At 42.9% G+C, this 122,132-nt stretch overlaps 5 protein-coding genes and 1 long non-coding RNA gene across 6 annotated transcripts; 3 read left to right on the forward strand and 3 right to left on the reverse strand.

The window, feature by feature from the left end:
- Positions 1-63: 63 nt before the first annotated feature.
- LOC147226664 (homeodomain-interacting protein kinase 1-like) lies at positions 64-3,076 on the reverse strand. Its single transcript, XM_086160401.1, has 9 exons — positions 2,882-3,076; positions 2,585-2,776; positions 2,323-2,504; positions 2,036-2,159; positions 1,725-1,844; positions 1,280-1,366; positions 975-1,171; positions 734-801; positions 64-155 (listed from the first exon to the last, which is right to left on the reverse strand). Exons 1-9 carry the CDS (start codon positions 3,074-3,076, stop codon positions 64-66), a joined length of 1,257 nt encoding a protein of 418 aa, XP_086016527.1.
- A 2,955-nt stretch (positions 3,077-6,031) lies between these two features.
- msantd2 (Myb/SANT DNA binding domain containing 2) lies at positions 6,032-13,056 on the forward strand. Its single transcript, XM_086160191.1, has 4 exons — positions 6,032-6,463; positions 7,686-7,941; positions 8,516-8,579; positions 9,692-13,056. Exons 1-4 carry the CDS (start codon positions 6,032-6,034, stop codon positions 10,617-10,619), a joined length of 1,680 nt encoding a protein of 559 aa, XP_086016317.1. The 3' UTR covers positions 10,620-13,056.
- A 6,166-nt stretch (positions 13,057-19,222) lies between these two features.
- esama (endothelial cell adhesion molecule a) lies at positions 19,223-84,145 on the forward strand. Its single transcript, XM_086160192.1, has 7 exons — positions 19,223-19,612; positions 77,999-78,150; positions 78,891-79,092; positions 79,172-79,327; positions 79,887-80,009; positions 80,081-80,213; positions 81,487-84,145. Exons 1-7 carry the CDS (start codon positions 19,540-19,542, stop codon positions 82,025-82,027), a joined length of 1,380 nt encoding a protein of 459 aa, XP_086016318.1. The 5' UTR covers positions 19,223-19,539; the 3' UTR covers positions 82,028-84,145.
- Positions 84,146-85,315: 1,170 nt separating this feature from the next.
- On the reverse strand, positions 85,316-104,468 carry fez1 (fasciculation and elongation protein zeta 1 (zygin I)). The gene is made up of 10 exons (XM_086160276.1): positions 104,220-104,468; positions 101,059-101,434; positions 96,687-96,774; positions 93,913-93,999; positions 92,559-92,724; positions 89,340-89,656; positions 88,100-88,180; positions 86,569-86,644; positions 86,407-86,472; positions 85,316-86,228 (listed from the first exon to the last, which is right to left on the reverse strand). Exons 2-10 carry the CDS (start codon positions 101,400-101,402, stop codon positions 86,212-86,214), a joined length of 1,242 nt encoding a protein of 413 aa, XP_086016402.1. The 5' UTR covers positions 101,403-101,434; positions 104,220-104,468; the 3' UTR covers positions 85,316-86,211.
- A 2,489-nt stretch (positions 104,469-106,957) lies between these two features.
- On the forward strand, positions 106,958-110,928 carry LOC147226668 (uncharacterized). The gene is made up of 3 exons (XR_015107198.1): positions 106,958-106,974; positions 109,119-109,187; positions 110,711-110,928. It is a non-coding gene; the product is annotated as an uncharacterized LOC147226668 (long non-coding RNA).
- cfap58 (cilia and flagella associated protein 58) lies at positions 110,402-120,991 on the reverse strand. The gene is made up of 18 exons (XM_086160517.1): positions 120,922-120,991; positions 120,172-120,441; positions 119,933-120,081; positions 119,706-119,856; positions 118,709-118,903; positions 118,291-118,428; positions 117,531-117,690; positions 116,957-117,039; positions 116,366-116,557; positions 116,088-116,249; positions 115,859-116,005; positions 114,915-115,055; positions 113,680-113,903; positions 113,162-113,270; positions 112,947-113,051; positions 112,301-112,420; positions 111,718-111,842; positions 110,402-110,808 (listed from the first exon to the last, which is right to left on the reverse strand). The coding sequence occupies exons 1-18, from the start codon at positions 120,925-120,927 to the stop codon at positions 110,697-110,699; spliced, it is 2,589 nt and encodes an 862-aa protein (XP_086016643.1). The 5' UTR covers positions 120,928-120,991; the 3' UTR covers positions 110,402-110,696.
- Between the last annotated feature and the right edge of the window lie 1,141 nt (positions 120,992-122,132).

Consider the following 122,132-nt stretch of genomic DNA (forward strand, 5'->3'; position numbering starts at 1 on the left):
GAACTGGTTTTGAGGAATGAGAAACTGTTGCAGGGATGTGTGTGGCTGCTCTTCTTTGCAGGACTAGGTGGAGAAAAGGTCTGGCCTTTTGGCGGGGCCGCCCGGACCCTGCAGGCTCGACCTTGACCGGATTGAGAAGGGGCCGTCAGGATGACCTGGGAGGACATTTTAGCGTCGTGACAAGGATGTTCCTGTACGCTCCTCTCAACATGACTTGGCGGTGAGAAGGTCCGGCTCTCTTGGTGGACAGTTAGGGCACTGGTGCGATGATTCTCCTTGCCGCCCCTCTCAGCGGAACAACGAAAAGGGAGGGTCCGAGGGACGATGCAGACCGACTGGCCGCCTGGAAGCACAAGGCTGCTTCTCCTCGTAGGATGGGATGCAGGATGAACCTGACGGGCCGAGTGAGCAGTCTGGCTACGATTTCTGGGCTGTTTTTTTAGGACCTTCTCAGCAGGATGAGGAGGAAGTGCCTGAAGGGCCGGGTAGGCAGTTTTACCCTTTTTGCAGGGCTGATCTCTGCTGCTCCTCCCAGCAAGATTAGGGGGAGAAAATGTCCGAAATTCTTTGCGAGCAAGCTGGCAACTGTTGGCGGGGTGCTCCTGGCTGCTCCTCTTCGGGTGACGTGGAACAGGCTGTCCACTCCTTACGGGATGGCTTTTCTTTCCCCTCTTTGCCAATTGAGAAAATGGGGGGATCTGAGGAATCGGAGTTGCAGTACTTGAAGGTGTACTTCCAACACCTTCTAGTGGTGGTGTCCTGTTTTCACAGATGGACATCACCTTAAAACAGGACCGGACACTGCAAGACACGAACACTGCCCATCAGTAACTCGCTAGCAGTATTGTCTGTTGCATTCAGATATGTGCGTACTCACATATGGACAAAATAGCACAAATGCAAACACGGAATCAAGCCGCGTAGGAATGGCAACAAGAGAAATGTGAAAAATTAAAAACCGGGTATTGTCTTACTGAGAGCTGTCGAAGTAATATCTGTCCAAGTGGAACATGTTGGTAAAATGATGCTCCATCACCTGATGGGGGGTCATCCTCATGCTAGCGTCAAGCTGAAGCATCCCCTTAACCATGTCTACAAACACGTGCACATCTGTTCTCTCCGCAACTTTATTGGCAGATTTTCTAGCGTTCCTAAAAACTCTCGGAGGAAACTAGGGGCAGGAAAAAAAAAAAGAGATAAATAAATAAAATACACCAAGGTCAAATGTGTCTTCAGTTGGCATCAACAGAAAAATAAGACTCTTTTTCCAGGTACTCACATGGAGGAGACCGTCCAGGGAGCTGAACTTGAAGTTCCTGGTTTCTTTGGGCTCGATCCCAGTCTCTTTTTGGAACTGTTCTGGTGACTGACAATGACAATGTTGTTGTTAGCATTGTTTTCTGTTCACAGAAGCACGGACAAACACTTTCATTCAACAAAGTGTGAGATCTCAATGAAATTATTTTGGACCATGTCGAAATCTTCTCGTCTTGGCAACTGAACTTGAAGCCTCATGGACGAGGGTTGAAACGTCTTCAAGTGAAGAAATTCAAGTCCAGTTGCCACGACAAGAAGATTTCGACAAGAATTCACCATGACCTGGATGACTGAGAACTTCCACAGAGGTATTTTGGGCCTTGAATTATTTTTTTGTCCACATATGCACCCCTGTAATGCACAAAATGAACAAAGGGACAAAAACATTCTGGTAAAAAGGAAAATACTTTGAGCTTCCAGACGCTGGCAGCGGCGTTGTATTGCTTCTGGAAGAAATGCTCTGTCTTCTGTCCAGAACCAAGGAGGTTTTCTGCAGGCTGACCTTGAGTCTCCACTATATATCTCATCTGAAAAAGAAATAGTGGTAGTAGTAACACTTTAAAAGGGTTTATGATTTTTAGAACGGCATATTATACATTAATTGCAAGGGAGAGTCAACTTCAAATATCTCTTACTCTCGCTGACTAACAAATCACCGGTGCAGGTCTGGAAAAGACGGCATATCACTGAAATTACTTCAAATTCAAGCGGTACTGACCATGTCATATTCATTGGTTCCAGGGTAAAGCAGGTCACCCAGGTAGAGACTCGCTGCCATGCACCCCAGAGACCACATGTCAATGGCCTCTGTGAATGGAAGCCACAAAATGATCTCTGGGGCCCTGAGAGAAGATGATATGCCATGATCCTGTCATCCACTTCCGGTATTTGAGTAAAGTAATGTGACAGGTGGAGCAAATGAGGCAGATGCAGCGTTGTTGTTCAATCGAGGAAGGCAAGGTATTTAGCATTTAACATCGTCAATCCATGAGTTCTATGACTCACCGGTAGGAGCGGGTTTGCATGACAGAGCCCACCCTGGTGGCAGAGGCATCGCAGGCCAGGCTGAAATCGATGACCTTGATCCTATATGGTTCTCGTAGGTGATTGATCAGCATCACATTGTCAAGCTTGAGGTCACCATGTATGATGCCAACACCTTTCAGATGGTCAAGTGCATTGGCAACCTTAGAGGTTAAGGATTATACTATAGTTCCTGTGGCCGGCAGTTGTTGAATTATGTAGACAGTGAGACAAGATCACTTACCTGGTAAACAATCGGTCTTATCTCCTTCAATTGGAGAGGTTTGTAGAGTCTCTCCTTCATGAAGTCACAAAGACTTTTGTCCAAATGCTCAAACTCAAGACAAACATGTCCTTGGATATAAAAGGCAGTGGTCCACCGAACAATGTTGCACTGGTCTGAGTCCAGGTTCTTGATTTTCTGCAAGGCTGCAATCTTTAAAAAAAATTCAAAAAAAACAAAATGACTTTTGCAATGTATTACGGGAACCGATATGCAAACGATGATCATGGCTAAGTGGAACGCACATTCGTTTCCTACCTCCAGTTTGGCATTTTCACGGGAGAGGCCTCTGTTCTTTATAATTTTTACAGCAACCGTGAGTTTGTTGTCCATCCTTGTGCATTTTACAACTTCTCCAAAAGAGCCCTTTCCCAAGAGCGATAGCACCCGGTAGCTGGTGGTCGAGGAGTGGAGCCAGCCTCCTCTAAACGACTGCTCCGGAGTTGTACCCATGAGAAGATCCTTGCCGGTGGGAACTTAATAGAAGCATACCAGATGATGCTATTCATGTATGATGACTGCGCTGTATATTTGACTGACATATTTATAACATTTTATGATTGCTGTTTTTTTTTTCCAAATAAATGACTGTACCGTATAATGTATGATGTTACATAAAATAACTGTATTACATCCAGCTTCTTCAAATACATCACAGTTTATCTAAATGTATGCTTTGAAATGACCGATTTTCCGCTGTCATCACCTACCTGTGAATTCTTATACCAAACAGGAATGCAAATTACGCTGTAGTATAATTTTCACTAATAATAAGCTAAAAATGTATTTAATGGTTCATGGTTTCAATCATATTTTCTTAATTTTCATGAAACACTTCACATATTATACAAGCAAGTTGCTACAGGAAACTTAAATTTTAATCACCAGTTTGTCTCTTGCTAAAGTTTGCTGCTTTGTGTTCAGTTGAAAATTCCTCTGTATTTAGGGAGTACAATATTGCGAGTGATAATACTTACAGAGTCTGGCATTTTCTTGTACGTTTCCTCAGAGAAGAAGGTTTGGGATAGCTGTCACGAGGGTTTGGGAGTAATCCAGTTGAAATGCTGTGTATTTCGAGCAAAAAACCGACAGGGGTCTGACAGAGCTGAGCACCCAAACATGGTGATCCCCTGTGTTCTTTGAACTCCATGGCAACGAATTGCAATAGCTTTGTTCTAAAACAACAGTTTTTCGGAAACCCCTACAGCAGCACTAAGATTGGGTCGGTCAGATAGAAATGCAAAACTTACTTCATTCTCACTGTTTGGACAGATAAAACCATGCCTACTTCCACACAATTGTTTTTTTGGAAATATTTTTGATCACTGATGTTCTTTATTTTGTGCTATGAGTGCATGTGTACCTAACACAGGACTGGTTCACTCATTAGTTGAAGTTAATATCAAATGCGTTTACACTGGATTACACTCATCCATTTCCAGCAGAGCTCCCATGCAAGGCAATGCACTTCAGTGTGCAGACAGATGGACTGAACCGTCAAACTTTCGGATCGAAGGGGCGATCAGTCTACTAAATGAGACACAGCCGACCCAGTTCTGAATAAAAGTTAATCATACTCTTGTAAGACAGCCGTATGGAGGAATCCTGTATTTGGAGGATGGAATAGCAGTCCTTTGCGGTGTCCTTTGCTCAAACGGCGAAAGGCGCCGCAAGGCCGCCACGACCCATCGGCCTCGGGCAACATGCGAAGCAGGGAGCCCCGCGGGCTGTTGGACAGCCTCACAATTCCCTGGGACTCCATGGTAGAAATGTCCTCCTTGACTGTGGCCAATTTTTCCAAGTTGTGAAAACTCTACACCAATAATGCTCTACACCATGTTTAGTCGCCGTGGTGGAAAAGGTGTGGTGAGCAAGGGAAAATTTACTAGCAACCGTTGAAAATCATCACCGGATGCGAAAAAGTTTGCGAGTGTTCGCGGTCCAACTCCCCCTGTTTAGTACGGAGAGCATCAAATAAATGGCTGTTGGTACAGAGTGAAGCAGTGCCACGCCTTGTCGACAACACAAAACTATAGACGGCGAACTGTCTGATAGCTTGAGCTTGACCTTAAATTGGTAATTTGTGGAACATTTGTAACAACAAAAGGCTTGTTGCATAATTCGGTCTGGGTTAGCATACTGTTGTTCGCTAAGACACTTGATTTAGTTTACTTATTTAGCAAACTATAGCTGTTCATATTGGCGATAATTTTACATTGATTGAGCGTTGTTTTTTTATCCAATACAAATATTGCCATTTAAAGTGAAACATTAGCAATAGCCGAATGCTTGTTGCACATTTTAGCTTGAGTGTCCCGTTTCCTATTCCAATTTTCCGTCGATAAAGCTTGGTTTTATGGTTCTACAGCTTGTGATAAATCATGTCTTGGGTACTTAAAGCACTTAGTAATGTATTATGGTTTTTATTATGTTTCAGCTAAAATACCAAATTGGAAATAGCAGTCCTTGAGGCTCAATTCAAGGTCTTACTTTTACTGTGTGCTCGCTCGGTAACAAATGAACACAGAATATTGTTAGCTCCAGGTTAGCATACTGCTGTGGATAGTTAAGACACTTGTTTCAGTTTGTTTGTTGAATTAATTACTCCAGTTGGTGTTGGCAGTAATTTTACATTAATTGAGCTATGAAATATGGAGTTATTTCATTCAGTACAAATATTGCCATTTAAAGTGAAACATTTGTAATAACCGAATGCTTGTTGCACATTTTAGCTTGAGTGTCGAATTTCCTATTCCTCTCTTCCCACAATTACGCTTAGCTTTATTGTACAGCTTGTGATAAATCACGTCCTGGGTTCTTAAGGCACTCGGTAATGTAGTATGATTATCATTATTATCGTTTTTATTATGTTTCTTACTTTTACTGTGTGCTAACTTGGTAACAAATGAACTCCGAATACTGTTAGCTCCAGGTTAGCATACTGCTGTGGATAGCTAAGACACTTGTTTCAGTTTGTTTGTTGAATTAATTACTCCAGTTAGTGTTGGCGGTAATTTCACATAAATTGAGCTATGAAATATAGGGGCATTTCATTCTGTACAAATATTGCCATTTAAAGTGAAACATTTGTAATAACCGAATGCTTGTTGCACATTTTAGCTTGAGTGTCGAATTTCCTATTCCTCTCTTCCCTCGATAACGCTTGGCTTTATTGTACAGCTTGTGATAAATCACGTCTTGGGTTCTTAAGGCACTCGATAATGTAGTATGATTATCATTATTATCGTTTTTATTATGTTTCCGCCATGATAAGCATTGTGAATAGCGGTCCTTGAGGCGCAATTCAACGTGAATGGGACCGCTGTGGGCGTAGCTTTAAGGCCCGCTGGCGTAAAGCCTGGACGTCACCTCCCCTCCCCTCCTCCCCTCCTTAGCAACAGAGGCAACATGGCGGCGTCCAGCAACGCTGAGCAATCTCCAGACATATCCACGCCGTTAAAGATCCCGAAAACCGAGGTGCCATCCCCCGAGTCGGAGGATTTGAGCGACGGTAATCAATACCACTCCAACCCCTCCACGCCCAACCGCTTTTCGCCTCTTAACGTGGGCTCAGGGACCGCGGGCAGGACCGCGGCCTCATCCTCGTCCAACAGCTTCACGGCTTGCCGAGGAATGTCGTGGACGCCGTCCGAGACGAACGCCCTCATCGCAGTGTGGGGTAACGAGAGACTGACGGAGGCGAGGATGCAGCAGCTGGAGGTGGCGGGGACCGTGTTCTCCGGTAAGGCCCCCGGACCCGCCATGTACGAACGGGTGTCCAGAGCCCTGTCGGAGCTGGGCTACGAAAGGACGCCGTCCCAGTGCAGGGAGAGGATGAAGGTAAGTAAGGTGGCGAAGATAACGTGTGTGTGTGTGTGTGTATGTGTGTGTGTGTGTGTGTGTGTGTGTTATCTGGAACCTGTAGCTCTTTGTCGTGCAGCTCTTGGGTCTTTCAATATATTGGTATTTTAATACTACAGGGAGTCTCACATGAATAAATCAGCAATTAATCATAATGCTAATGACCTGTCACTGAGTCATGGACGGTGGAAGGTGCATCGGAATACCAAGACCTGCTCCCCGGGTGTGCATCATCTGACTGTATGTCCTGTCCTGAAATTAAGTTTTTCATTTTCTGCAGCAAATGTTACATCAATGTAATGAAAAACAACATGGATCATTTCCCCCTGAACTTTCAGATTTTGGCCAGCGCTGGTGGTTCTTATTTCCCCTGACAATCTCAGATTTGTAGATATTACCTTGCTGACTCTTATGTAATTTGCATTTTTTTTTTTCTCACATGCAAAAAAGGGGATTTTTCACTCTGCGTAATAGTACTTTTGTTCCCGACGTTTTTCGGTGCATCCCAACGGCATTTTGGACCGATTTGATGCGACTTTAAATCGAAGGGTCATTTAATCATCTATGATTTAATTACTGTACATGTGTTAATGCTCTTTGGTCTGAAATGAGTTGGTGCCCTTCGTCACGCCAACTTGAAATAATAGTTGACACACACACTCTTGCCTTCTCGTGCTGAATAACCAGCAGGTGATGGTGATAAACCCTAATTGCTGCCTCCATTCACGCAGCTTGTTGTGAAAAACGTCTCTGCAAATGATTTAAACAAAACATAATATCTGGACCTCTACGAGGTTCTGATAAGACGTAAACTGCTTGATTTGAAGCAAAACCCAGTATCCATAGCGCTGATCCAAGATTCAGCAGATATATTTATCGGCAAGATGAATAGCGTGGTAGATTTAATGGCTACTTCCTTTTTTGTTGAGGATGCAAAGTCCTCGGCCATGTTGTTTCAACATTGCAGAAAGATGAATTCCACAAAGCTTCTCTCTCTCCAAGGTCTCAGTCAGACGGTGCAATATCAGCGAGCCTGTTTCACTGTTCACACGCTGGGCTTAAACCGTCAGTGAAAAATGTAGTGATTCTTCTTCTCTGGTTATCAGTTTACTGTCAAGTTAAATGGCCTTATATGTACCGTATGAATTTACACTCTGGGCCATCGGCATGCGTGAACCATCTGTGCTTCCGTGGCCCGCAGACACTCCGGCGATGCTACAGCCGCGTGAAGGAGCACGGTATCGGCAAAAGGAAGAGCAGCTACACAATCGAGCAGCTGGAGAAGGTTTTTGGACAGGGAGGCTGGGACTCCCAGAGCTGCGCCCCGGTGCTGATAAACAGCAGTGGCCTCTACCAGGAGATGGAGTCCGATGGCAGCACCCTGGAAGACTTTTCCCAGGAGGACTGGTGCAACCAGGTTCTGGACTCTGCTTTCCAGGAGGGAGACATGGAGACCGGTGAGTGCCGAGTCAAAGTCCCTGTCCTGTCACGGATTGATGTTCTCACTTGACTTGTCAGGTCATTTCTTTGAGTTGAGCCACTCAGTCCGTCATTTCTGCATGTGATATTTCTGTCCCGATTTCAGGTAATTAAGTTGAATTAATATGTAAAACAGACAGATGGCCTGGGTGTGTCAGAGAGGGTAAATATTCTTTACTATTCCTGGTGGTTGGACCAGATGGTCAACATGATGGACGGGCGCAGACTTAATTTGCTGCTTAACTGTAGTTTTATTTGGAAAGTGTACTGTAAGTTGCTCAAAGTGTGAATGCGTGCCATTGCGCAGACGTTTTGTTGAGATAACAAATAGACCTGTAATTAAAACGTAAATCCTTTTTACATGAATAGACCCCTGTATAGTGTAATGGTGTACTTTGTTGCTTGTTATTCATCCGATGACACAGAAACTTCAACCTTAATTTCAGCTCGACCGGTCACTCATTTTTCTTTGAGATCGATAACGCATTTAAGTCGGCTGTTGAAGTGAATGTTGTATTGACTTAACCAACATGCCTGTTTTTTTCCTCTTAGAAGAAACCCAGATGCCTAAAAGCAGGGTGCTACAGATTCAAGCGGAGCTGTCAGAACAAACCCAGTAAGTTTGATTAGAAGGAAGAAACAACTGGATTATGATTGAGTTTAATTTGGGTTGATCCATGAAAATATGCCCTGTTGAAATATTACTAAAGGTAACCTACAGTGGGGATGCACAAATTGGTTACTTCTAGATCAGCGGTCGGGAACCTATGGCTCTTCCGGTGACGGCATATGGCACCCAGACAATTTTGAATCGGGAAAAAAAAAATCAGTTTGGAACTGATTTTAAAATATTTGTGACATTTCTTCATAATACTGTGTCATTTTACAGTAAACAGAAATTAGTTTTGAAGATAAATTTCACGGCTCACCCGTCGGTCGGGTTGGGAACCAATGGCTTCCGAGCATGTCCGGGTCATTGCAAAGGGAAAGAAATCAATTTTATCAGATAGACAACTTGTTTATCCGCTTCAAGCCAACTAGTTAATCCGCTTCAACCCTTGTAGCAGAAAATATGTTGAAAATAAAAAAAGACATTTATTACTATGCATTCCAGGCTACGTGGACAGAGGAATTTGCATTTGGATCTGTGGTATGTCTAATATGCAATGATAAAATTGCATGGATGAAACCGTCAAATATAAAGCGGCACTTCGAACAAATCCATGCAGCACCAGAGGTCGCATTAAAAGTAAGACCTATTTAATTTATTAGACGTTAAAAATACTATATGGCTCTCAATGAAATATATTTAGAAATATTATGCTTTTATGGCTCTACCAGTCAAAAAGGTTCCTGACCGTTGTTCTAGAGCAATTGCTTAATTTGGTCATTAGTTGCCGATTTTGCTCTTGGTTTCCTTTTACTTTGTTGTTGTGACACCCCTAAATGTTTTGAACGTTACTGAATTTCAGCTGTTCGTCATCGCGGTTGACAACCTCAGCACAAATTCAAATACATTTATCAATACGTTTGAGCCGTGACTTCAAACTACACAGCATAATAATCGGCCAGTGTCATTTGACTTGCAGACTGACATTCAAGGCGGCAAATATCACGGTTCTGATTTTTTTAAAAAAAAAAGAAGTTTTTTTTAAAGCAGTTTATAGGAAGAGAGAAGTGTCACTCTCGCCACACGCAATCTCTAAAATGAGAAATATGTTTCCGTAGAAAAAGAGAAACCATGCAGACTGTGATGCGTATCCTTGAGTCAGTGCAGCTGAAATGGGAGCACTTCCAGACGTGGACCGAGTTCTCGAGGCTACACCTGTCCAACAAGCTGGCCATCTTTGGCGTGGGTTACAACACGCGCTGGCGCGAAGACGTGCGGTACCACTACGCCGAAATCAGCTCCCAGGTGCCTTTGGGGAAGAGGCTCCGTGAATACTTCAACCCGGAGAAACCGGAGGGCCGCATCATAATGACCAAAGTTCAAAAGATGAACTGGAAGAATGTCTACTACAAGTTCCTCGATATTACCATCAGTGAGGCCCGCTGCTTAGAGCTGCATATGGAGGTGGACTGGATCCCTGTGTCCTTGTCCCGGGCGACAGGCAGTGGCTCTCGCACATCCCACTACCTCCTCCCCGGGGACCTGCCCAAGGCATACGGACTCTACGCCATCGGCTACGAGGTCATTTCGTCGGCCCAGACCTCGCCTCAGAGTGATAATCAAGACCGAAGCTTACCTCAGTGCGAGCCGGAGAACGGGGTTCAAAACCCGGCTGACTGCGAGGGAGCGGGGAAGGGTGACAGGACGGGGGCCAAAGTCACATACTGCTACTTGGGCATCGCTGAGGACAGGACCATACAGCAGTGCCTGTTCCAGCATTTTCAGGGTCCCGGAAAGCACTACGTCCACGGCGAACCCTCGGCCGTGACCCGTTTCCTTCAAGAGAACTGCCGCGCGGAGGAGCGCGACGGAGCGGAGGGCTCGGCTCAGCGTTTGGCCGTTTACATCAAGTTAATCGAGGTGGAGCTTGACTTCCTGTCAGCAGGCTCCTTGGTGGAGTGCCTGGAAACGGCAGTCGGTTATTCTTTGAAATACAACAACAAAGAAACATCACAACAGCCGCTCTGCGTCGGGGACAATTATTGAATAAAGATGTGATCAACAAGTGCTACAGCCAGCGGAGCGAGATGGAGAGCGCCGAGTTTTGTCTGTTACGAAACACTGACGTGTCGAAGGGCCTTTTCAGCCGATCCGCTCTCATCGAGACGAAAGCGTCTCGGTGCAAAATCTGGCCAATGTATTGTGTGTGTAAGTATGGCAAGAGCAGCTTACCGGAGCTGCAACATTCAAGACATACGTACTTATTATTATTTTAGTCAAATGTGCACTACAAAGGTTCTGCTGCTTGTTTCGTGTTGATATATATTTCCTCATCAGGGAGTGCAGGGGTTGGCAAGGTGACTACTGCAGTATGCATCTGTCTACCTCAGTAGGATGTGTAGCAGACAAGGCAGCAAGGGGACCATAGAGTGTATTTATTCTGAAACTGCCTTTATAGCGACTGTTGAATTCTGGACCTGAATTCTAGAGCCTGATGGATACTGATTTTTTTTTTTTTTTTTTTTTTTTTTTTTTTTCTTAATGTATTTTTGCCATTTTTTTATCTATTTTCCAGCAAAAATTATATATTACATATATATACACATGACATATATACACATATACATACATACGTGTGTGCGTGTGTGTATATATATATATATACATATATACATGTGTGTATACATATGTGTATATATTATATGTGTATATATATATGTGTGTGTGTGTGTGTGTGTGTGTGTGTGTGTGTGTGTGTGTGTGTGTGTGTGTGTGTGTATATATATATATATATATATATATATATATATATATATGTACACTGTGTGTGTGTGTGTGTGTGTGTGTGTGTGTGTGAGACTAAGAAATTGCAATAGGAATTGGCCAGTATTCTACAGTTACGTATCTACTCCAGCAAAGTGCACTAAAAGGATCAAAAGTATTCAACTCGTTATATTAATGAGTTACTGATATTCGAGCAGCTGTTTAATTGTCGCGTAGAATTAATCTCACCTGATAATGTTGTTAATTAGTCATGAAGAATGAGTTGCGACAGATGATGAATTCACATCTGAAAGACAGTAACTATTATTAGATACACCAGTCTAATGTTGGATCGTATGTCAGTCCGGTTTGCACATTCACTACGTTTAAATTCCAGCGTAACTTGTTTTGGACAGCTTTTTGTAGAAGTTAGGATATTTTAGCTGTGTTTGAATTTACTTTGTGAAGGCTATTTCTTCATTTTGGCTGTCAAAACATTTAATTTCCCTTAACTTTTTGAGTCAGATCTTTAATACTTGATTGGTTCATTTCAATCTTAACTGCATGCTCGCGACTCCATGATTTTGCACGACGTTGAGTTTTGTTTTCCCTACCTCCTTGTATTAATACGCTCCTGCCATAATGAGCCTCAAAACTGTCTGAAAAATATAAATTACAAGAGAAAAATCAACTAGCTTCGATCTGCCAAGTATCAGTTTGGCGGATCACGTGATCTCACGATCAACACTCTGAAATCGTCCGTGTCGAGTTATGAATCTGCTGGGAAGCGTCACAAAAACCATCATCTATTTAAATTTAAATCACCGGTTGAACAATCTATCGGTCAGGCTCTACTGAATTCACAGAGCGTATGAATGACTTATGATGACTGCCTTGTTTTGAAAGTAACCTGGGCTGCAGCTGGAGGGGCTTCAGTCCCAACAGGGGCCACAAGAAGTTGTTCCCCCGGTGGGCCGAACACCATTTAAGTTGTCTTGCTGATTATTTTGCTGCTGCACAAGTTAACCCCCACACCCCTTTTCCTCTTCTGGATATCAATCTCTGAAGGTATTGTGATTTTGTGCAATTTTTTTTTTTTGTTGTGCCATTAAAAAAAAAAAACAACGCTATTCTATTTTTAATTAATAATTTTACTGATGTTACACTGACGTAAATACGCAGTAGGCCTTTATGTGTTGGGAGCCAGAGGTCTGGAGCATCTCTAGCTGGGGCTTAGGGGTTGTGGGTATCCGAATGCGGACGCCTCAAAAGCCGGTCGCCCAATACCAACCGGTATTTCAGTGAACACACAGGTAAGAGTTCAGATGTTGGGCTTCTCGTCAGGTAACGACTAAAAGCTGCAGACTCGTCCACACCTGATCGATCCTTTGTGATTCCTGAGGTTTAAGTGCAATGTGCCAGGAGAAGACTGTAGAGAAGACTCTTACGATAGAGAAGTCCATATTGACTATATATATAAATATATATATATAAATATATGAAATCTGTATATCTATAATATATATTTAAGAATTTCGATGTTCTTGAGCATTCCGGCTTTTGCAAACTTGCAATGTTGATCTGTTTGGGTAAACAGTATATGATATTTTCTATTCTATTGACGCCATGTCCTGTATGTGATTGTTTTGAAGTCACTGTCTTGTATGTTTACATGTTTGAAAAACAATAAATGGGGCACTCACCGTCATTTGCCACACAGTGGAAATAGCTGATGCTTTTTGTTTGTTTCAGTCGCGTCACTCTGGCACTGAATCTTTCTGTTTTTTAAATGTGCTGTTCTATAAAACCTGAAATGGCCGCAGTGGAATCATGTCCCATCCCCAGTGAGGACGGTGAAGGTTTCCGGAGAGATCGTAGTCTTTCAATACAGGAATGCGTGGATATGATTTCGATATTCTGTCGAGGGTCGAACGAACGATGCTTCTTGGTTGCGCCGCCAGGTTGTAGTGGCAGCAAACTCACTGGGCCCATCTCGACATCCCCGTCCCCAGCAACGCCCTCAGCTCTCACTGGGGAACCCAAAGAGCTAGAAACACTGCTCAAAAAAATAAAAGAAACACTAAAATAACACCTCCTGGATCTGAATGAATGAAATATTCTAATGAAATACTTTGATCTTTACATAGTTGAATGTGCTAACAGCAAAAATGATCAATGGAAATGAAAGGTATGAACCCATGGAGCTCTGGATTTGGAGTCAGACTCCAAATGAAAGTGGAAAAACACACTATGGGCTGATCCAACGTTGATATAATGTCCTTAAAACAAGTCAAGATGAATCCGTGTCAGACATCCTGGAAATCTACTCCAGGATGTCTGGGCTCTTAACTCTCCCAGGCCGTGCCCAGACAAAAATTCATTTTAGCCGCTCGCGTTCGAGACCTTGTACTTTCGGTCGTGACCCAACCTCTCTGAGAAACGGCGCTGCAGCCGTCCGCCTGTCCGTCTTACTCCTTGTCACCCTCGTGACATCAGCGGGCTTCACTCGAGGCAGCAGCTCTATCCGACCCAGGGGGCACAAGCCACAGATTTTCAGCAGATCCCCCCGCCGGCCTCCAACCGGTTAGCTGCTGAGTCTCATTCCCGCCGTTTCGCATCTCGGACGCAAACGGCCCCGAGGCCGACCGCGATGAAGCCGACAGAACCGCCAACCTCTGCACAGAACGAGTCCCGTTCTCAAACAGAAGCGCCGGCAAAGGGCAGCCCTGGTGGACCTGGAACCGTATTGTGGCGAGAATTCGTAGCATTTGCAGGCGTGGAGTTCAAGGACAACAGTTTTTAATGTAACATTTAATTTAAAACACTGAAATACACTTCTCGAAAAAATGAAGGGAACACTAAAATAACACATCCTAGACCTGAATGAATGAAATATTCCATGTTTTTTTACATAGTTGAATGATCTGACAACAAAATCACTCAAAAATTACCAATGAAAATGAAATGTATGATCCATCGTTGATGTAATGTCCTTAAAACAAGTCCAAATGAAGCCGTGTTACTTCCAGACAGTTTGATTTCACAGAAGTTGGAGTTACACTGTTGTTAAAGCTCTTTATTTTTTTGAGCAGGACATGAAATGTTCTTGAATCATAGTTTCACAGTTGATATGAGAAAGCAGGAGAGAAACCATGATCACCCGTCTGTGGAGGTTCTCAATCACAAAATCTTGCGGTGACAACCGGACTCGAATTTCTTCACCCCTCATCCGAGAGGCTTCTTCAGTTCCGGAATTGACTCGGTTATGGCGTCTTACTGCAAACGCACCCTGCATCAGCAAAAAAAGCATTCTCACCGAGAAAATGCATGGAAAGGAACTCCAAAGTTGAGCTATGGATGGTGTGTGTGAGGCTGTCGTTCCCAAATGCTGCCAGAAGATGGCAAAAGACGGCCACTGGTGGAAATGCCTACATGGACGAGCCTGAAATTCAGTGTGACAGACCTGAATTCCACGTCAAAAGGCGTTCACCCCCAAATGAAAACAGGGTCTTCCGAGGAGGACGTTCCTCTGCACTGTTCGTGCAAACAAATAAAAACCCGTTCGGCTATTTCAACTCGAGCAATTAGATTTATTTTTCTAATCGCCGCCCCCACAAACAACTATATGCATGTATGGCATTTTATCCCCTTTGTCGTTTCTTATTTCCATTTCTCGGGTTATGAAAATGTTTCACCCGGTCGGTAAATAATTGATGTTACATTTTGCTATTTGCTGTTTAATTTACATCGTAAGTGCGATATTCAGCCTCGGTGAGAGAAATTACACTCACATCATGTAAATACATTTTTAATGGCACTTGGCTGTTGTATATTTGATAAGCCCGTTAGCTTTTGTTCACAGTAAATGTACAATAGGCTGATAAAGCGGTGTGTTCACACGGTGTGTGTTGGGGGACAGCATTTCCCGCTAAATGAATTTAATCTTCGGGGCGTCACGGTTCAAACTTATTCGCCTCGGTCCGAGCCGCACGGAGCGTTTCATCAAAGAAAATAGCCTATATTTCAAATTGTTTTCCCCCGCCGAGGAAAACATCCAGAAACGGCGGGGTCACGTGTCACACCTCAGCCACTTTCCAAAATGAAACGTAAAAACATGACCCGAGGGCGAGCGAAACCGAACCCGGATTGACCCGGTTGTCCTCCGGGGACCCCGCCGCCGGTTTCACGGACAGATTTTCTGCGTTTCCACCGAGCTAGAAGGCCGTGACCGGCGCTGCCGCAGGGCCGGCGATACCGTCCACTCCTGCAGGCGTCGCCCACACGTCTTCGCTCGATAAGCAGACCCAACTTTATCATCATCGTCCTGTTTTTTGTGTTTTTGTTGTTTTTTTTTTAACAGTCAGATATCGGTGTTAATTAATTATGATGTTTTTGTGTGGAAATTAATGGAGTGGAGGAGGACATGGAACAGCCCAAAGGAACGGAAGATGATTTTAGCGTGTTGGTTCATACGTTCAAATCCGAAAAACCTTTCTTTACGAGTCCAATACGAGTGTTTCTTAGCCACCGCCTGCATTTCCCGAGGGGCTCAGGTTCCCCTGAACTTAACGGGAAATATCCATCAATCACAAACAATGTTTTTTCGGACGAGAATTTTGAATTCGTCTGCAACGTCAATATTTGCTTTATAAATACACAACCTGGAGGAGGACGTGCTCATGCCTGATGTGGGAAACTTCTTGTCGTAGCAACTGGACTTTAATTTCTTCACTTGAAGACGTTTCAGCCCTCATCCAGTTCAATTCTAATGACCTATGGGGAGTTTACAAATATAAGTGCCATATAACAAAGGGGGGTTCTTATGCTAATAACAAATTATCAACAAATTGTTAGCACAACAACCCGCGTTTCTGCAGATCACCTCTCCATTTACACAACAAGCCACCATAACCGAGACTCGCCTAAAAACCCGGCAGTTATATTGGGAAACTCCCCACAGGTGATTAGAACTGAAGAAGCCTCTCGGACGAGGACTGAAACATCTTCAAGTGAAGAAATCCAAGTCCAGTTGCCAAGACAAGAAGATTTCGACAGGAGTTCTCCGTGATGTCCGACAAACACGAGCTGCAGAAATGACACCTGCTGCCGGAGCCTCTGATCATCTGATCGTCTTCGGTAACTCACCCCGTTTCCCGGCTCCTCCACGGGCGTTTGTGCTGAGAAAAAAAGGATTTACCACCTCCACACCACTTGCATCCATGACCTCGTTCTTCTTACGGCGCATTTCCACAGGTGAGGGACCGAGGCATCAGCAATAAGTGGATCTGACGATGTGATACGATCGTACGGCTCGTCCACGGATGATGTTTAAAATAACGAGTTACCTTTTTTAGTGTGCGCACACTTAGAGAAATGAAAAAAAAGTTTGTTTTTTCCAACTCTTTCACCCATAAAATGCATGCATGTTCTCTGTAGGTTGAGCCGTGACGTGCAGTCAGGTGAGGCAGGAAAGGCCGTGCCTCACCTGACTGATCTTGGAAAGCAAAAATTGTAAATGAAAAAAAAAAGAATAAAATGGTTATCAGCGATTTGCACTATAAAGATATTTTTCATTTAATTTCACCAATTTTAGATTGTTTTTTTTCATTCAAAATGGCTGTATTTCTACGGAAAGATACAGGAAATATTTTTTACCTCATACCATTAACTCGACACAGTAACTCACTCAAATCAGTTACTGCGCTATTTCACTTTGCCACTTTGTTCGTTATTTATTCCTGTGTATTGGTAAATATGGAGACATTTAATTAGTTTTTTTTAGATGACACTTTATACTTTTAAACTTCAGAGTTTATTTATTTTACCTAGTTTTTACATGTATTTTTAGCTTGTCTTGTCCTTGTATGTCTTGCTGCTGCCGCTGCAAAACAATTTCCCAAGCGTGGGATCATGAAAGTTCATCTCATTTTCACATTTACTGTTCAAGTAGTGAGAAGAGACTTACGGTGAGGCAGCGGACTGTTGAGCCTCACCGTAGATTGTGCGATGATGACTTACATGCTCTGCCCCAAGACCATATCGCCTTCTCTCTGTATGTTGCTCTTAAACCCTTTTGCTCAATGAACTACATTTCCAATGTTTTTGTGTCAACAACTGTATGTGTGTTACTAGTTTCTTGTGCTGAGCAATTACAAAACGTCTGCTTAGAGCCTCCAAGTGAGGCATGCAGTTCTCCTGCCTCATGGTAGGCGTACCTCGCCGTACCTCAGTCTACTTCAGAGCATTTTTGCATATGTGTGATCGCAATGCATTTTCAGGACTACGATTCGGTCAATCCGCACATGCATGCGTTTATGTCGCACATTTTATGGTGGAGGGGAAAAAAAAGTTCATCATATCTTGACATTTCACCACAGTGGCATAAGACCTAGAATTGCCTTATCTGCCCCGTTCAAATTATTCAGCACTAATATAAATAAAGGCGTTGCAGTTGTTTCTCCAAATGCTCCAGCTGGCGGCCCAGATTCACATTTACAACCCCACAACAAAATAAGGGCCGGGCCCTGCTTCCTCGGATTTAATCACAGGAATAACCCGCGCTCACCTCTCATAATTGAGCAATCCTCCCGCATTAGCCTCACCCTTGTTGCCGGGGCAACTCGGCAACCTTGGACGATGAAATAAAAGCGGTGTGACCACCTCTCGGAGCACAGGTCAGTCCATATTTTTTAACGTCGGGGCCGGCGGGAGGGGAGGCGGGGGAGGCCTCACCGGGGAATTCACGTCAAGCTGAGCCCAGTCTGTTTGTCTGCTTTCAGACCCACACCTCTTCACACATGACGGCACAGGAGCAGAAGATTTTCACAGGGCGACCGGAGGGGCGGAGGGGGGGGGGGGGCTTTGCTTTGCTTGTGTGTGGGTTTGGAAAATCAGCTTATTGTTGCAAACGCTCCAGCTGCGTGTTTAAAACGGCCACGTTTCGCACACGTGGATCGTGCCAGCCTGTAACCGAAGGGGGTCAAAGGGGGGAGGGGGGTGCGTTGAAAGGCAAACTCAAGGCCAGCGAGTTCGCTCACGCCGATATACGGCGGAATTGAAAGGTTTAAGAGGAAACCTGCGATGTTCTGCGTTTAACACGAGCGCCGGTTTGACAGCGGAAGGTCGTTCAACAAGTTAATGTTCTCGCGGTTGAGATTTCTCAACGTTTCCTTGATTTATTGTCAAATTTTGCAGGTGATATTTATCAGCAGATGCTCCGTGGACGTTACATGTTCTACCTTAAGGCCAAATATTTGGCAGCGTCATGTGGAAACCTGGAAGCCTCCCGGTGTAAACCTTTGATATTGGATTTTCTTTTTTCTTTTTCAGAGATATCTTGCGTCCAGCATTGCGATCTTGCCCAGACATCACCAAACTCCCTTTTCTTTCATTCTCTTCTTCACACAACCACTTTATTTCACTGATAAGTGCGTGTTTTATTCAACCCAGTTAATTTCCATGTTTCCATGTACTGTTCGGAGAATATAATTTGATATTGAATACAATTTATTTTGATGTAATGCTTTTCAAACTGACATTTTTTCGGACAATCGCTAAATCATTCTCAAGGAGTATGACTTATAAATATAGATAACGGATTAATTCATAATTATGTCATTTGCATCAAAGTTGTCATGTGTGAATTGTTTCCACACGGAGCGCGTAAAGTAGCGTTTGCACCTGCGCTTAAAGCTGCGATCGTCAAGTTACAAAAATAAACACGGAGAGCGAGCGGATGTTGAGTGATTTATACTTTCAAGATAAAAGCACAGTTGAATCGAAGGCTTGTTTTTGAACGTGTTGTGTTTTATTTTGAAAGTCACAACCGGAACATGTCAATTGCACAAAGATAAATTGACCCTCCTCTCTCTCTCTCTCTCTTTCTCTCTCTCTCTCTCTCTCTCCGTGGAAAGGACGCGGCGTGACAAGTTGCCGAGTTGTGCTCGTCGTGGATTCGACAAGATTCGACTCGCCGATGCCGCGGAGCGAAAACGGCAAAACGCACAAGAGCCTCGGTGGCGCCGGTCCGCTTCCCACCTGCTTACCGCCATCCCGCCGTGAAGTCAGCCGGGGTCCGGGCTGCGGGGTCGGGCGGCTCCTCCTCACCTGAAGCGTCCGTCCCTCCCGGCGAGGAGACCCGGCGACAAGTTCAGAGATCCGGAGAGGTTTTCCTGAAGTCTGCGCGGAGGACATTGAACGCACCATGGATGTTTGCCGGCCCTCTGCTCCCAGGAAACTTCCTCTGCTGTTCCTCACCTTCCTCTGGGGGCTCTCAGGTCAGGCATCCACTCCTGCACACACACACACACACATGCATGCATTTTCCTGCAGAATCCACCTTTTTCTTTATTCTACATTTAAAAAAAAAATCATGCACGTATCTAAAATAACCTCCCCGGTCTGTATTTGCAACCGGGTTTCCACCCTGCAACTCTCAGCATCTCTGAGAAGTCAAAGTTCACGCCTGCATTTTATATCGGCGTAAAAGATGCAAGAAAACGCGTTCATAAGTGTGCGTTGAGGACGAGGGCGCGGATTTAAAGCCGAAACACCTGTTTGTTTCATGCAGGATTGGAAACAAGTGTGTTACACATGATTATGTCTTCCAGGGAAGAATAATCCCTTTACAGCCGCTGCAACATTGGCTCAGACGTCACTCTCTCTAGCAATGTATTAAACTCCTACTTACCCTGATAGATGTTACAGTAGCACCACACACACACACACAACCACACACACAGAGCTGTAGAAATTGGGGCAGCTGTTTTCTTAACACACTTCTCAAGTGTGTTTAGAAATGTGCTCCAGATGATGAACTTTAGGAGGACACGCACTGAAAGGACACTTTCAGTCTCAACGGGGAAAAAAGTTTATGCTTTTTTTTTTTATTTCCGGGTTTCGTTTCTTCTCGTTTTCTCTCCGTTCGAAGACCAGACACATAAAATCGCACGGTCCTTTTAAAAGCCACGCCGCATTTGTGATTCTTGTCCTTTTCATCCCTTTTGCTTTTTAAACTCCCAACATGTAATTTCTTTCCTCACGCTCATTTGAAACCTCTGGGTTGAATATGAGGAGATGTTTAGGTGCTCCAGGTGAGGTATGGAGCTTCTAAATCCCCCCGTCCTCCTCCCCGTGAGAAACAAAGCAAGCAGCAGTTACACTTTTAATCTCTTGAGTTTTCCTACCGAAGCGAGCATGCGTTTCTTTCTCCATTTTTTTTTTTTTTTTCCCTGCGCCGCTGTTGTTGCCAAAACAATCACAGGAGCTGACACAGGCTTTGCTGTGTGGACGGCCCTCACCTGGAGAACGCCGCCGTTTTACCGCCACGGCGCCGACGAGGCACCGCTCCACGCGAGATACTAGCCGACCTTGACCCGCCACGGGTCGTCCCCCCCCCCCCCCCGCGCAGGTGTGTCCAGTTGCCGCGGTCACGGGGCAGGGAGGAAACGCTCATGAATAGCCGCCCGGGGCAACAGGAAGCCTCCCCGAGTCCCAGCGGCGGTGCATTAGAGCAGGAAGTGAGCAGACGTCCTCCGGTAAACAAGATAAGACTTCTGAAGTCGGAGCGACATCTGAGGTCGCGGGGCGGCGAGGAGGTGACGGACGAAGCAGCGGGCGGGTGTTTGAAAGGAGAGCGCGGAGGGAAATTCAATCAGAGGAGTGACTTATAATTATAATTTATCCTTTATTAATCCCTCGTGGGGCAATTCGTTCTCTGCAATTAACCCGTCATGGATGAACCGTGAGCAGTAGACTGCCGTCCATCAGGGCCAGGGGAGCAGTTAGGGGGTTCAGTGTCTTGCTCAACAACACTTTGACCGTTAGGTGATGTATCTTGATGTGCGGTCAGTCGATTGAATATCTTTTGTTTTTCTCCTTTCGAGGAACTCTGGTATTGTATGAGGAAGTTTGGAGTGGCAGAGAAGTATGTTAGACTGGTGCAGGACATGTATGCTCGCTGTGCGACAGTGGTGCAGTGTGCTGTAGGGGTAACAGAGAAGTTCAAGGTGGAGGTGGGACTCCATCAGGGATCAGCTCTGAACCTCTTCTTGTTTGCGGTGGTGATGGACAGGCTGACAGATGAGGTTAGACAGGAATCTCCATGGACCATGATGTTCGCAGATGGCATTGTGATCTGTAGGGAGAGCAGGGAACAGGTTGAGGAAAATCTTGAGAGGTGACGGTATGCGCTGGAAAGGAGGGGAATGAAGGATAGTCGCGGCAAGACAGAGGATTTCTGTGTGAATGAGAGGAACCCGGGTAGAACGGTGAGGCTACAGGGAGCGGAGATCAAGAAGCTGGAGGATTTCAAGTCCTTATATGGTGATGGTGAATATCGGTGATGGTGACAATCGGCTTAAATGACTGTTATTTGGCAGCGAGAAGGTCCTCGGTTGGATTCCCGCAGGAGGGCTTCTCTGTGGGGAGTCTCCATGTTCTCCCCATGTCTGAGCAGGGGTTCCTCAGGGTTCTCCGGGTTCCTCCCATGCAGGAGGTTCATTGGAGACCCTGAGCTTACCTGACCTGTGAACGTCAGGGTGAATGGTTGGCTTCCTCCACATGATGAGATGAGATGTATCTTAACGATCACATGCTCGGGAAATTGTTTTGCAGCAGTAGCAAAACAGACAAGGACAAGCTAAACATACACGTTTTATAAAAAAAAAAAAAAAAAAAAACTCTAAAGTGTAAAAATACAAAGTATAATCCAAAAAAAAATCTGGAAAAAAAGTAAAAATCATCATATATTTTTGCCATCTTAAAATAATCACCCATGTCATTTTTTCAAGTTTTTCAGGAATCACAAAAAACTGAGCCATAAGGAGTTTATTTAGGAAAAAAAAAAAAAAAAAACAATTTTGTCAAAAAACCTTAAGAAAGTGATGATGTGTCACTTGCGACTCCAGTGACGGCAGGGACGAGTGCAGGATAAGCACAGCTGATACAGAATAAATCCTTCTTATCTGTGCGGGTGTGTTATATTCCCGCTCTCTGTCTCCATTTTTTTTGCTAAATGTTTATTTAATTGGTTAATGCAACATGTTTGGCCCTCTAATGCGGGCAGGTGGAAAATGTCGACCGGTTAAACGTTTTAAACGCCGAGCCGAACAAATTGTCCAGACCCCGATCCGGAGGACTTTTCCTCCTTCCAAGATGTATCGGATCGGTTTTATTTTGACGAGCTGTCATCGTACGAGCGAACGCTTCTTCTCGGGATGAGAAACACCCGCGGTACCTCGCCGTATCACCCGGCTCGATTCGACGGCACCGCCAGCGCCGTAAATCAAACACCTCCCTCTTAACAGATGCCATAAAAAGCAAACATTATAATCCTCATGAAGGGAGAATTTATCGCCGGACGGTTGACTTGATCTAAGTGCCCCTAATAAATTCCCCACCCAGTGTATTGATCACCATTATTCAAACGTTACTTGTCGCCTTCATGGTATTGCATATGTCGGAAAAAATGGCGGAAAGACGAGGCACGTCGGACAACGCCCGCGCGAACGCGCACGTCGGCCCGAACGTCCCGCGACGGCCGCTGTAAACACTGCAAACGGAGGATTTACGGCGAGGCCTATCAGGAGCTAATAACGAAGTCAGATGATCCGACGGTCTCAGGAACGGCCTTTGCTGGATTTGTTCTGGAGACGCGTCCACCAGAATAGCACATCTCTGCGCACGAGCAGGAGTTCACGCCAGGAACCGGCTGATAGGTTTACGTCGCCGCCTGAGACGCAGATAATTGGCTTCGGCTCACGTCGACTCGATATATCCACCCGAAATGGGGACCGTCTTCGTGGGTGACGAGCCAGACTCGATATCGATTTAGCAACTGGGTCGATTTTCATCCGTCGTCCAATCGGATCGCAGCAAACGCATCCTGGAGGTGAATTGACTTGACGCCTGAATGAAGAGAGCTGCGTTTAAGCCCACCCGACATCAGAATACTCACTCCTGCTGCATCTAAAGACAAGTTTTTCGAGATTTTAGATTAAATAATATAAACTTTATTGATTCCCACAGGGGAAATTCTCTTGTCTCAGCGTTGTAGTGTCAATAAATATGAATAGAAATACAAATAGAAGATAGCAAAAGACATCCACGAATAAATATATTTTATTTATGTATAATAAATAAAATATATTTATTTTATTTATTTTATATATATTTTAAATCTATTTTATTATTTTATCATAATATATAATAAAGACAATTTATATGTTTTTACTTGAAACTCTGGCACAACATTTTATTTATTTTATATGTATTTTAAATATATTTTAAATATACTTTATTTTATTATTTTATCATAATATATAATAAAGACAATTTATATGTTTTTACTTGAAACTCTGGCACAACAATTTCCTTCGGGATAAATAAAGTTGTTCTCATCTCATCTCATCTCAAATAGACAACAGAGAGAACAACAACATCAATGGGGGGAAAAAAACATGAACAACCAAACAGGGATAGGAACATAAACAGAGTGGCAATAGAAATTATAAAAACGAAAAGAAATAAGCAAGATACAAATGGGCAACGTGTGAATGGGGGATGAAGTGCGGTTGTGGGAGCTCAGATTCACCTCCTGTTGTGCCGTCCAGACTGCTGTTATACAAAAAGACTGCGAGTCTCTCACAGGGTCACTATTTACAAAACAAAACTAGATTCTTTGCTATTTTTTCCCCACCATGTCATGTTTTCAGCGGGTATTTGCAGAGGCTCTGCTATTTCAGTCCATTGTTTTTCTTTCCCCGCTCGGTCGTGATACGTCGGAAAGTTGACGTGGTCCAAGCGGAGCTGTTCCGCCCACGGCTCCACCATTTGCTCCTCTTTCTGGACGCTCCACGCCGATTCGGGACGTCCTTCGCCGTTCACGTTCAATCCGCAACCCAAAGAAACACCGTCTCAGCAGCCAACACCGAAAGACTCTCGATAATATCAAACGTTTGTTATTGTCGCAAGTCCGAGACTGGGAAAAGACTGAAAACATCTCATATAACCGTTGGATACTCAACCATCAAGATGATGGAGCGTGCTGCGACTTTCAGTTTTACGTCTTTTGTCGTAAACCCAGCGTAAATCGGTCAAACGTACCTTCTCCAGCGTCTTCCATCGTGACGCGGCTTGTTCGGGTTTTGTCGGAGCTCATCTATTGGTTGTTGATCGTGTTATATCACCGTAAAAGCTGAAAGATTCGCGATAATATCGTATCTAGTTGCTTTAAGCCAGTGCTTTTCTTACATATTAGAAGAAACCATAGTATAATTTGTCTCTAAAATTGATCTATATGCACCTCTATACATCATTGTATCCTCATTAACATTGAAAAAAAGAAATCAACTTGCAAACAGAATAACTTTATTAACATCTATGAATATTACAGTGCTCGCTGGTTTACTGCAGTCGCTTTCACAAAGCGGGACGTTTGTTGCCAATATTCGTCACGTTTTCGCTGAAAAAGCTCAAGCGGCTTATCAGCGTCACAGGGGTGAAATGTCTTTAAGCGGGGCCTTCATTTATTTGGCTTCATGCCGTCCGCCACAAACATTTTTAGACCCGGTAAACACAGTCTTCCCTCGTCTCCCGCCGTAGCCTCAGTGAAGCCAAGCGCTACGTACGCGTCGTCGTATTTCCTCGTCTTAGCTTTCGGGTGACTTTCTCTCACCCCCTTTCTTATCGTCCCAGTTCAATATTTTTCCATGGTGTCTCTTGAGGGTTTGTTGACTGCACTTCATATTTCCTGCGTGTTCAGAGCAAAAAAAAAAAAAAAAGCCCTACACCTACATAGAGCTAATGCTACAGGTTCCCCGTGGTAAACCCAAGACGCGGAAAAGACTGATATGAAACCGCTTCATACTGAATGATCGAGATGGTCGGCGAGTCCAGTAAGACTCCGAAAACCTCCTTCCGACTTTGAGTGTTCAAACCGTGAAAGTCCTCGGGTGTAAGCTCGGCGCTAAACGTAGCGTGGGGAGCACATTCTGCGTCCCATCACCTAGAAACCCCAGTTTCTTCATTCTGCATGCCGAAATATCCACAGGCTAGCCCCTTCAGTGCGTGGACGTCGGGCGAATCGGTGAATACGATTCACCGCAAAGCGCGATGTAAGCGGAGGACGTTTATTTCCTTTTTCAAAGCGCCGACGGCATCAGTTTTTACGATTCCGTGTCCCTGTGTTTGAATGTTGGGTGCTCCGACGTCGTGTTCTCGGGACGGAAAAAGTGCGAAAACACTGACTGACCGACTGAGAGTTCCAGTCCAAATAGATCAAGAAAGTTGTTTCTAAAAAAATTGTGATTTTTCAGTTCCGTCTGCAGCAAAACTGCCCGTTTTCTCATTTCCGGCTCAGATAACGCGGCCGCGGGTTTTCCCGGCCACGCCCGTGCTCATCAGATCCAGTCTAAAAGCAAATCGGACAAAATTGCAACCATTACGTGCGCATCGTGCAGCCATTATACACCCCTGCACGACCACCCCTGTTCGGAGATGTGTAAAAAGGGAAGGTGTGTAATGGAAAAGGTTGCTTTCTACCGTTGGCATGAGCCATTTGTCGTCGTGCGTGCGCGTCGAGACAGAATGCATTTACATGAACACCGGCGGTAATCTTGGGAGCTAGACATCCCCGTCCGCGGGACACCGACGTGTAATCCACGCCTTATCTCCCGAGCGAGCGCTGTACCATTCCGGACACGCCATCTGGCAAAAGAACATCTTCATTTGTTTTCCAGGTGGGTCCCGCCACGGACTTCACTTATTTAACAAGGTCAATCCTCAGCAGCTTCAAAGGCTCCGCCGGGAGAGGAGGGGGGGGGGGGAAAGCGGCTGATTTTTCGCCGGCGAGTGATTTAGTGGACCGAAGGAGTGGGTTGTGAAGTTATTTATAGGTATTATTTTAACACAATCGCAGGGCGCCGATTCCCACCCCCATTGTAATGTGCCTCGGCTGCTTGGCATACTTTTGTATTCTATATATGACAACGAGACAAGGGTTGTTTCCTGTACCACTCCCAATTGTTGCCGTGGCGACACTTAGCCCAAAATATATCGGGCGGCCGCGACGGGGAGGGTCGCGGAATGCAGTTCGCCCGACGTGCGACCGCGGCCTTATCTCTAATTGCCTATTTCTTAGAATAATACCAAATGGATGTGCGGCAAAGCCCCTTTCCTCTTTGAGCCGGGATTAAGGCGGTTCGAAGCCGCCAGTCTTCGTGCGTGTGTTGTCCCCGGCAACCGGTGCAATTTTGATTTGAAGGAGGAGATTGAGGGGATTTATGGTTACATACGTAATGACACAGTAATACAACAGCACCCTTTTTTTTTTTTTTTTTCCCTCCTCCCCCATCGGGGGGTAATCCTACGTGTTTGCTATCGGAACGTCATGTTAGCGCTTCTGTACTTCACACTTGCTTTTCCTCCCTTGTAATTTTAAAACCAGTCATTGCCTTCTCATGTGCACGCAGGCAGATCGGTAATTTATTCTAAAAATATTGTAATTAAGCCCGGGGGGGGTCATGTAAACACCTTAATCTAATTATATTACCTTAATTAAAGTCACATTCGCGGGATTAATGTCACGATTAAAGAATGTGGAGCACGGCGGTATTAGCTGACTTCTTTTTTAACACGGCTCTGACCTGAAAAAGCCGCGACGAGACCAGTCGCGAGAGGCCGCGCAGGTCGCCCCATATTCGGAGCAGCCGTCGTTTTATTTTCGTTTTTTTTTTTTTTTTTTAAATACCTCAAATCGCACGCTTTTAGGCGCCGGCGTGGGACGAACGTGGGAAAAGGCTGGTTCCGCGCGTGACGTGTGACACATCGCTTGGACGCGTTTGAATGCAGCGCGCGTTCGCGCAGAACATCGGGTCTTATTCCGAGAAGCACGGATCAAGAACGCGCTCGGCTCCCGTGCACAAAGGCATTCCCCCGGAAAACTGTCAGGGGTGCCGCTCAGCCGGGAATTAACTTCCTCGACTCAACACGAGCGAGGAATTACCTGGAAATGATCAATACTAAGTATGCGGTTGCTAAATAGGACGAGAACCCCCTTAAAAAAAAAAAAAAAAAAAAAAAAAAATTCTTCAAATCACGAGGGATTTATGATGATATACATATCAACTCTGCCAGATTTATTTTTCCCCGTTTATTTATTTATTTCACTTGAAATCAGGCTGTTCCTGAAAGGCTGGGTTCGTTTATTTTTGCAAGATAAAATGTAAAAATAATAATTAGGCCATAGGTTGAGCGGCTCCGGAGGCCCCCCTCGCCGCCGCCGCCGGCGGGGTTCCTCGGCCGATACCCGCGCGGGGGGGACGCGGGTGAAACGTGCGAGCCGACGTGTCGGTTGTCGCTCCCCGGTCTTTTCCGTGACATCCCCTCGCCATCCACGGGCCCGGGAGGAAGACGGCCTCCTCTTAGGGGTCATGAGAAAACCACTGGGTGACTTTCCCAACGTCGGGCCCGGGGACTCTCTTAAAGGCACACACACTTCCTCGTTGCATCTTCCTCTTCCTTTTTGTCTCTCCACGTCTTCCTTTTAAAGGCAGCATCGCACGCTGCCAGGCTGATGTGTTTTTTTTTTTGTTTTTTGTTTTTTTGTTTGTTCTCCCCATCTCTGGCGCTTTTTATACCCGCTAATTCAGAGGGGGAATCTCTGGCGGACGGTCCGTCGTGTTTGCCTGCATTGTTTTGCTTCTGGGCTGATGTTTTTCCTCCCTTATCTTACAGAGGGGGTTGTTTCTTCCGAGAACTTCAAATAAATACATGTCATGGTCTTTTTTTTTTTTTTTTTTTTTAATATTTTCGTCATTTCTCCAGGGTTTACCCCGCGTCATAGCGGCGGCGCCGCTCACACAACACGAGAGCGCAGCGTCAGCCCCGCACCCGTGTCCTAATTTAAGGTTGCTCGTAGCCAGGCTTTGACAGTTCACTGCTTAATGACTGTTTACGTCCACGGGAGGTTTATCAGGGGGCCGTCTGGCTGCTTCGCCGGCGACTCTTCCTCTTCACACGTCAGATGACAGACCCCCCCCCCCCCCCCCTTTCCCTCCCTCTGGATTCTCTGAATGTGACTCCGGGTCGAAAAACGGCCGATGACTTTTCCCGTCGCAGGAGCTACGTGGAAAATCGGTGAAAAAAAGCCCGGAAATTTTTCATTTCAAGGGCGGTTTGCGCGTTCGCCTCATAGCGAGAAGGTCCCGGGATGGATTCCCACAAAGGGGGGGGGGGGCTTTCTCTGTGGAGCCTCCTTGTTGGCTTCGTCCTACGGCCCAAAAATGAGTTGCATGGTTGCATCAGTTTGCAACTACAAGGCATTTGCTTTGGTTGAGGGTGCTAAACAGAAAAGTAACAGGCATTGAATAAGTGAAAAAAAATGAGATTATATAGAGATGTATCTATACGTGGACCTGCGATGGACCCGGGGTGAAGGCCGACTCTCAATAAACACTTTGAATCTTGAATGTCAGGGTCGCCCAATCCCACCTGTCATTGGGCGACCCTGAAATTGTAGATTCAAAGTGTTCACTGTCGTGTGTGCACTTCGGAAACGTATTTCCCCGTACAGTGAATTTCTCACTTTGCTGTCCACGGTGCATTTGGATTTGTATTGACGATAAATCATTATTGTAAACATTATTGTAAATATAAACAGGGTTGGCAGTGCACGTTAAACATTGAGTGCAACTCACAACGTGCAGGTGAGAACAGTTGCAATGGGAGTAGTTCCATGTGCAGCGCTGCACTTAAAGTAGCAGTGGACAACTTTCGTTTTTCAGTATTTAACCTGAATACACTTTATATTGGACAATTACAATGCTGTTGAACAATAATATCAATTCCCCATAATGTAGCATCAGTGGGAGCCCTGGGCTTGTTTCCCCGCTGCCAGATGCTCCCATGTGAGGGTTACGGGAGACAGTGGCGCTCGAATCGTGTGAGGTATATCACGTCTACTCTGTACTCTTGTTTTGATGGTTGTCACCGCAGAAATCCCCGCCTCACAAAGACGCGGTTCAAAAAGGAAGAAGGGCTTTCAGTGCTTCTGTGACAATATCAGGATATTCTGCTTTGAGTTTAACACCCAGGAGGGAAAGAGATTTAGAGTGATTTCCTGACTATTGAGCGCGCCTGAATATAAGCCGCACCGGCTAGATGATCGCTATCTTGGTCTTCCTCCTGCGCATTAAAACAGTTAAAGTTGTCTTCTTCTGTGTCAGAATGGAACGGGCTCAGAATTTCACGGTCACCTCATTGGTCCGATGTGACGAGGCTAAATGTTTTGGCGGCTTGTTAGCCGGATTGCTGTTTAAACTGCAGTGTTCAAATCGTGGGGAAAAAAAGTAGCCGCTTCTTTTGCGGAAAGAAATGAAGCATAGCGGATGCGGAGCTTGTGCGTCACCTGTTGCGATGAATCTATAACTTTGTCGGAATCTTGATGTTTTCTTTTAAATCCAGGTTTCCTTTTGCAGACCTTTTTCTTGTTTCCTCTCGAAAATCTCTCCGGCGATTTTTGTTTTTGGCTCGTTTTCTTTAAGGGCGAGCTGATTTGTGAAACGGCGCGACGGAGTTGAGTGCGGCAGTTAGGCGAAGACGGATACAGTCGTTTTTCATGAAAAAGACTATCATTTGTGCTGGATTGTCTACGTTTGTGTGAAACCGGTATTTGAAGCCGGTGGCCCGTGCACTGCAGCCTCCGCCATCGAGCTCGCTGTGCTAAAGTGCTATGAGTGGCAGTAAGGCACTCAGGTGCGACATAAATTACATTCACCGGCATCATTTTCTGCCGCTCCTCTGTTCGGGGAATAACGATGCCTTTCCAGTTTTTCCTCAAATCTCCATTTGATTCCCTTGAGTTTTTGCACTGAATGTGGTTAATTTCATGATCTTCATCACATAGCGACTTCTAAATAACACAAATAAATAGACAAAACATCCTTGCGTTCATACCAGGCGCAGATTGTACCGCAGTTGATGTCATCATGTGCTGAATTTTGGATTTATTTCCTTCCTGGGCATTATTTGTGCCGTACGACGCACCAGTTAAGCGGCGGTTATGCGAGCCGTGATATTGCTAAACGCTACGAGGCACTTTCTGCCCTTCACCTCGTCCGGACGGCGCCTCCGCTGTGAGTAACCGCGGCTCAAGCGTCCAGCGACAGATGTTGCGACCGGCAGTCAACAACAACCACAGCCCCGTATCCTTTTGACCTGTCGATCAAAAAAAAAAAAAAAAAAAGTTAATAAAGCTGTGGACAGACGGGAATTGAGGGCACGGGCTTAGACAAGATAGGCTTTGTTCAATTTTCTTACTTGAGGTATTTAGGTGGGGGGTGGGAGTCAGAGACCGATGCACTTGTGACTTCAGGCACATTGACATAATCCCACTTCCCCTCCTGAAGTGTCCCTGCATTTGGACCGTTTTATTTTATTATTGTCTTTCGTGGCCAACCGGTTGTTGATTTATACCCCCCGATGTATGAATAGCAACATGCTCAAACCTTTTGTGTATCAACGAAACAACGCTGTCATTGTATTTGCTTCCTGCTCTTAAGCCCGAACGTGTTTTTCCTTGACAAAGTGTCGTGCATTTATAGCGTCTGATGTCAGCAGGCGTAACAGAATGTCAGGACACGTGGAAACAAAAGAGCTGCCCTGCACAGAAATGTTTCCACGCGTCAGTTTTAATTCGGCTCCTCGGTTAAATGCTAGCCGAGACGCAAAAAAGATCTGGGGGCCTCCCGAAATGAGCCGTCCGTCTCGACCGGTCACACGGATTCTTGTGCCGTTACTTTGGCGACGCGGTCGCAGGTAAATCGAACAATGCGATCGATCACACCATTTCTAGCCCCGTCTGACAAAACTGATTCGAGTTGCTTTTAATTAAGGAAACCCCCAAAAGCCTGACGATATCATCCGCAGAGAAGTTACGTTCATATTAGGAAATTAGCTTCCCCGGTTGCCCTTTCTGGCAGCGCGCAGTTTTGGACACGCAGATACGAACCCGCCTTTTTAATTCACAGCCGCCGCCGATACCCCTGCACACACCGGGAAAAAAAACAAGCTGACATTAGTAAATGTACAATTACACCGGCCCGGCGGAATACACAGCGATTAATTGAGAATAAGGTGACACCGGCAGGCAGTAATGTGGAAGAAGTCATTATAGTCACGCTATTAAGCAAAGCCCCTCGAGGTATCGCGGCTGTATTGGTGTTTTCACCGAGGCAGAACAAGCCAAGAGGCGCTTTTAGATGGACCCTCAGAGGCGCAGTTGGTTTTCTTTTCAACCTCGTCTCCTCGTCTCGGGGAAAAAATGGATATAATGCCACTGCTAAATATTGATAACCTGTGGGATGTTTAATAAATGTTGGGTTTGACGTCTTTCCTCGGCTCCTCACGCCCTCCGGTTTTCCACGCGCTGCCTCGATGAGGCGAGACGTGAGGCATCGAGACCTTCGTGAGAAGTTTCTCAAACAACCGCGGGGACAATTCGCGTCTCTACGTTCCACTTTCTGTCTGCAAAATGCGACGCGCGGTGGAAACTCAGCCACAAGCGGCATTTTCCTTGGGTTTGACTGCCGCGAAAGAGCGGGAACCGGCGTCGGTAAAGACCGAGCAGAACAATGAACGCTCTTATCAAAGATTATTTAAAAGGTCAGATTAATGTCTCATCTGGAGCTCCTGGCGTGGGCCTCAAAGGAAAAGATTACAAAAACAGCTTCTTTCGCTAAGTTGTTTGAGAATTTTATTTTGATATCGCCCGACTCGCGATAAAGGGCTTCACAGGTTGAAGGACGTATTATTTGGATCAACATTAGCCTTTCTTTCAGACACCATGAATGGATGCAAGGCCAAACGGGCATCTGATCTCATTCAAAATACCAAACATGTTTTCAAAGAATACAATGTTTCTTTATCCCGGTGGGGAAATTTCAACCACACACAGCAGGAGCTTCTACTCAAAAAATAGAAGAACTAAGAATAAGCAATAAACAGCGCTAAAAATATATACTGCTCAAAAAAACTAAAGGGAACCCTTAAGCAACACAATGTAAATCCATTGTAAATCAAAGTGTCCACTTAGGAAGCAACACTGATTCCTTTTTGACTTGTTTTAAGGACATGACATCAACATTGGTGTGTTTTTCCACTTTCATTTGGAGTGTGACTCCAAATCAAGATCTTCATCGTTTCACGATTTTTATCGATAATTATTGTGTGATTTTGTCATCAGCACGTTCAACATGTAAAGAAAGTGTTGTAGAAGAATATGTCATTCATTCATATCTAGGATGTTTTCTTTTAATATTCCCTTTCTTGAGCAGTTTATATACATATATAGGTAGGTAAACCATGTGACAATACATAAACAGAATAAACATGTGCAAAATTTGCAACTAGCTGCAAACAACAGTCACACTTGGGATCAATAGCGAGACGGATTTGAGTGGATGCACGCTCCAAACAACCAGGAAAGACCCGCCGCCAGAACCAGCCCTCGGTAACGTCCACATGAGCCTCAGGTCATGTGATCCAACAAGGTCATTTGTTTACCTTTTCACCTTCCGATCCCACAAAGTTGCTATTTTGTACCATGGAAACTCCCCATTAGAGTCGATGAATGAATGAGTGGATGAGAGTCTATTGAAGGCAGAGCTGGGCGTTAAATAGCCGTTGTTCAACATCGACCTCCTGCACTGAGTCCACGTGACCCCCGAAAACAGAGCGAGCCTCCTTCTGCAGTTTGTGGATCCTATTCCTGTCCTGACTGACAGGAAAACTTTATTTGTCCCTGAAGGGCAGTTGTAAGTATAGTTTAAAGAAAAAAAGAGAGGAAAAAAAGATAATTTTATATTTAATAATTTCAGAAATAATAATAATAATTTTAAAAATAAAATATAATTTCGTTTCGTAATGTAATTAATTTGCACACACGCACACAAAATAAATGAAATAAGAAAGATTAAAATATATTTTTATATAAATGTTTTTCATGTAAAAAAATTAACAATTAATAAAATAAATTAAGAAAAAAAAAAAAATTAATAAAAGTATACATATATATTAATTTAATATTATTATTATTATTTTATTTATTTTGTGTGTGTGTGTATCAATGAATTACAAAATTGTGCAATATTGTGCTGCTGCTCCAAAGAAAACGGCTTATGCCACGACAGTATCGAATGAGTGAGTCAAAATAATGCTTTGGCGAAGTCAGATAAATCCAAGATGATCACCACTCTGTAGAAACCTAGCTTTTAATAAAAATCCAAACTATAAAATCCTCAAATGTTGAGCCAATTTTGAGAGGTATTCCATAACTTTATGCGTCATAACATGTTCATGTGCAGCAAAACAAAATACAGTTCTGCACTTTTGCAGAAGTGCAAAAAAGTATCGGGTGCAGAGACGATATCATGTCAAGAAATAATGTCAAACATTAAAATTAAGTATTTATAAGGCATTATTTTTATTTCAATATGTACATTATATCTATAGGAAAGGAAAAACACAGCAGTTGTGCAGCAAACAAATCCAGATGTATATCTACACATCCATAGGAAGAAAATCATCTGGCACCCCTCCTGCACAAGGACATCCCATCGCCAGCGGGAAACATGTTTTATCATGAGGTCAGAGGACTTAACTGCGGCATCCTTCACGCTCCCGGTTCATCTTATTACTGTAACCATCGACCTGCCGGTGATGACTTACTCAGTCCCGCAAACGCCGTTTTTCACGTCGGACGCAGCCACTCGGCTTCCCTCGACTCCGGCGCCTCATCTCCGCCCCGCGTGTTCCTCAGCCGTCTCCTTTGTCGTTTTCATTTTTGGCTCCGGCGGAGGGCGGTGATGGAGCCGGAGCATCTTCGTCGAAGCGGCTCCATCCGGTATGGCGCCCACCGGGTGTCTGGATGGTTGTCGGACTCGCGTTCGGACCCGTTCGGGGGTCGTGACGACATTGAGACTCGTTGTTTTTAGCCCGTCAAGGTCAGCGGCTTTGCGAGGCCTCGTTCCCTGTCAGACAACGGAAAGACGCAGATACAAGAACATCGACTTATAGATTTGTACGTCAATGAAGTAACAATTTCATAGTGAGGACGGATGATAGGCAGACGTCTATTTTTTTAATAGCACACGAACAACCAACACTACCTCTGGGTATCGACATATCATGCGCCCCTGCTTTACAACATTATTTTTCACACTTTAAGGCGCACATAAAATTCTTATGCCTTATGAATGAACGATTATTGTGCTTTCTGACCTCCAGTTTTATGTGGCACACTGCGCTCAAACATCAGTCAGAATGTTTCAGTGCAAAGCTGAATTAAAGTTAGTTGAATATGGGTTGCAATGTCAGACAACGTTACTTACCTAATTAAATAGTGCTGGAATACAACATTGTTCCAACCTCACGCTTAACTTCAGGTGTCGCTGGCAATGATAAACCAATCAGAGAACAGTACATAGGACGCTTATCTACGCCGCTTTTTGTGATCGCGGTACATACTGTGCTTTAACATCGTATTACTGGACATTTTTGTGTATGAGGTCGCCCAAAAATGGCATCTGTTAAGAGACACGCTTACAAAGCAGAATTCAAATTCAAGGCTAGCGGTCACGCAGTAGATGATGGGAACAGAGAAGCCGCCAAAGAATTCAACATGAATGAATCAATGGGACGGAAGTGCAGGAAGCAGGAAGATGAACTGCACCACGCAAAGACCAAACCGTTTCCCAGGGAACAAAGATGAAGGAGATGAATAAAGTTCGACTGAACTTGCTGTTTTTTGTTTTTTTTTAGCTTTATATGTCGTATGTTTTATCATGCGTCTTATAACACTGTGCGCCTTACGGTCCGCAAAATACAATAAATGAAACCCGTGATGACTGTATCATTTCAAATGCATTTTTAATGATTTTTATTTCATTTTTTCGAGAATTAATGCAATTTAATAAGCGTTTCTTTCATTTTTACAACACAAACCGGGAGTAAGCCCTATTACTTCATAAGTTTTACTTTTCACTGTCCTTCTGTGGCATTTAAAGACAACATTCAGTTTTACTTTGACTGAAAAATACACCCTCTCAAATATTTTCATATCAGAATTCATGTCAGATTAAGTCGATTAAGTAAACAAATTTCATAGTGAGGACGGATGATGGGCTATTTTTTTAGTACCATGCGATCTACTCACAGTATTGACGCGACCGATGTAACGGTCACCCCTGGTTTAGATATTTAAGCAGGAAATGAAGGCTGGGTTTCCACCGAAGACCCTGAAGGTCATCACGTGTCGTGGAAGCTGTCCGCCCCTCGCAGGCCGAGCCGCTAGCGACCGACGAGTAGCCCATTTTCTGTCTTCCTTTCTCTGGACGTCCTCCGTGGACGCCCTCCTCCTCCTCCTCTTTGTTATTCCTCCGAGGCGATTATTTCCATCACGTAACTCGCCCGAACCCAAACCGCCCAAATAATGCAGAAACAAGACGCTGGGAGTTGGAAGGAACCGGGTTCGACATTCGTATCATTTCAAACTTGTTTTATCTAAACGGCATGATTTTGTGTATTTTTCATCTGCAAACATCTGCCTTTTATCACCTCATCACATACCTCCCTGGTTTCTTCCTCCTCAAGCACTCGTTTTTTTATCTTATGCGTCTCTCCTCCTCCTCCTCCTCCTCCTCTTCCTCCTCCTCCCCGCCGCCGTCATTCCATCTCTCCCGCGGGCTGCAGCTCTGGCTTTTCATCAGCATCAGTGTCTTAGGTCAGCCGTGAGGGTTAGAGCGGCTGGCACGCCGGCAAGTGTGTGTGATTTATTTTTTAAACGCATTTCATATGTGCATACCGCGTCTCATCTGTCCCTTCCCTTTTTCGAATTTCATATATAGCACACACACACACACACACACACAGGCGGGTGGCTTTTTTTCTTTTTTTTTTTTTTTGCTGCACAAATGTGTGTGCGCATGCATTCAGTCCTTCATCTTAACTTCTCCCTCCACCACATTCTTTTTGAGCCCTCCTCCCTCCGTCCCTCTGCGCTGGCCTTGCCTTCACCGGTGTGGTGTATATAATTATAAGCTCTTATCTATTTTTCTGTCACACACAACTACACCCTGGAGAGAGCCTGGTTGATGTCATTATCTCCAATAATGGCCCAGAGGTGCAGACCCCCCGGCCTCGCGGCTCTCCGTCATACACACTATAATTGCTGTTTATTGAAAATATCCCCCACATCACGGCCTCCCCTTGTCCTGTCTTTTGGCTAATGCACTATTTCACACGGACTGACAGATGAGAGGGGACGTGTCGTAATATGCTTTTTTTTTTTTTGTCATAATTGGATTTCTCTTTCTTCATTTTCAAGCCAAGTAACACAGACCCTTTGAGAAAACATGCTTTCCCTCATTAGATGAAGCGTAAAAGTGCCTTCTGACAGGCGTCGCGTACAAACGTTCATATTTCTGTCGCCGTCATTTGCAGGAAATACGTTATATTTTGCGTCCGGCACACGTGCGGTCACGAAATCGGAGGGTGTTGGAGGGGGAGGTCGTGACCCCCTGGCGTTCATGCCGCAGATGTCTGCCACTATTTACCAAAACAATGCAATCCGTGACGACAAGACAGGAATTCTCGCGCCGCAGAGAAAATGCTAAACTGTAAGTGATGTCATCATCAAGTACGCTACTAAAATGAAAATAAAAAAATAAAAAAACGCTGTTTTGACTCATCGCTATTCTCATAAGTTTGAGTGCAGCGCCTTTGCACAAGCACTGCAAAGTACAGCACAGAGACGCCCAAAGCCCCCGTAATCTCCTCTCGCCCATGTGTTTGAGGAGATGGAAGTCTCTCAACTCGCCGCTAAACTGGATCCGTCAGGATTATGTCCAGGTTGGAGGCAGTTTAGCTGATTGCTGACTGTTTCACAACTGGGGAATTTGGCGTAATGCTCGCCGCTCGAGCCGCAAAGATCCCCCACTCGAGTCGCGGCCAGCGGCGCGTCTTGAGCCGCGGCGACGCAGCCGGAAAGCGTTGTCATTCTCTGCCTCCTGAGCGCAAATGAATAATACATCGAGACGTTTCTGAGCCGAAATGAAATGTGTATATCATTTGCCCGGTGATGTCGAGGGACGCGAGGGCAGATTTTCATGATACCGTATGAAAGTATTTGAAAGGGAGTATTTTTCAGTAAAAGTAAAACTGGATGGAACAGTAAAACTTATGAGGTAATAAGGCTTCCACCTGATTTGTGTGGTAAAATTGAAAGAAAAGCTGATCGAATTGCATTTGTTCTCGACAAAAAAAATCATTAAAAATGCATTTGAAATGATAAAGGATTCATTTACATTGTTTTGCAGACCATAAGGACCGCTTTATAAGATGCAATATCAATGAACAGGTCTATTTTCATAGATAAGACCCACCGCGGTATAGGCTGATGATAATTATATGACACATAGAGCCAAACAAAACAGCCAGTTTAGTCAAACTTTATTCATCTCTCTTTTTTACTACGTCATTTTCAAAGTGCGTTTGCCTCATCTGCCAGTCTACCATCGCTATATCGGACTGTTCGTAAAAACTAGGATGATCGTGTGGAAGTGTGCCTGAGCCTGGATATCAGTAGCTACTTTACATCCCTGCTGATTCCATTCGGTACAAGTCATCAAAATAAGAACATGACAAAAAAATGAGTTATATTGTGTAAAATGGGTTCATGCCGTTTTGCAAGGTAAACCTACATATATTGTATACATAAAGAACTCTCAATATATTGATAAATAAATATATGTTTTGCATTTTTATAGTAGGTAGATCATTTTGACTTGAACATTTTATAAGAAAAACAGAAAAAGTGTTTGCACCTCTATTGTAAAGTATTCAGCTCAGCATGACCTTTGGGACACGCAGCTATAAAAAAAAGTATGAATTGAAATTGCATTTAATTAAAGAAGGGTGACAAAGGATTTGTCGATTTATTAAATTTTTTTATTTTTTTTATAACGTATTATTTTTTTAAAATATTTTATATTTTAAAATGATATTTTATATTTAATGTTACATTAAAAATAAATCCCATTATTAAAATAAATCCCTCTAAATATCAACCTCTGAGCAAGGCAGCGTTGGGGAGTGTCATCGCCCAAGCATGCACTTTCACTATCCCAGACGTTCATAAAGCATGCAAGGATACAGAAACTACAGATGGTACAATGAGAAAAATGCAAAAATCAGCAAAGTGTTGCAATCAGCATGCAAGCGGAGAGCGTTTACCGCCGTCCGATTCTGGCGCGTATTTTCCCAGATAGCGCCAAAAACAAGAACTTCTCAGTTGAGGGCCGTCATTGACGCTTTGAGAGGTCATTAGTGACCGTCCATTACGTCCACTGATTTCCCCGCGCTGGCCTTCCATGAGAGCCCATTAACCTCCCACATTCGGACTAATTAGGCAAAGTGCTCAGTTTTTGTGCAGTTATTTTCTCTCCGTTTCGGTGTTCCTGTGGTCGTGCGCGTGACGCCCGGGAGGCAACTCACCGTCTACATTAGGCAGGCGATTGACTGTTTGCTCCGAGACCATTTATAAAGAGTTAACCCCCCCCCTCCATCCGATTCCGAATGGAGAATTAAGTTTTACGACACACTCGCCCCCCCCACCCTGGAAAAGAGCCCGGCCTCGTCCGACCGAGAGAATTCATATCTTCCGTATTGCACTGACACCGGGGACCAGAATAATTTTGTTTCCGTACCCTTTAATTCATTTCAGCCGAAAAACGAATTTTCCATTTCTGAAACGACACGCACAGAATCGATTCCAAACCGAGGTCGACTTTTTTTTTTTTTTTTTTTTTTTTCCCACCAGTTGACTGAGAGGTTAAAACATCCCATCTCTGCCTTCGAGCAACAAAGCACTCCAGTCTGTAGGGGGACCTTAAATGACACCAATATTTGCGATGAATTTTGATATGTGATGAACGAACGGGATGAAACAGTGAGTCTGAGTCTGGGAGATGAAGGAGCAGCTGAAACGAAGCGCTCGTCCCGGCAGGCCGAGTATTTGCATAACACCGCTGGGCGGAAACGGGCGTTATTTTGCATTGAATATTTTTGTAAACTCGGGGCGCCTTTTGGCGGAAACCTTTCAAAGCGCTGACAGGAATTAGCCGACTTCGCGCGAACTCAAAGCCGTTTTGGCTCGATATGGGTTTTGTATGCATGGCGGGGAGGAGGAGGTCTCGTTCGTTCGCCGTTTTCTTTAACATTTGACTCCATACGCGCGCTCTGGAGGACGCGTCGGTGCCGTCGAGCCGACGCGGCGCCGAAAAACCAAAGAGGCGCCGCTTTCGGAGGCAACTTTTCATTCTGGCGTGCTGTGATGAAGACACGAATCCTCATATCTAAACATAAAAGAATCCGCGTTTGTGTTTAGGGCCGGCGGGCGAGGAGACTTATGTATATCCACTTAGCTACACATGCACACAAAGGGCCCATTAGATGTCTTCATCACACTGTCATGTGAAATAAAAATCCTCATTTAGATGCAACATGTTTTGGGTCCCTGCGCTACAGTCGCTTCCTTCCCTCTTAGCGCGCTCGGCGTGCACCCCCATACGGTTTCCATGACACTCCCACCAATTCCCCTGATGGGAACACTTTAATCACGATGGCAGAATCATATACCCTCCCCTTAGCGCTTCCATTTTCGTGCGCGCGCGCAAACACACACTCTTAATTCGCCCGCTCCCTTTAACACACATCCTCTCTGAGTCTGATCTGGAATCGCTCCTCGGCCGCGATCACCCAAATCAGGAATTTACGGATTGGGTTTAATAAGAACGGCGGCACGCAAGCTGGAATCACCGAGGAATTGGAGTTTCAGTCTCCAAACCCCCTCTTGATACTACCTGTCACTGAGCAAGACATCACACACCCAGGCACCGCAGAAGCGATCAGAACTCCCCTTAACCGCCAACTTGTCGCTCATGTGTCTCTTACCTCCTCCCCGTTTTAAAAATAGACCCAAGCTGTCAAGCGGCAACCGCTTCGCTCGCTCCCTCCTTTACTCACTTTCCTAAGCGAGACGCAATTTGCTGGCCGCAGCAGTTTTCCTGGTCGCCGTGTGACGGACGTGCGCGCGCCGCTCATCGCCTTAAACTGCTTCGCGTCGTCACTTCTGTGTCAATTCTGGGCGGTATCGCTTCTTGTCTGCATATTGATAGAAAAAAAATTTTAAAAAAAATTTAAAAATTGAAGGCGAAGTAACTCTTTATCCCCGGCCTTGAATGTCAGTTCAGTGTCAGCTTTAAAAGCGCTCTCTTAAATGAGGCGCCATGTGGAGACGGGGAGGGTTTGAAGCCAGTCGGTGCAGGAAAACATTCAGTTTATTAAAACTGATAATAATGATGCGAATTTGCAAAACACGCAGAGACATTCATCCAATCATTCATCCTCTCGTTCACACGTCAAAGCCCCCTGAATGGTCGGGCGGAAGGGCGAACCACTTTTGCGCCACCTTGTATTACCGTCATTTCTGGACTATAGGGCGCGCCTGAATATAAGCCACACCGACTAAAAATAACTGAATAAATACATGTGTACATATAAAGGCCACACTTGTCTACGAGCCGCAGGCATCCATGTTGTAATGAGATATTTACACCCCCAAATTTTTTTTTCCTGTTACTTTTTTTCCTTTTTTTTTTTTACTTACATACTGGTAACATCCGCAACATCCGTACTAGGAATGCTATTTTCCGAACAGTGCCTGTAACACGGCTGATGAAAAGATTAATAATAAATAACACAAGGAAAAGTCCATCCATCCATCCATCCATCCATTTTCTCCCCGGTTTGTCCTCCTCCAGCTGATCGCCATCTTGGTTTTCCTCCTGCGCACTAACACCATTGAAGTCGTCGTCTTCAATGTCGAAATTGAACGGTCATTTCATCAGTCCAATGTGACGGAACTAAATGTTTTGGCGGCATGATGCTTGTTAGCCCCAAAAAATCCATAAATTCACTGCATTGTTGTTTAAATTGCAGTGTTCAAAGAGTGTGAAAATGTAGCGGCCTATCATCTGGAAGTAACAGTACTATTTTCTCATCACCTTGCGGTTTCAAGGCGCTTCACACTGGATTCCATTCACCCATTCACACACACCGATGGCAGAGCTGCCATGCTAGGTAAGCTAAGCAGACCCTGGGGAGCAGCTGGGGGGGGGGGTTTGTGCGGACGGGAGGAGCCGGAAATCGAACCTTCAAACCTCAACTGAGCCACAACCACCATTGGATTTGTTCCAGTGCTTTTCCAAAAAGATGGGCTGAGTTTGTGATGGAAACCCATGTTTAGGTCCATGTATGATTGGAGGTTTGGCAGTTGTTAGACCAAAACCAGCCATGAGGAGGGCTGAGCCCCATCTCATTGTCTCCATTGTCATACGAACCTTCTGAAAAACAGCCGGCTTTTCAGGGCACCTGTAGAGTCATGAAGCCGTTTGGCCAGTTGGCATCCAGACACTGTTGGCTTTCAACGTCGGTCCTTCTTGGTTCTTGACCTACAAAATTTTTGCGACCTTTCCGGTGCCCGGAGCTGGAGTCTCCCCGCTGAGCGTTGATGCCCGACCAAAGTGCACATTCAGCTTCTCGCAAACAAAGCTGGAAATCAAAGCACGAAAGGCGTGTCTGCTTGGGATTAGAACGCCGGCCCTTCAGCATTGTTTATGTTTCCACATCAAAGTTCCGAACAGGAGTTACGAAAAGCGTGCAGCCTTACATGTCAGGAGCCTGATGACGCTTCCACGCCGGTGTGATGGACAGGACTGAACCATCAGAATACAAATATAGACTTGCATAGTAATATGAATAAATACTGTGAGCATCTGATAAATTAAGTTACAAGTATGCAGTCAGTGTGTGCGTATACATGTGTATATATACACTATACTTCTCTGTTGGCCTAAAAAATATCTGAATAAGACTAATTTTAATTTATAATTAAATGTATTATATAATTTCTTTGAATAATTCCAAATGGTCTGTTTGCTCCCTTTCATAGCTGTCTCCCTGGCTGTGCTGCTTCCAGACTTGTGTTTTCATTTTTAAGCATTACATTTCAGCCATTATTTGTCGCCAGGAAGGGTCAAAGTCAAAGAAATCTGCCTGTAGGCCTGCAGGATCAGATTCACAGGCGCTCTCGCGAAAAAAATAAGTGTTGATGAAACTGTTGCTTCAACCAATCAGATTTTGAGTTGTGACACCAAGGCCTTCTAGAAGGGCAGAACATCAGCGTGTCTCACGCCCTTTGATTGGATAGTCGGAGAGTGTGGTAGCCAGAGCTAGCAGTTGCACGGACACAAATATAGTTGTTGATATAAAATCTAATTTGTTATCCCGTGGCGCCTGAAGGAAGAGAAGAAATGGATTTGGTTGCAGATTTATTGTCAAAGCCATTTTCAAGACGGACTTTTCAAGAAAAGCTGGACATTTGGAAAAAAGGTCGTGCAATTCTCAGCAATCTAATGGCTCTTTATACTGCATTTCTGCATAATGAGGTGGTTTTTATGGGGGTTCATGACTTGTTACTTAGACACTAGACACTTTATACTTTTATTTGTATTTCTTATTCTCCCCCTTTTTTTATACTGTTTATACAATTTCCCACTATTATTTATAATTGTTATGTTTTACTTGAAACTCTGGCACAACAATTTCCCTCAGGATAAATAAAGTTGTTCTTATTCTTCTTATTTTTATAGCCATAAAACAGTGATTGAGGGGTGGATTGACAAATGGAGCACGACTGAAGGCCCAGGTGTGAAATGCAGGGCCTGCCACTGAAATTTATATATATATATATATATATATATATATATATATATATATATATATACACATATATAGTTGAATCAATCAAATAACAAGAATTTCCCTTTTCCATCTGACACAGATTCTTCCATTCTTGTTTTAAGCTCCTGAGCATTGGTGGCATTCATGAAGGATATCAAGTAAAAAGAGCCAAAAAAGGCTTATGATGAAGCATTTTTGTCAGGTCGAGAAGAGTCAGGGGCTTAATCAGGCTGAACACCATCTCATATGATCTAAATGTTAATGGCGGTAGAGAATCCATGCACTTAGTCCTTAAGATCATCTATTCCTTCCAAATCCGTCTTCTCTCAAGTTGGAGTTCGGCTTCCGATAGAAAAGTAGAAAAGACGGATCGAGTTCAGACCTAAACTGCAGGATTCGGAGGAGGGTCCCGCCAGGGTTGGAGCACCCAAAGGGAAACAATCGCTGTTGGTGTCGTACATCATACATGCCGCTGCTCTCAGCAAATCCCCGCTCCCTCCCAAACACCGGCGGGGTATCACTCCGCAGTGTTCGCTTTAAGACGTGACTCACTAAACTCCCTGGAAGCGTAAGCTCCGAAACGCCAGGCAGCAGGATTTCTCTTGAAGGATTTGAAAATCCTGTTTTTCCACGATTTTTCCAACGAAGGAGGAAGAAGACGAGCGGGTCTGGACCGACTTAAAGCCCGGCGTCTGGAGCGGGTTCGTTCAGAGGCGGGTTCGGAACGGAGATTAATCTGAGAACGGCTCCGCCGATCGGTCGATTCCAATTCCGAAAACCTCGCGAAGACGACGGAGACGACAGAAATGCCGGAGCGGGGAAGCGGGGAGGGAACGAGGACGGATGAAGACCAAAGATAGAGCCAGATACCGAGCTGGAGATTTGGCTGTTTAATCGAGTCGGTGAGGATTAGAGCGGGATTATGCGGGAATTGTGACATAGCAGCAAATTAGCCCGGTAACTTTAATCTGCGAGGCGGACAAAGCGAAAGCACTTGACCAGACAGAGCAGTGTGTGTGTGTGTGTGTGTGTGTGTGTCGTACGGATGTAATGAGGAGACATACAACCAGTTGTAATACGATCTGTATCAGAGGCCACGCCCTGGGAGACCCAGCCTCTTCCCACCGTAATATAACATCTCTATTTATAGCCGCTGTCGGTTCTTTTCCCGGCGGAACACGAGCGTTTGGCTCCAGAACAGGATGGGATTTTAATTGAAATTAAGATTAAAATACATTCGGCGACGTGACAATGGATAGGCGCGACGCAGAGGTTGTTACTTTTCCGTTGTGTTCGAGCCAAACGTCAAGAGCTTCCAGGCATCCGGCCCTCTGCTGGAACCCTTTCATCAATAAATTATATTTTGGGAATTACATGATATTTAACAGCAACGCAAATTGGTGTTTGTTTGTAGAAGCCTTTGTTTACCCGGCCGAGCGTCAGGCCGCCGCCGCGTGACCGCTCTCCTTTGAAAGCGCGACGGTTCGCCGTGCGTTTCGTCGACGTCGCCGTCTCTGACACACTTTACGGCTTTGAAAATCGGATCTTTGCTCTCAGTTACAGAACTATTATTTACTGAATAAGTAAAGCCTTTTATTCATATTTGTGATCTTGTCTTAAATGGGTCAGGCCAGACGCGACATGTTTACACCTTTTCCAATAAATACGATCTGAATCAAACCAAACTCGATTCCGTCAAGGGGACCTTTTTGTTTGCATGTTCTCGCCGTGTCTGCTGGGTTTCCAGGTTCTCCGGTTTCCTCCCACAGTCAAAAAACATGCAGGTTAATTGGAAAAAATTGGGAAAATTGCCCAGAATGAATGAATGAATGGATGGATGGATGGATGGATGGATGGATGGATCCAACAAAACGTCACATTGCCTGCAAATGCTGACAAGAAGTTGCCGTGCTGTATTTCAATCACTTTCAAAGGGGTCTTTAAAAGACTAAGTTGCAGTCAATATTCTAAATCATAACGTGAACTTTTTAAACAGGCTTATGTTTATGATATCCTTTCTGGACGTCCTTGCTTGAGATCCTGGCCATGCATCTCTCACATCATTTAATTACGCTTAAAACACACTCATTATGTCAACAGATTAAATCCTGCTGATCACATCAGATCATGGTTGGGCAATTATTTTGCCTGGAAGGCCATGTTTATTTAATTTTAATGCACGGCCCAACTAAATATCATATACATTGAACAAAATGAAAATTGCAATTTAAATATTTACATTTTTTGGCGTTTGATTGCAACTTTAAAATCATTCATGATCATAAAAATGTACCAACATCATTTTGTATGTAATCATCCATACAAAATTAAACAAAAGGAGGAAAAAAAGAGTTTGTAAATTTGATATTGATTGAAAATTATTATAACGGCGGGCCGTAAAATGCCCCGGTCCGCATTATTCGATCCAGGTTGCAGAGATTCCCAAAGTCTGGTTTGGTTCACTTGCAAAACCAGTTGTTTGGTTTTTTTTTTGTTTGTTTGTTTGTTCTTTATTTTGGATTGTCCGCAAACCAAATGCAGATGTGGAAAAGTGCTAAAATGCTAAAATGCCCATTTTAAAGCGAGTCCTCGCCTGCCCGGCTTCAGAAGGAGCCACCGCGGCTTCGGGTGAAACCTGATCTGAGCGAGTCGGTCAGGCGGGCACCAAGGCAGAAACAGTCCAGTGAGCCGTCCACACACTGTGACCAGCGCTGACATGACACACACACACACACACATGCGGAGTCACACCTGAGTGAGTCACACACTAACACTGTAAACCGCAGCAGGTTTATCATCTGCCGGCGCCCCCGGCCCGGCTCGGCGTGCAACCCCGCGAGTGAGGATTGATGAGGTCCAGGGGCGCGAGAAGTCACACTTATGATTTATTAAAGCCTTAAAGACGTGCCGCAATTTGTGCGCGCTCGGCATGGATTATGGAGTCAAGGTTGCTTACGTAAGGCTTCATTCCTCGCCTGCTGGAGCACCTCGGACTTGTATCTCCTCTTGCCCCCCCCCCCACACCTTCAGTCGTGTCCATTTGAATCACGGTCCATTCACAAGGAACCTTGCTTCCCGCCTCGGCGCTCGGCAGGACTCGCTAACAGGCTGCAGACTTCGTCTCGTATTTGCACACGCCACGCCACACTCGCTTCACCACGGGGGACCGTGGGCTGTGTTTTCTGAAGGCCGTGCCAGCACAACTTATTCACCGCGAGACAAATCTTTGTGTTTGCTCGCTGCTCTTCTAACCCATTTTTCATCTGCCGCGTCGGGCGCCGAAGTGACAGAGAAAAATCGGGAAAGATGCGACAACAAAGAGCGGTTCTTTCCCCGGGTTTCCTCCGGGCTGTGAATGCTCGCAGTGTATCAGGGAGAAACTAAACGTACAGTAAAGTCTATTAAATGACGACCCGGCGGAGCCTCCCGACCCCAGAGGCCGCTCGCTATGCAATTGTTTTTCCTTTCGCCCAACAAGAGAGGTTATTGTCTGCGCGCTGACAAAGATAAGCATTCTTCAGTGGCTCTTTTCTTATCGAAATATACATTACATTCTTTCTAATCTAATCTATCTATCAATCTATCGATCCATCCTACTCAATATGTACAGGACTGTTTCAGAAAATTTGAATATTGTGATAAAGTTCTTTATCTTCTGTAACGCAATTAAAATAACAAAAATTACTTTTTTCATGATACTCTAAAATTTTGAGATAGGATTTTGGACTTTTCTTAAGATGTAAGCCATAATCATCAATATTAGAATAATAAAAGGCTTGCAATATTTCAGTTGATTTGTAATGAATCCAGAATATATGACATTTTTGTTTTTGTAATTGCATTACAGAAGATAAAAATATTCTAATTTTCTGAGACAGTCCTGTATCTATTTTTTGTATTATATTCATGATATCATTGCATTTTCTCTTTTTGCATATATAGATATCTATATTATCTGTATACGCATATACATGTACATGTGTGTATATATATATGTGTGTCTGTATGTGTGTATATATATATATATATATATTAGTGTTTATTCTTTACAAAGATGGCTGTTTGTGGCCCTGGAACTCCACAAAAATGATGCCCCATGTCCTGGACTGATGTCATACGGACGATAATATCAATATTTTAATAATATTTCTGAAGATAATATTAATTTGTTACATATCAATCCACTTTTTCAATCCTTTTTCTTTTTTTTTTTTTTTTTCAGCATTTAATGGGAACCCGTGAAAATAAAGAAAATCTTTCAGAAATAGGTTTGGCTGTGTGTGTAAAATTGAATTGTGTGCATCACAATGCATTGTTGATATTAATCGACGGCCAGTTTGCTTACTGCTGCTCTGACCGCCACCACGGCTTGAATAGAAAAAGAAAAATGTGTTCTTTACTGCATTCAAAGGTGTGCTCGGATGGCAGAGATTATATTGTGTCTGTTTGTGCCCCCTCGAAATAAGATTTATGCTATGGACTTGGTAGGTTCTTGGTAGGTGCACAAGATAGCCTTTTGACACATCAAACCTGTTTAATTTGCACTCTTATCATTATTTTGTCTTCTCCATTCCTCTGTGCGTCCAGTACATGCAGAGAAATTGACAATCAAGCCGACTTGGACTTTGATTTCAAGAAAAACACATCCATAAATCGGCACTTCTGCAAAAAAATGCAATGGAAACTAGCAATGACGCTCGCGTTCCCGGTCTGGCTTCTTCCGACGGGCAGAAAAAAGACTTTAGATCTCGTTTTCCATCACAGTTGTTTGTTTTACGGTCAAACAACATGACAGAGTCCCTTCATCCACTCTTGGGAGCGAAAGGGCAGATCAAGTAAGTTGCCCGGGAGGTCAAAAAAGCCAGATATCTGTATCATTATTTGATGCAGATATGTCGCATATTTACGGATTCCCACACTGATTTCTATCTAGAGGACAAACCGTCAGCCATCCCCTCCCCCCCCCGGGGGGCGGACATGTTTTTTTAGGAGGGGCCGGGATGCCGTGGAGAGACCGGGACACCGGTGGCTTCGGTGGAAGGAGAGTGCGTTGCATTATGTATGGCGGTTGTTATTTTCATCACATGCCGCTGTCAGGCATCATTGTCGTTCCTGCCCCGTCAGCACAAATTGCAGTATGTTCACAGATTGCTGTTTTGGTGTCTGCCGCAACCCCCTCCTCCTCTTATTCTATTTTTTTCGGCCCTCCTTGACTTGGAAATGCAGTCGGTGGATTCCATTAACCTGTCCTGTGTCCAAAGTGGTGCGGATCCAAGTCTGATGGCGATGGCGGCGGCGGCGGCGGGGGCTTTAAGTCGAGCCGGTTGTTGTGACAAAGTGGGCCCCTCGCCATCAGGCCACTCAGGAGAATGAGCGGGAGAAAGTGGCCCTGCTCTGGAGGCCATGCATTATTTCACACGGCAAGTGACAGCCCGGCGCACGGACACAAATGCCAACAGACGCTGGGGTGTCACTGAGAGGCGCCTGTGTGCGTGTTTTCCAGCTTTAGATTATACATTGCCTTTTCTCTCCGAGCGCAGACAAGCAGGATTTGTGTGTCACCAACTGGAGGTTCACCTCGGGATTTTCCGAGGATGCTGGATTACCCGCCGATTGCTTCAGGTGCAACACGTAGTGACGATCTAAGAAACAATATAATGAATTATTAATAAGATATAATTAATTATTATTATTAAAAACAATATTTGTCCTCCTAGCCCCCATCCATAACTCTTTTGGTCTTCCTCTAGACCATTGATAACAATTTTTTTTATTGCCGCGGACTGGGGGGTTGCGGTACCCGTAGGTTGTTTATATTATTATACTATAATAATAAATGTGAATCCACTGTTTGGATCCACTTTTACCCCTTCGAAAAGAAACTTTCCGTCTGACGTCGGTTTTTTACTCATTTCGCTAGCTTGTGGGCTACATTTTTGCCGCTCAAATGACCGGCCATTTTTCAAAATAAAGATTGTTCAGACTCAGATGATAAATCCAAGGGAAATAATTGACTATTTCTTGTGCGGCCCGGTACCAATTGATCCACGGACTGGTAACCGGTCCGCGGGATGGGGACGGACCACTGGTCCAGACCACATGTGTCAAACTCACAACCTGCGGGCCAAATGTGGCCCGCCACGTCATTTCTCCTGGCCCGCATAACATCTTAAAGTCTGATTGTCTTAAATAAATCAAACGTGTGCATTGACCATAAACTGCATTTCCCACAATTCATGGCGCTCCTCTTACCCGCAAAGTGACGGCATCCCGCCATTAGATTGCAGTGAATCCATATCAATGCTATTTTCAACATCTGGAATTGAGAATTACAAATGATCCCTAAATGTTCAGGGAGAGAAAAGTTGATGCAGATGGAAGGGTTTTTCAAGAAAGATGGGAAGGCGGATACATGTTTGAGCTTCAAGGTGAAAAAGCGGTATGTCTTTTGTGTTTTGAGGCGGCGTCTGCGGCGATAAAAAAAATCTACTACGGCATTTTGACACCAAACACAGAGCTATGTATGCTAAAGTTATCCTTCCAGAAAAACAACAAATTGTCGCCTCCAAAAACAACAGCTTGCTGTTAGCTTAGCTAGCTTTGCTCGGCTAGCTAGCTTTGGAACAGAGCAACTGGTAAACATATTTTTTTAAATGCATATGTAGCATTTTGGATTTGAATGAGTTATACATTCAGAGTCATTTAACATTAAGGAGTAGTTGCATTTATTTTAAATGACATATAGATACATTTATACTGTTACTGTCATGCGGCCCTTGAAGCGCAACCGTTACACTGATGTGGCCCTCGGTGAAATGAGTTTGACACCCCTGCTCGAGACCTCCAACCTCCGCTAAATGCTAACACAATCGAGCTAATTGTGTTGGCGTGTTCAGCAGCTCGTAGCATCCAGCTGCAAAGACCACAAGCTCAGAATTTGTCAGCCATTAAAATTAAAATGTATTCATCCTCGGACAAGATCTCCGTTAGACAACAGCGCAATCTGAACATCGGTCCAAAGACGACGTCTTCTGCGTCGGACTTGGAATACGATTTATCAAAAAACGACCAAAAGAAGGCATCGATGCCATTCAGTCTGCAAAAAGCCGCTATTTGCAGCTGATCCAGATAACTTTTTAACTTCTTGTTTCTGTGCTTGAACACGGACAGAATAATTCTACTGGGTTTGTCAACGGATTCAACTGAAGAACGCTGCATTTTCATCTTGTGACGACCTTTCGCTCGTTCGTCTAAAACCAACCAATGAGGAGACGAGCGAATAAAAAGAGAGGTAGATTAAAAAAAAAAAGAGGGAATTGTGAGATAGAGGAACCAAAATCACACTGGCAGCAGAAAGATGGGCGTTGTCTGTCTTTGCCGCACTGTCGATTACCCAAAGCGGGTGATGTGATTGCACACGCGCGAGCTCAGATGTGTGTGTTTGCGCGTAACATCCTATCCCACTTCCTCTTTCCCCTCCTGACATTCCACTTCCCGTCAGAGCAGCCTGGCGCGCCCAGATAAGGCCTTCCAGTACATTCCTCCTTCCTGTCGTCTCTCTCGCCTGCAACCAGCCTCCGGGCAATCAACCCCATAACTGTTTGGCCGACAGAATACACACACATTACACGTTCTCTGCATCTCCGTAAGACTTTTCATGAACCGGTAACAGCAGGGTACCGAGCCCGGGCGTGCGGAAAAGGGATCGCGGCTGCGTCGGGCGGTCGATACCCGGCGACCTTTTGTGCGTGACGGAAACATCACGCCAAAGGCCTCCGGCTAAGAGCGAGCCGGACTCCCGATCGAGTCAGAGACACCGTCATTGTTGCCGGTGTTCGGCAGAAACGTCCCCCGCCTCCCTTTCCTGCAACAGAATCCCTTGTGTGATCAGCGACGGGGGGGTCTGCGTGCGACGTTGTCTCGTGTTTCTCTTTATGTGCAGGAACGTCTCACTTGGTAACAGGAGTCGGAGACTATTGTTCATTGTCCCGTCCAGTTGTGACTCGCACAGCCGGACCTGACGCCGAACAATGGCTCGATTTAAGCGCGTACCTGGAAAAAGGAAAGTAGTCCCGACGTCACTGCCGCTCCGGAGTCGGTCAATGCCGGCAGCTACAGTTCGACTTCTGCTTACGAATGAAATTCCTCCTCTGGCTTCGTTTGCAAACCGAAATGTTTGCCAACCGAATCGGCGTTTCCAGCCCCCTACCCCAAAAACATACCGCACTCTTTTGAAAAACTTCAGTTTGCAAACTTTTTTATGGATTTATATGTGCCGTAAACACAGAAATTAAAGATAGCCGTAATTATTGTCGTTTATCTGCTGTTCAATCTTTTCTTGCCAGCACTTGTCCTCTGTTTCTTTCACTCACGCTAACGCTAGCGCTAACTGCAGAAAGCCGTCTTTCATTCTTCCAGGAGAACAATAACTTTCCTTCGTTAACATGGTCCCCCATTTAGCCACATTTGCCGTCTTAAGCTCATTTTTGTTCTTCAGGATCTTACAGATGGTTGACTCAGCCGTGTCGCAGTGATTGGCGAGATCTGTAACCTTTAGCTATTTCTTTCTTCAGATGGACTTTATCGGTTAATTCTTTTATTTCCTTCTTTAGATTGACAACCGTAATTTCCAGATTATTGAACGCACCTGAATAGAAGCCGCACCGGCTAAAAAATAACAAAATAAATATGTGGACATATTTAGGCCGCACTTGTCTATCAGCCGCTGGGTCCATGTTGTGACATGAGATATTTACACTGAATTTTTTTTTTTTACTTTTAAATAAATACATACCAGTTACATCCACAAATACATACTGGGAATCCAGTGATTTGTCGTATTGTTGTTTAAGCCGCAGTGTTCAAAGCATGTGGAAAAAGTAGCAGCTTACAGTCCATTAAATAGTGTCTGAGCTTCTACTTAATACAGTTATCCGCATTTTTAAACTCTTTTGGAGCCATAAAGAGGGCTAATGTAGTAAAAACAATGAACGATGAAAACAACGCAAAGTACAACTCGGGACTGGCGCTACGCCACAGCGCAGAAAGCCAGTGAGTTTGTTGTTTGTTTGTTTGTTTGTTTGTTTGTTTGTTTGTTTGTACACTTTCTTTGCTGAAGTGAATATCAGAAAAAGTAAAGGAAATATATGGTGTAAATCAGAACAATATTTTGTGGCCCCCTGCATGAAATCAAATTTTGCTCCCGCGTTTTTTTCTCACATAAATCTGAGGGTTTTATACAGTGTATTTAAAAAAAAAAAAAAAAAAAAAAAACAGGCAAGGAAAAATTGAAAAAGTAACTTCGCAATGTATTTTTTGCTTCAAAATTTGAAAACATTTTTTTTTTTCAAACAATTTTTTTGACAGAAAAAAAAAACATCTAGTGACATTCCTAAAACGATCTTTTCATTTCTTAGTTCTAAAAGAAACACAAAAATGATAGCCAAAAAAAAACAAAAAACGGCAAAATTAAAGTTGATTTAATAACCAGAATAGCCTCAATTAGCGAGATTGTAAAGGATGCCGGGAAGGACATTACTATTTATTTGAAGAGAGTGAGAAACGCAAAAAATGAACCACCCAACATAACTGTGTTGATCCACTGCTACTTTTTTTTCGCACGAGCAAAACAGGCAAAAGTTTGTAGTGACGTGTTGATATAATTACATATCAACACCTCACAAACACTCATCTTACGATCATTGCTGAAGTCGGGCCTCTTTCCAAAGACAAAGCGGACTGAGTCATTGTTACTCAGCGGCTGCAGGAAACAAAAACATCAAAACTCCGTGCAACCGTGATTTAGTTTTTCCTTACATGTTGTGACAAAACGTCACACAATCTCCGTTTGAAAGCCCCCGGTGCGCACCTGCAGGTTGTTTTTTTTTTTTTCCACAAACATTCATCTGATCCCTAAATCATTTAATACAGAGCAACAAACATGTGATAATAATAACAATAATAATATTAATAGTAATTGTATTCATAATAATAATGTTTATTATAATTGATGACAATAATAACGACAATAATATTCATAATTATTGTATTCATCAAAATTTTTTATAATAATTGATAATAATAATAATAATGAATAATAATGGTTATTAAAACTAGTAATGATAATAACAATGAATACTTAAAACAAATAATAATGATTATTATTATGACTATTATTGATAATCATAATAATAATAATAATGAAGTACAATGAATATTAAAACAGTTAATAATAATAATTGTTATTCTTATGAGAGAATGAGAACAACTTTATTTATCCCGAAGGAAATTGTTGTGCCAGAGTTTCAAGCAAAAACATAACAGTAATAGATAATAGTAGGAAGGAGGAAGAATAAGAAATACAATGAAATATAAATTGTCTTAACTGTTTTAAGGTTTAAACTACAAAGATTTAAAGATTCCCTGCGGCTGAGGGAAGAGGAATTAAAAAGTCTGATAGCCATATTGATAATGATGATGATAATTATGAATACTAAACACAGTTGATATGCTACTACTAATAATAATACTATTTTACATTTTATTAATCCCTGATGGGTGGGGAAATTCATTCCCTGCATTGAACGCATCATGGATGGATCACTTTGAGCTGTCGTTTTTTCGGCATTCATATTTACAGTTATGTTACGGCAGAACCTTAACATCCCCTGGAAATGGAAATAACAATAATAATAATGTATCCTTTATTAATCCTTCGTGGGGAAATTCGAGGAACCTATCATGGATGAACCGTGAGCCGTTCGGGGTTCAGTGTCTTACTCAAAAACACCTCACGCACTCAGAAAAGCCAGGAATCGAAGCGATAACGTTCGGTCCCGAAGACGATCCCTCGACTTCCGGCGCCTCCCCAAAACGCGTTCTTCCTTTTTTTTTTTTTTTTTTTTCCTCATTAACTTCCCACCGTAGTAGCTTTTAACCCAGACATGGGCATTTTACGGCCCGCGGGCCACATCCGGCCCGTTTTGCTTTTTTATCCGGCCCGCCAAACAATTTTCTTTGAATATTTTAGCAAGTATTTTCAATCAATTATGAATTTAGAAACTCCATATTTTTTCCTTTTTTTTTTTTTTTTTAAATTTCGTATGGATGATCACATTCAAAATGATGTCAGTACATTTATATGATCATTAATGATTTTTAAAGTTGAAATAAAATGCCAAAAAATTCAAATTTTGAAATTCCAATTTCCACATTTTTCAATTTACATGATACCTGGTAAGCTCGTGCATTAAAATTCAATATGAAATGTGGCCCGCCGGCCAAAATAATCGCCCACCCCTGTTTTAACCCGACTTCCATCAGCCACACGTGGAACCAGGAAGGACGTCTTGATTCCCGGCCCATCTGCCGCCGCTCCGTCCCTCCACCCCGACTCCAGATGTGCTCGTCTCTTCGGGGAGCCTTACCTTTAGCGCTGCCTTTGAACACTGATAGGATTAGGAGTGTCGGGGCTTAGCGCCGAGTCCTCGCCGCTTCGCCATCTAACCCAATCAAGTGTGAGTGCAGCCGAGATGAGAGCTAAAGCTTCCACGCCAACACCTCTGTCCACATGCTTTCATGTTTCATCCGGAGCGCTCGCACAAACTCTGTTAACACTCGGGCTACATATAACTTCAAATGACAGCTTACACCGGAAGATAGAGCACGTGAACGAGCGACAAGGCAAATGCAGTGTGTGTGTGTATGTGTGTGTGTGTGTGAGCTTCGTACGGATCGGATTTTTTGAGGAAGTGATCGCGGTTAAAGTGGTCGAAAGAATGCGGTATTTGATGTTTTGGACCAGAATATTGTAATTGGATATGAAATGAAAAGGGCTCTAACTATTCCGAGCCTTGAAAATTCACCCGCCTCGCCCGAGGCTTTTTAAATGTTCTCTCAGCAGTACCCGAACTTTTTAGGTCACACACCCACTTCCACATCCTGAGAAAGTTTCCACGCCCCGTCGCAATCTCCCTCAAAGAAGAGCCATCATGGCGAAATTTTCCGCCCCGAGGAGCCCGGGTCTAGTTCATTCGATTCCGATTCGGGTTGTTTTGACATTTTGGAGTTTCGTTTTTTTAGCCGTATCGGAAATGTTTTGGAATCTAGAACAAGGTGGACCCCATCTGGTTTAACACAGGTCTGTTTTCTCTCCAAGGAAAGCCTTTGGAAGTCCACAATATTTACGTTGTTAAAGGCTGACTCCAACTTCAGTGACGACCGGAGTGGGTTTTTGATATCTGGCGTTGACAGCAGAGAGCCGTATCAGATAGCGGGCCACAGGTTAGCAAACACAGCAAAGTCAATTTCATGCGAGTGATATAGATAACAGGTTTCCTCCTGGCTTTTGTGCAGCAGCTGTGTGTGCAAACTCCAGAGGAACCCCCGATCTGCTCAACATCTTGAAGAGAAATGCTTTATTTATTTATTTATTTATTTATTTATTCATTCATTCATTTATTTATTCATTTATTTGATGGTTTCATCATTTATCTATTATTTATTTATTTTTATTTTTATTTTATTTATTTTTTTATTTATTATCTTATGAATTCAGTTTGAATCTTTAATATCAAAAAGAAGGAATAAAAAAATAAACAAATTAAAAAAAAACAAAAAAAAACACTGCGCCTACATGTAGTTCAACTAGGTATTAATTCTGGAGAGTCTTAAAATGTAACAGGAGTTGGCATGTGTACATATTATATATAATAATCCGTGTCATTATATCCTGACCAGTTTGGTCACGTCTGGCCTTTTACGGGTGATAAGAGTTGCAGTCTCTCTTAATTACAGTCTTTTCACAGCATCCATCTGTAATTGCTGCAAAAAAAAAATATATATACATATATAGACACACAAATATATATATTTATATAGGTTTCCCTCCCAGGAGGCTTCATTCTACGCGTCGCAAACACTTGTTCCAGCCGGAGTGACCCTCAGCTCCCCCCTGCAGGCCCCTCATAATGACGTACTTCCATATAATTATAATTATTATAATTGTTTCCATATATTACACCGGGCATTCTGACATGTGAGCAGCAACTATTCTCCTCCATCACGGAGGCCGGCCGGCGATATCGTCACACACTGTGCTTTTTATGTTTCGGTATTAAAATTATTTGTGACAACCCGCAAAATCCTGTTGGTTCAGTAATGATGTCAGACATGCACAGATTTTTTTTTTTTGTTTGTTTTAGATGTGATAGTGTCACACACATGGTACCGTGGCCAACATAGTGATCCATCACCTCTGTTAACAGCGGCTTTTTAATTTAATTTGATTTTAAGCAATGGCTTCTACCTGGGCTCTTTTTCTGAAAATTGTTGGAGGTACTGAATTTTTTTTTTTTTTTTAATTCAAGACATAGGTATATATTTTACTTTAAATGACCTGTGCATCAACATCACTGTGTTCAAAGAACAAAACATGATTTTCACACAAAAACAAAAACATGATAACGAATTGTTACTGCAAATCAGTGGGACTTCTGTTTTCGCCTTTAAGAGACCGGTTCAGAAATGCACGGTCTCACCTCGATAAGTACCACTCTTTTGTTATTTTTGCAACAAAATCTTTTCCTTTTCTTCGCTTTTATGTCCAGCATCCTCAAAAAAGGTTGGCTCGCAAAGATATAGCTCCGCGGGTGTCGGACTACGCATCGCAAACCATGCAGTTCGGACGCTGACTCCCATCACGTTCGACCGCTTTCTTTTTTCGCTCGACATAATTAGTATGAAGGCATTAAAATATTACGAAGGAAATCGCACAACGCGCCATCACGACAGTCACCAGTTGACGACTAAGCGTACCAAAATCCCTGCAGCACAAATCGGCCAAGCTATGCCGCTTCATCACCAATTGGCATCATCACCAATTATATTACGTCTGATCAAATCCGGGTTAAGAACCACTGATTTAAGGATTCCATCCACGGAGGTTTCAAAGAAGTGGAGATGATTTTACAAAGCGAGAAACCCCACACCAGGAATCCTCACACCGGCTTGTTTACACAGGACTGTCTCAGAAAATAAGAATATTGTGATAAAGTTCTTTATCTCCTGTAATGCCATTAAAAACTTTTTCATGATATTCTAATATTTTGAGATAGGATTTTTGAGTTTTCTTAAGATGTAAACCATAATCAGCAGTATTAAACTAATAAAAGGTTTGCAATATTTCAGTTGATTTGTAATGAATCTTGAATGTATGACATTTTTGTTTTTGTAATTGCATTACAGAAGATAAAGAGCTTTATCACAATATTCTAATTTTCGGAGACAGTCCTGTATATCCCCTTAAAGACGGCATCCTTGTTTTAATGAACAGCCACGTATCAGCACCTTCCAGCCGCCGCGAGCACACAAATCTGGCACCGGTAATGCTTTCGAATGTCGTTCGGCTGCCAGAGCCGGCAATTCGTCCTCCGGCCGGGAAGGGAGCCGCAGCCGGTCCCTGCAAAACACGACTCTCCCGGCTGGCAGATGGAAGGAATCGGCAGCGACGGCTGCGGCCGTCTCGGTCTGGATGGGCACCGTTGCCTGCTCCGCGCCCTCGGCTGCAACATGATACATGACAGAAGATCTGGGGTTCGCGGTTGAGAAACTCAAACTCTCTTTTTTTTTTTTTTTTTTTTTGCTCTTCCTTCAACTGCATAGAGCCGGACAAAAAGCGTTTTAAAATAAGATAAAATAAATTTCATTGCATCCCATTGGGGAAGTATTTTTTGTCACAGCAGTGTAACAGTTACAATGTCAGAAAAAAAAAATGGAAAATAAATATGAATATAAATATAAATAGAGAGATAGAAGATGGCAAGACATCCACGAATAAATCGACAGCTGGGAGAAAAACAACAACATCAGGGATAATAATGGACAACATAAAGGAACAGTAAGGGTGATAAACACAACCAGAATTAAACGTCAACATAAACAGTGACAATAACAACAATAATCATCATAATAATGAGATGAGATGAGAACAACTTTATTAATCCCGAAGGAAATTGTTGTGCCAGAGTTTCAAGTAAAAAAAAAAAGTAACAGTAATAGATAATAGTAGAAAGGAGGAAGAATAAGAAATATAATGAAATATGAATTGTCTTAACTGTTAGCAGTAACTATTTATAATAATTAATATATATATATATATATTATAATATATTATATTATAATATATATTAAGATATTAAATAATATAATAATCATAACTAATAATTAATTGTTATAGATGGTTCTTTAAATGTATTTAAATAATTCTTTACTTATGTAATAATTTATTAATTATAATAAATTTAATAATTTATTTTTGGGGGAGGTTTTCTTTCAATAATTATGAATAATTATTGAAAGAAAACCTCCAAAAAAATATCCGCCGCATTCTGACCCTGGATCGACTCTACAAACAGCCCGAGGAGCAACTCCAGCGCTTTCAACCGGCGCCAGGGTCAGAGGCTCTGAGAAGCATTAATTCCCAACACACACATCATTGGATGCGGGGAGGAAACCGGGGCACCCGTTCCTCCCAAATCCACCGATATATGAGGAACGTGTCAAGTCGGGTTTTCCTTTTTGGTACTTGATGCATCAGCTCATAGATTAAAGACTTATTCTTTAGCTCTTAACTGTCACTTCTCAGGCTACAGTCGGAGCAACATGCAAATAGCACGTTTATCCCTGTTTTGAGGCTTTTATAAAATGCGGCAAGCAAGTTGGCAATGCAGAAAAACACTTACATCCGCCAGCTGGAAGCGACTGTCTGAACAATTTAGCTTTAATGAAGCGACACCGTCCTAAACTTCCATCTAAGATGCACCGCGGGCTTCGGAGTCCATTGTTTGTTTCCTAAAAAGAGAGCGACTGACATTTCTATTGATGGTCTCATTGATGGCCTTCTGAGAAAAGAAACAAACTGAATAATCCATCCACAATCGGATAGCTTTTTCTTTGATAGCTCGTCATGAATACACAAGAGGACTAGAGGTCTCTTGAAGCCTCAGAAATATCCCCGGCACGTGAATTTAACGGCTTAATCTTCAGGTGTGTGTTTTTCTCATTTCTTTTCCCTTTGGATCCACCGTGGGAAGGAAAGAGGCACTTTTTCCAGCGCGCTCAAGCGGGAGGGGATATCGGACAAAAAAGAAAAAAAAAAGCCAAAATAGACATTTCCTCTTGTGACAGTGAACTTTGCCCGTCATTTCCCTCCTCTTGGAGAACTTTTGTTTGTTGTCGACGAGCCCACGCCCGCAAATTCTTGTTCTCGCGAGCTTGGTTGAAGAGCAGGATGGAAACGCAGAACGGGGAGAGCAGCCGTTTGTGACGTGATGAAGTGTGTGTGTGCCCTGTTTTCATGAGCCGTTTTCGGAGCCAAACAGCCGCTCCGGGCGAGTTCATCTTTTCTTTTTTGGTACTGTATTTTTTCGGACTATAAGTCGCAGTTTTTTTCATAGTTTGGCTGGGGGTGCGACTTATACTCTGGAGCAACTTATGTGTGAAATTATTGATGTGTGTGTATCTTTAATATATCTTCGATCATCACACACACACGCCAACCAATCAAAATTCAGCGGTGGCGGGTCATGGCGGAAGTGCGTTGTGAAAAAAGAAGCTACCAGTGACTTCTGTGCCTATGAAAATTGATCATTTCAACATTTGCGCTAACTTATAAAAACATCTGAGAAGAGCTGAACAAAAATGGCACCGAAAAGAAAATCATATTCTGCAGGTTACAAGCCGGAAGTAGTGAAATATGCAGCCGAAAATGGCAATCGAGCAGCAGAAAGAAAGGTTGTAGTTAGTAAGAAACTTGTAAAGGACTGGCGAAAAGCGGAGGTTACTCTTACTGAAATGAAGAAAAACTACAAAAGCTAATGGCGGGCTAAAAGCTAGCTGGCCGCGGCTAGAGGAACGAGTTCACACACGGGTGCTTGAACCAAGGAGATACCAAGGAGATGAATAGAAATGAGTTTGCGGGAGGACCTTCCTGGTGTTACCGCTTCCTGCAACGCCATCGCCTCTCTATCAGAGCAAGGACGCCGTCCTGTCGGGATCCGGAAAGGCTGGAATAATTGGAACTGCAAGTGACGATGACTCTGACGTAAGCGACGTACCGGTAGATGAGGAAACGGCGCGTTGTCTACCTTCGGAGTTGGCAGAGTTATTCAGAAGTGACACAGAAGAAGAAGATTTCGTTGGATTTAGCGATCAAGAGTGACGCAGATTGTTTGGTTGTAGCATGTGCTATATGCTATAGTTATTTGAATGACTCTTACCGTAATATGTTACGTTAGCCTAGCCTAGCAGGCACGTTCTCAGTTCGTTGTTTCTGCGTCATATAGGCTTTACCTGTTGTTCTCTATTCTATTTTCATTTTAAATTGCCTTTCAAGATGAAAATGCGAAGAAAATGCGACCTATACTCCAGTGCGACTTCTATATGTTTTTTCCGTTCTTTATTTTGCATTTTTGGCTGGTGCGACTTATAATCCAGAGCGACGTATAGTCTGAAAAATATGGTACTTTGTTGACGGAAGGGCTGGAGGGCCACGGCCTCCTTCCCTGCAAGAGGCTGAATGGACACTTTTGCACAAACAGGAAGTCGTTTTCTTGTCCAAATCTTCTCGTCTTGGCAACGGACTCCAATTTCTTCCCTCGATCCGAGAGGCTTCTTGATTTCTAACGGAGAAAGAATTGAAGAAGCCTCTCGGATGAGCGAAGAAATTCAAGTCCAGTCGCCGCGCTAAGAAGATCTCGACGAGAAGCCGTTTTGCAGATTTGAAAGCGTTTTCACGATTTCAACATGTACGTGCAAGCTTGTGGAAACAGAGAGACGGCTCCACGAACGTTCGCACAACGCTCGGATAATTTAATAACGATTTTAGCTGAATCGGAGCTGGAGGAATTAGGGAGAGTGCGAAAAAGTGTGCCAAGAATTAGAGCCTTTTGAGTCACTTAGCTGTGTTTTGTTTGTCCTGGCGTTAGATTGATTGCTTTCACCGCCCCTCGGGTGAAATGTCTCACGTCCCGGCTATTCCGATGGTTCCACTGAGACGGTTTGTTTTGGAAAGCGTTATCACGGTGTGAAATATGAGTTCTGTCACCGTAGCTGTGCTGCGGTTCAGCACATTGGAAGCGCAGCACAATGTAAGTACACTTGTTTTCCGGCCGATTTCTCATTTACGGCAACCGGTCCCGACTTATTCAGCGCTTCCACGCCTCGCCGTTTTCAAAGCGCCTCGCCGGCGCTAACCAGGCCCTCGGGACCGACATGGTGTCTGCAGATATACAGTGTGTGTGCGTAGTGATTTAAAGAAATGATGTTTAGTCACTTTTCACCGAAGCCGTCATTCGGATAAATCTCGGGTAAACAACTCGTCATTTTTCTTGTTTGAGGAATTTTGAGCTCCACCCGACAACATGAGATGTAATGAGAGTTTCCTTTGTTTTGGAAAGAAGGCAGGCGTTTCTAGGATATTTGCAAAATCTGTCCCTCACGCCAAAGTCGCCTCGACGGAGAAAGAGCTGCACGAGCGAATCTAATTGCCGGACAAAAGTGACCGTCTCCAGCCTCGCCAGCTCCGAGGGGACAAGAATTCCTCAACGCTGCACATCAGCAGCCGTTCCGTAATTGGGATGACCTGTTTTTGTCAGATGAGCCACAACAACCCCCACCTCTTATATTGACAACAACAAAAAAGTCTGTCAGCACTTGGGGAAGTGTTTTGAGATAAATTATGGAAAATCTTGACTCTGGAGGAGAAAGAGGTCTGATCTAAGGAGAAAACAATACGATGTGGCGTTGTGATGTTTCTCTCATTAGAGTTCATCTCTGCTTCAGGAGAGTCACCGCTCATCATCGTGTCCATGCCTTGTTTTCTCCTTTCGAACAATTCTTTTTAAAGCGTGAAATCAAAGTTGGGAACCCCGCTGTTGCACGGCTTCGTTATTTTCAGGGAAAACCAAACTGTGAGGATGTCGCGCCCGAACGGCGGACGTCTTTTCTCGGCGCCGTCCGACACCCGGTTGTTTTCGCCGATCTTATAATCGGCTCGCCACTCGAAGTTGTCGGACAGCCGACGCGCTGCCCCGCACCCTCGACCCGGCGCCGTATCGGCCTTTCCGTCAAAACAAGATGAATGCCTTTGCTTCGCGGCGCCGCGGAGCCCTTATCTTCGATTCCAAGCATCTACGCTCCTCTCTCCTTCCTCGTCTTGTTCAAGGGTGCGCAAGACCGGGGTCTTAATCGTGGGGGTGGGGGTGGGGGGGAACCCACCGGATGAAACAGAGTCACATCTTAAAAGATGTGAACAACTTAATAGAAGCGCTTGGTGTGAGACATAAATCCTAATAGGAGGAAACTGTCAGAATCTGAAGCTCCTTTGGGAAATTAAGTGGAAAAAAAAAGCCCATCAAGGTGGTTAGAGGCTCTTTATGGAGGAGAACATGTGTCTTAACAGTATGCTCACCCAAGAACAAGACAGGTGTGTTTGTCTCACACACACACACACACACTCACGTGCACTGAGCTAACAACCCAAACATCAACATCTGCCAGTTCTGAGAGAGGGGAGGAGGCCCGTGCACAGGCTGTGCACTGCAGCATGGGAACACCAAATGGCGTCATTACAGACTTTGTCCCCTTTCTCCCTCGAAAATCCAGGCCATCGGTGTTCCGGCAAAGGTTTACGTCGGCGATTCGCCGTTTCTCGCCGTGAACTCGCCTTCGTGGAAGAAACGCCACACCGGTAGATGATTATAAGAGCTCTCGGTTCACGAGCTGCAGCCGCACGGCTGCTCTTACACTCCGCACAATCCCATTTACACCAGTTACACTTAACCGCACGTCGACTTCCACCGTGACACCACATCTCTTTAATGGGATCCGTCCCTCTCACACACACACACACACACTTTCTTTATCCGCCTTGACACGACAGAGGCACAACACACCTTAATGCTGCCCATCTTTTGATTAAACAAACACACACTTATCTTGTCATAGGGGAATCAGGGGGATGAAGGAATATAAAATTTCCCTGATTCACAAGGTTGTCATGAGCAGGATGTGTCACCTGTCATGTCGCACAAGACAAATAGATACCGGTCTATGTATGTTTATGTGTGTGTTTGTGTGTTTCAGGGTGTTAGAGTAAGTGGCATCTATTATGAGAATGCATCGTATCGACGACAGCTCCCTGTCAGGGTTCAACAAGAGTGTGTGTGTGTGTGTGTTGTGTGCTTTCAGTTGGTTTTAAGGTGAACGCTGTCAAAGAATACCGTGATACAAAAATAGGTGAAAATGCTTTTTGGAATCGCTGATTTTAAACTAAAACCCCCCTGGATGTCGCTGAGATGAAATCGTCTGCTTGTCAACCCCCAAAAGCTTTCACTCACAACCTTCAGCTCTCGATTTGCAAGTCGACAAAAAGGCGTGCAAGTCTGCAGGACGTCCAGGTTTACTAGTTTTGTCTTACAAGAACCCGCACTAGTTTGCCGTAGGACATCCTCTGCCTGGCCGGGCCTTAATGTGGTTTTCGATCAATCGATAAAAGCGAAAAATAAACCAAAAAAATGAAGAAATAAACAATAAAATAAATAAAATAAAATAGAAATAAATAAACCAAAATTCCAGAAAACACAGTCTGTTTTTTTTTGTTTTTTTTCCCTTTTGAATATTCTTCTTTTTTTTTTTTTTTTTTTTTACCTCTGTGTCATGTTTCACCCTTATTTTCGCTCCCTATTTTCTCCATGGCGCTGTTGTGCATTTGTTCTCCGTGTTGTTTTTGCCAAAACTGGTTGATCGGACGCCTGTGACTGCATTCCTTCACCATCTAAGAGAGAGAGCTACATTTTTATAGTTTTTTTTTGTTTTGTTTTGTTTTTTTACAGCTCATTTGTCACAATAATAGGAAATTGGTTTGTTTGAGTTTCTGCAGGATGTCCAGATTTACAAATTTTGCCTCACAATGACCCACACTTGTAAGCCCCTTGCACCAGGCAGTTGCTGCAAAACGTGCATTTCTTGTTTTTTGTTTTCCTGATTTTTTTCCTTTTTATTTGACAGCGAGACACCTGCAGCACAGAAAACACACAGGAGCGCGTCTCGTCATGTGTCGCGATGGAATGCGAGGGAGTCCCCCGTTCTGCTCCCGCCGCTGCGATTCCTTGAGGTTTTTCTGCCCCTGAATTCCTCGTATCTTACAAATCGCAAGGGCGCACTCTGAGAGGGATCTCTTGGAGGATTTGCGCGGGCCGAGATTAATGAGTGTGCCAAACGCAGCTTGAGAGGAAACCTGCAGGAGGGTCGTCCGTAACAATAACGGCTATTGTTTGGTTCATTTGTAACCCTAATGTTGTCGTTGCACCGCGAGGACCTATATTGTGAACAAATTCGGAAACAAACGTCACCATCCATTCTTTTACCCTCACAGTTTATTGCCTCGCGCAAACAGTTCGTGCGTATTGTTTCTCGGGGAGTTGCGTTTTTGAAAAGGAAAGGATAAAAAAAAAACGTATGACTTTATTTCCCGCGGCAGTCGCCGTGATGTGTTTTCTTGACAAAACGCATTTTGAGCGGCCGCGCTGGCGTGGCACTCCTGGGAAATGATGCCGTAATGTTTGACCCCTGTTGCTCCTCACTTTGGCGGCGTGTAAACAATGACTTAAAGAATACTCGACAGCGAGTCGTGCGTTGAAAGTCCCGCGGTGCGAACATGCGCATCCCGCCGCCTCCTCTTTTGAATAAACGCCGGAAACGTCGCTTATGCATGTGTTCGTCCCCGATCGGTCCAGATGTCGGGTATAAACGCCGGGCTTGAGCGTGACTCCAGAATGGATTTGTGTTTAACCCCGGCAACCAAGACAAACAGGCTAAATCAGGAACGGAGCTCCATCGCGGCTCTATCAGGAGGCCCAGCTTTTTCCTCCCTGCCGTCATGCACACAATGAAGAGGAAGCGTGCATGTTTGTGTGCACAAGCGTGTGCGCCTGCATTTGATTTTTCGCTTTCGGCGACACGGCGGACTTTTTTGCCTCTTAGCTTTTCAAAAGACTCACCGGGCGTCTTTTTGCAAAAACCAGACGCTTCCTGTTCAGCCTGCGCTGAGGATCTTTTTGTAGTTTTAACACCAGATTGAATCGGAGCCGCCATTGTTTCTGTCACCGGATGAGACGGATCGCGTCGAACGGAGCGGGACGGCGTCGCTATCTTCGCTACGTGTTTAATTAGAGGCGGTGAATTCTCCTCTCCGGCAGTTCCCATGATGTCTCGATCAGATGGAAACTCGCTCAGATTAACCAAAGCTGCGTCTCTGCCCGGTCCGGAGCCTCAGCTGCTATCGGAAAAACCTGCGCCGGCCGTCGCATCGGCACATGAGCACCGCGGCAGAAGCATATGAGAGCAGAGATATGAAAGCAGGAATCCTTTTATCCTCGCAGTGATGATGATGGCAGGAGCTGCAAAGAGCACGTTTCCCTGGAATAATGAGCATGTTTGTCGCCGAAAACGTGATTTATGACGACACGGCCGGTGCAAGGGCACGCGTGTAAACATCGTAGCTTTTTATATTTTAAGACCATCACGCTCCCGTGTCAATCCGCCCGATAAAACGACAAACCCCTCGGTCCAAAATGCCGGGGAAGCCTCCCCCCTTTTTTATTCAGCTCTAAATGTGCTCGAGAAGATAATGCGTACGTGATAATGAGGGGAAAAAATTTGATAATTAGCTGTGTATTGTGCATGTAAAGCAGTGCCCATTCACTGCGACCCCATGTTGTTGTTGTGTGTCGGTGAATGCGCTTCTAAAAGCCAAGTAGACGGCGCACAATGAGCGAGGACAGAGGGACGTGGACGGCGTGTTATTTTGCACCCCGCGTCCGAAGAGACGGCGAAGAAGTCGGCGTGCGTTCGCATCGCATCTGGAGAGGGAGATACCGAAAAGCCCATCGGCGGAGACCCGAAGTAGCCGAAAAAAGGTCTATAAATACGCACGCGCAGATCCGCACAGCTACAAACGCACAACAATGACCCCGACCGCCTCACGCTATCGCTGTGCTGCCAATTAAGCAGACGCTTCCCTCTCCTTCCCCCCCCCGACGAGTGGCCGGTGCTCTCACATCTCGAAAACAGAGACGACACATTCCTCTGTCTAGGACTCCCACTTTAATTATACTGGAAGGAAGGGCAATCACACAGTTATCAGATGATGAGCTCTGCCTCGCGCTTTCACCCTCTGTTGTCAGCTAGAGCGGCGTGTCTGTGTGTGTGTGTGTGTGTGTGTGTGTGTGTGTCGTCTTGTACATTTTTCTTCGTGCAATACTAACATTTGAAAGAAAGGTCTAAAGTCAGCACGCCTTGTCAATCGATTTAGACGAGCGCCGACCGGTCGCCAGGCCCTCCAAATGATTACGCATTTTCCCTTTTCGGCTTTATGCAAAAAAAAACCTTGATGGGGGAAAAAAAAAACAATGTTGTTTCATTCCCGTAACATTTTTTTTTTTTCAATCATTTTTTGCAGGTCTGTCCGACATCAAACTGCAGTTTAAAACAACCCCTCCTCCCCGGGCTTTATGATCGCATCTAAATTTAGTCGGTAAAAATCCGAATATTTTTATCGTGTAATCCGCCGACATTTAATCAATGAAAGTCTGCATTGATGCTTTTTGGTGAATGTCGTGTTTTGCCACACGATGAGCTGGACAGCTGGCTTTTTTGGACGTGAAACCTTTCTGCGGTTTCAATTCAATTGATTAAAAATGACCCAAAAAATTAAAACTAAATAATAAAATTAATAAAATAAAATAAAATACATATAAATAAACCAAAATTCCAGAGGAAAACGAAAAGTCTGTCCTTTCTTGTTCCTTATAAATCTTCCTCCTCTTTTTTTTTTTTTTTTATCACACCATACTGTTCCTCCGTGTCATGTTTCACCTCTATCGCCCCTATTTTCTCGTGTTGTTTATGCCGAAACTGGTTCGCGTTCAGACGCCCATTTCTTCGCCATTTAAAACCGAGAGCGGCATTTATAAAGCAGAAGTTTCCTTTTTATTTTTTTTATTTTTTTTACAGCCTACTTGTCACCACAAAATTAGGAAATGTGTTCGTCATGTTGAAACTGCTGGATGAAAATGGTTGAGATTCAGAGGCGCGTCCGCTCTTTTCCTATCGCGTGAACAAACTTTCCATCAATCCAAATATCTCAGAATGCTTCCTAAACACTTTTTTTTCTTTTTCTCATTTCATCCAACCCCTGATTTTTTAATTTTTTATTAATGCCACTTCTTTGATGACCCGGAATGGAGAGTCAAATCTGGTGAAACTGGGATAAGCCGTCCCGCGAGACGGTTCGGTACGTTCGGGACGTCTCGCGAACGCTGAACTACTTCTCCGAAGAGCTCGTCCGGATCCTATCACACCCTCCATCCTCATCATCACTTGTTTTTCATGTCAGGCTTTAGAAAGAGATATGCATCAATGTTGCACTAATATTTATTTCCACCTTAAATAGTTTAGTAATCGAGTCACGGTAGCAGATAACGGTAGCAGAGAGAGGAAGTGACCAACCCACTCCACCCATCTTTGTAGCTTGAAAGACGCTAGTCGCGTTCGATGCTTGATCTACAGAGGGGCCTCTTGAAGTAATCTGGTCCTGATCTGGAATGTTTCCTGCAATTACTGCATTTGCACATCGAGAAAAACACAAACACACACACACGCACGCCGAATATTCCGACCAGAAGAAGCTGTGTTGCGCCTCCACGGTGCCGGTTAATCTGTGTGTACATGATACACTCCACACCGAGGTTCACGCACTCACAGAGGAATTACCGGTCGCGTTCGTCTCTGCTTTCTCGTATCCACGTGCGCAGAACGGCTCGGGTTCCGCACCCTTCTCAGCGCCGAATCGCCAGAGGTGTCCGAATGCGCACAAAGGTTATGTAAACACGGGAGCGCGGCCGGTTTGACGATGCACCTGAGGTCCTTCAAGAGCGGTGTTTACACTCTATGCGCTCATACATAATGTAGGCTGACGCAAGTTTGACAGCAACAAAACAGTCGGTGATGACCCGTGACGTGCCCGCGCACAAACGCAGCCACTTCCTCCGATTCTGCAGCGTCACCGGTTTGCATGCAGAGTATTTAAATTTAAATGTAACGCATTTGTATGAGTGGCTAAGGCTCAGCTCCACGGTGTCGGTCACCGCGTCGGCATTTCCGGTGGATCCGCGGGTCGACCGTGGGGTCGGAGCGCGGCGTACGGTGAAATCATGTGATCTCCCGGCCGTGCACGTGGCGCTACAGAGGGGTGGGATCGTCCGCAGCGCCGAAAATGAAATTTAAATTAATGTGCGTCTGTGCTCTTTTAAACCCGTAGTTTTAGTTTAAGGGGAAACACCATACCTGTGTAAACGGGTAAAATTGAGATTAACAGCCGCCCTCTGTGTGGAATTCTGCTCAAGTATCATGTTTGTTTGTTTTGTTTTAAATTCTTAAGGGTCAATTAAACCTCCTTGCTCCTTAAGTGTGTCTCCCAAGGTTTTTTCCAATGCCAATCAGCTCGGAGGGGATTTATTATTTAGATCAGGGATCGACAGCCTGCGGCTCTTTCATTAATAATAAAAAATTTTAAAAAAAGCAGCTCTTTGAAAGTAATTAACGCTTATTTCATTAAAATGTATTTTTATTTTAGTTTGGTCATCTTTAAATGTAATTTTTAAATTGAAAGATTATGGCGATCTTGTAACATCTGGTTAAAACGTTTTCAAATATTTTTCTCGCTCTTTAAAAAACGGTAAAAGGATGACAGCACAAAGAGCCGGTGGATAATTTAAGTTGGTCTTTTTTTTTTCCATAAATACAAGAAGGACTCAACTAGACATTTAGTATTTTGCTTAAAAGTAGCCTTCAACTCAAACTTCAGAGTTCAAATGTTTTGTTGCTTGCAGAAATGTCATTTCGTTTTCTCGGCAGTTGACTGATTTAAAAAAAATTGCAACACGTTTCGTTTATGCAAAGCATAAAGACAAAAAAAATTATCTTAAATTTCAGAACGATTGTGTGGCTCCCGGTGTTTTCTTTACTTTGGGGAAACGGCTCCAAATGGCTCTTTGAGTGGTAAAGATTGCCAACCCCTGGTTTAGATAAGTGTGTTTCCTGCAGGGAGGCAGCTCTTAGAATAAATACAAGAGGAGTTTTCCTCAACTGACTGCGAGGCTGCAGGTTCTCTGATTTGGATCCATCCGCTCTGTGACTGGAATATCATCTCTGATATTTGCTCATGCAGACAGCTAATATGAATGAAGGCCAATAATGTGCAGTGAGTGCATGGTTGCATGTCTCCATATGTGACCCTGCGTCCATAAGGCGGCTGGGATAGGTTCCAGCAACCTGGGCCACGGCTGGAGAGGTGTAGATAATAAATGGAGGTGTCATGATTTTCTGAAAGTACCTGACCCAAATGCAAGAACACGATGAGGAGGCCAGGCATTTTAAGGGGTTTATTTGTAAAGGAAGTAAACGGATGACTGTGCTTGATCTAGGTTGCCTCTGAGAGTCTCAGGAACTTGCGAGGAAAGGTGAGTTGTAGACTCTGGAACTAGAGTCTCTGGAACTAACAAGGAAAAGCGATCTGCGTTGCGGGAGTCTCAGAAACCAGGAAGAGAAAGGCAATCAGAGTTTTAGGAGTCTCAGGAACTAGGAACTTGCGAGGAAAAGCCATCGGTGGCTCTGAAGTCCCAGGAACTAGGAACTTGCGAGGAAAGGCGATCGCAGTCATGGGAGTCTCAGAAACTAGGAAGAGGAAGGCAATCTGAGTCGTAGGAGTCTCAGGAACTAGGAACTCGCGAGGAAAGGCAATCAGAGTTGCGGGAGTATCAGGAACCAGGAAAAGGAAAGGGGATTCGAGTCGTAGGAGTCTCAGGAACCAGGAAGAGAAATGGCGATTGGAGTCATGGGAGTCTCAGAAACCAGGAAGAGAAAAGACGATCTGAGTTGTAGGAGCCTCAGGAACTAGGAACGTGCGAGGAAAAGCCATCGGCGACAAGGAAGTCTCAGGAACTAGGAACTTGCGCAGAAAGGCGATCAGAGTGGCGGGAGTCTCAGGAACTAGGAAGAAGAAACGCGATAACAGTCACGGGAGTCTCAGGAACTAGAAACTTGCGAGGGAAGGCGATTGCAGTCATGGGAGTCTCAGAAACTAGGAAGAGGAAAGGGGATCGGAGTCGTAGGAGTCTCAGGAAATAGGAACTTGCAAGGAAAAGCCATTGGCGGCGCTGAAGTCCCAGGAACTAGGAAATTGCGAGGAAAGGCGATCACAGTCATGGGAGTCTCAGAAACTAGGAAAAGGAAAGGCAATCTGAGTCGTAGGAGTCTCAGGAACTAGGAACTCGCCAGGAAAGGCAATCAGAGTTGCGGGAGTATCAGGAACCAGGAAGAGGAAAGGGGATTCGAGTCGTAGGAGTCTCAGGAACCAGGAAGAGAAATGGCGATTGGAGTCATGGGAGTCTCAGAAACCAGGAAGAGAAAAGGCGATCTGAGTTGTAGGAGCCTCAGGAACTAGGAACGTGCGAGGAAAAGCCATCGGCGGCAAGGAAGTCTCAGGAACTAGGAACTTGCGCAGAAAGGCGATCAGAGTGGCGGGAGTCTCAGGAACTAGGAAGAAGAAACGCAATAACAGTCACGGGAGTCTCAGGAACTAGAAACTTGCGAGGGAAGGCGATTGCAGTCATGGGAGTCTCAGAAACTAGGAAGAGGAAAGGGGATCGGAGTCGTAGGAGTCTCAGGAACTAGGAACTTGCAAGGAAAAGCCATTGGCGGCGCTGAAGTCCCAGGAACTAGGAAATTGCGAGGAAAGGCGATCGCAGTCATGGGAGTCTTAGAAACTAGGAAGAGGAAAGGCGATCGGAGTCGTAGGAGTCTCAGGAACTAGGAACTTGCGAGGAAAGGTGAGATGTACAATACGGTAACAAAGAACCTGCAAGGAAAGGTGAGACTTAGAATTTCAAGACAACAATCTGGCACCGAAGGCCTGCCAACAGGCTCTTCTCAAGGACGGTGCACTGCACACCTGCGGCAGTCTACCCTCCTGCACGAGGCTCTGGTGAAGAACTGCAAAGACTTATGAGACAAATAATAGAAGGTGCTTAAAATGACTTCTACTATCTATTATTAGCACTAAAACCAGCTCAGCCTCATTTTGATACCTGTTTCGCCCCAGCTGTCTCCTCCTTGGCCCTTCTGCTCACGTCCCAAGTTGGACGGACTCGGACCAGCGACAACCAGCTCCCAAAGTCCAACCGTTTTTCCCCAGAACTTCACCACCACGTTTCCAAATGCCGGTCGCACCCAGAACCACGGGACATTTTATTAAACCAGATTTAGTCAAATTCGCCCCGTTACCTCCAGTGAAGCCCGTCCAGATCTCATTACTCCCTCCGTTCTCTCCACCCTGATCCACCTCATTCCCATCTGCCCCGCCATCAGTCACCATGGAATATTTAAAGCCAATCACCGTGGAGCCTGCAGAGTGGATTTCAGACCTGCCACAGTCAGAGAGATTAACCCTCACTGACCAAATTTAGAGGCAAGACTTGAATATTATGAACGTGATCCCCGTGCCCCCAGTTCATCCCGGCATGCTCTCCGTGCACGCTGATAAACAATGACATTCCCCGTTAGGTGCGCCTCTTGTTGGCATCCGGGGGGTGGAGGGGGGTTTCTGTCGGCAAATCGTCTTACAGCAGCAAAACAAGATTTTCATCGGGCCGGGACGGGCGATCGGGATAAATCACCAAGAGCACGACGATGACGGGATCAACGTTTAGACCAGGGGTCGGCAACCGGTAACACCCAAAGAGCCATTTGGACCCGGTTTCCTCGGAAAAGAAAACACTGGGAGCCGCAACTACTTTTTGACGTCTAAAATAAAGGTACCGCTGTATAAATTGCTTTTTATTACCTTTACACTTTGTATAAATAAGTGTGTAGTGTGTTGCTTCTGGAATTCACAAAGTTTTTTTTTTTTTTTGAACATTTATTAGAACAGGTTCCTTAACAGAGTCATACACATTCTTACAAAACCTCAGAACAAGATATACATTACACAATATTCTTATAGGTCACTTATTTCCTCAATAGCAAGCGGAAAGTAAAATAAAACTAAAAAAAAAAAAAAAGACAAACACAAAAAAACATCTAACTCAGTCAAATAGAGATAATATCTTCAACTCTCCAAATATTTTTTAATGGGTGCCCATTTGTCAAGATATAGGTCTGTCTGAAATCGTAAGTTTGCTGTTATGCGTTCCATGCAGTTTACATCCTTAAGTCTCTGACGCCACTGGTCCAGGGTAGGTGGGTGGGGTTTGAGCCAGTTCACTGTGATCATTTTATGTGCAATTAATAGAAGAACTCTAAGCGTAAGCACCTGGTGAAATTCACAAAGTATTACGGAGAAAATTAAATTTTATTTATGTAATGAACTCATTTTGAGCTTTGGGCTCAAAATTAGTTCAAAATGAGCGTGTAGCGGAGCCTTGACCTGAATTTTAGAAATAAATCGGGAAAAAATCACTGTCAGTAAACAATAAAAAATAAGTATTTGCAAAATATCTTCATAAATATTTATTTTACCTGGTCTATGGGACTTCTGCTCCTGAACTTCTGCGCACAGCATCTGTAAACCGGGACTTTACCGGCTTCCGCGAGTGTGACATTATTTTAAGCGGCGAACAATAATAAATATCATTTTATTTAATATTTCAAGATCACAATAATCTTCCAACTTAAAAAGTTAAAAAAAGAAATTGAACACAAATGAAATACACTTCAATTAAATATTTGAAATTTATTTTCCCAAGCCACTCAGAGCCGCAGTGTAAAGATAGAAGAGCCGCATGCGGGTTGCCGACCCCTGGTTTAGACGGTTCTCCGGAGATGCTGTCCTCTCCGAGCAACACTAATGATCCACCGAGGAGGAATTGAAAACTAATTCCAGAAGTATCTCTATTAGAGTTTCCGTCGGTTTCTCCGCCGCCACTCCGGATTGATTCACTGCGTTTATTCCGTCATCTTTCCACGTCCGCCGGTCGGACGCCGCCATCCATCAGTTCGCCCCTCAGCTGGCCGCCGCCGCAAATCTCCTTTGAGCCTAAAGAGCAAGTGACACCATCAAGCTCCTCTTTATCTTCTCCCGTCCTTCCTTTCACCTCATCTTTTCCATCGCCTCTTTCCCCCCGACACGGCTTATCTGCCCTGCAAATAAAAACCCCATCTCTTTCCTCTGCTCTCTGTATTAGCATGGTGCTTAATTAGAAAGAGTTGTGCCAGAGGAGCATGGTGTATGTGTGTGTGTGTGTGTGTGTGAGTGTAAAAAGTACCGTAATTTTCAAACTATTGAACGCACCTGAATATAAGCTGCACCGTCGGTGTCAAACACTCATCCCTCTTGCTCTTGACTCAGATCTGAGCTCGGATCCCAAAGCAAAAAATGCACTTAGCGGCGGCTCGTATCTTGAAAAACGCTCGTAAGTCAAGGTTGCACTGAATACCATAACGTGCATGTCGTGTAATAGCTGCATACTGAGGGATATTACGGATCTTGTTGATAAAGTCAGAATTTCACAGTCATTTCATTGGTCTGATGTGTTGAGATCCCCCCCCCAAAAACAAAATCCCCAAAAAAACATATGTTAGCCGCATCGTTTAAGCCGCAGTTTTCAAAACGTGTGAAAAAAGTAGCGGCTTATAGTCCGGAAATGACAGTATGTAGCACGCGGTAGTTGTATGTGCTCCAGGTACAAACTGTGTTTTCGCTGTCGGGTTTCCACGGCGACGGGGGGGGGAAACTGATTCCGGCACCGTCTGACCCCGCAGATCATTTTACACGCCGCTTTTGTTGCGCTTCTATTTCACCTGTGCCGAGAGCTACCGGTGGGTCATTGGCAACTGGATTTATCCGGAAAAACCAGAGGAAAACCTGCGCTGTTCAGAGACATTTTGCTGAATGTGGGGAAAATTACAAGTCTAAGATGTATAGGAGCTGACGGAGAGTCGGTGCGTAGAGGGACTCAGATGGACGGTTAGCTTTTTAATCAATTCCATTAAATATGAAGGTGTTTGCAGAAGAGTCCGAGCTTTTAATCCACGTGTCAAACTCACGGCCCGCGGGCCAAATGTGGCCCTCCAGGTCACTTCCTGTGGCCCGCAAAAACGTCTTAAAAGGTCTGATTGTCTTAAAATAAATAATTCAAACGCGTGCATTGACCTTAAACTGCATTTCTCACAATTCAAGCCGATCATGTTACCCGCTATTAGATCGCAGTGTATCCACATCAATGCCATTTTCAACAATTTGAATAGAGAAGTACAAATAATCCCTGTCAGGAATGTCAAGGAAGAGAAAAGTTGATGCAGATGGAAGGCTGTTTTTAAGAAAAATGGGAAGGTGAATAAATGTTTGTGCTTCAAGAAGAAAAAGCGATATGTCTTTTGTTTTATGACAAATGTTGGTTGTCAAAGAGTACAATCTATGTTTGCATTTTGACACCAAACACGGAGCTAAGTATGCTAAAGTTAGCCTTCCAGGAAAACAACAAATTGTTCAAGAATTAAAAGCCAAAGTATATTTTGGATTTGAATAATTATAGTTATTTCACACTTAGTTACGTTTATTTTCCCTTACGTTTGGTTGCATTTATACTTTTACAGTTACATGTGAGGGCAACCATTATGCTTATTGTCAGCTTATTGTTAATTTCTCCGCATCTGCTGGATGGACATACAGAGGAATCGAGAAAACATTTCTCACAATCGCAATTTCAGCGTTCGACGTGAAGAGAGACTCCGATCAGGTGGAAGGTCAGGCAGAGGACACGTCAATCAATTATAACTCTAATAATAAAGCAAAGCGCTCAGTTGGGAAAGAAATATCGAAATCGGCGCGTAGAGAAATGCAGTCCCTCTAGCAGTCCTGCTGATAAACCTTTTTCCATTATCGCCCCCGAAATTCTTTTTCTCTTCACAACACAGGTGAAAAGAACAGGACTCCTCTAAAAAAAAAAAAAAAAAAACACTTTCCCGGTGACCTTAATGCAGCGCTTGGCATCTTCGCTGGTCGGTGGCCGGAGTCGAAAGGCTGCAAGCCTGAGGCAACCATTTGAAAAAGGGGGGACTTCAGAAACCACAAGTCATGTACCATGACATTGGCAGAGCAGGTTGCTTCTTTGTAGTGTCTAGCAGGTGCAGGGGGGGGGGGGGGGGGGAGTTGAAGTCCATCATTTTTTTCGGGACTCTTCCTGCGCTTGCATCACTTCCTGTGCACCTGAACAACAGTTCATTTAAAAACACTATTTTTTCGTCCCGGGGATGAGTGTTAATACGGTATGCGCGGCGCGCCGGTTTGCAGAAATCTTTAAAAAAATCCCTATTTTGGAGCGCTGCGGTGCATGAAGTGTGCGAGTGGATGTCATTAGCAAGATTTCCATCTTTCAGTCCTCACATGAAGGTTTCCTGTCAATCACAGCGGCGAGCACGGGAAAACTCACAGAACCTCCCATAAATGTTTTAAAGACGTGCACACACCTGCCACACCGCTACATCGCACATTGTCTTTAAGGACACACACACACAGGCATGCGTGCACGGCAGCGATGACCATGTGAGCCTGATGAGAAAGGACTTCTTCACACATCTGTGCAACGCAGGACTCCTTCTAAAAGGCCTGTTTTTCGATGGGGGGGGGGTGGAGGACTGAGACAAAGAGAAATCCTGTCTGGAAGAGAGGTGGAAAGGTTAAGAGATGAGAGGAAGAAAGACCACGTGTGTGTGTGTGTGTGTGTGTGTGTTGCCTTCCTGCTATATTCCACTTCCTGTTTAAAATCCGGTTCATTCCTCTTCATCATGACCGTAAGGATGGATGATGAAGTGAAGAGAAATGTACATTTTCTATCGATTAACCATCTTCAGCTCTCTGCCGAAAGGGTTTCCGTGACCCGGATTTGAATTTGCAGCACAGAAAACTCTGTGTGATTTCCTTGACATCTGACACATGAATAATTTTGAGGTGAAAGTAATGCATGAGCTGATTTATGAGATGTAAACAAGCATTTGAGAGGTACCTTTGTGGACGGGGGCTCAGTGCTCGCTCTCTGCTGCCCCCCTCTGGCCACACCTGCACATTACACCTTACTCAGGAGTCTGGCATTTAAGATAAGATAAGATAATACTTTATTGATCCCCATAGGGGGAATTCGTTTGTCAGAGCAGTGCAACAATTAACAATATCAATAAATATGAATTGAAGAGACAGGTGATAACAATAACAGCAAGGATAAAAACAGATAACAAAATGACAACAACAATAAAGATAAATATAGATCACCAAAATGACAACAGCAAGGTTAAAAATAGATAAGAGAATGACAACAACAATAAGGATAAAAATAGATTACCAAAATGACAACAACAAGGTTAAAAATAGACAACAGAATGACAACAACAACAATAAGGACAATAATAAATAGCCCAAGATTACAATGAGGATTATAATAAATAACCAAAATGACAACAAGAAGGATAAAATATAGATGACGGAATGACAACAACAACAATAAGGATAAAAACAGATAACCAAAATGACAACAGGGATAAAAATAGATAACGGAATGACAACAACTACAATTGGGATAATAATAAATAACCACAATGACAACAACAAGAAAATAACAACAAGGATAAAAATAGATAACAGAATGACGACAATAAGGATAAAAATAGATCACCAAAACGACAACAACAAGGTTAAAAATAGATATCAGAATGACAACAACAACAATAAGGATAAAAATTAAAAAAAAATACCAACAACAAGATTATTAATAGATAACAGAATGACATCAACAACAATAAGGACAATAGTAAATAACCAAAACACATATCTCTGGTAAGCATCTGAAGAAGAGCCGATGTTTGCTCGTCATGCGAGAATAAGGTTTTTTGTAAAATAAATTACCTTTCCCTTTTTCTTTTTGGGCCACTTTTGGTGTGCATTTTTTTTTTCACCCGCCCCAAACAGCACATTGTCATTTCATTTTCCTTGCAATACTGTTTGTGCATTTATACAGCAGGAATGTCAAACTCATTTTGGTGCAGGGGCCACATTTGGCCTTATTTGATGTCAAGGGGGTCGGACCAGTAAAATCATTAACCTAGAAGTAACACTAAGTCCAAATTTTTCCTTTTTTTTAGTGTAAAGGAGGTAAATTATAAGAATCTTAGTATGGAATGAAGTGTTCCTCTAAAAAATACATAATGAATTGATATTAAAAATGAATATTAAAAAAGAATTGATGAAATTATAAAAATATTGTTAATATGAGTTCGAGAAAAGAAAATCTTGTCACTGTGGGAAAATTTGCCTCTAGAATTTATCAGAAAGTTGATTGGTAACATGTATAATTTACAAGGTTATTCTGGTTATCAAAGCAATCTTTTTAATTTTGCCCGTGTTTTTAAAAATATAATTTTTGTGAAATAATAAAAGAAAAGATCGTGATAACAATGTCACTCGATGTTTTTTCATCAAAAAACTTTTTTTTTTTTTTTTTTCAAATTTCAAATTTGCCTGTTATTTTTTTTAAACCCACTGTATAAAACCTCCAGATGCATGTGAGAAAAAAAAAAAACACGCGTGCCGCCCTGCAACACGTCATATGAATATACTTGAAATTGTGATTATCCATAGTTTTCAAACCATAACTTAATACGAGGACGTACGATGAACACTATCCTTTCTCCTCTACCAGGGGTTTTGGCGCAGCTGCAGATGCCTCAGACCAGCATCGACGTGATCAAGGGTCAGATGGTGATTCTGAGGGCCTTTTACAGCTGGGACACCAGCGCCGATCTGAACACCCACACCATCATATGGAACTTTTTCTCCAACAAAAGCCAACTGGTGAGTGAGACATTTTGTCACGGCGTCCGTTTCCCAGCAGTCGATGATTTCACATGGCCATCTGCGACTGTAAAATACTGGATTACATTTATGAAGGATGTCTGCATGTTCTTATACAGTTAATCTGATTCCTTTGTGAGATTAGAAATAATCCAAGAAAAAAAGGGCTTAAAGCTTGTACCTATGTAGTTCGTACGAGGTAAATCCTTTTTTTTTTTTTTTTTTTTTTTTTTTTTTAAATGTCAGATTACTGAAATCACAGCAGCGGGAAAAAAAAACACATTAAATGAAGACGAGGATGCTTCTCGCACCGCAGCGTAGAGATCTAGAGTTCTGCCGTCGTGTCCCTTTATCACGGGAAAACCTCCGAAAAGAACAAAAGAAATGTTCAGTCGGTGTCCAGGAAATTACCGGATAAATCCGGAGAAACGTTCGAACGTTTTCACGGTCCGAACCATCTCTGAGGAAGACGTGGCGGCGTTCTTATCGGCCCTCTGAACTCCGCCGTAATAATCCAGAAGACAAATTACTCTCTTAAATGATTCATTTCACCACGGCTCTTCTCTTTTCAGTCATTTGGTGGACTATTTTTCCAATCTGCTCTCAATGCTTAATGCTCTGATTATTTCATGAACGTATTAAACATTCAGAACTTGACCCGCTTCGGCAACCGAACCTTTTGTCGGGGAGGAAAAAAAAAAAAGGCTCATTAAAAGTGCGTCGGTTGCTCTCCTGCTCAGATAATCTCCTACACCAAGGGCTCCATCGGCGTCGGCAGCTCTCAGTTTCAAGGCCGCACCGGCTTCCTCAGCAACATGCCGTCGCGCGACGTGACGCTGTACGTCAACAACACCCAGGAGTCCGACTCGGGACGCTACCTCTGTCAGGTCATCATCCCGGGAGACTCCGGCTTCACGGCCGAGCTCAGCCTGGATGTGAAGGGTAGGGAGAAAACCTCGGTCGCTACGAAAACGACGAATTCCATCTTGGCCGGTGTCTAATTCTGCGACTCCCCTCTCAGTCCCGCCCTCCGCCCCCAAGTGCTCTCTGTCGGGGAAGCCGGTGCTGAAAGGAAACGTGACCCTGACCTGCAAGTCCAGCAGCGGGAAGCCCGTTCCTCTGTACAAGTGGAACAAGACCAGCCCCACGTCCATGGTCTTCTTCTCCCCCATGCTCAGTGAGTAGAAAAACTTCCAGGCGTTTTTCTTATTCGAGACCCCCGGAGGTTTTGCATCCGCCTGGATGCCGGTACATGGCATGTGTGGAGAATCGCTTTTGAAACACCGAAAAAGCTTAGGTTAGAAGCGAGTCAGTCTTTCTTTTCTGCTTCACGCGCCGGCCTGCGCTTTGCAGACGCTTCATGTAAACAATGAAGGGATAGAACGTGCACCAAAAGACGCGGGAGGCCCAAAAAGAACTGCATAGAAATTCACACTGCTTGTGAATTTAAGCTGAAATTGGAAACAAAAACCTACAGAATAACAACGCTGTCATGCAACTCTAGCATTTTAATTCAAAACTATTCTCAATTTTGCTTGTTTCTTTAGCCATCTCTCCTTTTGCTCATCAGTTGTTTTTAGCCTACCTTAGCCTGTTAGCTTAGGTTAGCATAAAGAAGTGAGCGTTTTCTCATCCACCTCTTCCGCGTCAGGACGCATTTTTTGCATAACATAGCCACGAATGTTTTAGAGAAATCGATGCATCTGCGCGTGTTTTCATCTTCGCTGCTTTTCTAGATGAGAAAACCGGCGATCTGAGGCTGACAAACCTGACCAGCGGCATGTCGGGGAAGTACGTGTGCACAGCCAGCAACGCCGCCGGCTCAAATAGCTGCTTCATCAACCTAGAGGTCGTGACCTGTAAGTGCGACCGCGCCGCGTCGTCCCCTCGGGATTTGTGCGAGTCGCTCACACTGTGATTCCCTCGTCAGCCACAAACGCCGGGATGATAGCCGGCGCCACCATCGGCACGTTGGTGGGCTGCGCCTTGATCCTGCTCATCTGCGGCTTCTTCGTGATGAAGCGACAGCGAGACAACGAGGACGACATGGCCAACGAAATCAAGTGCGTATCCGAATTTGGAATTTGCAGCGACAGACGACGATGCGGCGGGTTCAAAAACAAAAAAAAGCTGAATACTCAGGCGAAGCAGACTTTAGTTTTGAGTTTAGTCGCCAAATACTCACCAGTTTGAACCGCGGCTTCTTTTAATCTCATCATCTGATTTAAACAACGCAAACATTTGCGGCGCCTTACAGGCTTTCATTTACGACATACTGATATTTAACGTGAAAAATACTTAAACTTATACAAATGAATAATAAAATGAATAATAATTTTTTTGTACTTTTGCAACGTGGGTCTTAGATTAACGCTATTTCAATGCTCTGTATATGTGAACGTATACAATATAGTTGACTTTGACTTATTTAAGGTTAGCCTTCTTATCTTTAAAAAGTAGAAATTACAATCCTCTCAAATTAACATTCACATCTCGGCCTGAGTTTTGACCTTATTTTTTTGGTTTGCTTTTAAGTCCAACTTTGGAGTCTGACGTCTTAAATATGGACTGTGAAGAACAATAATTCATTCAAAAAGTGTTTTTTTGTGTGTCGCACTGAAAGTGGAACTGACTCGAGAATCGAAAATCATGCTGTACTTTAAAATATATGTTATTTCATATAGGGATTTTTTTTTTTATTATTTTTTTTTGCTGCTATCATCCACAGTAATTTCTGGACTATAGAGCGCACCTGACTGTAAGCAGCATTCGGCGAAAAAATAACTAAATAAATATGTGTTCTTATATAAGCTGCAGGTGTCCAAGTTGTAAAAGGATATTGATACAGAAGCATGTTTTTTTAACTTTTAATCAAATACACATTGGTAACATCCACAAATATGTACTGGAAATGCTTTTTTTCTGAGCAGTGCCTGTATCACGGCTGATGAAAAAAATGAATGAAAAAATAACACAAGTCCATCCATTTTCTCTCCCTGCTTTGTCTTCACTGTCTGAATTGGACGGCCTCAGAATTTCGCGGTCATTCCATCGGTCCGACGTGACCAGGCTGGATGTTTTGGTGGCATGAAGCTCGTCGGCCCCCTAAAAATCCATAAATTATCTGCATCATTGTTTAATCCGCGGTGAGCTTATAGTCCGGAAATGACGGTATTTTTTTACTCTACTGTGTACAAACGTTGTCCATTTAAAATCTTTGCACTTCTTTTTCATCTCAAAATGTCGCACTTGCACGATGACAATAAGACTGTTGAGTCTAGATCATGTTTTGCATATTTAATTTCCCGCGAATGCTGATGTTGCCTCCGCCTGCAGGGAGGACGCCCAGGCTCCCAAGCGCGTGTCGTGGGCAAAGAGCGGCATGGGGTCGGACATCATCTCCAAGAACGGCACCCTGTCCTCCATCGCCTCCAGCCCGCAGCACCGAGAGCCGTCCCTGCACCAAAACAACCACCACCACCACCACCTGCAGCACTACCCCCAGCGCCCGCCCTCGGACACGACCTCCATCGTCACCGCCACGGGCAGCACGGCCGGCTACCGTCCTTCTCGCCATCACGGCGCCTCCACCCCGACCCACTACGGCTACAACAACAACAGCACCTTGCCCCACGGGCAGCCCGTCCCCTCCGAGGCCAGCGCCAACGGGGGTTCCGTCCCCAGACCGGAGCGCCACACCCCGTTACCCCAGGCCCAGGCCGTCCCTCAGACCTACAGCCAGCCCCAGCGGCCGGTGCAGGCCGCGCCGACGCCTCCGCCGCTGCCCTCGTCCGCCATCACCAGCTCCAACATCGTCCGTATGGGAGGGGTGCCCATCATGGTGCCGGCCCAGAACCAGGCCGGCTCTCTAGTCTAGCCTCGGGCCGCTCCGCCCGACAGAACTGTGGATGTCCATCCCTTTGATTTCTTCAAAAAAACAAATTTGATTTCTAAAAAGAACGCTTTAAATACTATGTAGCCAACACTTACATTAACGTCACACAAGACTGAGACTCTTTGCTTTCTACATGTTTTTGTATCCTCTATGAACCGTGCGTCGCATACAGTGGATAGATATCATTTTCGCACGTTTGTCCATTATTATCTTTAATACTTTATCAATGCATTTCCTATTTTTTTTTAATATATTTTAACTCATTTCGTCCAAAGTTTCTCTCCCCTCGACCGAAACGGAGATCCGACATCGTATCGGCTCTATCCGCAGATCACCTGTAAGATTTGAAGAGTAACCATCTGCAGCAGGCATATAGAAAGAGAGATAAGATCATTTTTATGTATAATCCTGTTTTTGGCTTGACGGGTGATTCAATTGAAAAATGCTCTTAGACTCCTTAAACACAGATTAGCTAAAGCTTCTTAGAAATCGAGCACTGTTCAGAATCGCAGTAATTGTGACTTCGCTAATGTGAGTCCAACCTTGAGTTGCAACTATTTCAAGCCGCCTGCATCGTCAAAAATGTAAATATGCTATTTATTTTCGGTAAAATGACAGGCATGGCAGACGATTGTGCCGCGATGAAGGTCAGTTGATGCGTTAGCCTGCAACACTGGATCCCAAACCAAAGACACGGCGGATGTACCGCTTTGCAACGTCTGCATCTCCTCGTTTTTTTTTTTTTTTTTCTTGTATTTTTCCTCCAGTTGAGGGACATATTCGATTCCCAGCTGTGGTTTTTCGGACTCCTCTGACGCAGGCTTGAGACTTTCTGCCAAAAGGAAATTCTGGACGAGGTTTAAGGTGCCTGATCAGTGATGATCCATCTCCTGGGGTGAGACACTGCTGATCCTCAAAGAATTAAGGTCAGCATAATCCCATATATATATATATATATATATATATATATATACATATAGATAGATAGCTATTTATGCAGGAAATAAATGGGAATTTTTATTTGCTTGTTCCCCGAAAGCTCAAGGTCTTATACCGATATCCTCGCTACGCTGGGGTTCTGTTGTTCCACAGAACGTGCACACTCCATCTGAGATCGGTGACGTAATTTGAAAATGAAAGCTTGCCACACTGCCAATCTTGATAGTGATGGAAACCGTCACAGCGCGTCCGTCATTTCAAGTTCATAATTCAGAGCTGGTGATATTCAGATTCCAACTTGCACATTAAAAAAAAAAAAAAAAAAAAAAAAGGGGGGGACAACAGTGAAATATTAATGTGGAAGTGACATATCCTGCATTTTATTACATTTCCAGTACTGGAAAATTATATTTAAGACTTTTGAGTTCCCTGTTAAAAGTGGGAACCCCATGAGATTATTATTATCCACAGAAAATATATAACTTATTATTTTAAGAATAAAAATTGTAAACGGCGTTTTGACTTTAACAACAATTCTAAAGCGTCACCGCCGTTTCACCCGTGAAATGTCTTTTCAGTCAGAATGTATTTAAACTGCTGAAGGCTTTATCGTATTCGTCAAAGGCCTTGTCTGGTCTCGTTCGTTCAAGTCACGTCAAGGGTGAATTTAAAAATATAAATATATGTAATTTGGATAGCGTTTTTTTTTTTTTTTTTTTTTTTTTTTTTAAGCGATGCGTCGAATGAGCATTTTCTGCTGTTTTGTCACCACACTAACTGGATGTTTGTTTTTCTTTATGAAACCGGATTTTCTAGCGACGGCCTCGTGTCAATTTTTATTTACATTCGAGAAACATGGAAAATGTGACTACAAATCATTATATTCAAAACAGCTGAAGTTGATTAACGCAGTGTTTGAGTTATAAGATGTTTAATGTATTCAAAACAGGTCTTTATTTTTATAAAGTCACGCAGAAGAGCACGGGTTCAACGTGTTTGCCGTCGTCCGTCACGCCGGCTGAACTAGATCAAACTGGCTGCTGAACCTGTTGATTTCTGCAGGGCCGCGGACATCGGCGTGCAGCGAGCACTTGTATCCTCCATATTTACGTTCATGGAAAATGCTTTGTATGATATTTTCAATTAAATGACAAACCAGGAGCAGCTTGTACCTGAGTGTGTGTTTCCACAGAGGGATCGAGTTTTAATGTGAAGAATCGTGTTTGTCCAGAGTTTGAATCCCTGCTCGAATCTCAGCCACTAGAGAGCAGCAAAGTGTCTCCATTAAGGAAATCCGCGGCTTCGTTTTATCCAAATGGGAACATCTATGGCTTCAGAAGCCTATTCTGAGAATCGAAAGGGTCGAGAAAAGTGTCGTAAAAGATAATCATCCAGAAAGAAAGGAAAGGTTTATGGATGGAGGAAAGGAAGACGGGATGTTGGATGGTGTGAGGGCTGGATGGAGGCAGCCGATAGGCTGTGGCAATTCGAGATTCCTCAAAATGTTTTTGCATCACGGATCAAATCTTCCAGATGTACGATAATACATTTGTTTCAAATTTTTGATTTCTAGCAATTTTTTTTCCAAATTTATGCAAAGCTTCTCACTGTTTTTAAGTCATTCATCACCAAGATATTCCACTAATTTGCAAATATATTGCAAATAAATTTAATGTATTAAATTAATATATTATTTAATATATTAATATATATTAAATATGTTGCAAATATATATATATATATGTATATATACATATATATACTGCTCAAAAAATAAAGGGAACACTTGAACAACACAATGTAACTCCAAGTCAATCACACTTGTGTGAAATCATAGTGTCCACTCAGGAAGCAACACAGATTCATTTTGACTTGTTTTAAGGACATTACATCAAAGTTGGATCAGCCTGGAGTTTGTTTTTACACTTTAATTTTGAGTGTGATTCCTAATCCAGACCTCCATGGGTTGATACAATTGATTTCCATCGATAATTTTTGTGTGATTTTGTTGTCAGCACATTCAACTGTGTAAAGAGCAAAGTATTTCATAAGAATATTTCATTCATTTAGATCTAGGATGTGTTTTTTTAAGTGTTCCCTTTATTTTTTTGAGCAGTGTATATATTTCTTATATATATAATATATAAGGAAGGGCAGAGGTTTTCTTTTTTTATTTTGTTTGTTTTTGGTCAAAGCTTTGCGACGACCCCGTGAAACCTATGCAAGAATACATTTCAAGCTGTTTCACACATTTCCAGAACATTAACCCCGACGACTCTTTTTTTGCTCCCGTCGCCTGCTGGACTCGTGCACATTGAGAGTCAAACACCGTGAGGGTAGCACGTTTATTAGAATTTGCGATTAGCGATGTAACATTCATCTACATGTCTCAAAGGAAGTCATAAATATGTTAAGAGGAAAATATGCACAGAATGAGCTCATCTTGTCAGGAGGGGGGGTGGAGGGACGGGGGGGGGGGGGGAGCCTGTCACTCTGATGACACACGACAAACCAAAGTAGAAAAATCTGCAACAGAGTTCATATCAAATATTTAGAAATGCAACAAAAAAAAAAAAAAAAAAGTCAGGAGAGCACGGGACATTCGTCCAGTGACCGTAAAGAAGGAAAGGAAACCGATGCGCTGCACCCGTAATCGCTGTGCGTTTCTTCTCGTTCAAATGGAGCTACAGTACTGAGTTGGCAGAAAAAGGTGCATGGCTTTTTATTCGAATGAATCTCCTTTTTTTTTCCCGTCACCTGACACAGAGCAAGGATCACTTGAGGATGTAGTCCTTATGAAGCAACGCGCGCTAAAAGAACCCGGTGGTTTTGCGGATCAGTTTATGAGTTAACATTATTTTACAAGTGGGGACAAATGCTGTGGGAACGTTTTTGTCCCCCGCACCAAAGTGGTGTTGTGATGGTTTATAGCATGTCATGCTCCGTCAGTGAAGTCCTTTAAATGGGGGATTTTTCATCCCGGTAACTCGGACGGGGGAAGCGGGCGGGTTCTGGCCTGAGCATGATGTGCAAGAAGGGGAGAAGGTGAGCTCAGCAAAAGGCAGTAGTCATAGTTGAAGTGATTGCGATGATGAAGATGGTGAGGATCCCTGTTGATAAAGAGGGGCGGCGAAGGGGGCGGGGGAGGAGGTCATGCAGCTCGAGGGCCGGGAGGGCCGGGAGGGGACGATTCTCCGTCACGACGACGCCCCCGGCCTGGCGGTGCTTTAGGTGGGACACAAGACTGGAGGGGGAAGACATTCACAGCACGTTAGGATATTGTTTTTTTCCCCCTTGAACCATCAATGAATTTGCAAAGCACTGTTTCAGTTCTTTTGTCATCCATTCTGCTACGTTTCAATACGTTTCGACCTGATTCTAATAAAGGATTTTATCACTCGCTGTGGTTTTAAACCGCTTACCTTTCAATATGTAGTCAGTTAGCAGTGTAGGCACCTTCTCACTGTCCTCCTTTATGGCATAAAGAACTGAGGGAAAGAAAAACGTGTCAGATCTGAAGGCTTTCCTTGCCAGTTGTTGTAATTGGCCTTGAAAAAAAAAAAAAAAACTTTCTTTACACTCACTTTTTGTGAGCATCTGCAGGTCATCGACGGACGGAGGGCTGCCTTTCTTCTCGTAGGGAATGACTGTGTTTATATACTGGAAACAGAGACGAAATTCAGACGCAGACTTCCTATTCGCTCTCTTTTATGATGAAGAACTTCACGCGGTTCTGCTCTGACCTCCAGGAATCATCCAACATGTGGGCGAATCCCTCCGTGCACCTGCAGTGCTTTAAACATTTCCTTTAACTCGGCTTATAAAAATGTTGATGTCACCCGTAAATCATTTATTTACATCCGTTCGTCAGCCTTTCATACAATCGAGGGCGGGTCAGAGCTTGTTTACTCTCTCAGTGATGGGATTACGCACAGAGACGCCTGAGTTAGACCTTGACTCGTGACAGTAAAGAGATTTTTCTTCTCGGACCACATTTAAAATCGAAAACACCTTCTGACCCGGCGTATTCCACAGCTTCAAGTCTGAGATAATCCGCCAGAGAGAATTTACTGAAACGGCACTGAAGGGAAAAGGGAAGGAGATTTATTCATTTATTATCCGCGCCTCTCATCCTGCAGTGAAGGTCACGCGTGGGTCGATCACCGGGCCACATATTTCACCCTCTCATTCATGCATTCATTCATAAATCCACTCATCCATACATAGCAGCTTTCTGCTGCTCGTTTCTATTTTTTGCACAAGTGTTTACCGTAATTTCCGGACTATAAGCTGCTACTTTTTTAACACGCTTTGAGAATTACGGCTTAAACAAAGATGCACCAACGAACTTCGTGACGCCAAAACATTTAGCCTCGTCACATCGATGAAACAACCGACAGCGAAAACAAAGCGAGGATAGAAAACGGACGGACTTTTCCTTGTGTTATTTATTATTCATCTTTTTCCCCAGCCGTGTTACGGGCACATTTAAAAAAAAAAAAAAAAAAAAGCATCTCCGCTACATATCTGTAGATGTTGCCTGTATGTATTGAATTAAACGTAAAACAAAAATGTGTTTTTGTGTAAATATCTCATGTTACAACAACGACACCTGCAGCTTATAGACAAGTGCAGCCTGTATATGTACACATAACATATATTTATTTTGTTATTTTTAGCGGGTGCGGCTTATATTCAGGTGCGCTCTATAGCCTGGAAATTACGGTATATTTTTATTCCAAACTGATACTTCTACGTGCTACTGTTCCACCTTGCAATATTTATAACTTAACTACCTCTAGTGCGCCGAAACGTCCTCCATCGTGAGACGATGAAAAGAACATTCTATTCTTTTCTTTTCACAAGTCACAATGAGACAGTTTGTGTATTTGGATAAATCGGGGTCTCAGGTGAAGCTCCTGTGTGTTATTGGACTGTGAGAAGAACCTGGAGAACCCGGAGGAGACCATAGAAGCTCCACGCGGAATATCAGAATCTAACTAAGGGCCTTCCAAAGGCCGATATCGTACCTTAATTAATGATTGACGTGAGAAAAATGAAATGTGAGAAGGTGTATTACGGACAAATGAGCTGTCAGTGAACTCTGTGCTTCACCTGTTTGTCGTTCCCTGTGCCCCCGAACGTCTGCCTGATGCCGCTCTGGAGGATGTTGGACAGCCCCTCCATGCTGAAGCGCTGCAGGGCACAGAAAAAATCGATGATTTCGCCATCTACGTTTTCATTTCATGTGTGCTTTGCAGGGGTGGATGTGTCTACTCATGGAAAAAGGATTGGATCATCTGCTGCTCCTCGGAAGGAAAAGCCATTAGCTTTTCTCAGTTCCTGGACATGGACCGGACACGGCTGTTACCGAGGGGAGACGGGGACGCTTTCCTGGAAGATGCTTCGGGAGAATAATGGACCTGAGATCCATTATGCTGGCCATCGAGGCCGTGGGCTCCACCGAACTGGCGGGTTGCCATTGTTTCCCAGAGCCTTTATCGACACACGCCGGCTTTCCCGGGGTTTCTTCAGGATGAGCTTTTTTGGGAACACCAGTGTGTGAATCTGAAATGTTTTTATCGAGAGGCTAAATCAAGTCCTCGCTGGCCTTCAAAACCACCTTGTCGTCTAATCGGGACACGACGGCTTCCTCTGAAAGCCGCCGACGGCCAGGCTCGTGGTTTTATTCGCGATCCGCCGTCTCTCCTGCTGCCTGAGACGCTCCGGCGAGGATCATCCAAAACACTGAGTCATCTCTGAAGGTGACTTTGCTCCCCCTGGGAGATCCTCCAATGCCATCTCAGTATTTCTCTAACTGCCTTTCTCTTTCTTATTCAATGGTATTTGTCACTCTTCCAAATTCTAAGCTATTATTAAGTGAGTTAAGATAAGATAATTTATGTTGATTCCCATAGGGGAATCACAGCAGTGTAATATAATGTCAAAAAAAGGAAATAAATTTGAATATGAATATGAGTATAAATATCAATAGAAAGGCAGAAGACAGGAGATAGCGAGACAAAAAAAAACCAAACAGGAAAAAATTCACAACAGACAACAACAGGGATGACAATGAGCTACATCAAGGAACAGTGAGGTTGGAAAAACACACAACAACTAGAACTAAACAACAATATAAATAGAGTGACAAAAATAAATAGCAATGAATAAAATAAATAAACAAAAAAGGGCAGGATGTGGACCAACAAGGAGAGACGGCAGAGTTAGAACATGACGTGGGTGGGCGAGGTAGTGAACGGGGAAGGGTCGTGAGATTGGTGCACTCGGGCCGGTCAGAGTTTGATGGCACAAATGAGCGTCTCGGCGTTTTATTTGTCGTCATAGTGGATACCTTAACGGGCATTCCCGCTGTCTTCTCCACCACGCGGCCTGTGGTGCCCATATTCCCGACGTTCACAGGCAGAGTGCCTCCCCCCTGCAGGCTCAGGGCTTTGTCCCGGCGCCGGCGTTTGTTGCTCTCTCGCTGTTCCTTCTGCCTGTTCTGCACCTCCATCAGGACCGTGATGAACGTGTTCTTCACCTCCTTCTCGAACTCCAGCTCATCACGCCGGGCCAGCTGGCTAACCAGCTCCTCGGAGTACTCGCGGATGGCGGCCTCAACCCGGTGCAGCAGCTCCACCAGTGCAGAGCTGGGCATCAGACTCAGGCCTGCAGGATGGAGGAAAAGAGACAAAATATTCACAGGGAAAATCTTCATATTCACCAAGGTAGCAATAATGTGCAAACGAAGCATCATAATGTACTAATACCCTATAACATATATCTATATATATAGAGATATATGTAAAAATTAGGGGTTTGTTTTTGCAAATTATGCATTTCGGCTTCTCTTTAGTCATTCATTCTTTTTTTTTTTTTTTTGTAGTTTGGTAACATTTAAAAAGGATTTAATTATTATCTAAAAACGTATCAGGGCGTATCAGAAATTTTCCCTAATGATGGTATTTTGTGATTCACGCATTTTTATACACAGCAGAACTTCGTCAAGCTTCTATCCAGAGGAAGAAATTACATTTCTTATCTTTGCAAACTCATTTATCCAGAATTTTATTTTCATTTGTCTCCTATCACTGAGCGGATTGAAAGGAAGAAAAAAAAAGTAATTCCTCTGTTGATCAAAAGTGAGTTACGAGACATGACAGACTCAGCGGTCGGTATTCTGATGCGGAGGCTGCGGGCCTCCCTTGCAGGAAAGAATGTGACTGGAAAACCATTGTGGCTTTGCTGCCTGGCAAATCGACCCATTTCGTTGTCGTTTTTTCGTGCAAGAGTGAAACAGAAGAAAATCGATAGAATAGACTCAGCTAAAATTAAAATCTGAAATGACAAAGGTAAGATCAGGAATGGAACAACACTCTTTCTTCATTTGAAAGCAGGGCTTGCAATATCACTTTCTACCGCTAGGTGTCGCTAATGTGCGAGTCTAGCAGGAAACGCGGGGTTCAAGCACGCGTTGTTTGAGTTACCTTACAGTAAATATGGCGCCGGAGCTAGCTGCTCACGAGCATGAGGTGTTCTTCTCTTCTGCTTCACAGGTACTTCAAAATCAGGGTGAAAAAGTGCTTTTGATCCGTGTGAACTGCTTGAATTTTAAATAATCGCTTGTTTGATTTGCGTTTGACAGACGCGGTTAAAATCGAGTGTTTCGGAGCGGTGTCGAGTTTGTGCATTTAGCTAGCAAGCGGTGGCTAGTATGCTAACTCCAATGTTTGTTTTTTTTTTAAGCTTTATCGAACTTATAAAGTATAAACAAACAAAACATATAAACAAATAAACAGGGGATAAATTCAATCGTACATCAATGATATTAAATATTCAGGAGGAAACATTTCTTACACTTATTTTGTGTACTATCAATTTACTATAAAGATAAACAAGAGTTTTAGAAATCAAATAAAGTGGCTAGGGGAATACAATCTGTATTTAGCTCAATGGATGTAAGGGAATATCATTCATACAACGGTATATTTTTTGGGTTTTGGATTTTTCCATAGGTTTTAGAGATTTTTTATATAATTTAATATTATTTTTAAAGAAGGTAAAAGTGGGGGGGGGGGGGGGGGGGGCATATTTGCATTCTGTTTTGTGTATGAAGAACTTAGCCAAACCTGAAATAATATTGACAAAGAGTTTCCCAAAGGCAAATCAAATGTCATGCAATCTCTTGCGAAAGAAATTGGTGATTATAGAAATTTTGCTTAAATCCATTTTTGAGCTTTTGCCCAAATACTGTGTACTTTTTCGCATGAGAAAAATACATGGTCTGTGGTTTCAATATTGTCTTCAAAACATGTATAAATTTTATCTTCGATATTTAAGTGTAACCTCAATAATTCTTTAGATGGGTAGATATTATTCATAATTTTAAAGTGTCTGTTCTGCCTTAGAGTGAAATACATAATTCTCAGTTTAGCAATCAATTCCTAACCAAATTTATTTAAGATATAATTTTTGTATTGACTAACTCCAGCTGCATAATGGTGGCCGCCAAGAAATATTTTTGCGTGTTAACAGGTTTAAATCTTTGGAGAGAACAAACATACATTTTTTTTAATTTTTTTTTGACAACTGGTTGTTATATAATACAATTATATATCAGGGGTTGACTAGAGGCTGGAAGGTGAAACAGCTTTTGTTTACTTGCAAAATTGTAATTGTCCATATTTTTGTGGCTAAAATTTTTACGACAAGTCATAACTTGAGATGCAAAATGTAACAGCTCTTTAGTATAAGATGAGTTTTGATGGAAGCTTAAATATGCTTAAAAATGGCACCTGCTCCTTACTGCTCCACAGCTATTCAAGACTGCAGCAAGAGTTGCTGCACCGGTACCCCAAGGCCCTTTGACCTTTACTGGTTAGAGGCTCACAAAAAATACAAACTTTGGGTTCAAATGTAATGAATAATACATTACATAAACATTGTATTTCATTTAGAGATATACACCTTTAATTTAGAAATTCAGCATTTTCTGGTCAATTTCAATGTCATTAATGTGTCAGACTATTACCCAAAGATGTTACAAAGAATCACTTTGTCTATAAATTGTCATTTGTTATCATTTCTAATAGTACAAGGGGATGCAGAGTGGCCTCGTGAAGCTTTGCAAACTACATCACTGATTGACGTCAATGTATTTTGATTGTTATGACACTGAGGGTCTGCTGTGACTCTTAATGCAGCTTAGCAGCTAATTCAGTATTGCGAAATTTTAAAGCTAACCCCAGAGCTAATTTGCAGCCGTGCTGTTGACAGGCAGGAAACTCACAGCTCTTTATTTTTAGCACGATTTTATTCTTCATCAAAGATCCCCTCCAACTCTTGTCAAGATCTGTGGAGCGTAAGGGGTCTCACCTTTGATATTTTATTGTTTAATAATCTGCCTCAAGCAGAAACATGAACCGTTACCTAAAGGTTACTGCCATCATGAAGAAAAATCTCCTAACCTGTTTCCCCATGAGGTATGGAAAAACATGTTCGTTTCATGCTATTAAATTCAAAATTGAAATAAGAACAATAATGTGTTAAGTTAAATTATGTGCAGTTTCACCTTCATAGGAGCAGTTGTTGTTTGAGGCCTGGGACAGCTGCCTGATCTCTTCCAGCAAGGATGGGCTGGTCTTGGAGGAGCAGTGGCTGTTCTCTTCCTCATCCTCCTCCTCAGTTTCACCGGGGTCCGGAGAGTTCTCCATCATTTCGACTATCTCCTCAATGACCTTGTGTAAAGGTGACGTGAAACGTGGAGGAATAGAAGGAGACGATTGGAAAAGCAGGAAAAGGGTGAGGAGGCACAAACCTATAACTCTCAATTTATGGGGGGACTGTGACTGGTGGAAAGATTGTCCATTTTGTGGCTGTCCATTAGAACATCAATGACACTTCTCTGGTTACATGAACCAATTACATTACACATTTGTGTGTTCAGTCAGTCATAATATCCATTCACTAGGTCAGTGTCATACTACAAGTATCAAATAAAAATACAATTTAGTCATATGACCCATAGTCACTGTCAGTCAGTTCTGTTCAATGTAAAATTGTTTTTTAATACATTTTTGCCTGTTGTGTTAACAATTGCGAAACATAGCAATTTGGAAAACTAAACACGATTGTGAAAAAGTAAAGGGTCGATGGACTGAAAGACAATAAAACACAATCCATAAAAAACAGTTTTAAGAAGTATCATTATTATGGTGAATTTTTAGGCCAAATTGAGGCCCATAAATGCCAAACAGCATTTTTCTGTAACTGACCACAAGTAACTTGAGCCTTAGAGAATGATTAGTGACTGAGAGAGATTGCAAAGATTTTTTTCCTCTAAAAACTGAGAATTAAACCAACTGAGAGCAGGTTCTTCAATACCAAGTAATGAGTTCTGATGGTCAATTAATGTCAATTATCATCACGTGCAGTATAAAAGGCTTTACTGCACTCATGTCTAAATTAATTAAAACTGCAGCCTTTTCTCCACCAGCTGCTACAAAGAGGATGTTATTAACAATAGTTGGGGCACTGTGGGTGCTTAAAAATTAGATTTAAAACGTCAGAGATTTGACTTCTTCTTCTTCTTCTTCTTCTTTCGGCTTTTCCCGTCGGGTCACCACAGGGAGTCAACTTTCTCCATCTAACCCTATTCTCTGTATCTTCCTCTCTCACTCCAACTACCTTCATATCCTCTCTCACTACGTCCATAAATCTTCTCTTTGGTCTTCCTCAAGACCTCCTGCCTGGCAGCGTCAGAGATTTGACATTGTTGCCAAATCTGTAGCATTACAATTATTCAATAAAGCTTAACGAAAATGAAAGTAGGGAATGGATAAACACAAAAAATAATAGTCAGTAAAGTGAAGAATACTCAAAAACCACTCTTTTAAAATAAGTGAGTTTGCAATTAATTCACACACCTGATCAGCTGTGATGAGGGGTTCGTCGGTCAGGCAGTTGGCGTTGTCATTCTTTTCATTCATTTCGTCCTCCTCTTTTTCGTGGATCTAGAGAATGTAAAATTAAAAAAAAAAAAAAAAAGTAGACTTCAAACAGCTGCTGGTGAGCTTTATTCAACATTCCCAACCTCTTGGAGATGCAGCAGTATCTCATGTCTTGAGGAATGTGTTTGTGACAAATTGACATGGAACCTCAGTCTCATTTCCAACTATCAGTACTTTTTATTGTTTTTTTTTCTAGCTTTTCAAAAGCCAGTCTAATATTGTTAAGTGTTATCGACCTTTTTGGACTTTCATAACAATCTGATCATGACGTGTTTGGGAAAGTAAAGTGTGACGGACATCTCAATGCCCCTTCAAGTACTTAAAGGGCATTGTGATGCTATAGTCCCGTCAGTAGACGTTGTAATCCAGATTTGATACTCATAAGGTTTTTATCTCGATCAGCCAGCCTATACACTGCTGCTTTGAAAAAGCAGCATTAAAGTACAATGGATTGCCTAATCTGATGACACTCGCATGTTTCAGGAGCTCCAAAATGATAATAAACTCCTCAATTAGTCAAAGGTTTATAAATAGTGCACATGATATTGCTGAACAAAAGCGTTCAATTATCTTTTTGCATTTTCTTAATTGCATTTCTCTGTGAGTCAGCTCAGTTGCGTCACAATCATTATCAAGAATACGCTTAAACTAATGACCACTGATAACGCCCACTCTCTGAGACCAAAAACAAGCGTTGCAAGATTTTTCTGCAATTTCCAATCCATCGTAGGGTCTTTAAAGTAATCCCACCCACGAGGAATTATTCACTGTCATCGATTTTGCAATGTTGATACCAATGCAGTGGATTTCACGATTATTCTGACTTCTTGAGTATTCCTCCCTCAGTCCAAAATTATGTTGTGGATTTATTGAAGTTTATAGAAGGACTGAATGGTTTTTTTGTCTCTGTATGGGGCACAAGATTGACAGTTGGCTGGTTCAGAGTTTACCCCGCCCCTCACCCATGACAACGGGACAAATGTTAAACGGTGTAGACAGTGAATGAATTAAGATATTTGTCCTTTCTGTCTTTCTTTGTTGAAGATACTTTGAGGTTATCTTAAGTCATCTACTGTATATTGTTACGATCCATTTCTGAATGAAGTGATTGTCTCCTCCTCTCTGCTGTCGCTTTGCTTTTTTGTTGTACGGATAAAAGGAGCCGATAAGCTCGGAGGCATGACATTCTGAAAGACTGAACAGTGCCAAGGTGATTCTTTATCCCCATCTGTATAGTTCACTATTTATCTATATTTTTCAAAGAAACCTTTTTGTAGTTTATCCAGCTGAAAGGTGAAGATGTCTGAGTGATCCCGGTGTGCTTGGAATGAATACTAGCCGAGACGGTTTGAAAATTTTGCTCAGGATTTCCAGAGGAGACAGGAAAGATGCCTCGAGGAGAGGCGTTCTCGGAGAAACGTTTGCCGTCGGTCTGGCAGAGGGTGTTGTGGCAACTGGATTTGAAAACAGTATCTACCTCCAAACTAGGATGCACATCCTCATCAACCCTCTCCCTCCGTAAGAAACAGCTGCTCGAGCTTTGACCAGGCCAAATATGGCCGAGGCAGCTCTTGCTCGGCGCCCTCAGTCCAGTTGAATGTGACAAGCAATTTAGAGAGGAGATGGAGAGGAGACCTCCGCTGAATGGCAGAGCGGTGAAGGCTGGCGAAGCATGCCTGCAAGTGTCAGCAGGGGTTCAAGCCTCAGAGAGAATGGACCGCTTAGCTAGTCACATTGCATTTGACTAAATCCATAAAAGGAGGGGAAAAAATCATCTCAAACAACTGAAATAAAGATAAAAAAATGGAAGAAGTAACTGTGAAAGTAATTTTCCGGGGTTGTGAGCATGTCTTCAGGGTCAGACCTCGTTTCAAATTGTTAATACTGTGCTTATTTGAGCATAAACGGACAGGAATAAACAACAGTAGATCACAGAGTTAGTCATGGATTCACAATAACATTTTTTCCATGGTTTGGATGCAAATTAATTGCAAATCGGAAAAAAAGGGCAATTTGGATAGAGTACCAAAAGCACCATTCTTAACCGCAGGGTAAAGATTCCCTTTACAGTCTGGAAAGCAACTGAAATGGAGCCACAGATGTAACATAATCCTCACTGTCATTAAGCATAGACCAAAAGATAAAAATGTCTTCAAAGATTAGTTGAGCCTAAGTAAAAACAAATAACGACAATTACATTTTAGAGACTGTATGTATGAAAAATATATAATCAAGCAAAGATTGGGTTTTGTAGGATGAAGAATGGCTGTGAATCGTTGTGGTCATATCCATGCCGATTAGTTGACGATAAAGAGAGAAGCCAGGAATTCCTCACATCTGACCTCCTCCAAACCTACTAATCCTAATTCCAGTGAAAGTGGAAACACTGATAAACACCGGGCTTACTGTATGAGCTATAAACAGAAATGTTGAAAACACGTCTAAAATGAAAAAGTGATGATAAATCTACTGTGGTGTTCTCAGAAGAAATATTGTCATGATATATGAACCAGCTTTGTGTATACAAGACCACAGGATCCAAACTGATTTAAATTCCAGTGAAACTAGTTTTACATTTTAGTAGCACTAAGAAGTACATGGAGAAAATTTAAAACAAAAAAAGAAACAATATTTATATTGTCCCGATCAGTTCTATGGCTGGATGTGGAGTCCAAGTGTTGTCTCATTACCTCCTGGTCTGACAGATTGCCGTTGAGTCCCTCTGAATCGTTTCCGTCCCAGGTGGAGATGTAGTTGTCGGTCAGAGCGTCCCACACACTGCAAAAACAAAACACACGCATGTAAGGCAAGCAAACACAAAAGTATCCACAAGATCGGCATCAATTTGCTATTTTTGGGTCCACAGCTTTGGTATTTTAAGCTTGTATCCACTCATGATTTCACCAGACGGTTATGTAACAGCATTAGAGTACTATTTGATCTCCACTGGGTTACTGCTCAGTTATTTCTTTAGAAGCCTATGTCAAGTCTTTTACTATTACCAGTCAATACAGATGAAGCTGGGGGCTGCAGGAAGAACAGTGCACAGAAGAAATAGCTTACTGCTTGTTAAAAAGGTATCCTGAGCAGAGTTTTAGATAAAGTGTCTCACATCATCGTGGCGGTGGTCTCCGCTGCCTGTTTGGGACGGAGTGACATGAACCCAGGGGAGCAAGTCTCCTTTGTTCTGCAGCCTCTCTTGGCTCGGGACTCCCATCCTGCTCTCGGTGGTGCGCCCCCCCCCCCCTCACCCCCCCCCCCACGCTCGGTCACACAGTGGACACCATTCAGCCCACGGCTTACCTCATTCACGGAGCGGGAGAAGCGCACGCACACATTGGCTTAAGTGCAACAATCATGAACAGAATAAAATATCCAGTGCTCCTTTTATTAAAACCCCAAATAATGAGATTTGTGTTTTCCTGAGCCCAACTAGATTAACTGGTGCCATCATGTAAACCGACTGTCTGACTGTCTGTGGTCTAATCTATTCAAAGGAAACTCCTCATTTGCACATTGTGGTTATATAACGCCCTGATTGTTCAGGGGCAGCTGGTTGAAATTGCTGTTTTGTTTTTGTGTGTTTTTTCCTGTTTGGCGCTTTTGTTGTGAAATTACTTGAGCAGTTTGTACCGTTTGAATCGCATTTTACATACGTTTTTAGCGTGAATCCAAGTACAGGTAAATCCAAGTAAATTTCTTTTGGGACGAAAAAACAATGTCCACTTCTTGTAAGTTTGTTACTTTCATAGTGTTTGCACTGTTGTGCTCTTAAAGTAAATCAATGAATATGCAGATGAAAATGTTGTCTCAAAATTGTCTTATACACTTTTTTTTGTGAATTTAACTTTTTTTTTTTCCATGCAATTCCTTTCAAGCACGTATGATATAGATGATATGATGATGTATTTACACAATCACAAGTAATTTTTCTTCATCTTGAAAGGAATACTGTCTTTCTAGTGTTAACAGATATGAAGTTGCAATTTTCCAAGTAACTTGTGGTACTATCTTGCTAACGAGCATATTTTCTGTATTAATTTAGAATAAGCAGCCACTTTCAAGGGAAGAAAAAAAACATAAACATTTGAGGGGGAAGTCTCAACACCAGGTCAGATTTCTTGTGTTTTAATGAATGATACACAGCCACCAACCAAAATATGGTAATATAAGATACAAAAATTAATTGAGGCTTCACAGCATATTGAGTTAATAATCCCTGACTTGATTTACATAAGTTCCAAAGGTTATTATTGTTATTACAGAGAATTAAATGACTGTCAGTCCTACCGTAGAGGAATTATCACTGGGTCTTGGAGGTGATACAAGGACGATTTTTATCTTTGAATAAACTCAACTCTCTTCTGATCTGCTGCAAGGAAGATCAGCCGCATCATTAACAACTGAGCGACATGGGAGTGATATCAATATCCTAATTTACATCTCAGTACTTTCCTAAAACTGAAAGCTGTGGCACAAGAAATCAAAATGAAATATTTATTTGAATAGTTGTACAAACCCTTGAGCAGGAATAGGGTTTGGTCATCTGGGCCTGAGAAATAGGAACTCTATGTTACAAAACTGTCCTGCTGTGTTCACTGGCCCGCGGCCACCGAGGAGAAATCATTCTGTTTAATATTCTAGCTTGTCCGACTCTCATGCCTATGTTTCTAATCAGACATCTGTCGGGATTAAGCGGAGTTGTGCCACAGAGTTTTCTACCAAACCACAGATTCATAGTGTTGATTGTTTTTGCTGTTTGTGTGTGTGTGTTTAACTTCTATTCAAACTCACTGTACCTTAAGTCGCACTGTCTTTCTTTCCAAATTGCTTGAATGAATGCACCATTTAACATAACGCAATGATGCATTAATATTGAAATGAAAGTACAGAGTCATTTCAGTAACTGGTGCGTAATGTCTCATTCTTAACCTTTGGTGTTCATGTATGCAGTCTTATTCTTCACAGTTTTTTTTTTTTCTTTTTATAGTTTGCATCTAATTTGGACACATTTCCTTCCCTAAAATATTGTGTTATACCTATGTCCAGGCTATTTTTAATCAGAATCATGCACATAGTGTGAGGACGTCTGTTCTCTGAGGGGGAAGGATCTGGCAGTCAGCTGGTCGGGCGGTGAAGATGGACATAAACACACAAGCGAAGCCAACTGAAGCGCACTGCGCGGTACATTGAATAATTCAGCATGGAGCCTCACTGGGCAGCATGGAGGGTGGGGTCGTGCTGCTGAATGACTGCGCGATGTTGTGGTCTGTGTGAAAATGTTTCGGCTTCCATCATGTGTAACACGCTGGGCCTTGTGTGTATGTGTTGTGAATAGCAATGACGCCTGCATAGTGAGTGTGCCAGTGCTTGATTTTTCTTTTTTTTTTTTTCATTTATTTATTTTTCCACGCAGGCTGGGAATTTGTGTTGCACTTTTGTTGTTATCATCGCATTATTTATAGAGCACTTAGAGCTTCAGGGTACTCAAAGTCACAATACAAGAGTTAAAAAGGCCTGCGGGGTGTACACGTCCTCTTTCAACCTAAAATCTTGCAGATAATGGATTAGTCTTACACCACATGAGATTAGACAGATTTTAGTTTGTGTACAAGCTCTGCGGCACATTGAACCCAAACTTTAATGCAAATTTCCATTACGGGGAAAACAAAAAGGCAGCTGGGACACACAGGCTCGGTTCGAGGTGGCTCTTACCACCGCTCTTTGTCAAGGACATTGTTTTAGAGGGTACTGTTAGAACTACTCTACATATTTCAAAATGTGATAGTGTTTCTGAGATTAGGAAGTAGAGTTGAAGAAAAAATTAAGGTGATGGTAATACCCAAAGGATTAAATCTTCACATGAAGTTCTGAAGCACAAACATGCTACGTTTTAACTTTATACAGTATTTTGGAGAGTTCTGTCGCAAGCGGAAGCACAGAGGGTGGATAAAATATTTTGGGTAATGCCGGAAAACAAAAAAATCGCTGGCCTTGATGTGTAGCAGTACCAAGTCCGTCATGGCAAATTGCAGCTAATGTCTTTTCTTCCTTTTGTAAACGCTATGCCCTGATTTCTGTGTGGTAGCTCCGTCCTCCACGCTTCATCAGACATCTCTGTGAATCTCACTCGCATTTTTGTCTTTCTGAAATTCTGACCTTCAGTTGAACAACACCCTAGAGTAAAAGAGAGACTTTAGGTTTGAGGTCAAATGGAAAAATCTGCTTGAGATTCAAATTTCACGACAGTTAAATCCTTAAACTAGATCTTTTTATTTTTTTATGTTTTTTTTTTTTTTTTTTTAAAGAAACCCTTATCATTTTGTACTTAGTATAGTCATCAGCTTCTGACCTTACATACAATTCTTGGCATTTACCATTGGCCTGGCATTTAAGTTGAGTTCATCCTTCATCATTACCCAAATTAAATCTGTTATTAATGCCAAATGATGTTGGTGGCCAACCTGAATATTATATATACAGAACAGGTCTGTTTTCTTTCAGATACTGAGATACAAATACAATCACTTTCAGGTATGACCGCGCTGCTGTCTCATCGGGTTTGTTTGGATACATTTTAGATCAGTTTTGTTTTGAAGAAGAGAAAAGAAAAAATTCTGGAACGATACTTTAAACCACTTCTTATGGCTGTAATCAGCAGCCATCTGTGCTTGTGCATTTTCAAACCTTTTTACCGGATTCTGCAAATCCTACTTGCTGATACATAAACCACAGAGCATCGTGTTACATTTTCGATGTACAGAGTAAATCTGAAATTTGTCCAGACACCATAATCAACTCAGCTGTTATGAACAGTGAAGTGGTACATATGGATAAACTTGCACTAATGCATGTATTTAAGTGTAACCAGATGAAAATTTTCTGCGTCCTGCCCAAATTTGATTGCAGTTTTGTGACTAGAATTCAAATTATATAATTTAGTCACTTCTTATGCACCGACTAATTGATTCAATTAAGCAGACAAACTATCATCCAGAATATTTGTTGCTTGAACTTTAAATATTGAGGAGAAAACAAGCAATGAACAGGCTGGACACTTACTCTTCGTCCTGCAGCCGCTCCTCATCCTCCTGGTTGTGCGTCTGGCTGCGTATGGGCGCCAAGCCCTCCGTCTTGGTGTTGTAATTGTGGAAACAGACGTTGAGTTTCTCGTCGAACTCGTTCACCAGGTCCTCCATCGACTTGAAGCTCATCATCTCTGAGAAGTTCTCCAGCTCAGAGAAGTCCTCACGGGTGATGGAAGCTAGCGGGACAGTGGAGGTGGTGGTGGTGGTGTTGGTGGTGGAGTAAGAGGGGCGGTTTAGAGCTGGATGGTCCAGCTCCTCCATCCGGCATGGACGTAGGTCCTCAAACTCCTCATCCAAGCACACAAGAGGGGCTTCCATGTTGTCCCCGGTCAGGTGAATCTCACTCAGCCCTGCAAAGGGAGCGGAGGTGGCGATTGAGTGTTCAATATATGGATCTAATTTCAGCCAGGTATAAATGGATGTATTTCATCAGAGCCGTCCCCGCAGGAACATGTCTTCAAAGAAAGGCCTGGTCCGTGGAAGCCAAAAAACCTGTCATTATTTTCTTTGTTCCCATCTGCTAGATTTACCGGCATCCCCGAAGGATTTATCTGGCGACTCCTGAATTGGGCCCGCTCACCTCATGTGGAATGGCCCCATGTTGTCTAGACAAAGAGGAGATGGAGGTAAATGTGCCAGAAGGGGACCAGGTCCCAGTGGGAACCCGACCAGTTGGCTTGACTGGTAAATCAAAGTTAATTAAGAAACTCTACCGGGATTTAGCTGGTTTTGGTCTCGGGAACATTGAAAATATAGTTAGTTTTCGAAAATAATCTCTCGCTTGGAGGCTAGCTTAATGAAAATGGGAAACAGCAACGAACTAGTTTGAATTGCTCTGGGTTGGGAATGTTTGCAGAAAACCAAAATAAGCCCCTCTATTGTCATTATTCATTTTGGTAAATTGATGCTCTCTCAGGTCTACCGTTGGCACTTCCACTTCCCTCCAGAATAGTTATAAGTGTAAATAAACAATCCACTCAGACAGAGCAGCCGATACTCATGCTGTTGTGATAATGTACATTAAGACTATTCACCCTTTCCTCTTCATGGAAATTTCACAGCTTGAAACTTCAAGCTCCCAAGGATCAGTCTGTAAGTACAGTTGGTGTCATTTCTCAATACATTCCAGTTGGTTCTGTTGCTGCTTTGTGTTTTTACTCCACTAATGCAGCAAATGTTTTAATCTTAAGCGTTATATCTTATGTTTGTTTCTGACCCTGGCCACTAAGGGTAGTTTTATTTGTTTTTTTTCCAATGCTGTCTTTTATTAGTCATCATTTACATTTCAGGGAGCTAATTTAATTCACTTTGAAATCATTATCTAAATAATAATGTTCTACCGAAAACAATTGTACATATGTATTTTATATTTGCATATGACTACACAGGGTATCATTGCCCCTTGTCAATACAAAATAAATTGGCTCTTGATTTTACAAGGCATGAAGTGTATTCTTTTGTTTTCTTGTATTCTTAAATGTGTGGAAGTTGTTTTAATTTTAAATCTGCAAGCCGAAACCCCACTTAGTGCCTGCCTGAGAAAGTCAAAATGAAATTATGGCAATGATCACGATTGTTAGAAAAAAGAAAAAGGGTCACAGCAATAAAGTTGACTTATATTTGAATTGATTTCCCAGTTTTCAATTAAATTCTAGCCCATCCCCTTATTTGGCTGACTGAAAACGAAGGGGAAATTGATAGGTGTTGGAACCGCAAGAAAAGTCTTCTTGCACATTCTTCTTGCTGCAGTGAGACTTTCAGGACTGGGAAGTTGTGCCTGGTCAGGCTGTCTGACGCAGTGTAATTACAGGAGAGAGGCCCAAATTTTGTCCTTTGTGCTTTGCTGGACTGTGGTCTGGCGAGTGGGTGAGCACAGAGAAGTCCATTTAAAACAAGCTTGTGCAAGCCTCTTCCTTCTTGTCACAACACTCAGCAAAGTGCAGCTCTGCCAGCCGGATATTGGTTTTCTGGCTCTCCAGAACTGATGCGCCGATGCATTCTGGTGTTATTTTCATCACATGTTCAATTCTTAATTCTCATCTCTCTATTGTCCATTGTTTAGGAAACTATTGAATAAACCATGGAAGTCAACCAACCCACTCCTCCTTTTATGTGACAGTGACTGACATCTTGCACCGTGCAACAGACCCAATTAAGGTAATTTAATTGGTCCAAATAGGAGACGTGGACTGGGAGCTCACACTAACTCCACCACAGGGACTCTTTGATGCAGACACTGATGCATTGCTCCTCTGGAAGTTTTTAGGATTCCTGACCAGAATGTGCCTGTCATTTCTTTGAATGGTGAATTATGTCTGTCTCACAAAACATGAAGCGTAAATGCAATCACACACGGTAGAACTGACAGCAGCAAATATGGCGCAGGGGTGTATTCAATGTGCAGGTGTACATATTGAATATTGCACACTGCCAGGGTGTGTGTGTGTGTGTGTGTGTAGAGAGCATGCTGGTCGGTTTGTGTTTGACCTTCAGAGAACGGTGGTGGTTTCAGGTGTGTTTCCAAGCAGATGCAGGTGCTCAGAGAGCTAATTACAAGAGCTCATCAGAGGTCATTAAATGCAATAGAGCACACCTCAGTACTTTGCCAAGGGAGGGTGACTGAACAAAAATCCAAGACCAGCCAGAATATTAAACTGATTGCTATATTAGATTGTCTAATTTGCATCTAGTTTCATGTCCTGCATTACTTTCAAACATGCAAGATAGCACTTAAAAATTCACAACTCTTTTTTTTTTTTAAAGCAGGAATTTAATTGAACTTATTGGACTAATAGATATGACTATTAACCAGAAATTTAATGTGTGATGAATTATCAGTCAAACCATCCATGTTGCACACTTATACAAGTGAAATTAGATCCCATTTCAATCAGCATTCAGGCAGACATGGCAGAAATGGAAATCAAGCATGTCATCAGCTCATCAGACAGAGAAAAAGGAGAGTGGGGGAGGGAACGGAAAAGCGTGAGGATGGAGAAAGGAGAGACGGACGGGGAGCCATGGTTACAAGGCGAGGATAGGAGGAAGATGATGCAGAGCAACGACCACAGAGGGGTCGGGGGCTGAGGGGGGGGGAGGATAAGCGGGGAGATGCGGAGAGGTACGGGAGGTTACCTGCAGCGGATGAGCCACTGATGTCACGGCCGGGCTTGTAGGCAGGACCCTCTTGGACAAGAAGAAGTCTCAGCCTCCCTCGCAATGAAGCCCGAGATGAGCACCAGCTACATTCAGGCCAGGATGACGGGAGGGGGAAAAAAAAGAATCGTGGGGGAAAGATGGCAACGTGGTCTAAGCTTTGGTCTGTATCCCTTCCCTCACCCGTTAGCCCACAGCCTCCCCTATCTGTCCTCCCACAGCCCCTTGTTTTCCAATCAATAGGCAGCCAGCCGAGCTCGCAGGGAGCATGCGCGCTGCCGGGCCTCTGACGATATCAGCTCACCCCCTTCCTCCACGCTTTCCTCACCACCCTCCTTCTCCCTTTGTCCCTGCTCCCTCTCTCTCTTCTCTCTCTCTCTCTCTCTCTCTCTCTCTCTCTCTCTCTCTCTCTCTTGCTCTCTCTACCGGCATAAATTCCCAAATATTCATGAGTGGAGAGAAAACAGGGGGAGGAGCAGGAGGTCTGGGAAGGAGATGTTTGCCGAGGTAACACTTTTATCCGTCCAACAAAACTGAATTACACGGATTCGCTGTTTGGTCCATTTTTCGTTCAGATATCAATCTGATCGAGCGGCACCCAGAAAGAAATTATTTAACACCTATAGATCAAGAGGAAGGAAATTCTGGAAATGATCTCTTTGTCCAGCCTGTTTCTGATAAACATAACAGCAAAGCACAATTACACACATAACAGCAAAATCCTTGAAAATAAAAAAAAGCTTCAACTCAGCACAAATGTTTAATGCCAATTTGCCAATATAACCAGCTGTTTAGATAGGCTAATGGCAAAAAAAAGCTTGATGGACGTATAAATGGGCAGAAACAGTCAGAATTAGTCCCATAGGTGAGATTCAGTCATGTTAGCAGAGATACAAGCCCCTCCCCCCCTTTCTGTTTTCATTTCATGACCAAAATAACAAAAATAGTCTTCCATTAAGTGCCTATTCAATTTAAGACGTTGCCTTTTTTCTGTTTTCTCTATTGTTAACACATTTTTTTTAACATCTGTAATTCGGTAATGATAAACATATTCAGTAGTGAACATCTTAATTTGGATATAGTCCTATGCAATAGTTGTTGTGCCCTGATGAAGACAGTTGGATGTGACCATAAACCATAACTGACTATTAGTATTAATTTACATTAAGTTGCCAAGTTAACCATTGACAGAGTTAATGGTGTTGGTTGTGATGAAAGTTGCCAGGCGTGAATGAGATGAGCTTTTGACTCGCTAAGATCCATACCATTGGAGAAAAACAGCATAATGTGGCTTGCACCTGACGCGCTGTTTGGCACCGTGGACTGCAGCCTCAGCCATCAGTATGTGAATGGATGTTCAGGGCTTTTTGCACGCCATTAAGGCTGCATTATATAAATGCAGTCCATTTACGAAGAGCTGGGCGTGTAATAAACCAAGGGGTCACAGGGGACCAGGGGTAAAGTCGAGGAAACTACAGGGCTGGCTTTCAGAGCTAATGTCAGTGTTTAGAAGCCCTTGTTCATGCATGTATGTGTCAGGGATACACCGGAGAAACAACTGCGGCACAGGGAGAACATTGCAGCCCACGTGGAGGGTTATAAAAATAGCCTCCACTAAGACAAACAAAACCTGACAGCCATCCCCACCTTTTATTTTTCCCTTACTATTACACACTGTTAGAATTTAAGGAAATGACCCCCCTTTGCTCTAACATTGGTTCGGCAGAGACCGCAGAGGTCACTAGGCGCTTGGGGTTCAAACATGGCACCTTAGCTGGGGTCACTCCGGAGAGCTGTCTATGCAACACTGCTCTGCTTCTAAACCGAATATTAAATATGGAGTCCGCAAACCACTTAGATGTTAAATGGAGATGGACTTGAATCGTGTACGACGTTAGCGGCAGAGAACAAGACGTTTGGTAGTTAGCTAGCAGCGCAGTGGTTAGCAAGCATCGTCGCCAACGCTGACCCCAAAGTTATCAAGTATTAAAGAATTTTATTTGAATCCTGCCGTAGTCTTTGTAATGGCAACCACCCGCTGCTATTTCTTCACATTAAGAGTCTTTATTCTTCATGAAGAAAAGAGGGAAACAAATATTTTATCTATTTGTTTTGTCTGTTTTGTTGTTCGCTAGCAGTGTAGTAACTAGCAAGCGTCACCATCAACAATGAGCCCAAAGTTAACAAATTAGTTTTATTGTAGTCCTGCCATCGTCTTTGTAATGGCAACCGCTCAGTGCTTTTTGCCCACATAAAGAGTTTCTATACTTCATAAAGAAAAGAGGGAAAACTCTTTTTAGTATTTATCTTGTTTGTTTGATAAGCTTAATGTTTTAATTGTTTATTTGAACAAGTTCCACAAAGAAATCAGTGCCCAGAAGCTGGAAGCCAAAGTAGGTTTTATTCACTTCCAAAGTCTTCATTGTATACATTTCAGAATATAAGACCTCATTAAACATGTATTTGTGTTTATTGTGAAACACTTTGTTGGGAATGTTGTATTCAGAAACGTCCTGACTTTCATGGGAAAGTTGTATGGAAAGTAAAGAATACTTGGTGTGAGGAATGTGAAAAGTGTGAGGATTTGTCAAACGGTTTGAATTACTCTTGTCAAATAAATGTTGCTTAATCTCATCTGCAGAATTTAAAACTATCCCTGCACGTTCCTTTTTTGCTCCTCAGCCACGGAAGGTTCCAGCAAACGCTGCCTCCGGTCCGGTTCCTCAAGGCTCAGGTTGGTAACACACACATTGTTCACCTGCCCTCGAGGTCACGCGGAATAATAGAACAAAGATGAGGCTTTTCATCTTAAATGAGAGATTCATTTTTAGCAATCAGGAAATGATGCAACTAAATCACAAGTGTTTTGTAGCCTCTGGACCAGAGGATTCAGATTTTTACCACCCGTTCCTTAAAGGTTCTCAACAGAGAGAGGTTCAAGTGGCAGCACCACAGCAAACCAAGCCATCTTTCTATAGTCACACATTTTGTCCTAATCTGGAACATTCTTGGCTCTGTTTTGGCACCGGCAACTGTGACGGGTTTTGTTGGGGGCCAACACACGGCCCTGCCAGGCTCGATTCTTTCTAAAGAGTGGTCATATGTCTGTGCTGGTGAGAGTTTGCCACCTCTCTCACAAGTGAACTGAACTGATAACAAATGCGGGCAACGTTTAAGTAAATCTCCATCACTTTTTAGGACAAGGTTTGTTCTGCCAGAAAGCTGTAAAAGCAAAGAAATGGCCAAGTAAATACCCTGATCTTTATTCTCCAGAAACATTGGAAAAAGTAGATGATTTGGAAATTGTAAAAGTGTTTCCAAATTTGAATTTATTCAAATTTTAATGTTGTCACTTGATTCAGAGTAGTATAATGTGAGTCCAAGTGTATAATGTTTATTATGCTCTCCCAAAATATCTTCAAACCATTTGAGTTAAACCCCTGCTGGCAAGGGGAAAAAATAATATATAAAGCATTTTTAATTCCCAGCAGAGGATAAAAACATAACAAACACTCACATCTCACAACTTTTTTAATCAGTCAGCAAAATTGATCACATTTTGTTTGTTACGTGATTATGCATTATTCTATGACTGTCCACATTATTTTGTACAAGGGCAATTTATGTTTTGTCTTCTGAGCGTGAATATTTTTCTATTCAATGCAAAGTTAATGGTTTTAACTAAATGTGATCTGTGCTAACCCGAAGTGATAGACGACATACGCATACTAAAGAAACCCCAACTGGCTGGATACTGCACAAAGAAAGCATGGAACCTCCCCTGGATCAAGTCAAAAGTCGATATAGGGCATGGTAAAAGATAAATTCTAATGAAAAATTATGTTGACCCCTGCCTCCATCACAGCCTGGGCTTTAAAATCTGTATAATCCCTGGTTCCAATCTGTGGCTGGGGTTAAATCTTCTGTCTAAAAGCTTCAGCTGCAAGAGTATCAACACACACACACTTACATCACCGTTCACATTTTAGTGTTACGCCGGGAACTGGGAAATACTAAAATATGGAAAATCTATTTTGATGTCAAAACACTCTCCTCTCAGATATGAGCAGATTTGAGCGATTAAGCTTTTTACAGCTTGATGTAATGTGTTTCAGGAAGGACTTAATTTTAAATGAGGTACTTTGGATTTTTCTGCTGCCCATCAACTGGGAGTCCACAGGTATTGGTGGTATATCTTGCCTCCTGGTAACAAGGCTGTTAGCAGATAATTTAGTGATTAAAACATACCCAACCCCAAAACAAGCAATAAAAAACTGCAAAAGGCAGACAGAGGCTACCGACTGAATCAGTGAATACATGACGTCAGTGCACAGGAGGTGCTGCACCCATCTGATTGGATAGCAATGTTGCAGTTTATAAAAAAAAATGCTTGCCAAACAACAATGAGATAGTGCGTAACGTATTTCACATCCACACAGTATGCAATCCTGAGCAGTAGACGTAAATAAACACATGCAATAGCATGAAACACACATAAGAAGTGTGACGGAAATCCAACAAACAGACCACACTGGCTTCATTAGCAACTGAGTGAGGTGGGGGTTTGTCTGTCAGAGGCCTCCTGTTACTAGCTCAGCATACATCACACAGCCCAGCATAGCAAAGAGGACCGTTGCCATGGTTATACCACAATTGCTCTGGCAAAAGACAAGCTACACAGTGGAAGAAAAGAAAACTCAGCCTCTCGCTGACTTAAAATACTGTTAACAGCGTCGCCTTTTGGGTTCCAACCATGTAATAGTTCACCTGAGGATGTTCAAAATGAGCAACTTGATGCTGATTAAGTGTAGAGGATACAAAGGTTTATTTCTTAAATGTTCAGAATGCTACTCTGACACTCAGATCTTGTTTTTACAGTGTTTGAATGCATCAGGCTGTTTGGAAGACAGTATTTGATTCCACAAAGATTCAACAAAATATCATCAGGTTGGTCCCAGAAACACTGAGCTTGTGATTCATTTCATGTTATTTGAAAAATATTATACTCACTAGTAGAAAATGGATGCATTATTAATGTATATTATTTCATCTTGGTTCAGACATTGACCAAATTAAATGCGTTATACTTGAGGTTATAGCGGGTGTGTTATTCATGTCTTAATTCTATACATCCCTATGTTGGAAGGACTTTGAATGAGTAACATTTTTGGTAAGTAAACTAATGGCAGTTGATCACTGACTAGCGCACATTTAGTCTGCTAACCTGCTTTAATGAAATGCTGCTGTGTGGGGACAATGAATCAATACTGTTCTCCTTGAAGTTCGATTTCAAGCTTCTCCTCATGCATATAAATCACTTACCTACTGGGATTAGAGGGCTTACAACAAAACTAGGCTGGCCCAGTTCAAATTCAAATAAGTAAAACGTGTGTCAGGTAAACTTTGGAGTATTGTATGTGTGCTTGGTTTGGTCTTAACAGAGGCAAGACTTGTCTGCTCCCTCATAAAATGTTATAAAATAAAAAATACACATATACAATACAAGAATCTTAATATTTTTTCAACAAAACTAATAAACTGCAGTTTTGTCTCAAACCTGAACATGCGTCAATGCATGATCACCACCGGAGGTCGCCAGGGGTGACATACGTTATTGCTTCAGAACCAGAACAGTCCTTAAAATCTGTCCTTAAAATGATCTATTTCAGTCGTTGCATCAGTCGGTGCCCGAGAAGTGACCGGTGGTCTTTCTTGGATTATACAACACTGGTAAGATGGGCTTTGAGCCAGACATCAGCCGCACTGCCAAACTGCAATACAATGCCTTATCTTTCCAATTGCTAATCATTTAAAGTGTTTCTTCAGAGAGAGAGTGAGAGAGAAATATACTAATTCCCTTACTAGGTTTTTTCAAAGTGAAAAACTAAAATGTTAACGGAAACAAATCATCTGCCTTTTTGCACGGACTCTCCAACCCAAATGTCTGCTGTCAGGTTTCCGTTTTTCCATCGTTCCATCATTCAGTATTACCTGCATCTCTTGAGGCTATCTACAACAATCTTAAGACATGTAATTTCCTTCCTGCTGGAAATTGTTTGAGGGAAGTTATTTGAATTATAAATACTAAAATCACATTAAAAATATACACAGGATGGAGCGTGTCTTCTTCCAGGGCAATAATACAATCATGCAATGTGTTGGTGTCTTGTAGTTTATTTTATTTTTTTATGATGCTGTGTAGAATTAGAGCATTGTTTGGGTTTTTACAAATATGAAAAATTAAAATAATCACAGCTTTTTAATATACATTTTGAAAACAGATTTCAGCTCATACAGACTAGTTTTGTCTTTCACTGGAAAACAACGGAAAAAGGGAAGAGATAGGTGTTTGATAAATAGCCCTATGCCCGCTTCAATATTTACTTGTAGGATTATATTGAGTAATTACTATAAATAAAACCTACTCGACTAGAATATTGTGTTAAAATGTAGACATTATCTTTTGACAGAGCTGTCAATCCTGAAGCCTCCTCCGGTGAAGTGTGCCTTGCTGCTGAGCTGCGGCAGCAGTTCCAGCTGCTCCACCTTGGTCTTGCTCCTCTGCTCGCTGAAGAAATATCAATGAAAGAAAATGTCAGAGGACTGGTATCCAGGCAGGGTGCGGACAAACCTCTCTTCATGCTTTCCAGCTGGTTGGATTAAGCAGGGAGTGTCAGGTCATTGGGCATACTGCTGCTCGGGTCTGAGGGGACTCCTATCACCTCAGTTCTCCAGGCTCTGCATTGGCTTCCAGGGTGTATTTAAAGAAGTGCTGCTTGTCTATAAATCTGTTGAATGTGTCTATCACATGACCCATCCTGACCCCTTGAATCACGACGACAGCTAACTGCTCCCAGAGTGCTAACTTATCCACAGAATGGCATCATTATTATTGCGGAGTTGCAGCAAACCAGTAGGTCCGATTCACTCAAACTAACGTATGTTGTATTGATTTTGACTGATTCTTCATATATTTTCTTGTACATATTGTCAAGTGTAGAATATGGTTGCTAAGTCCTTTAGGCTTAGCGAGGTCCTTAATGTCATTCAGTATTCAGGGCAACATTAATAAACAAGTTGAAAGTGGTGGGAAGAAAAAGCGTAAAAAATGTATGAATATAAGAAAAAAGGTCATGACAGGTTTGTCATTTAGATTGTTTAGTGGTCAGATGTTTTTGTAACTGTCCCATTCATACTTCTTTACCACCTATCAATATTCATTTGTGTAAAAGGCAACATTTTGTTTTTTGGCAACACATTTGACTTTACCGACATTCGCATCAGCCAAACATCACACACAAGTAATGGAAGCTTCAGGATGATGCAACTTTCAACGATAACTAAAAAATTCCTCTTTTATTTTGCCACAACTCAAGGCTCTTTGACATCAGCAGAAACTAATGAGTATCTCTTGGCTCTAATCGCTTGTGTAATTGCATGAGATGAAACACAAACTGATCGTATTCATAGATTTCACCTGTGAAGCTTCCTCTGACTGAGGTACTTCTTCTTTGTGTTGGCCAGTTCATCTGCTAACCTTTGGTTGTCACATTTATACTCATTCATCTTGGAATCTACCATTTTCAGCTCTGCCATCAGCGCCTGCGGAGACAAAACACTGGCTGAAACCAGACAGTGGGGAAGCAAACAGGCGGCGGGAAATCATTTGTAAGTTAAATGAACCTTAGCTGTAGTTTTTATATCCATCTGCACCGATATTTGTTGAAAACATCAAAGTTTGACAAAAATGTGTAAACTAAAGGATGAATGATTGTGTGATATAATAATGTATGTGTGTCCAAAATAAGGAGTCACAGACCTGATGATGTTTGGCATTTGAACTTGACATGCAGGGAGGCTATATATTTCTTTTGGTTTTAATAGCTGGGGAGAATTTAAAGGAGTAACCGGAGAAAATCACTTTGTAATGGCCGCGCAGCTTTTAAAGGCAGTCACAGCTAAGTGTGATCACAGGGGTGACGTAGTTAAGACGGTATAATGGTAATAAAACATCGAGAACATTCAGCCGGAAAACAAAAGGATGGCTGATCACTGGGAACCTTCAGCCTTTTGGTCCTGTCTCTTAACGTCCACTGGCACTGCTGGAGCTGCTCGGCTGCCTCCAGACCCGGCTGCCTGGCCAGAATCTGCTTCAGCTCCACATACAGCTTCTCCTTTTCCTTGATTGGGAAACAGTAAGACGGTGGACAGAGAAAGATCTATTGGCATATAAATCTTCCCAGCTGGTACATAGAAAAACACTTGTAACTAAGAGTCGGATTACAGCTTAACATCTTACCAAGTTTGTGTAGTTTTGTATCCCAAGTGACTCCTTAAGAGTTAATCTGAGACGAAATCACCTAACAACCAGTGTGTTGGTGAAAAAGGAGGCTGTCTTACATGGCTTTTAAAACCACTTCAGACCTGTGAACCCCTAAATTCAATCAATGAGCCACTGAAACCCATTTGAAATGAGTTTGTTTACTTGAAACTCTGATGCTTTTGGCTAATTCTTTTCCCTTTTCTTGTCTTAAACAACTGCGACCTGCAAAATAACTGCATCTTCAAACAAAATGAAGACTTTATGCTGTTGTGACATTGTGTTAACAGACAGTAGTGCACCAAGTAATCCTCATTCACTGAAATTAAATCCATCATTATTGTATGTGTTTCTGTGTGTTTAGGCTGAGGAATGAAGATTGTCACCTGTAACAAGAGTTCCTGTTCCTGAACCTCTTGAGTTTTGGTGATCAGTCGCTTCTGTAGGGACTGAATCTTCTGGATCAGGTCGTACTTGTCAGGGTCAGTGCCCTGCCAAGACAGAAATTCAACAAAATGTGGAGAATGAGATGAATTCTGCTAAAACCGGAGGTAAAATTTTCGATACTGCAGACATAAAATGTGGCAGAGAAGTAGTTTACCTCCAGCCGCCTCCATCTGTGAATATTCATTGGCTTCAGCTGATCCTCCAGGACACTGTTCCTCATCCTTTCCCTGGCTAGCTCCCTCTGTAGATGGAACAGCTCTTGCCTGCAAAGTGCCAACTTTTTATTTCACACAAACAACCGCGTCTGATCTTTTGTAGCACAATGTTGCAGATTGTGATTTATGTAAAATTTGCTCAAGGGGGGCCACTTTTTTGAAACCAAAAACATAAGAGACTCCAGGTAAATATTATGTCCTTTTTCTGGTTCCCTAACAATGCAAAGCACTTTAATGAAGGTAATGCATCATTTCCGTGACATAGTTTGAAAGGTTATCCAAGCGAGCTTTAAAACTTGATGAAAGAGTTTCAAATGGAAACATGAAGTTAAAAGGTTATGTCGTCTGCTTCCTCGCTCCGTTGCACATGCAATAATAAATGTCTGACGAGGTTTTCTCCTCCCTGCCCCCGTTCTTCTCCGCTGTTTGTCCTTCGCTCGGCCCCGTCTCTTATTACCTCATTTCCTCAATGCCGGGGACGCTCTGGTCCAGGACGTTCTTTCTGCACCGGAGCCTCCTGATCTCCACCTTGAGGAGGCGGATGTCTTCCATGCGCTGGTTATAGTGGAAGTCACCCTTCGTCAAGATGGATTGCTGGATCTTGATCTTCTCATAGAGCAGGGCGCGCTCGTCGTTGCGGCGGAGCAGCTGCATACCCAGGTTGTCCCGCTCCCGGATCACCTTGACACAGGTTTCAGAAACAGGACAGAGTGAGAAATGTGTCACATGTGCTTTGCATGAACACAAGAAAAACACTGGTGTTTTTATGGAGATAACTGCTTCCATATCTTGACAGTCCATTACATTTTCATGATGAAATTGTTCAGAGGAAAATCCAATTTGTGCTTTAAGAAAATTTAGTGAAAGGAAATGGTTGGTCAGTATAGATTTCAGAAGGAAAAGGAGGAAAGTGACAATGATGTTCTTTTGTAATTAGAAAAATGTCCAAGCACTTCAACACACGAGAAACAAAAGTGCAAAACTTAAAATGGTGTTTATTCGTATCTTAATCATTTACTCGTACTCAGTTCAGGAAAAAAAATCTACATCAATGTCAAGTTTTTGTGCCATGGGTATTTATTGGCAAACAGATGTATATCCTTGTTTCTGCCAAAAAAAAAGCTTAACTATCTCTCTAGCTTAGAATTGCAAGTTAATTAAAGCAACATCAGTGCACAGAGAAGCGCAGCGACTGACACTTATTTGAAATTTTAAATCGTCATTTAGTCTAACCCCAAAATCTAATAATCAAAATGTTAAATAAGAAATTGCAAACAAATAACCATTGTATTCCTTAATATAAACAAGAGACTCAGAGTCCCTTACACTATCAATAAAATGTGGGAAAAGGATGAAAATGGCTATAATATTTTCCCTCATCCTGGGGATATATCTTCAACTGTCTCCACACAAATGGAGTCAGAGCAACAAATAAAAAAGTTACTTCAGTAAAAGAAAAAAGCAAATGGTTTGAAGAAATTGCTTTGTTACGATTATGGATTATCTTAATTTATTGTTGATCTGGTATAACACCAAAGCAAACACAAACAGATTTCCTATCAGGCGGATGGACCTTTGATAAATTGACATCAACAAAGGCTCCGAGAGAAAATGAGCACATTGAGACATCTGTCACGGCGACAATTTAGATCAATTCCCGTCTTGTGATTCCCCTCATCCTCTCTTATTTACCTGCTCCAGCTGTTTTTTCAGTCTGCTTTGCTCAGAGTCGCCATCGGCGACAATCTTCTGAAGCTGCTGCTGTTCTGCTTTCTGACTCTCCACAAGCTGTTTGGTGTCGTCCAGCTCCTGCTTCGCTGTCTGCAGCTCTACCTGTACAGGGCAAAGGTCAGGTAAACAAATAAAAAAACACGCACACAAGCATGAATCAGGCAAATAATCACAGCTCCGGGCTATTCGTCTTGTAGACAGCGTTTTTGAAGCTTGTCTTTCATTAAGGCCCTGTGCTGCATGCAAGAGGGTTGTTACAATCTCAGGAAAACACAAACAATGTAGAAATGTCACACCGCAACAAGGTATTTGTTTTGTATCTCAGAGGTATGGGTCATCCTTTATTTATTGCACTGTATTGTTGCAATTACAAAGCTGTCCTACAACAGCAGCAGGAAGCTCATCTGAAAGCAAATACAGTGAAAGTGCCCTGTTAGTGTGTGATGCAGAATGCTGTGCATATCAGTTGGGTAACAGCGCCATCCTGTGCTCAAATCTCATAGTTGGTGTCCGGGCTGTGACAGATTATCTGTCCTATTCTTATTTAAAACAGATTATTTAACAGATTTTCTGCCCTGCTCCATAAGATGGGGGCACTGATTGGTTGATAAAGTCAAAGTCAGCGCTATCGTCAATTTCTCCGCATGTACTGGACACACAGATGCTTCTCACAATCCCAAAGCAATTAAGTTAACTGCTTTAATTTTTTAATTCGAAACATCTGTATCCACGCTAAATTCAGCATATCTTAATCGCACTACAGGTGAAGATCCTACTTCAACTTATAATTTAGAAAGCCATATATTAATTTTTCTCATTTTAATGCTTACCAATTACTAGTAAGCACTTCATGGCTTTAGTCAATATAAATCCGAAATACAAATGATCGCTTATTGTTTTAGTACCTTGAGAGCGTCGTTGTCCTTCTCCAAACGCTTGTGTTCCTGTTGGTCTTTGGCGAGAGCCAACTCCTTCCCACTTATCTCATCTCTAAGGCGAGTGACTTGGTTATTCATGGTCCTCATTTTCCTCTTCATCTCGGCAATCTCTTCCTAAAGTTCGGCAAAAACGAAAAAGAGAAATACGTACAACAGGATCTCTTGTAAAATTCTGGATAATAAGAACTTTTCTTACCTGAACCTCAATGAGGTTTTTGCTGTAGAGGTTCCTTTCAGCCACGACCGACTCCAGCATGTTCTCTTGTTGTTTCAGCTTACACTCCGCCTCGGTGACCTTCTTCCTCCAGTCAAAGATCTCCTTCTCCTTCACTTCAATGTCATTAATCTTTTGTTGCACCTTTGAAAATGAGACACAGCTGACCTCTGTTTTACTAATACTGTTTGTAGCTGAAAAAAAATAGGTTAAATATGCAATGGATTTCGTCAGTACAACTACCCTCCTGTGTGACTTGCCTTTTGCATGAGGTTGCTGGTCTCGTTGATGTAACGGTCACGTTCCTTTTCCAGCTGCTGGATGATCTTGCACTGCTTCTGGGCCTCCTGTCTGTATCCACTGATCTCATGCTCCAAGGTTTTCTTGTCCTGCTCCAGGAGCTTCACCGTGTCCTGCTGTTTTTCGGTCGATTGTGCGGATTTGATTATGTTCTGTTTATTGGGATCATGACACATGAGAAACATAAGAAATGTGAATTTGTGTATTCTAAAGCAGTTTTAAAGAATATAACTTGCCCTGTCCCCGTAATTTATTTATCTTTTTCAGTGCTTTCTAATTTCTTGGAATTTTCTTGGTAATTTCATTTTAAGGTGAGTTTCTTTCATTTATTCATTGTTCCAAAAAATAAAAAACATCAAAATTGTGTATACCCACTCAAAGATATGTTTGAATTACTGGCTGCTGGAAAATGTTTTTTGATTATAAATACTGTAAAAAGAACCTGAAGGGAGGTTGTCTTTGCTTTTCTTTAGCACAGGAGTCTCATGTATTCTTAATCCACGCCTGATGGTACATCGCATATCCACTTCACAACAGTGCCAAGCGAATACCTTATTCAGGATGTCTCTCTCTCTGATTAGCTCATCTATGGCTTTCTTGTCAGCTTCAATTTGCTTCTTGGATGATTCAAGGTCTAGAGGAGATGGAGACTTTGCGTCAAAAATTCAACGCCACAACTTTCACCCCTACCAGGTATGATTCTGTCCGGAGAACCCTTGGATAATAACTTTATTTCTTACTTGATGTATTACCTCATTACAGATGTCCACAGTCGGCAGCTTCGGTAGCTAGTTTAAAGTCCTGTTCAATGTAATATATTATTCATTTTATAAATTACTGTCCCAATTAGGATTGAGCAGGTGATGAAGCAGGGAGGCCTCAGGGTGTGACTCCGTGATTGACAGTTAACACAGTGGAACTGAATGAGAATGGATACCCAGCAAACGCATGTAAAAACTATCAGAAAGGTTTTGTCTCACGTTGCCATTTTGTTTGAATATAACATGAGGTTATTAGGTGTGGTCTTTGGATCGATGAACCGCGAGGAGTGAAAAAAGGGAGAAGGGAGATCACTGATGTCAGTGTCGAAACACTTGAGACGATGAACAAACCGAGTCCTCGTACCTTTCTCCAGACCGTTGATCTGAGCTCTCAGGGTCTCCCTTTGCACGTCAGCATCGATTTTGTGCTCCTCCACTTGATGAAACTTCTTCTGGACGGCTTCTCTCATCTTTGTCTGTTTAGCAATCTCCTGCCGCATCTGACTTACCTCCTCTTCTCTCATCTGTCACGTTAAAGGAACAAGTTGAAGGACGCAGCCACAGGGAGGGATGAAGGTTTATCGTTCGTTCATTTTCTTTTCCGCTTTCTTTTTCATTCATCTCTGTTTTTACTAGGCCACAATTTGATCTATATAGTTCTGAGAAAATAATGGTTACAAAACTATGATGTTGTGATACCTTATAACTAAATAACAGCCCATTTTAGCTGTTATTTTTCAATTAGAATTCAGTTTAAAAAAAAGATCATAGATGTTTTCTCAGGATTTAACATTTGATGGTCAAATAGACAAAGCTTTGGTCACTCAGGTGTCACATTTCCGCAATCTGCTCGTAACCTGCATGTCTGGAAGGGCGAGTACAGATGTGCAAAAATAGACAGCGTGATGCACACAGTGCCATATGGCCAGTCTAAAAAATTCAATTTTTAAATTTGTGGCTGAAGAGTGCATTGATTCTGAGGCAGGTCTTTGACACCAGTTGTCCTAATAATTCAAATGACTGGGATCTCCTTCTAATATGGGATAATATGCGCTATTGTAATGACCTACAATCAGATTTACTGGATCTGAGATGTGCTATTCTGCTCAGGTGTGTGTTTGTACCTTTAATTCATTCGCACTCTGCTGGTTTTCAAGAAGGAGTTTCTCTTTGACAGACGAGAGGTGCTCACACTCCTGCTGAAGCTTGATGTTTTTAGCGTGCATCTGCTCCAGATCCTTGCTGGTTCTTTCATTCATGATCTGTCGCAGGCGGGGAAGAAGTGTTGTGGATTGAAAGGCAGTTTGAAACACACACACACACACACACACACACACACACACACACACACACGCACACACGATAAAGAAAACCCCTTAGTGTTGACTAAAAACAAGGCTTTTTTCAAGGTTCCTGCATTGATTGTTCTCTTATTATCATTTATTTATTGAAATCTTTGTCTGTGTTTTCTACCCGCCTATAACATAAATATGACAAGGACATATTAAAATAGTTGGTTTCTTGACTCCTATATTTTATTACCTTCAGCTCTTTCAGCTGCTGCTCCGCTCTGTGCTGTTCATCTTTGGCCTTTTGAGACTGCAGATTCAAAGATTTGAGGTCCCCCACTTTGGCCTCCATCTCAGTATTAAGCTGCTTCAGCTCCTTATCAAGCTTTTCCTTCAGCCTCGTCTCCCGGGAAATCTCGTTCTGTTGTACCTGGAGCTCCTGTTGGAGCTGGATACAGACAAGGAGGGACATAAGAGCTAGATTTCATTTCATGTGGAGCCCAAATGGAGTGGGTTTTTAATAACCGGGAAGCCACGATCCCAAGAGGATATACATATTTGCAGCTACATGCTCAGGCTAACAAAACAAACAATATCTTGCTAAAAACATAATATTCTGCGCTTCTCTGCTCAGCCAGGATGCCATAGTAGACTGCTTTCTAAAAGGAATTCTCGAAGACCATTCCTGACATTGCCAGTGTGGTGCACAGGGATCACGCTAAAATAATATCAATGTTTTTCTCTGGAAAGTAAAATGAGGAGGCCAATCATTATTAGGACTAAAGACATATTTATGATATTACGTAAAGTATTCTTCACATATTTCTACTGAGTGATTGAATGATCAGAAAAAGGGAATTTTCCTTCCCTTTTTAGGAAAATCAACATCTTCATCAGACATTTTGAGATTATTTAGCCATGAAGTCACATTACTTTCTAAATTTTACTTCAATCCATTACATAATGAGCCCCTTGGGATGACACGAATGTCCATTTTGCAGAGGGAAAAGTAAATAATATTTTTAGGCCCAAAAGTCTGTTTTTTTCTGCTTTGTGAAATGAACGATGGGTCACAGTGCATGAGATGTTTTGATGTTATTCTGCATTGATACTGATACAATATTAAGATATTAGCCCAGAGAAAATAAGCTGATTGTAGATTTAAAAGAATAATAAGAAACACAAAGTCCTCAGTGGCCAATTACTTTTAACAAAGTGTATTTTGTCAGTAAAAATGTTCCTATATTTACCTGAGAAATATTCTGAAAGGCTCTTTCTCTCTGTGTTTCCATCTCTTGAAGGTTAGAGTTGGCCTCGGTCAGCTTGTGTCTCAGCCCTTCTGCTTTTGCCAGCAGCTCATCCCTCTCCCTCGTCAACTCCTCGTTCATTTTCAGAAGTTCACTGAAGAGCACGCAGATTTAAAGCCATCAAGAAGTGGTGATGCAGCGATCGCTATGGAAAATGAAAAGTAACCCACCTCTGCTGCTGGTCCACAGAGGAGCCGCTTTGCTCCTCTGTCATTTTCACAAGGTTTGCAATCTCGTCTTTTAAATTCTTGATGGTCTCTTTGTCCTTTTTCCCTTTATCGTGAGACGCATCCACCATCTTCCAGGCCTTATCCAGCTCCTGGACCAGGGAAATACATTTTAGCTTGACACGAGGCGGATTAATGAGAGCACACAAAAACTGACACTTTTTTATGATTTGAAAGTTTACCCTCTTTAGTGAAGCAATCGTTGTCTCGTCCTCCTGGGTCATCTTCAGAGCGGCTGCGACTTTAGTTGAAGAGGTCACGATCTCTGCGTTCAGCTCCCTGCACTTGGACATCAGCCTTTTCTCGTTCTCACGAGATTTCCTCAACGCACTGATGAGTTTCTCGTACTCCACGCGGATCTTGTCTGTGCCAGTGTCGCTGATGAGCTCATTCAGGACCATCTGGAACTCCTCTAAGGACCCAAAGGTGTCCTCTATAGATGGTCCCGACTCCTGCAGGAGCAGAGACAGTTTGAGATTTTTCTCACAAGCGTTGGCATTAAAATCAACCTGTGATATTGGCAAGTTAATGGTATTTACAACAGTTTCAAGTTTGCGGTCCGATTAGTGTTTGGACATTTCAATAACTGAAGATCATGGTTTGTCTGAGCGTTGGAGAGGTCAGGCTGAGATGGTTTGGGCATGGATAGAGGAGGGCGAGTGAAGATCTGGATGGTAAAATAGGAGCCGCCAGGCAAGAGGTTTAGAGGAAGTCCAGAGGATGGAGGGGAAGAGGACAGGAAGTTCGTTGGTGTGTGAGGAGAGGGTTAGATGGAGGCAGATGATTGGCTGTGGAGACACTTCAAGAAAGCAGCAGCAAGGAAAAGAAGAAAACCATGCTATCAAATAATAACTTATCATTATCATGAGCGCTAAAATTATTATTGGCGTGAAAGTTAAAGTCCCAAACGCAAACATTTCAAGACAACCTACCTCCATGTTTATGTGTCAAATATTTGCTCGGGACATAAACTCCAGAGCTAGGCTAGCGTCAATGTTGGGGTTGGTTGCTAAGCAACTGGTGTTCTCGCGAGAGAATCGCTCACAGGTCCGCCGTGAACGAGACTTCACGCTCCGCTCTGTTACCGCTCCGCTGGTTTATGTGAGAAGAATAGTGTCTCGGATATATTATCAATGCATCGTAAAATCAGGTTGCCTGCGAATCAGTTGTTTCCCGGACGACGAGCTTCCACTTTATGACACCAGCGCTTCCCCTGTCACAGCACCTGCTGCTGAAAAGGCTTCCCCCGCGTCCGCACCTTGCTGCAGGGCATAAACTGCATTTTAACATCATCATTCACCCGGCGTCTGCATTCATCTCGATTTTTTCTCTCCTCGGGACACATACCACATCTATGAAGTTGTTAATATGGCAAAGAGATGCCTGAATGAGGGGATGACATTTAGAGATGTGTGCCTATATTTATTGGTTTGTGATGTTTTTAATCTGTGTAGGAAGAGTGGTCAATCAGTTATATGTGTTCATTTGAAGAATATTAACATGTATTGGACTAATACAGACAGAGATGCAGATTTTACCCTCAAAACAAGGACAAGAGGAAAATACAGTCCACATGAGAGACTTCCCTGGTGCCGCTGACATGCTTGACAAATGCAGTAGAGAGGGGATACACACACTAATAAATAATGCACGCTGTAAATTGGTAAATCCCCAATGTTGTGTAATGAATCTGTATTGCCGCTCCCTTTGCAACATGTTCTGCAGTGAGAGGAGACAGCTGGAACAGTTTCATGTTCTGAGGTTTCCACTGTGTACCATTAACTGACGATTGAATGAAACGGCCAGTTATTTGCTGAAAAGCTTTGGAAAATATCCAGTTGCAGGTGTCACTTTCTCAAAACGCTGTTTGCGTGTATGGAGGGGGGAAATTAAAAGAAAATTTAGTTTTGGTGAACTAACTTTATGATGGCACATCAGATTATATTAACATTGTTAGTTGGTGTGAGAATAGGGTGCAAGAAAGAGCTGTTAGACAGAGGCAGGTGATTGGCTGTGAAGACCCTAGTAGACAGGGGAAAAGGAAAAGATTAATTTATAAGCCATTATACAAATTGTTAGAAACATTTTGAACAGGCTTTATATCATTTCCATTAAAAATGTGAATGATGCCTTTGTTTCAGTT

The sequence above is a fragment of the Fistularia commersonii genome, chromosome 15 (assembly GCF_037954325.1).
Source record: "Fistularia commersonii isolate RoL2024-O1a breed Wild chromosome 15, RoL_Fcom_v1.0, whole genome shotgun sequence".
Classification (NCBI taxonomy): Eukaryota; Metazoa; Chordata; class Actinopteri; order Syngnathiformes; family Fistulariidae; genus Fistularia; species Fistularia commersonii.

What these genes read in the sequence shown, in the direction of transcription:
- LOC147226664 (XM_086160401.1), bottom strand. Translation starts at nt 3,076, where the DNA reads ATGGGTACAACTCCGGAGCAGTCGTTTAGAGGAGGCTGGCTCCACTCC. An exon ending in GTGAAAATGCCAAACTGGAG is followed by an intron (nt 2,777 to 2,881) that starts GTAGGAAACGAA and finishes TTTTTTTTAAAG; the next exon opens with ATTGCAGCCTTGCAGAAAAT. An exon ending in TATTACTTCGACAGCTCTCA is followed by an intron (nt 802 to 974) that starts GTAAGACAATAC and finishes CGTGTCTTGCAG; the next exon opens with TGTCCGGTCCTGTTTTAAGG.
- msantd2 (XM_086160191.1), top strand. Translation starts at nt 6,032, where the DNA reads ATGGCGGCGTCCAGCAACGCTGAGCAATCTCCAGACATATCCACGCCG. An exon ending in AGTGCAGGGAGAGGATGAAG is followed by an intron (nt 6,464 to 7,685) that starts GTAAGTAAGGTG and finishes CGTGGCCCGCAG; the next exon opens with ACACTCCGGCGATGCTACAG. An exon ending in GGAGGGAGACATGGAGACCG is followed by an intron (nt 7,942 to 8,515) that starts GTGAGTGCCGAG and finishes TTTTCCTCTTAG; the next exon opens with AAGAAACCCAGATGCCTAAA.
- esama (XM_086160192.1), top strand. Translation starts at nt 19,540, where the DNA reads ATGGATGTTTGCCGGCCCTCTGCTCCCAGGAAACTTCCTCTGCTGTTC. An exon ending in GCTCAGCCTGGATGTGAAGG is followed by an intron (nt 79,093 to 79,171) that starts GTAGGGAGAAAA and finishes CTCCCCTCTCAG; the next exon opens with TCCCGCCCTCCGCCCCCAAG. An exon ending in CTTCTTCTCCCCCATGCTCA is followed by an intron (nt 79,328 to 79,886) that starts GTGAGTAGAAAA and finishes CTGCTTTTCTAG; the next exon opens with ATGAGAAAACCGGCGATCTG.
- fez1 (XM_086160276.1), bottom strand. Translation starts at nt 101,402, where the DNA reads ATGGAAGCCCCTCTTGTGTGCTTGGATGAGGAGTTTGAGGACCTACGT. An exon ending in CCCTCATCACAGCTGATCAG is followed by an intron (nt 92,725 to 93,912) that starts GTGTGTGAATTA and finishes CCTTTACACAAG; the next exon opens with GTCATTGAGGAGATAGTCGA. An exon ending in CAACAACTGCTCCTATGAAG is followed by an intron (nt 89,657 to 92,558) that starts GTGAAACTGCAC and finishes TCCATCCTGCAG; the next exon opens with GCCTGAGTCTGATGCCCAGC.
- cfap58 (XM_086160517.1), bottom strand. An exon ending in GATCAACGGTCTGGAGAAAG is followed by an intron (nt 117,040 to 117,530) that starts GTACGAGGACTC and finishes CATCTCCTCTAG; the next exon opens with ACCTTGAATCATCCAAGAAG. An exon ending in ACAGGACCAAAAGGCTGAAG is followed by an intron (nt 111,843 to 112,300) that starts GTTCCCAGTGAT and finishes TTGTCTCCGCAG; the next exon opens with GCGCTGATGGCAGAGCTGAA.